The sequence below is a fragment of the Plecotus auritus genome (assembly GCF_963455305.1).
Source record: "Plecotus auritus genome assembly, chromosome: 7".
Lineage (NCBI taxonomy): Eukaryota > Metazoa > Chordata > Mammalia > Chiroptera > Vespertilionidae > Plecotus > Plecotus auritus.
In genome coordinates, this window is record NC_137774.1 from 117483445 (window position 1) to 117627623 (window position 144179).

General features: G+C 37.3%; 1 protein-coding gene across 1 annotated transcript; it reads left to right on the top strand.

Annotated features, from left to right (window-relative positions):
* The first annotated feature begins 25427 nt into the window (after positions 1–25427).
* On the top strand, positions 25428–113038 carry ST8SIA4 (ST8 alpha-N-acetyl-neuraminide alpha-2,8-sialyltransferase 4). Its single transcript, XM_080680560.1, has 5 exons — positions 25428–25869; positions 33491–33622; positions 47620–47877; positions 69577–69870; positions 111189–113038. Exons 1-5 carry the CDS (start codon positions 25757–25759, stop codon positions 111469–111471), a joined length of 1080 nt encoding a protein of 359 aa, XP_080536686.1. The 5' UTR covers positions 25428–25756; the 3' UTR covers positions 111472–113038.
* Positions 113039–144179: the final 31141 nt, after the last annotated feature.

A 144179-nucleotide genomic window follows, 5' to 3' on the forward strand; every position in this document is an offset into this window, starting at 1 on the left:
CCTGCAGTCCCACATTAGTCATCTTGAACCATGGCCACTCCCCAGGGAGGGATTCTCATATATTGGGTGACTCAACTCCTTTAGTCAAAGGCGTTTCTACCAGTTGTCATCACCCAACACTTCTGGTTTCTAATGGTGCAAGTGTGACTTGGGTGCACACCCAACATTCACCACAAACTTCATACTTATTTATGGGATTAACAAAAGAAGGAAAAAAAAATAGAAAGAAATTAGAGGTACAAGAACAGGATTCCTTTCTCAGAGGTAAATAAAAGAATGGGTATAAAATGGAACAGATAGCTCAAGAAGTTACAAGTATAAGATACCATAATATCTTATTATTTGATCTAGGACATATAAATAATTAGTTAATATTTGTGTGTGATCTTAGAAAAAAGCAAAGTTCTTTTCTGTTGAAATAAGGGATTATTAGTATGATATGTTTGAAACAATTAAATATATTTTTCTTCACAGTCATTAGTGAATACTTCACTTGAAATTATCATTGCTTTATAATTATTATAGTCAAAATGAAAACATTTAAATATTAAAAAAAAACAATAAGGAAAACAAGAACACATAACCCCACTACCCAGATGATGCTTGTTACCATTGGTCATAACTCTTTCAGGATGCTAACTAGCAGTGTCTGTCTGTTTCTCTTTTTTACAAGCACTATACATACTAGTACATATACACTGAGTGGCCAGATTATTATGCGTTCAGAGATCATAATAATCTGGCCACTCAGTGTATATACACATAGGGCATTCACCCACACTATTTTTATAATGTCATATATTTTTTGTCATTTTATTTACTACATCATGAACATTTTAATTTCTTCAAATATTCTGATAAAATACGATTCTATTGGTTACACATCATTGTATTACATAGTTGCATCTTAATTTCTATGTTCCACAAGATTATCATAATTCATTTAACTGATGAACTGCTGCTTTTGATATAGACAGATAACACTATAAACCCTTTTGTTTTTTTCTTAAGCCTTGGGCAGGTTTTCCTGAAACTACTGCTTTTGATATAGACAGATAACACTTTAAACTTTTTATTTTTTTCTTAAGCCTTGGGCAACTTTTCCTGAAATCCAGTTACTGCAGAATATATGACAACATATTTTACATGACATGTTTATAATTTCTCAATATGTTCCTCAGCATGTTAGGAGGCTTTGAGGGAGAATATATCTTTGAAGGTAATTAACATTAAAATGTTGAACCACTTAAACATGATTATTTGTATTTCATATTTGGTTGAATCCAATTTTTCATTATTAAAGAAACTCAGCAATTAATACCAAGTTCCCTAAGAGAGAATAGTACTTAAATCTTCCTTCACATAACTGAGAATTATTGGATATAATGTTCCTTTTGCTTTATTTAAATCCTTAATTTAATAATAAATGCATAATCTTTAAATATTTAATTCTGGGTAACTTGTCAGCACATGTATTGCTATTGAAAGCACCATAACAGGGGGTAATTAAATAAATTGGTGATGCATTAGATAGATTCTTAACATTTTTTTACAGTAAACTCATTTTGTGTAGTAATAAGCTTTGTCATTACAAATGAAATGCACCACCTGGCACAATTGAGTTATGCCTCTTATTTTTTTAGTAAGTCTCTGAGCTGTAGTGCAATGTTATAATTTGCATTGCTATAGCTCAAGAAAAATGCTAGCACTTGATTAAAAAATGTATTTCATACCGGGGTCTAGGTGCTATCAACATTTTAAAGGTAACTCAGGTTGACAAAATTATGGCCAAAGTATCATATATCTATCTATATCTATATATCTATATATCTATATATTTATATCTATATATCTATATCTATGTCTATGTCTATATCTATATCTATATCTATATCTATATCTGTATCTATCTATCTATCTATCTATCTATCTATCTATCCTATATAATAAAAGAGTAATATGCAAATTGACCAAATGGCAGAAAGACCAATCACTATGACGCGCCCTGACCACTGGGGACAGATGCTCAACACAGGAACTGCCCCTTGGTGGTCAGTGCGCTCCCACAGGGGGAGCGCTGCTCAGCCAGAAGCCGGGCTCACGGCTGGCGAGCGCAGTGGTGATGGCTGGAGCCTCTCCTGCCTGCGCTGCACATTGGGCAGTAAGGAGCAAGTGGTCCCTGACTGTGAGAGCCCTGGATTGCGAGAGGGATGTCCGCCTGCTGGCTTAGGCCTGATCCCCCAGCAGGCAGACATCCCCTGAGGGGTCCCAGTCCTGAACTGCAAGAGGGTGCAGGCTATGCTGAAGGACATCCCCCACCCCACCCACAGTGCACGAATCTCGTGTATCAGGCCTCTAGTGTGTGTGTGTGTGTGTGTGTGTGTGTGTGTGTATGGCCATATATATATGGCCGTATCAGCTGCCTCCTGCACACCCCCTACTGGGTATGTTCCCGCAACCATGGTACATGCCCTTGACAGGAATCAAACCTGGGACCCTTGAGTCCACAGGCCAACGCTCTATCCACTGAGCCAAACCAGTTAGGGCTAAAGGTAAAATTTTAATAATATTCAACCAAAACATATAAATGATCCTTCCAACATACCATGGGCAGATGGGAGGAAATCTTAAAGGAATGGTCTACTCAATGGGCTTTATTAATGAACTTGAGAACTGCTCTTTGCAGGATGAATATAGCACTGTCACCATTAAACTTAAAACAATGATTACTCCAGTACAATTGTCAAAACTACATATAGTAAATCCCTCAACAATGAAACAGGTTACTAAGTGTATATCAATCTCTATCTCCAAAATTTCATTAAAACTACTGAAAGGAATTTTAAAGACAGGACAGGCAGTTCTAGGGAATAAGGAGGGTCCATGGGAAAGGAATGCATATGTGAAGGGCAGAAATAGCTCCAAGCCACCAAATGCTTATCATACTCTCACCAAGGATAGGGAAAAATCACAAGATATCAGGAAGAGGGAAACATATTTTCACAGATGATAGAGGAATGTTGCAAGATAAGAGGGGGGGGGGGCACCAGATGAACTTTGACCTTTGAAACTGATACTATGTAGCAGAATGACCAATGAGGAAAGCACTGAGGTCCTAAATTAAGGAAGGGTCCAATTAGAAGGGGTCATGTTCAGACAAGGAGCTACAGCCTTTACTAGGTGTACTGGTTAATAATGCGGATTTTTTTCAATAGATGGAGTTACACATATGTTGATATATATGTGATTTGATATGTATGCTATTTTGTTGTATTGACAACAAGCTTCAAAACTTCATATGTCAAATTTTCTGAAGGTGTTAACATCACAGATATTTTTACACTTAAAAATGTCAAATTTCATGCCAAAAAAAGAGCATTTGCTGGAATTTTTAATTCATTACTTTATTTTGAAGAAAAGTGCTGCTGAATACTTTGGGAAGCTTATAATGAACATGCTCCATCTCAAGATACCTGTGAATGCTGATTTAAATGCTTTAAAAGTGATGATTTCGGTGTGAAAGACAAAGAACGTCCAGGTCAACTGAAAAAATTTGAAGACCAACAATTACAAGCATTATTGGATGAAGATGCATGCCGAACTCAAAAACAACTTTCAGAAAGATTAAATGTCACTCAGAAAACAATTTCCGATTGTTTATAAGCAATGGGAAAGATTTTAAAGGAAGGAAAATGGGTGCCACATCAACTGAACGAAAGACAAATGGAAAACCGAAAAGTCATCAGTAAACTGTTGCTTCAACGGCACAAAAGAAAGTCTTTTTTGCATCGAATTGTGACTGGTAATGAAAAGTGGATTTATGCCCTGGCCGGTTTGGCTCAGTGGATAGAGCGTCGGCCTGGGGACTGAAGGGTCCTGGGTTCCATTCCGGTCAAGGGCATGTACCTTGGTTGCGGGCACATCCCCAGTAGGGGGCGTGCAGGAGGCAGCTGATCGATGCTTCTCTCTCATCAATGTTTCCATCTCTCTGTCCATCTCCCTTCCTCTCTGTGAAAAATCAATAATATATATTTTTTTAAAAAAAGAAAAGTGGATTTATTTTGAGAATCCCAAATGCACAAAATCATGGGTTGATCCAGGTCAACCATCAACATCGACTGCAAGGCCAAATCGCTTCGTAAAGAAGACAATGCTCTGCGTTTGGTGGGATCAGGAAGGTGTGGTATATTATGAGGTTCTAAAACCAGGTGAAACCATTAATACTGGATGCTACCAACAACAAATAATCAATTTGAACCATGCTTTGATTGTGAAATGACCAGAATGTGCCAGAAGACACAGCAAAGTAATTTTGCTTCATGATAACGCACCATCTCATGCTTCAAAACCAGTTAAAGACACGTTAAAAGATCTTGCCTGGGAAGTATTAACCCACCCGCTGTATTTGCCAGACCTTGCTCCTTCAGATTACCACTTGTTCAGATCCATAGCACATGCACTTTCTGAGCAGCACTTTAAAACATATGAAGAAGTGGAAAATTGGGTCTCTGAATGGTTTGCCTCAAAACAAGAAAAGTTCTACTGGGACGGTATCCACAAATTACCTGAAAGATGGGGGAAATGTGTAGCTAGTTACTTTGAATAAAGCACTCTTGATGTTTCTCTTGAAATTATCGTGTTTTCTTTGATTACGAAATCCGCCATTATTAACCAATACACCTATAAACCAGAGACAATGGGACACAAGACAGATTTTTAGATTTTTTTTTCCCCATTAGAGAGAGAGAGAGAGAGAGAGAGCGAGCAGGTTTTTTCTATTTTGGGACCCGTTCCCAAGGGGTTCCCCTTTGGAGCCCCCTCCCAGAGAGAGTTTGTATATGCTTTCAATAAACTACCACATTTTTTATTTAATATCTTTTAGTCCACAAGTTTATTCTTCACACTTCGTAGTGATAACCGTCATGGTGAGCCGAGATGTTTTCCCACGTTGTGTCTCACGACACTGAAGAATGAGCTCTGCAGACCAGACGATTTAAGCAAAGTGTGGAAAATATTTTACAAGCAGATTCAGACTCCTCACAAGGGGCCAGGGACCAATAATGGGCTGCCCATTAAAGCCTAATAGCCCAGGGGTATATATTTGCTACAAGCCTGCTCTGTGTCTACCTGTGTCCCCAGCTGATTGATTCCCTCAATTGTTCTTTCTCAGCAACGGACCAGAGCTTTCCCTGTCTCTGTGTGCTCTTCCTCTGTTCCAGTGCTGAGTTTATCCATTTCTATGTGTTCGTCACTTGTTTACTGCAGGCCCTCCCTTGGTTTCCCATGCCTCCTGCTTTGAGTCTAGAAACATTTTATTATTTCTGCTTGTTTGGTTCCTGTGGTTAGGATGGCTCAAACTGCCATGTCTGTCCCTGCCTATGTTTCACCTGCCATTGTTTTCCACTAGACCCCTGCCCTATCTACCTGTGTTTCAAGTTAGCCTTCTTGATGTTGTCCACTCTCTCTACTCTGAGCCCTGAGGGGCTTAGCCGTAGCCAAGGGGAGAGCCAGTGTGCTTATTAACAACTGCTCTTTTGTTTGCTGTAGTCTGGTATGTCTCATGTTGCAAGTCTCCTGAGGCTGGAAGTTGGGAGTTTCTTCCTAACTGGATGGCACTCAGCCTGGGGCAGGGTTAATGGCAAGACTGTGGCTCAGTCTTTCCTAATCCGTTTTTATCTGAGAATTTTTTCATTCACCTGTGTGTCCCTGGTATGAAGGAATTCAGGAGCTTAACTATATTGCTGTCTTGGTTGAAACCTAAACTTTTTTTTTAAATTTTATGGCAGGCATTGTGAATTTTAAATTGTTCGTTACTGAATTTTGTTGTCTGACCTTCAACAATTTTGAACTTTGTTCTAATAGACTGTTGATTTGCATGAATATCCTTTTGATCAGTCTAGAGGAGAAATCAGCAAACTTTCTGTAAAAGGCCGCCCTTATCTCTCTTAAGCTTTGCAAGCTATGTGGCTTCTATGTCAACTCATCAACTTTGAGGTTGTAGCACAAAAACCTCCATCGGTAAGTAAATGAACAAGAAGAGATATGTTCCAACAAAACTTTATTTATCGAATCGGGCAGTGGATGAGATTCTGAACCCTGGCCTAGAGTCATCGGTTTTATAAGAGTAGTTCAGCCCAATTACTACAGCATGACTTTTCTTGTATCTCTACTAAATTCTCCATATATTTAATGATATTTCTTCAGTTTGGTTGCTGGATTTGGAAGGATTCATGACCCTGTTTGAGGTACAACAATTGTTTGGTTTACAAATACCTGGCAATTATTCTTTCCTTTGAACAGTTTTTGTTTGCTCTCAGAGTTTCGCCCTATCCACACAGATTGGTATTCCACCATAGACTCCAGAGCTCATTCTCACTGCTTATCAGCTTCAATTATTCTAGTCACCTCAACACATAATGCGGAGTGATACTCCAAACTCAACTCCTCACACAAAAGGTGCACCGTGGGTCTTTTAATTTGGGTCTCCCTGCTCCAGGATTTAGAAATCACCAGTAAGCAAAAAGCCAGAGTGACTGAGAACACTGACCTTTTTTGTTTCTCTTATCTAATAGTCTTGTGTTGACTGTTGTTCAGTATCCAAAAACATTTGTTTTGTCTAATTTTCTAGTTGTTTCTAGAGGTAAATAAGACCTTCCTGAGAAGCGCAAGTTTTCTACGTATTTTTTTTATGAAGCTCTTTTAATAAAAAAAACTCTCTTCCATTTTTTCTTTTTTTTCCTGAGGAACACTTTTGGCCACTTCTGATGCAGGTGTCTTACCGTGCGTTCTTGGCTTTGCACAGGAAAGAATTCAAATTGGAGCCAACATAGAGTTTAAAGAGAAAGACAGTTTATTGGTGAAGCAGTGGGACAGAGAGAAGGCTGCTCCACAGAATGAGCAGCTCTTCCATAGTGAGACTTACTTTTTTTTTTTTTTAATTGAGGCTCATTTAATCAAGGGATAGGGCGTCCAATAAAAGGAAGAAATGTTCAGGGTTTTTCTCAGAAAAGGTGAATACTTCTAGGAGAGCACCTGCGCCATTTTGTGTCCTTATATGGGTTTTTCATTTCTTACCTTGGCAGCTCAGGGTGTGCTGGTTGGTCTTACAATTGGCATTTAATAAGGCTGGCGGTTACTGCAAGGTGAAATTAGTCACCATGTTGGATCAGGCTGGTCTTCTGCCAGTTCTAAGCCCTAAATCCACTGGGGGTTCATCTTATCTCTGTGACAGTCCTTGTAACCTTTATTAGTTATAGCCATTTTGCCAACTACCCTATTTCACTTCTATAAATAAATAAAATTGCAGAACAGACAGATTACTATTCTTCCTTACAATCTACAAGAAGTTAAGGGGCTGTAGAGGTTTCTCAGTATTTTGGGATGGTAGAGTCCTACTTTTGAAGTTACCTTAAGAATAGTTGCTATAGTCCCAAATGTTCTTATATATATTAAGTTTGTATTTTGCTTCTTTGGAGAATTAAAAACACAATTAATTAAAACATTATCTTATGTTTAAAATTTCTTGTATATTTTGACTGATTCTCCCAGGTAGAAAGGTGTTAAGCAGAAAAACTTAAAAGTCACATTTTAACAATGACTTTAGGAGTTTGATTTTGCTGTTTGTTTGTTTTTACTTATCTGTCTATTCTATACCTATATGTTGTCATTTCCCCCCTAAAACAGATGGTATTAATATTTTTAGTTATTTTAAATTTCTTCTTTCCTTTTCCATTTCATATTGTTGTATGTAGGGATCTCAAATATTAAATAAACAGCTTTCATTGTCACTTTCTTGAGAGTGATAGCTTATATATAATCATAAACCTGCCCGGCAGTGCCATTATTGATATAACCTCTCCACTAAGCAAGCTCTGCTGTCCAAGCAAGAGAGTATAAGACCCTATATATGACCATGGAGAGATACTAACAATGTGATCATGGTTAAATTTATAAAATACACTTTTACTTGAGTATCCAAATTTTATATGAAAGCTGTTTTTAGTCAGAGTTCTCCAGAGAAACAGATCCAATAAGATATATACTGGTATATATATATATATATGTATATATATATATATATATACACACACACACACACACACACACACACACTGAGTGGCCAGATTATTATTATCTCTGAATGCATAATAATCTGGCCACTCAGTGTATATCCTGTATAATAAAAGGCTAATATGCAAATTGTCCCCTCGACCAGGAGTTCGACCAGCAGGCAGGCCGGCCAACTGCCCATGTTCCCTCTCCCTGGCCAGGCTGGCCGAACCCCACCCATGCACGAATTCATGCACCAGGCCTCTAATATATATATACACACACACATACACACACACACACACACACACACACACTGCTGAGTGGCCAGATTATTATGCATTCAGAGATTATAATAATCTGGCCCCTCAGAGTGTGTGTGTGTATGTGTGTATGTGTGTGTGTGTGTGTGTGTGTGTGTGTGTGTGTATACTAATAAAAGGTTAATATGCTAATTAGGGCAGACATCTTCTGGACGTCCATCCGGACAAAGTCATAGCAGCTGCGAGACCTGGGGCTCAGGCAGCTGTGGGCTCATGGCAGCCATGGGTTCCTAACAGCCGTGGACTCAGGCAGCTATGTGCTCTGCCAGCTGTGAGGCCCAGGGCTCAGGCCTCGCAGCTATCATGGCTGGCAGTGGCAGAAGCAGTGGGGTGATGGGCGCAGCGCCCTCCCCTGGGGAGCAGGCCTAAGCTGTCAGTAGGACATCCTGAGGGCTCCTGGACTGTGAGAGGAGGCAGGCCAGGCTGAGGGACCCCCCCCCCCCCCCCAGTGCACGAATTTTTGTGCACCAGGTCTCTAGTGTGTGTGTGTATATATATATATATATATATATATATATATATATATATATATATATATATGAAAACCACCTACATGATATAGGGCAATCTGATTCACCCAGCACTCATCAACTTAAATGTTAATCTCATCCCCAAACACCCTATGTATTGACACCTAAAAATTAAGCATCATAATATCATTTATATTAATCCTGTAAACCTTATTAAAATACTGACAAGAAGATAAACAACTTACAATGAATATGCTTAATAAACTAAAAAAGACATGCTGCTTTTATATAATGTAATGGAGTAGAGGTATTATGAGGAGGAGGAGGTAGAGGTTGTAGAAAATGCATTAGAATATGAAACACTCAAAAAGTTGAGATAAAGAATTTGTATCCTATTATTAAATGTCTAGAGTATCTATTATTGTCCCAAAGGTTTTACATACCAATGGCACATAAGGATATCTATGATGATTCATGAGTACTAATGATTGCAGATACTTAAAGGATCATATATGAAAAACCCACAATTAGTGTGATAATTAATTAGCAGTCTTAATCACACAAGGGATAAGAGATTTTTCAACCTTAGCTTTGTTGTAAACATTCCTAAAGAGAAAGCAATATTATTCACAGCAATAATGAAATAACTAAACTTTGTTAAAGGATTCCTAGTTCTGCCTCCCAATCCACAAGAATCAAATTGATTTTTTTTGTGTGTGTGTGAGGGGGAGCCTTTTTTTGAACCTCTCTTACTGGTTCTAAAGCAAGAGCCAAATAACTAGTGTTTCTGACTTTTTTTGTGAAGAATTCTTGCCAGCTAACTTATTTTCTTTCTTTTTCTTCTCGCAGAATACTTAGAATATGTAAAATTACTATTCTCCCTTAATTCTTATCCCCACCCTCAAAACTAAATGCTTTCTCCAGTGACTAGAAATATTTGGTTCAGTTATATAGTCACACTGGGTAAAACAGAGAATAAAGAAACAGAATCTTGTGCCTTTTATGTCAAAAACATCACTTTTCCAAGTACTCAAAGGTAATTGAGCCACCTCCATTTTCACAAGGTTTGACACTTTATTTTAAAAGTTTATCTTTAATCTATGAAAAAATAATAAAGTTTTTTATTCTGAAAAATATTTTTAATTCTTACAGAATAAACTGTAAAATATGTGTATACCTCTCATAGTTTTATATTTGGGGAAAAAACAAAGACCTATATAAACATTAGTGAGTCGATGATGCTAGTACAATATCAACTAGGTCTGTTTTCAGTAATCATCCATTCAGCTGTGCACTTTCAGGCTTTGTATAAGAATCTATCCCATGGCAATATGAAACATTTAGGTAAGTGCTACTGAACATTATGTGCAACTGGGTGATTATTCATGGATGTTTATATGAATCTTTCATTGCCCATCCAAATAAATGCTACATTGAGCATTCAATATCTTTGGATGTAAAACCTCTCACAAAAATATTCTTTCTTCAAACCATAATGTTATACAGTGTCTTACTATGGGGTTTTTAATATATTAGAGTATCATTCTGCACACATCATCTTTGGGATTTTGTGCTGTGAGCCATGAGATGCTCCTATACAGTGGTGCCTGGATCAATGGACCTGATCTTTATTATCTCACTGCAAAGAGAAAGTTGAAGTGAGGTCCTTGCCACTTATATGACTATCTCTTATTTTGATTGTTACAATTAGACAATAAATCTCAGTGGCATTAAAGGTGATCTGAAGGTTAAACACTGAAGGATTTCCAAAATTAGCAATGGGCTGCTTTAAACCACAAGATTAACAAACAAAACTATAGAGGTTATTTATTTTTTCTTTCCTTCTTTTTTATTTTCTTTTAAGTAGGAGGCAGAATAATTAATTAACTAGCCCATTTTTTCTAAAGCCTACAGAGATATTGAACTTGCTGAAGTCAGCCTTTATAAGAGGTGTCAGAAATATGTGTTATTTTTGCTATAAAACCCTGAGTTTCTCGAAAAACAAAAACATAGTGTAATTCTCATCAAAATGTTAAATAAAACTTTCCAACATGTTTTGCTTAAAGTAGCCATTGTAGGCATCAACATTGATGACAACACAGAATAAACTTAATAAAACTGAAGCTAACTTACTTCATACTCTCAGAAACTATGGTAGAAACAGGAAGGGAGTAAGCCCCTAAAATCAGTATACATGCAAAATCCAGGTGTGACCAACCAACACAATGTCATTCTCAATCACTTTCTATTGTGGATAATATGATGTGCCACCCAGACTCCCCAGATAGGACTAAGACGCTCATTCCCTTTTCCCCTTTTGGGAATTTCAGCAGCTGAGTTCCTCTCCAGAAATTTACTTTACCTGAGAGAGCTTTATACTCAGGTCATGTCCTAACTCAAGTGGGAACCTACCCATCGTAAACACAGGAGTGTAAAGTCATGGTTCCCTTGTCTCAAGGCAAGACAACTCTAAAGGGCCATCCCAACTTCAGTACTTCCCATGAAACTATAAAAGTTTATCCCTGTGCCAGGCCAGCATGCCTCATTGGTTGAGCGACGACCTATGAACCAGGAGGTCATGGTTTGATCTCGTCAGGGCACATGCCCCGGTTGCAGGCTCGATCCCCAGGGCCATACAGAAGGCAGCCACTCAATGATTCTCTCTCATCATTGACGTTTCTATCTCTCCCTCTCCCTTCCTCTCTGAAATCAATAAAAAAATGTATTTTTAAGAAGAAAAAGAGTATAATATGCAAATTACCAATAAACATAACATTGAAAACTCTCAAAGACGGGGTCACTAAAGAGCATGTATTCATAAGTTCATCCCTATGGAGCTCAAGAGCAAGAGAAACTAAGCTATGGTGAGATAAATAAAGAATCATTGAGAATTATAGATGGAGAATGGAGAAAAGGAAAAAGGGTATTTCTAGGATGATGGAAATGTTCTATGCTCTGATCTGCATACTGGTTATTGCTTATACAGTTTACCAAACTCATCAAAGAACAGTACATTTTGTTATTGGGGAAGTTGAGGTATCCCTTTCCCCAGTTAGTGCGGGGTGGAGTTCTTACAATATCTCGAGAAACAGAATTTTCTGAGGCTTGCATGGAAGAACGAATGATTTTTATTTGCGTGGAATTATATCTCTGCATTACCAAACTCCCGTTTCCCTTAACCAAGTCCTGGAAGAAGAGTAGCTGGGGATTCAATAGAGCTAAAAACAAGCCAGTGTCCAGAGTTTCCGTTCCATGTTGCAGCCAGGTCCAGTTCAGCATCAGGCTATTTACAGTTCATTAGTCCATTGTGTGTGTGAGCACATATGGCTGTGGGCCACACTGGAGAATGCCAGGAAGCAGGAACAAGAGCCCCACAACACAGGACTTAATGAAGAAAGCCAACTCCCTTGTTTAAGAGACTAAACGTTTCAAATTTCATGCCCTTGCAGTGGCCATGACAACTCTGGCCAATGATCTGTTCCGGGCATAGCTGACAGACAGGTACCTTCCCCGCATCACCCCGTCTTTACTGGGCATGTGTCTGTCTTCCCTGCCTAGGCCCTTCCCCCAGAGATCTGCAGGGAATAGACTGGTGGCTCCCTGGGGAGTGTAAAGCTGTAGCTTCCTGGTGAAGCTGTCTAAATGACATACCTATAATATTTGGACTTCCCTTTGCTCCTTTCAACTGTTATTAATAGCTCGGTTAATTACACAGTATCATTTTCTCTGAATGTAAATTATTGTATTAATAAAATAAGTAGTCTTATTAAAGTCTGTAGTGGATAATGAGTAAAATAGCTAAACCCATTGTTATACCTTTGTGAATATCTCTTGTCTCATAACTAATTGATCCTTTACTTAATTAAGTCATTCCGTCTTGATCAAATAAATATTTGGTTTGATATCCCAGAGTTTTGAAGCCTATTTTTCAAATAAACATTAATTTATCGAGGTGAGTAATTAAGGGGAAACTTCCTCTAAGATTGATTCAGGAATATGTATATCATGTTGGTTTTCTGGGATTACAATGAGGTAAACCCTCTACATTTTTAGAATGGCATGGGGTAAAGGTTGCATCCTGAGAGGGAAATTTTAAAAGGGAAGAGTGGAGATACAAGGCTATGTGAAGGAAACGGGATAGCTTCATAGCCATGAATACATAAATGTAACCTGACTGCATGGATAAAAATGCTAAAGAATAAATGTGTCAGTCAGAAAGGGTAAAGACTAAACCAAGTACTGAAAGGAGTTAAAGCAGAATTAGGTAAACAGGGAAAGGGGTGGAAGAAGGAGGAATCATGGAGCTAGCTGAAACAAAAAAAAAAATGTTTTGCAGAAAAACAGGATAGCAGAAGAACAGGATGGATAGCAGAAAAACGGGGTGTTTTGAAACAAGAATGTTTTTCTTGCAAGTATAAAACAAAATGTTGCAAAAAGGCCAGGAACCAATCAGAGAGTGGCACAGATAGACAAAGAGTGGGCCTTCAGCAGATATAAGGGGAAGAGCAGAATGCTTCAGGGGGACAACCTATTTGAATCCCCTCTGAAGCAGGGATCTTGTGTTTGTTTTCAATAAACTCCTGCCTTGTTGAACTCCTCTGGTCTGTGGCTTCATTCTTTGAGTCTGGCTTCATTCTTCAATTCCGTGAGACACGACCCCAGGAAGAATTCCTGCTCACTGGTTCCAGTATCAGTTCTACAGGAAAGAAATGTGAAGATACAAGTTTTGTCAGCTTCTAGTCAAACACAGTCCTATGGAAAGAGAACTTTGGCAATCAGCCCTTAAATACATTTAGCCCACTGGCTAAACCTTTCTTATGCTGAGATGAATAAAACAAGCTATTAGCTTCCAGCGCCGAATAACGTGTCTGCCCTCTGACACATGGAGCACTTGTAGAGTAATGATAAAATCATATATCTGAGTCAGTAAATTTGGTAGCCAGACATTGGATCATGAAAAATTTATCGTATAAGAACTGCCACTTTGTGAAGGTTTTAGGAATGTGGACTATCTAACTTTTATTTTCTAACAGTACTGTTCTCATTGATTTGTTTGTTTTAATTTTCTATAATTTTTAAAAAAATATTCTTGACATTTATTCTGTCTTTAAATCTATCCTTTTGGACCCTGCAGACTGTTAGCGTTTGGATTTCTATCCATGGCAGATACATGTCTATCAGCCCAGTGTGTATTTATCTCCTGAATATTAGTCTTTTACTCATTTATCCATTATAGCCTTTTATCTTGTGTGAGGTATCAGTGCTACTTTCTAGTGGTACACCTTATTTTCACTGCTAGTTTGTTGTTGTTGTTTTTTTTTGTTTGTTTGTTTTGTTTTTCTAAATCTTTGCTTTCTTCTCTTCCTACTAAAAGCTTTACCCAGACTCATTCATGGACACTTGACATGCAGAGCCCGCTGGAAGGAGGTGCTACATTTCAGTCTCATTGATTTGGGGCTTGGTCACAATACACAAATTAGCCAAAGAAATGTGAAGAATAATAATTACAGAACTATCTGAGAAGAAACTTTTAAGGCATCAATAATTTCTGCCAGCTCTCTTTCAGGAGATCCCAAGTAAGGCCAGCTCCTTGAGGTTAGAATCTGGAATGAGAAGACATATGGAACAGACACAAGGAAGTTGTCCCACAGCCACTGACAAGTATCAGGAATAAGAAATGAATGTGTGTGTTGTAAGCCACTGTGATTTTTGGGGTCTTTTTTTAGTTAATAAAACTAATGAAATTAATGTGCTGGGTTAGGAAATAATAAAAATAATTATCTTAATGGCAAATTTGAATTACAAATTTAAAAATTTACATCCACTTTAGATGATCTGTCGAATGAGTGAAAAATACAATGTTTAAACAAGAGTAAAAATAAGATGGAAGTTATTTAAAATTCATATTAATAAAAATTAAATTTTTTAATCCAGAATTACTAAAAAACGTAATTTATCTGTTTTTTTTGTTATAATAGTCTAAGATTAAGTCAACTAATCTCATCACTTGATGATCACTCCTGACCATTTGAGGAGAGATCTCTCCTAATTCAGCAAGGCTTTGCATGTGAAAGCTGATTTTCCTTCAGAGGACATGTAAGTCACGGCCAGGAACAGGAACACTATTCTTCTTGGTTCCCATTGGAGCTTATGCCATCTGCCATCCCTCATGCTGTCATCTACAGACGACTTAATCACCTGCCAGTAATTAAAGGCCTACTCAACTCATACAACCGTTACTTATTTCTCTCCATGATGCTTAGTGACTTCAAATAATCATAATCATAATCATATGGACAATCCAAAACTCTAGTCTCTCTTCAATTCTTGTCTTTTTGATACGTAGCAAAATTTGGTTTCACCTCAATTTAATTTTCCATTAGTCTCTAATTCCCATAGTAATTCTGTATCTTGCACCAACATTAGGGTTTTCTCCCCCTCTGAAATCCAAGTTGCAAGTTTCTCACTCTCTGTGTACCTATCACCTTTTCAACTTACTTCTCTAATAGCCACTAAAATTACTTCATTATATTGAGATTTCATCCTATTGGGTTGTAGACTTTATGCAACTGTCCTCTTCTGTTTTCACTCCCCTTTTTACTTTTTACCATCTTAGGTTAGGTGGCTCATCATTATTTGCATGATTTTTAAAGCAGTTAAACTTTTGATTTCTCTCCCTCTTCCATACTTAACTGGCAAAACCTCAACTCTGGTTGAATGCAAGTATACACATTCTGTGTATACAACCTGTTTAACTCAATTCAACTAGAAGTACTCATATAGCCATACTGACAAATCTCTGTTTTAATTCATGAGCTCTAGCCTTACATAGACAAGTAAGTAGCACTTCTCCAAAATAATACTACATGTCCTAAATGATTTTGATTTCCCAGGCTTTGGTAAAAATAGTTCAGATACTCCCTTTCAACAAATATCTTCTTATATGGTCTCATAGTTTGCTTAATTGGTTATGCACAATATAATGGCTTCCATTGTGTTCTTTGTTTTCTGACATTTTTGCCTTTGCATTTGCTATCCTCTCAGCCTATAAAGCTCTTGTTCAATTCTGTGCATTGCTAGCTCCCTAGTATTATGCAAGTCTCTCTTCATATGTCACATCCTCCAAAAGCCCTCCCCGACCATCTTATTCAAAGAATTTCACTACCCTGTTGAGGCCTTCACGGCACTTATCACAACACGCAATTACCTCCAGGTTTTCCTTTTATCGTATCTATCTACATCTAGAAACCAAACTCCTCAAGAGGATGGCATTTGTCTACTTTGTACTCTGCTGTATCTTCAATGCCAAGTATAATGTCTGACAAAGAGTATGTACTCAAGGAATGTTATTTACTAATTAATAAATTAATACCATATGTAAATCACTAGATAACAGTTTTATTTATTTATTTTTTAATCTGTAGAGTGAAAAGGTGATAGTACAAGGTTTCCAAAGTGTCTTGTGGGATTTTAGGCCCATCTTTAACTTGTTAACTAGGTTGCGAATAACTGTACCATAAGGTTAATTGGGTACTTGAATCAACTTGAACTTTGAAGTGTCTTTTGCACTTGTTCTACCATTTATCATCAGAGAACTGATGACATAAGCCTAGTTTTGATGCTTTCTATAGGTGACTTCATCTTTACAGGGATATCAGTATCCATGTGCAAGAATCATCAACTGCCAGACACCTCTGTTCATTTTAATAGACATGACAGGTGCCTGTGATACTAAGGACACACATTCAGATCACCATGCTTCTAAGTTAGTCTCTACAGGAATTCTCCTCATCATAAAAATTATAATAATCCATTTACTTTTGAGAATCCCATGTAAACTTATTCCTCTGTCAAAAAGATTATAAGTGGTTAAATCCAATCTACTTTCTTTTTCATATCTCCATTTAACACATATGGTCAAAAGGTAGCTAGTTTTACATTTAGGTTACACAAGAGAGGTTATAATGGCCAAATAATTTGGATCTTCCCCAAAGGATTTTAAAATGTATTTCTTTATTTTTCTAATAATAGAAACACAATTGTAACCGATATAAACTATGACAATTTGCATGAGTTGTGAATATCTGAGCATATGTTTAATCGTAATACCTATCTTAACCTTAGGTATTTGCATAGTGAAGTTTTCTGGTGAAGTGTAGGTAAATATGATTGTGTTTATGCAGAATTCAGATTGATTATTCATATGATGAGGCACAGATCAGATGTGAATTAGACTCATTATTTTTCTTTTATTTCCACAGGCTTCCTCCAATAAGTATCTATTTATTCATTCTCCCACAACAGCTTTCTCCTGCTGACAGATTAGGCATCTCTGCACTTAGCTTTCAAAAGTTTACTTCATAAAGACTTAAGTTATTTGCTCAACTATTCATTTAACAAGAGCCCAGGTTATCAAAGTTTCAATCCATTAAACAGGTAAATCATAAAATCATTGTGTATCATTTAACAGAATTATTTAATTGAAAGATTGTAAATTCATGTACATGCAGGGACCAAGTTGATAAAATAAATGAATTGAAATTTTTGGAATAAATACAAATTGTGAAGCGAGATGAAACAATTGTTACTTAATGCCTCCTAATCATTACTATCAGAGTAGGTGAGTCTGGTATTTACAAGTCTTATGATATTGAAAATAAATTTGTATTACTGGCACTTAATTGTGTGTGTGTGTGTGTGTATTTAATTTTATTTCATTTTGTTGGAAAACAAAAGTCTTCTAGAAGTTATATTCATCACTAGTGTACCAGCTAATAATGAACTCAATGTTATTTTTTCTTTAAATATTTAAGTGATAACCAATAAACCATTTAAAATGTCTGCTTCACAAAGTTCACTTTACACACAACTGTTCAATGTTATCTGCATCAAAGCAATATTTTTCAGAGATACTTATTTTATACTATTATAACTATAAAAGTGACTGCGTAGATATGTATATATCTAAAAAGAGATAGACCTACACAAATAATTGCTTTAGCCTTGAAAAATGTATAATACTATTTCCCTTTGCTTCCTTTATGATGAATTGAAAATAATACAAAAAGAAGGTTGGTTAAGTTAAAAAAGAAATTAAGTGGATGGTTGGATTGGGCAACATGAGAAAAGAAAGATGACAGAGCAGAAAGACATTGGCTAACACAGATATAAGAGACTTAGAAAGTAACCTAAGATTAAAAAATTATGACCCCAAACAATAAGCTCTCTAGATAGTGACAGAGAGAATTGCTTTGGAAGTGACCACCATTTAATAGGAGAATAGTTTGGGGTAGGTAGTATTTAGCCTGATAGTTATTCTATTTCTACCAGACAGTTCCTTCCATCACCACTGAGCATGGAAACACAGGAAAAGTAGAACACAGAAAATATATCACTAGGTAATAAGGTGGGACTTTGAGGACTTCCCAAAACATGTGAGGAATAGTGTATCTGTTTGTTTCAGGGGTCTTTGCAGTAGGGAATAAAACAGCAAGAGTTAGTACTATAAACCAAATGAGATAAAGGTTTAAAAACAATTAAAATGTGGACTATGAGCAATTGAAGTCCCATTCCAAATTGGAGTATATTGGACTAGCAGTTGTTAAAAGATATCTCAGAGAACATTTCAAATGGATATTATAAATTGAAGAATATTTGACTAACAGTGTGTAAGAACTGTCTTTTCTAAAGACATTTATATTTAAATAGAGCTCAAATAATAAATGCAAACAAAACTGTATGTGGTGGGGTTAGATAGTGGGGAAGAACTGAGAATGGCAATGATGGGATTTTTCCTGTTGTTCCAGAAATTATATTTATAATTTTATATTGTACCTATAGTCAAGATCACCCCTCTGTTATTATTACATTTGCTTATTATGGATGAAAAACAAAACACAAAGTAACAGAAGGACAATGAATATACATACTGAACAAAAATCAGTGAAGCCTTATGCATAGTTATATGAGCAAAATGAATTAATTTAGAATAAATTTTTAAAAATGAGATATTTTGTCCGGAAAAAATTTAAGAGAGACTGAGTTGCCTAGTGGTGAACAGCTAAATTTTCATTAACATGTCTCTTGTTTTTCCTGATCATTGACTCATAGGTAAAAGGCTTTCATGAATAATTCTCAATATATTGTAGGGTCATTAACAAGAATTTTAACCAGCCCATTTGCATCTGTGATGATTTTATGTGCCAACTTGATTAGTCCATAGTACCCAAATATTTAGTTAAATGCAGCCTAGATGTTGCTGTGAAGGTGTGTTTTTTGTTTGTTTGTTTGTTTGTTTTTTTTGTTTTTTTTTTTTAAATACCGAGTAACTTTTAAATCCAAAATTTTTGAGTAATGCAGATTATCCTCCATAATGTAGATGGGCCTCACCCAGTAAAGTGAAGGCCTTAAGAAAATTATAGTGAGGTTCCTTAAAGAAGAGGGATGGTTGCCTCCAGATGTCCTCAGAGTTGAGTTACAACATTAACTCTTCCTTCTTCCAGCCTACCACCTTATCCTACAATTGGGAAATGCCAACCTCCAGAATTACATGATCAGTTCCTTAAAATAAATATTTCTCTTCTCTGTATTTATACACATCTTATGGTTCTGTTTCTCTGGAGGTTCTGGACTAATACACCAACATTTCCTTTGTTAAAATTCCATGAGTACTAACAAGGAACAATTGGAACTTGAAATTAAAATAAAACACATTTATGTTAGCACTCAAAATACAAAATACTTAGGTGTAAATCTAACTAAACATGTACAAGATTTATATGATAAATACTGACAAAGTTTGATGAAATGAATCAAAGAATAACTAAATACATGAAGAGATTATCCATGTTCATGATAGGAAGGCAGTATTGTCAAGATGTCACTTCTTTTCAACTTGATCTACAGATTAAACAATTCCAAGTTATTTTGAAGATATTGACAAACTGATTTTAAAACTTATACTGAGACAAAAGATACAAAATAGCCTACATAATATGGAAGGAGAACAAAGTTGGAGCACTGAAACTACCAGATTTTAATTCTTATTATAAAGTTAAAATAATAAAGACAATGTGATTATTTGTGAAAGAATACACAAATAAACCAGTGGAACAGATAAAGTCCCAGAAATAAACCCATTCTAGTGTATTCAACTGATCTTTGAGAAAAGAACAAAGACAGCACAATGCAGATAACACTGTCTTTTCAACAAATGGTCCATAAACAACTAGATAGCCACAAGCAAAAACAAACAAAAACCTAGACATATAACTTACACTCTTCACAAAAAATTAAATCAAAATACCTGGTAGACATAATATAAAATGGGAAATTATAAATCTCCCAGAAGATAACAGGTGAAAAAATCTAGATGACCTTGGGTTGACAATGACTTTTTAGATTCATCAAAGGCAAGAATGATCGATAAACTAGAAGAGTTAATCAAATTTGAAATGTCTGCTCTGTGAAAGATGCTGTCAAAATAATGAGAAGACAAACCATGGGCTGAAAGAAAATATTTGCAAAACATATGTGATAAAGGACTTTATCCAAAAATATACAAAGAACTCTTCAATTCAGCAGTAACAAAATGAAAAACCCAATTTAAATTGGGCAAGAGATCTCAATAGGCTTCTCACCAAAGAAGATATACAGATGGCAAATAAGCATATGAAAAGATGTTTCATACCACTTTTCCTCAGGAAAATGCAAATTAAAACAACAGTGAGATACCACTGACCTATTTAACGGTCAACATTCAAAATACTGAAAATACCAAATGCTGGTGAGGATGTAGAGCAACAAGAACTCTCATTCATTGCTGGTGGGATGGAAAATAGTACGGCCACTTGGAAGACAATTCAGGTTTCTTACATAGCTAACCATAGTCTTACCATCAATCTTACCAGCTACTACACTCATTTGGTATTTACCCAAATGAGTTGATAACTTATGTCAACACAAAACAACTTCACATGGATGTTTATAGCAGCTTTGTGATTGCCAAAACTCAGAAGTAACCAAGAGTTCCTTTAGTAGGTATTTGGATAAATACTGCAGTATTATCCATAATATAGAATATTATTCAGCATTGAAAAAAAAGTGAGCACTTATGCCACTTTTTTATGAAAAAAATATGGAGGAATTTTAAAAGCATATTATTAAGTAAAAGAAGCCACTATAAAGGGGTTACATACTGTATAATTACAACTATGTGACTTCTGGAAAAGGCAAAACCATGGGGACAGTAAAAAGATCAGTGTTTGCTAAGAGTTCATGGGGAAGGAGGGCAGAGCACAGAGGGTATTTAGAACAGTGAAACTACTCTGTATAATACTTTTAAGTTATTACACATCTAGCAAAGTCCATAGCCTGAAAGTACAATACCAAGAGTGAACCCTAAAATAAACTATGGACTGTGGGTGACAATGATATGTCAATGTAGTTTCATTGATTTTAACAAATGTACTGCTCTGGTATGGGATGTTGATAGTGGGGGAGGCTGTATGTTTGGAGGTTAGGGTATATGTAAGTCTCTGTACTTTCTGCTCAATATGCTGTAAATCAAAGACTGTTCTAAAAATAGTTTATTAAGAAAAACTGTCATGGGCCATTAAAAACCCCACTATGAAACTCCAACTGTCTACCCACACTTATTTCTAGCTAAAGTTGAGGGCACAGGCCGCAATTAAAACATGATTTACATTAAGTCGAAAGATAAAGCAGCATTTTAAAAGTAGCTGCCATTATTTTCATTATTTATTCATAGGGTACTGTGTAATTGCAGAATTGTGCTGAATAAAGACAAATGTGTTCTCTTTATTGAAGAACATACAGTACAAAGATAGAATGGAGATTTAGGAACAACTTGAATTTTTCAGGACCATCAAGACAGGCATTCTAATGGAAAGAAGTAAATCCAAAAGACTCTTGTGTTGGTATGTTTTCTTATACAACATTTATATTTATGGTTCTTATGCCTAATTGCATATTGAGAAGAACCAGACCATCCTCGATTTGAACCAAGTGTTGGCCTGTATGCTTTTTATTAACTTGGCAAATATAGATGCATATTTCATGAATCTAATAATATTAGACAAGTGACACTAAAATACACTCTAAACACTAAAGTGTTCAAATATGGGAAGTGGAAGCTCTTGAGTCTCACTGATCCATTATCAATCATTCAGAAGTGTTTACCTCAATATAAAAGGTGCCATGCTTAAGGAATTTAGAAATAGCAGCATTATACAATTCAGGCATTCATCCCCCACCACCACCACCCTCTTCTAGATGTTTAAATACGTTTTCTGTGTTCCTATAACTAGTACTTGGTGTGCTTTTCTTCTGCTGTTGGTGTGTTTGTTTTGTTCTGTTAGGGCCAGGTGAACAGTTTCCCCTAATTTAACTTAAAGCTTAATACAGGAATTAAACCCACTTTCCTCTGGCAGATTTTCTTGTTGCAACTTCCCCACTAGAGGAGACAGCTTGACATTGTAGAGCTGTAGAATATGATGATCATCCTGAAACCTTTGTCCCACTACGCTTCCTTTCCACTTTCTATTCCCACAGTACTGAACTACTCCAAAGTTCCCCAAAGCACACACTCTTTTCTCTGCCTGTTATGTCCTAACCTCCCTCTGTCTGGCTTACTCCTTAGCTTTGCAAACCCCAATTTATCTGTGCCCTCCCTCAGGAAGCTTACCTTCCTTGCTGCCCAAAACTTAAACACTACCTCTGCTTCTACTCAGTAGCTTCCCTAGATACCATGTACATGCTTCAAATGCTGCTGTTAGTCATGGTGTCCTATTGCAACTTACTTGTTTTACAATCTGCCCCTCGCCCTCTGAGTGAGGGAACTTCATGTCTGGTTAGATGCTATATTTTAATCATCTGTATGTTCAGATGTCTTCCATATTGCCTGGCTTTTAGTAATTGCTCAAGATATGTTGGCTAAATTTAAGTGATGCACATTACACTATCACCATCAGTGAGTGGCGTTTTATTTAAAATCCAAAATTTATTTGTTCACTGTTTCAAAGTCGAAAGTTCGCCTGGAGAATTTAGCATCCTAACCAGGCATTGCCCATGTCCTCCCCTTCTAAGTTTCCTTTTTAACTTAAATAAGCTTTTTCTTTACTGCAGTTTCTCCAAGTTAAGAAGTCAGTGTGATAGAGATGCATTAATGCAAGGGAGATTTGCCCAGACATCAATAAACTTGAAAGGCTCCCAGCAGGCCACTTGTAGTGTCAGTAAAGGCTCATAATTACTTGCTCCTTTGAGCATTTTAGACCCAACCCCCTAGTTCCCTAGTCTATTCTGCTGTGAATAGAGGCTGGTTCTTAACTTCCCAAATCTTAGGCAAAAAAAAAATGTCAGATATTGGTGAGGACCTGGTTTCCTATTACGAAAAGCAGCTAGATGTTATCATTATTTTAAGCCGTCCTGAGACTGGTAACTCATAACTCCTTTTCTGGCTCTCCTCCAGCATAGGATGGGTGGTGGGCCTCACCATTTCTGGTTTGCTGAGGTGTAAACCCCAGGGGCAAGAGTGGATGTCTGCTAGAGCTGCTGTAGGCCAGGTACAAAAGGTCACCAGGGTGGAAAGCCCCAGGTGGCTAGCAAAGGACAAAATGTAGGGTGGGACCTCACCCTGGGTGACCTTTCCTCCCCCAGCTTACTGCTGCTGGTCTTGCTTTTGGAGCCCCTGACCTTTCCCCCCTACAGATAACATCTAAGCCTGGGTTGTATTTCAGCTCCAGGCCCAGATAACAACAAAACCAGCCGCTGCTGACATGAGGACCAGCTGCATGGAATAATGACCCTGACCCCCCACAACCCTGAATAGACACACCTGAAAGGGTACTGGATATTCTATTAAGATCTTCCCCTGGGACCTCCCCTAAAATCTCCACCTTTAAAACCTGTAGGATGGAGGACTCAGTGCGCTCTCCCTCCAGTGAGCATGCCCATGCCCTCCTCTCCCCCTCTCTGTCCCAGGCACATTACCATTAGCTTCCTCACTCCCAACTTCCTTTACCTTCATAACTTGTATCCTAAGCCCCTGCTTCTCCTAAGAATCACTTCTTCTACCTCTGTAATTTACTAAGCAAATGTTCTTTTACAGTTTGGGTCTTGCTCTGAATTCTTTCCTAGCCAGAACTCAAGTCCGGAGGTTGCTAAACCCAGGTTTGGTCTGACCCCACAGGTCAGACACCTGGCACCCTTCCTGCCACCTACAAAAGAGCCACTGCTCAACCTGAAGGAACAAAAATTTCAACTGACAAGTTAGGGGTGGGAGGAGGGGGAGAAGAACTTGGGGTCATTGCCTGTACATTGGTGAAAATCCTGGGCTCCAGGAACTGTCTTCTGCCAGGGGTGCTTCTGATCCACACCACCTGCCTGATGCTGAAGAGCCAACCCAGGGTGTGGGACAGTCAGCAGCAAACTTCTCTCTGGGTGAGGCCGCGGCCCAAAGGACAGTGGAGAAATACTCAGACTGAGGACTGGAACCGAGGACTGGAAAAATGCCCCTGCATTAGAAGTGAGGAAACAGTTGGAGGGAGGAGAGGGTGAAAATCAGAGGATAAATACCTATTGAGACTTTTGAAGAAGAGCTTCCTTCTTCCTTTCTTCCTTCCTTCCTTCCTTCCTTCCTTCCTTCCTTCCTTCCTTCCTTCCTCCCTTCCTTCCTTCCTTCCTTCCCTTCTTTCCTTTTCTTCCTTCCCTTCCTAACTTCTTTCCTGTTTTCCTTCACGTGTGCGGGTGTACTGGATTTTTTTTTAAAGTTCCTTGGTGATTGCTTTTCCTCAGAATCCTGTTCCTCCTCAATGCAATTTAAGAGGGGTTGAAGTTTCCTTGACTTATGTGAGGAGTTTCCTAATGACAATGAAAGAGAGTCACGTAAAGATCCATAAAGTGCCTCATGTCATCGTTTGTTTCCTACAGGATCCTGAGTGGGCGTCATACACCACCACCCTGAGGGGTAATAAGCTAATCGGTGCATGTGTGTATTTACACTTTCCAGATTGAGCTGTGCACGGTTTATAAAACGCCCTCTTTCTACTCTTCCATCCCCTACCTCCCCCCGCCCCCCAAGTCACTCTATTTGAGAGGATGTGGATGCCTATGTGCGCGCATGTGTGTGTTTTCAAAAGCTTGGAACGTGAGAACCCTTCTTGCAACACACCCCTTCTTTATCTGTAGGATTTCGCCACCAAGAAGCCTCTCTAATCTGTTCACAGCAGAAGTGCCCTCTGCACGCTGCTACGGACAGCCACCTCAGCGCTTCCCAGTCCTGCGAGCTTCGGTGTGCTGGGAAAGCCGCCTGCCTGCCTGCCTGCCCGCCTGCCTCGCTCTCCCCGCAGTGCAGGAGGGCTGGCTCCTGTGAGTGCGTGTGCGGGTGCCTGGACGCCTAGGAGCTGGTAGGCTTCCTCTCCCAGCACCGCGCAGGCAGTGCCGGCAACGTTACTCCCCGAGCAGCCGCCGGCAACGCGAGGCGGCAGCAGCCTCCGCCTCCTCCGCTGGTGATTGGTTGGTTTTGCTCATCATTTCCCTGCTAGGAAAAGGGAAGGGCCAGTGACGCCCCCAACCCCGCAGCAGAAGCGGCCGTCTCCTTCAAAGCACAAGGTGTCTAGTCTTTAAAGAAATCTGAGCCCCAGGGAGGCAGCGCGGAGCGACCCGGCGGGGCTGGCGCGAACCGCGAGGGAGAGCGCAGGGCTGCGCTCCGGCACCAGTGTGAGCGGGGCCGCGGCGGACCCCCGCGACCTGCGCCGGAGATCCCGGCTCCACGCTCTCCTCGCATTTTACAGATAACGCCCCCCACCTCCTGCGACTAAATCTCCCAAAACGGAGCTTTTAGATCCAGAGAAGGTGCAGGAACTGGGGCAACCACTACTGTCCCAGGCACCCAAGATGCGGTCCGTTAGGAAGAGGTGGACGATCTGCACGATAAGTCTGCTCCTGATCTTTTATAAGACAAAAGAAATAGCAAGAACTGAAGAGCACCAGGAGACGCAACTCATCGGGTAAATGCAAAGCTTCATTTCAGGATATGATTTTTAAAAAGTCAAGCCAGAGAGGAGATGTGGATAGAGACAATAGAGTGAAGGTTGGGGTCCTCTGTGTGTTCCTATGAGCGTGTGTGTGTGTGTGTGTGTGTGTGTGTGTGTGTGTGTGTGTTTAGTCTCGGGAATTAAATAACAAAGGCAGTTGCTGAGGTGTGCGTGCTTCTCTATGCGTGTTCCCAGTGAGAGTTCAACTTGCTGTGTGGGGGCAGTGACAGTGGTGTTGGCTCCAGGGCTCGCACGCCAAAGGGGAAGTCACTGCAGAAGTGTCAACAAAGAACGTGTGCCCTTGTCCTTTTAATCCGCGGGCGGAACTCAAGGGAGATGTCTTGATTCACCATCTGGTTACCCTTCCTTCTGTATCTTATCACTGTGGAGATGCTAGGGAAGGCTGGCTTTCCGAACGGCCGAAGTTAAAGCCCGGGAAGCAGGAAATGTGTCTGCACTCTCTTTCCTCTTCCCTGGCGTGGGGTGGGTCTGCGTATCTCAGTTTGAATGAGAAACTCCGGTACAACCAAGGATACTTTCTTACTTGCTCTTCTGTTTGTAAAACACACGGGCTACAGTCATGGGTGCTGTAGCTTCAAATAGACTATATTTCTGCCTTTTTTTTTTCTCTCTCTTTAAGTTTGTCTAGTTGAGTTCAAAATCTTCCTCCACCCCAGTAAGTTCTCTAAATATCACACTTCCTTCCTCCTAGCCCCTGGCCTCTGTCTCTTTGAAGTTTACCCAGCGGGGTGGCTGCAACTTTGTGTTGCTTACAAGGCTTGGAAGCGTTTTCTGAGGATATGAACCTGGGTTGTCAAAGGACTGTGTTCAAAGTCCTGTTTTCGGAAATCCCCCCTCATCCGGAGGCGTCCGCTATGGGAAACGGCACACTGGCAGAGATGCCCGCTTTGCCCGCTCGGTTTTTATTTTCCTCGGCATTTATTAAAACGAAGATAGTCTCTCTCTCTCTCTCTCTCTCTCTCTCTCTCTCTGTCTAAACGTGCACAGGCACGCGAACTTCATGCACTCCATTTGTTCATATCCCTTCTCCCTAAGAAATAAGTGAACAAGATTCAGGCTTACCCTGAGGGAAGTGATTGCTATTTTATAGAAAACTAAGATAGCCAGAAGTACAGTCGAATGGAACTGGAAGATGATGAAAAAGCTAACAAGGGATGGCCTGGATGGTCTTAATGCATCAACAAATCTATAAGTGGGTCTCTTCTTGGGGGGAGCGGGCAACGCTGAACTGTGTGTGAGTTCGTTTACCCACGGAGTGGGTGGGTTGCAAATGAGACCTGGCTCAATGGTCAGGAAAGGAGGACTTTGGGCGGGGGTTGAGGGCTTCGCTGGCCGACCTGGGCTTCCCAGGCAGACAAAGGGGTCTTTCGGAAGGTGATGAACCAGCGCGTGGGGGAGAGGCGGATGCTGGGGTGTGGGGAAGGCTCTTTGTTCCCTTCCGGGCTGGTGGGCCCCGAAGACAAGCCCGAACCCAGACAAAGCGGCCAAGCCTCGCCAGGACTCTGGGAGTGCGGGCCCACCGCCGGCGACCCCGGGGAGCAGGAGTGGGCGGGACGGGCGAGGCGAGGGGAGGCGCCACACGCTGCCAGCACGCCCGCTCCGGGCCTCGGGCAGGAAGGAGGCGCGCACCCCGGGTCCAGTCCCAAGTGGGGAAATAACAGACCTAGGACGCTCCTCATTTCCGGGGCGATGTCGCTCCCGTGGCCCTCCCCGGACCCCGCGGGCGGGTGGGCGCTGCCCAGGACGCTGGGAAGTGGGGGTGGGCCGGCCGGGCGCGGCGGTTAGGTTAGGTGGCTGGGCTGGGTTTCACATGGCACCCTTTTCGGGGTGAGCTGCGGTTTCTTCCCTGCTCCCCTGAGAAAGCTTGGGACTGGCGCTGGAGTTCATCACTGGGAAGCGAGGTGCATGCTAGGTTTCTCCCCCTCCTCAGAGCTGGCCGCGAGGGTGCAAGAATGATGAGAAGACAGGGGAAGCCTTTTGCAGGAATCCGGTCCCTTTAAAAGAACATCACTTTCTTGCTCCCCCGCCACCCTGCTCCTCCTCCTTCATTAAAACCCGCAATTACAGGTGTGCGGGGCGCGGCCGAGAGCCGCTGTGGGCACGGCGCTTCTGTGCCCGCCGCGCAGTGTCTCGGCAGCCACGGCTTTCCCTGAGACCTTGGAGTTGGACAGCCAGTACCTGTAAGCGCTCCCCCTTTTTCTTCAGGATAAAGTGTTCAACGGAAAAGCTTGTGATGTTAGTTAATGATTGATTGCGTTTTCAACGCCCAAATAGTGCTTCAGGTGGAGGGGTTGACTCATCACAAGATCATTTCCTTGATGCTCTACCCACGCCACGTGGAGGGGCTAGTTTCCAGACGGGGGAACTAGAGGGGAGGTTTGGCCCTAGCGCCCAGACCAGTATTCTAAAGTGAGGTAAGGGAGGCAGTGTCTGACCTTTGGGGGGCACTGCGTGCCTTCTGAGTAGGCTAAGTGGATTCAATGAAGGGCATTCCATATTCCTCATATCTTAGGACAGCCCCCTAGATTCCTATTTAGCTTACTTGCTACCATTTCTCAATAGGCAGGCAGTTTCTTTGTCTATTGGACTTCTGCCTTTCCTAACTGCAAGTCCCATCTAGAATCAGTGCAGCGCTCCTCTCATACACAATGTTGAGCAGGCATTCCGCGTAGGACAGAGAACACCAGCACACTTTTCCTACCAGCCATCCACATTTTCATCTGTCCACAGGAAGACTAGCAGCATGGTTTTTCTAAGGGACTGTTTGAAAATACATCAAGTAATTATTGGGCATTTAAAACGGAAATTCCCTTCTATGCAAACCTATTAATAAAGTTGAACTCAAAGGGTCTATTCTTGATGAACATTTTTTTTTTTTCTTACTGGGAAAAGCGACACTTGCCTCGCAATTGGCCCAGGATTTCACTGACCTTGTGAGTGCTCTTTGGGTGTAACTGGAAACGTGTTAACTTAAGTGTCCTACAGGTAACAATGTATATGGGTATGCTTATTTAATGAGACAATGTATTTGAGAGTATGACAGAAACTTTAATATCATTCAAATATTTGTTTTGATTGTGATTCTTTAAAATTTGCCACATGCCATTTTCCTGGTTGACCACAAATGAGACTGTAACTGACATTTTTTATCATCTAGAGCAGCCTTGGGCAAACTATGGCCCGCGGGCCGGATCCGGCTGTTCTATCCGGTTCTCTTGCTCTCCCCTTCGCTCCTTTACTTTGAATTTATATTAGTTCACACAAACACTCCATCCATGCTTTTGTTCCAGCCTTCTGGTCCAGTTTAAGAACCCATTGTGGCCCTCGAGTCAAAAAGTTTGCCCACCCCTGATCTAGAGTCTAGACGCAGGGGTCCTCGAACTTTTTAAACAGGGGGCCAGTTCACTGTCCCTCAGACCGTTGGAGGGCCGGACTATAGTTTAAAAAAAAAAAAACTATGAACAAATTCCTATGTGCACTGCGGCCCTGAACGAGTCCGCTGCTAAGCAGGACAGGCAGCAGCACCTGCCGGGCCGGATAAATGTCCTCGGTGGGCCGCATGTGGCCCGCAGGCCATAGTTTGAGGACCCCTAATAGAGATCTTCTTAATTTGACTATGTACCTTGTGTTGTCTTACCAGTATTAGTTCTGAAGCTTTTAACTGAATTGACTGTGCAAATAAGCATTCCTACTTAGACTACGACCATTGTCAGCAAAGTTCCTTCCAGAGTGTCCTCTTATAAATCAGGAAACCCAGGGTCTGCACGTCCCTTCACATGTTCCCTTTGGAGCTCTGCTAGTAACCATCCAGTAGTGAGTTAAGGTAGCACATTTCTCAGTTTACTAGTATTTTTACTTGTTTGACACTAAAGTAATGAAAACAGAAAACTGACTGCTGTTTGTGTTCAGGCTTAGTTGGGTGCAAGTTCTTTTCTTTTAAATGATTTTCAAAATTTTATATTAACCAGGAGATTTAACCTAATCCAAAGGAAACACATTCATTCCAAAAACAAATCATGAAGAATTTTTCAGTGGGGGTGAATTCAGGGCTATTGGGATCTAATTTCATGAAACAAAATTAATATGTGTTATGTGAATTAATAAATTGTAGTGATGCCTGACAACTCATATTTCAAATAGAAAAATATTTGTAAGTATTAGTAACCTAACTATTGATTAGTTTCTGTCACTAGCATTGCATAGATGACCATCTGAGAGGGTTTCTCTTAGCTTCATACAAGCAGGAAAACTTTATATATATTGCTTTATGCTACATTATTTCCTTGATGTGTCTTGTAGTTTTCCCTGTGGAGGTACACATTGAATCTTACTGTATATAGCCCTATGCAAATGTTTTCAGTGCAGCTGTTCAGCAATCATGTCTGATACGGAATGAGAAACTAGTAGAGGGAGGGTAACATCTTTGCATGCACAGGAAGGAAAAGCCTTTTCTAAGATAGAATGCTACCAAGTCACAAGTGAAAACCCCTTGGGACCCATTTAACTTTATACAAATAAATTTGCTTCAGAGCCTCAGATTGCACTAAGCCAGGCCCTCTCACACAGGAATTTCATTGACTTCAAGAAGTTAACTAGTTGCAGCTGTTTGCATTCAAAGTCCTTTCCAATGATAAAAACCTGAAATGTGGCTTATCACCAGTTTTAAATGAAAATAATTCAAATGGAAGGGTAACATAGTAGCATTTCATTAATATAAATTTGATTTAAACTTTAAAACCCCCCTTTCTAAAATCTGAGAGGTTCTGAAAAGGCTCCACACAGGTACATCATAACAATCATTCCGCCATGTAAAAATATATCAATAGTAATCTTCCATGGATATTTTAAAATGTCAGCCTGTGCGTATTTTTACTTCTCCCATACAAGTTTATTGGTGAAAATAATTATCATAATCATAGCAATCTATGGTTAGAAAAATATGATATTGACAGGCCAGTTATTAACAAGATGTAGATTGGAAAGATTTCTACCCCTGGAAATGATCAAAGTTTGTGCCATGCTCTTAAAGGTATACCTACAAAAGTGTGAAAATTAACTTCTGTGTATATCCACAGTTTCGTTCATATGTAGTTATTATCATTAGATATATAATGTAAAAACGGACTTCTGGGCCACTGGGTAGTAAATTTCCCCCTGTGTTTCCTTGCATCCTAAATGACCTCTATAAAACGATCACTATTAGCCATATATAGGCATGCCAATGTATCATTTTCATCAGCAAGATAGTTTAAATATTAATTTTTACAAAGTTCTAAATTTTACAGTGAGTAGTTGCATGTGATGCATTGAGTTGCTTCAAATTGGAAGTGCATGTTTAAAAAAGAATGCAGACCAAAATACCAAACTATAAACCTCCAATTACAGAATTCATCCAACAGCTGTTACACAAGCAGTGTTTCCACTGATAGTAGGAGAGGGGTTGCCTACGTAATAAACAGATTTAAGCTTTCTGACTGAGCAAATAGTTAAGCTATTTTTAAATTATACTTTTGAGAGTCTAAAAATTAAAAGGTAATATATAAAGAAATAGATGCAGATGTTGAAAAGGCTATGCCATAAACAGGTGGCTTTCAGATTCTCTAAGTCTGGCTTTACATCTATAAAGTACCAAGAAAATTGTTTAAACAATGATCTAGTCAGCTATTAATGTTCCAATGGCATAAATGTAATCAGAGATATCTGTCACCGTCATCATTTCCAGCACCCCTGCTACTACCATGACACATGGGATACTTGATTGACACTACTGATTGAAGGGAGTAGCACAGTTAATTTCTTTAATGTACAAGAAAATACCAGTAATAATGACTACTCAATGAGTTTTCTCCCCACTACAGTCTCTGTCTCCCTACCACCATCAACTCCCACACAGTCCTCACAAAGTCATTGCAAATTAGATAATTTTATTGCAGTTTCACAAGTTAAGATAAGGATTTAGTGGCCTAGAAACAAAATATTGTCCAAGGTCATACAGGCTAGCAAGTGATAGAATCACCAACATATCCAGATCACCTGATATCCCAAGGTCTTCTCACTACAAAACAAAAGCTCTTTCCATTATGCGTATATGCCTTCTGTGAAAATAAAATTACAGTCTTGGGAGTCACAAGTAATACAGATGCAGAAGAACTGGCAAAACATCCTGTCTCTATTGTCTAAAACAGTGGGGAAGGATGGGCTAAACTGGAACAGGGCTTTGATGAGAATTTATTTTTTTCTTTAAATATCAGAAAGACCTTTACTTTTTTTTCAGGATCCTTTTTTTTTTTTTTAATCTAGATAACATTGGTTTTTATTGGTTAACAAGGGTTTATGTTGATATATAATATCATGTAAGTTTCAGGTGTTCAACATTATAATTTAACATATGTGTACACTACAGCATGCTCACTACCAAAGATCTAATTTCCATTTGTCACCATACAATTGACCACTTTTACCCATTTCACTCTCCCATCACCCCTTCCATTCTGCTAACCACCAATGAATTTGTTTTTACTTGGTTTTGTTTTAATTTTCTTCTTTCCACATATGAGTAAAATCACATGGTATTTTTCTTTCTCCATCTGACTTCTTTCACTTAGCATAATAGCTTCAGGATCCATCCATGTTGTCTTAAATGTCAAGATTTCATCTTTTTCATGGCTAAGTAGTATTCCAGTGTGTGTATATGTGTGTGTGTGTGTGTGTGTGTGTGTGTATGTATGTGTGTGTCTCAATCACATCTTTATTCATTTGTGGATAGACACTTAGGCTGTTTTCATATCTTCTGTATTTTAAATAATGCGATTATGAACATGGTGCATATATCTTTTTTAATTAGTATTTTTATATTCTTTGGATAAATAACTACTAGTGGAATAGCTGGATCATATGCTAGTTCTATTTTTAATTTTTGAGAAATCTTCATACTATTTTTTCATAGTGGCTATACTAATTTCCAATCCCACCAACAGTGTACAAGGGGTCCCTTTTCACAGCATCTTCTCCAACACTTATTTTTTGCATTTTTTATAATAGCCATTTTTACAGGTGTGAGATGATATCTCACTGTAGTTCTGATTTTCATTTCCCTAAAAATTAGTAATGTTCATTGTTTTTTCATATGTCTGTTGGCCATCTGAATATCTTCTTTGGAAAATGTCTATTCAGATGCTCTGCCCATTTTTTATTGGGTTGTTTTTTGTTGTTGTTGTTGAATTGAATGAGTTCTTTATATATTTTGGATATTAACATTTGTATAATTTGAAAATAACTGTTCCCATTTCATAAGTTGCCTTTTCATTTTGTTGATGGTTTCCTTTATTGACAAAGGCTTTTTCTTTCTGAAATAGGCTCTATTTCAAAAAGAATAAGTGTAAATGATTGTCCTGATAAAATCATATTCACTTAATCTTTATAATACTTTTTTTTATCATGGTTATTTAACTCTTCTAACTTGTAGAAAAAGTTCAATTTACAATTTGTCACTAGTTATCTAAATCAAATTATGTATTATGCTACTTAAACAAATGCTTATTTTCACCAAGCTGGCATTTTTATTTTGTTTCAGAGATGGTGAACTGTATTTGAGTCGATCCCTTGTCAATAGTTCGGATAAAATCATTCGAAAGGCTGGCTCTTCAATCTTCCAGCACTCTGTAGAAGGTTGGAAAATCAATTCCTCTTTGGTCCTGGAGATAAGGTGAGTTTCTTTAATTAGGCATAATACATTTCACATCATGTTCTTGGATATGTTGGGCTTGGCAAACTTATATTGAATATTTAATTTATGGTTTAAGTATGAATACTTTAATATAAGAGTGAACTGAACCAGTTATACTAAATGTTACTCACTGAAGAATATGAAATCATAAAACTGAAATCATTATACAGTCAGAAATTTAAGGATGAATATGTGAGTTTGAATATACTGTCTTTATAGTAATGGAATAAGATATTTAAGTGAGTACTAATGTTTAACATACTTTTCTTCACTCAATTGCTCAGGATAGCCATATTTTTGTGAATTATCTTTAACTTCCCTGTTAAGTCAGCATACTGATTTTGAGAGTTTTCTTGCACTAGATGAAAATAGAACTTATTCAACGCCTATTTTGCTGACAATTACAAATAAATCTGACATTCTATCACTGGGTATTTGTATATGAGCTTCTGTAATAAAAGTCTCAGTAATTATATCCTAAGTAGATAAAAAATCAGAAAATAATTCTTCTGGAATACTGATTTATTCTTTGGAATATTTTAGGTGAAACAAGCTATTGAAAACAAACTTGGTGCCTACATATATCCACTATATCTTATTTTCTTCCATTATAATCCTACTAGAGGCCCAGTGCACGAAATTCATGCACTCAGAGGCGGGAGAGGGGGTGTCCCTCAGCCCAGCCTGCGCCCTCTCACAGTCTGGGAGCCCTTGGGGGATATCTGACTGAGGGACATCCTTAGCGCTGCTGCGGAGGCAGGAGAGGCTCCCGCCACCACCGCTGCGCTCACCAGCCGTGAGCCTGGCTTCTGGCTGAGCGACGCTCCCCCTGTGGGAGCGCACTGACTACCAGGGAGCAGCTCCTGCATTGAGCGTCTGCCCCTGGTGGTCAGTATGTGTTATAGCAACCAGTCATTTTGCCGTTTGGTTGATTTGCATATTAGCCTTTTATTATATATGATTACTAATAAGAAAGGTAGGGTCAGACTTTCCTAATTATGGGGGAAGCAAACATAATTTTTATCTATAGTTATATTACTGTATTGGTCAGCAGGTTTTAAAAAGAGCATTTTAGTAAATCAGAACTAGTGTATTGATTGATTGGTTGATCTTTATTGTTGAGAGTATTACAGATCCCCCCTTCCTTTTTTCCCTCTTGCTTCCCACCACCCGGTTCCCACTCCACCCCAGGCCTTCACCACCCTATTACCTGTGTTCATGGGCAATGCATATATGAATATAAGTTCTTTGTTTAATATCTTCCCACCCCCTCTTCCCTCTGAGATTCATCAGTCTGTTCCATGTTTCTATGCCTCTAGTTCTATTTACTCATCAGTTTATTGTGTTCCTTAGATTCCACATATAAGTGAGATATGTGATATTTTCTTTCTCTGACTGGCTTATTTCACTTATCATAACCATCTCTAGGTCCTTCCATGGTATCTCAAAGGTTAATGGATCCCTTTTTTTTTATAGCTGCACTAGGGACTCAGTGCATGAATTCGTGCATCTTGAAAGGAACTGTGGGCCGCGATGATGTGGAGGGCACAGGGGCGGGTCTTGCCCCATCCTGTGTGCCCCTGCTCGGCCCCTTCCACCACAGCCCCCAGTCCCCCGTCTGCCAGCAGCCCCGCTCCCACCGCCGCTGCTCCCACGTGCTGACAGTGCCGGTCCCCCTCATACCCGCTGCCGGCATGGAGCGATTGGGGCTGGTGCCAGCAGTGGGTGTGAACGGGGCCAGCGCTGGCAGCAGGTGTGAGTGCCTGGCTGGACTGCAGTATGTGGGAGCAAAGAATTTTCAGTAACCACCAGAGGCTCGCCCCTATGACAGTGACCAGTGCCCCTCCTTGGTCTGGCGCCCCCGCTCACCTGCTCCACCATCCCACTGAGGCTGATGCCCACCATGTTCTGAGCTCTCCTGCCTGCTGCCGATGCCCACCACGTTTTTTGTGCACCCCCTGGTGGTCAGCGCTCGTTATAGCAACTGGTTGTTTGGTTGTTCCACCGTTTGGTCTTTTTGCATATTAGGCTTTTATGTATATAGAGACTAGAGGCCCGTGCATGAATTGGGGGGGGGGGGTCCCTGAGCCCAGCCTGCATCCTCTACAATCTGGGGTCCCTCTCACAACTGGAACCCCTGGCTCCTAACCGCTCACCTGCCTGCCGGCCTGATGGCCCTAATTGCTCTCCCCTGCCAGCCTGATCCCCCTAACTGCCTATCTGCGCTCCCCTCCTGGCCTGATCCCCCTAACTGCCTATCTGTGCTCCCCTCCTGGCCTGATCCCCCTAACTGCCTATCTGCGCTCCCCTCCTGGCCTGATCATCCTAACTGCCTATCTGCTCTCCTCTCCTGGCCTGATCCCCCTAACTGCCTATCTCCACTCCCCTCCTGCCCTGATTCTTCAAGCTGCCTATCTGTTTTCCCTTCCTCTCCGCGCCCTTTGGACACCTGGTGCAGGCATGCTGAGAGCTCTCCACCGCGCCCCTGCCCCATCCTGATTGGTTGTTATGTGAGAGTGTCCCAGCTAATTTGCATATTCCTCTATTATTAGTATAGACTAGTGGCTCAGTGCACGAAATTCATGCACGGCGTCAGGGGGGTGTCCCTTAGCCTGGCCTCCACCCTATCCATTCTGGGATCCTTCGGGGGATGTCCTGCAGGGATTAGGCCTAAACCAGCAGTTGGACATCCGTCCCACAATCCAGGACCGCTGGCTCCTAACTGCTCACCTGCCTGCCTGCCTGATCGCCCTTAACCAATCTGCCTGCCTGCCTGCTCTCCCCTAACTGCCCCCCCCGACCGGCCTGCTTGCCCCCAACTGCCCCCCACACTGGCCTGATCACTCCCAGCTGCCCCCCCCCCGCCAGACTGCTCACCCCCAACTGGCCCCCCTGCTGGCCTGATCGCCTCCAACTGCCCCCCTGCTGGCCTGATCACCCCAACTGCCCCCCCCTGCTGGCCTGATCACCCCAACTGCCCCCCCCCCCGCCGGCCTGATCGCCCCCAACTGCCCCCACCCTGCCAGCCTGCTCACCCCCAACTGCCCCCCCTCTACTGGCCTGATCACCCCCAACTGCCCTCCCCTCCTGGCCTGATTACCCCTAACTGCCTCTGCCTCAGCCCTGCCACCATGGCTTTGTCCAGAAGGTCTCCCGGTCTAATTAGCATATTACCCTTTTATTAGTAGAGATTATTAGTATAGATCAGGGGTGGGCAAACTTTTTGACTCGAGGGCCACAATGGGTTCTTAAACTGGACCGGAGGGCCGGAACAAAAGCATGGGTGGAGTGTTTGTGTGAACGAATATAAATTCAAAGTAAAGGAGTGGAGGGGAGAGCAACAGAACCGGATAGAACAGCCAGATCTGGCCCGCGGGCCATAGTTTGCCCATGGCTGGTATAGATAGTACTCCATTGTACAAAGATACCACAGGTGGGTTTTTTTGTGTCTATTTGTCTACTCTTGGCACTTGGGCTATTTCCAGATCTTAGCTATCTATAATAATAAAAGCACAATATGCTAATTAGGCCAGATGTTCTTCCAGACAAGCGAAGCCAGGGCTGGAAGGGAAGCCCGGGTCCCGGGTTCCTGCTGGTGGCTGGAGGGAAGCCCAGGTCTCAGGTGCCAGAGGAAAGCCGGTGCCGGCAGCCAGGGAGAGGAAGGCCTACTCTTGCACGAATTTCGTACATCGGGCCTATAGTTGTAAATAATACTGCTATGAACATAAGGGTGCAAATATTCTTTCTGATTGGTGTTTTGGGATTCTTAGGATATATTCCTAGAAGTAGGATCACTGGGTCAAATGACAGTTCCATTTTAATTTATTTGCTATTAATTATCGCCTGAGGATATATTTTCACTGATTTTTAGAGTGGAAGGGAAGAAGGGAGAGAACGGGGGCGGGAGGGAGGGAGAGAGAGAAAGAAACATCAGTGTGAAAGAGACACATTGATTGGTCACCTCCCACAGGCACGCTAACCAGGGTAGGGGATTGAACCTGCAACCCAAGTGCATGCCTTTGACTGGGGAACCCAAGACCCTTTGGTCTGCAGGCTTATGCTCTAACCACTGAACACACTGGCTAGGCCTATTTTTAATATTTTGAGAAAAGTCCACACTGTTTTCCATAGTGGCTGTACCAGTCTACATTCCCACCAGCAATGTGCTAGGGTTCCTTTTTCTCTACATTCCCATCAGCACTTGTTGTTTGTTGATTTATTGATGATAGGTTGCCATTCTGAATGACCATCCCTTACATAATAAAATCATTGAATATTTCTAGTATTGACAAAATGCTAATTATTCATTTATTGGATATTAACGCAGATTTTTAAAGTGCAGTTAGTGCACTTAAAAGGGTAAGCTGCTAATTTGTTTGTGTTTCTACCTACTCATTTCTTGGGTCATACCCACATACTGTATATTGTAGGTTATAAGCAAATTAAAGAAATAATTTTTATATTCATCTTTAAAGTATGCATAGCAATGCATAGAATTAATGACAGCAAAGGCACTCACTCAATGTTGAAATACACTTGACAGAATGTCTGTAAATTAAAGAGATGGGTCAGGCCAGTGGTCGACCAGCTGCGGCTCGCGAGCCGCAGTTTGCTGCTCTGTTGACTAATGAGTTTGCCGACCACTGCTCTAGGCAGTGGTCGGCAAACTCATTAGTTAACAGAGCCAAATATCAACAGTACGATTGAAATTTCTTTTGAGAGCCAAATTTTTTAAACTTCTTCTAATGCCACTTCTTCAAAATAGACTTGCCCATGCCGTGGTATTTTGTGGAAGAGCCACACTCAAGGGGCCAAAGAGCCGCATGTGGCTGGCAAGCCGCAGTTTGCCAACCACTGGGTCAGGCAAATGTAGGAAGTTTTAGAATACTTTGTTTTAAAGCTTTGGCAGTGACTGGAAAGGGAAACTGGAATCAACTCACAGCAATGTCAAGTGGTGTTATGTTTGGTTGATTTTAGTTTAATGAGAACATTATATATTTGTAGGTGGAGTACAGGAAAGTGAAGATAAGTATAGTGTGATGACAGAGATTATAAATTGGTGTCTTTTGGTAGAATGTCAGCAAGCAAGATTTATTTCAACCAGGTAGAAAAAAACTTAAAGCCAATATTAAAAATTAATTAAAGCCAATAAAAAATATAAAAGTAAAGATTTTCATTACTCTTGAAAATAAACATTGACAACTCTGGATTCCACCTAAGCACTATTTGCCTGAGACAACACTAGGCCAGTGGTCAGCAAACTCATTAGTCAACAGAGCCAAATATCAACAGTACAACGATTGAAATTTCTTTTGAGAGCAAAAATTTTTAAACTTACACTTCTTCTAATGCCACTTCTTCAAAATAGACTCGCCCAGGCCATGGTATTTTATGGAAGAGCCACACTCAAGGGGCCAAAGAGCCGCATTTGGCTCGTGAGCCGCAGTTTGCCGACCACGGCACTAGGCAATTATATGCATACAAATTATTTGTTTAATCTCTCCAGTTTGACATTGTTACCCATGGAGCATCCTTCTCTCATGATACCTAGCTAGTATCTTCCTCATTATCCCAGACTTTTATACCCATATTTGAATTTAGAAACCCTATACAAACATGATGAGATAATTATGAGAAAAACAGCTACAGGATGTGGGACTCAAATGTGGTTGAGTTTAGAACAGAAGAAGGATTCATATTTCTCCGAAGTAGATTGGAAAGAGAGAAATCTGGGTCATTATAAAAGGAAATATTTGTAGCATTATTCATGGTGGCCAAAACTTGGAAACTAAAGTATCCCTCAATAGATGATTGGATAACGAAGACATGGTACATATAGTAGTAAACAGTGGAATACTACTCAGCCATAAGAAAAAATGAAATACTTGCAAAACATGGATCAATCTTTCATGCTTAGCGAAATACTAAGTCAGGCAATAAAAATCAAGAACCATATGATTTCACTCATGTGGAATATAAAACTGAAAGCAACAAATGAACAAATAAGACAAACAAACAAATGAAACCTGATAGACACAGACAACAGTATGGTGGTTACCAGTGAGGCAGAGGGGTGGAGAAGGTAGTAAAGGGTAAAGGGGGTCAAATATATGGTGGCTGATGGAAGGCAATTTGACTTTGGTTTTAAACATGCAATGCAATAGAATTGTACACTTAAACCTATATAATTTTATTAACCAGTGTCACTCTAATACATTTAATAATAAATACATAAATAAAAAGGATTTATTTGATCTATAAGGATGTCTCCAAAGAGAACTTTAAAATGGAAAGATTTGAAAAGAAGGGAGACAATTAGGTAAGGAAAAGGAAGGTAATGGAAGAAAGCAAAGTAAAATAACTAATTGGCAATAGTTTAATTAATGTAACTGACCATGCCTTCCTAGCATCTGTAGAAAAATGAAAATGTAGTTGTGCATGAGGCTACAGAGTTATATTTTGCTATTATTAAGATATTCAAACTAAATGTATTAAACATAAACTGACCCAAGCAGTTCATTATAGTAATTTTACAAATTAATAAGGGTTGCATTCATATCTTCTAGGGTAATAGTTTATTTTTAATTATAACATCTGATAATATGTGTAAAATATTAGTATTCTTTTCATATGTTTCTTCTTAACAGATAAAGAAATAAGCAATAATACAATGAGCAAATATTAACTAATGCATACAAAGTTGTCACATACAGTGAAATACTACTCAGTGGAATGCCATGGAATACTATTATTAGGGAATACTATTCCACATCTACAGTGGTATACTATTATTTCTTTACAAGGAAATAATAATTTCTAAAACCATTATTGCACAACATGCAAACAATTCATTAAAATTATAATTGCCTATAGCAGTAGTGACTAGTGATTATTAATCAGTATGAAACTTGTAATAAAAAATTTAGAATACAGAATGTCTTATTGTTCACTTACCTTTTTTTTTAAGTCACACTGGAAACTAATTGTACAGTGTTTTGAATTAAGTTTTCTATTTTCCTCCCATATCTATAGCATTTATGTAGAACCATACATATTACTTTGTGTCTGTGTGGGTGTGGGCATATTTCATAAGTGTTTTCAAAATTCTTCTTTCAAGTTATTGATTAGAAATTACAACTAATAATTTTTTATCTTATGTGATTGAGCCATGCTTACAAACCTTTCTCATTTAAAAAAATCTCATTAAACTTAAAATGCTCTTATGATATTCCTAGTAAATTATCTATTTACATTAAAATGTAAAACAGCCACTGAAAATACATTTTTCCTTACATTTATAGACATGATTTTATTACTAATTCTTTCAACCACATCTGTACTCTGCTACTTTCACAAACACATCAAGAATGCACTCATATATATTCATCAAACAACTGTACCTCAGGGGAGTTACAAGAGAGAGATGGTTTCCTGTATTGGTTCATTGTATTTTGAAGATTCATCATGGTTTAGGGGAGTTTATTCACCCTACAGCTAACTTTATAATTAAAATAATTTGCTTGGTTTAAGGCTTGATTTTATTAGTTCTGGTTTGTTCTTCATTATTGTAAGCTAAGAAATGGCACACCTAAGATGTGAGTAAGTCCGTGAACATTGTACTGAGATATCATTTGGTCATGTCCAACACTTGTGACTTGACTTAGCTTTTTCCATTTTTTAAGTTGTTTCTTATCTTTCTTTTTTACTTATTTTTCATATGTTGAATAGAAACTTAAAGAATTATAATGCCAAATATAGATGTACAGAAATGTATAAGCTCAGCTACTCTTCAGGACAGATTAAGCATGTCATAATTAGTCAGAAAAAATACTTTCAACTCTCAGTATTACCATATATCAAAGTTCTCAAACAGAAAAGGCTAGCAGAGCAACTAAACATAACTGCAAATTTATATGTGCTTATCTGTAAAGAAAGAATTTTCTGTTGCCTTCATCAATTTACCTTAGAAAAGGGTCCCCATGTATTTTATTCAGTAAGTGACCAGTAGAACACATCTTGGGTCTCACAGCTTCATAATGGCAGAGTCAAGCTTTAAAACCAGGTCTAATTGGAAAACAATATTTTAGTACTAAAATGTATATTATTAAATGTATCTTTATGGAGTATACAATAGTTTTTATGCACCAAAATAATAAAATACATATAAGATAATATGAATCCAATATTACCAAATGCTGGGTCAAATAGTAAATGGCCATCTGAGTGGTAAATTAAACCAAGAAATGCTTTTATTTAAGCAGTTAGAGACAACTCTGCCTTTTTATTTGTTTTATTTAGGATTTTATTTTATACCATAGAGGACCCTAAGCTCAGAAGCCTGAACAACCTATAGGTTATGTTCATTCAGAACTCTGAGGCAACGTGCTCATGGAAATAACCTTTTGAGTTAAAAACGTTTGCGTGTTCTCTCTGCTTTTCCTAGGCATAATGAAACACTTGGCACTTCTTAAATTATTTTTTTCTTTTTAGTAAACCATATCAATTGATTTAGCAATTCTTGTCTGGAGTCACAAGTTTGTATGTGTCATAACCTAATTTGCTTCTCAACTTGTGATGTATTCCAACTGTAAGATCTGTCTCACAGTACTTGCTGATGGAGTCAACAGTGTCATTTGGATTAAATTTTCGTTTCCATAGGGGCTTAATCACAAGGAACAACAACAGCCTGTAAATATTGGAATTGAGAGTCTAGGAGCACATGTGTTTGTTGTTGACAAGTAAGGTGCAGAGAAGAAAGAGTGGCACCTGTTGATAGGTTAGCCCTAGTTCACATTTCACAAGTGAAAACAATGTTTAGTAAACTAATTCTCTGAGACTCTGCAGCTGCTATTTCAAGTGATGGCTGTTGTTGAAAGGGAAGTTCTAGTTGAAAATTCAGTTGAAAATTTTTGTGTAGAATCTATTTCTGTCAGTTTAACTGTCTACCCCAACTTTTCAGTTTAAGCCAGCGTTGCCTAACAAAAAATGACCTTTCTGACTAAGAGTTTAGTCTCACTGAAAGTGAAACAAGTATTTTTGGTTTTTTCAGTTATCCTTAAAACAGTTGCTGAGTTTAGGTGTGCACTTATCTAATGGGGTTTCAAAAGTTGCTTTATGTTCACAAAATGGCAAAGACATAAAAAGCCTTTTTGTTGTTGTTCTGTTAAGTCACACACAGAAAGCACAACCCCCTGCTTTAAATATCTGGTAATAACTTGACTACTTATAGGAAAACTTGTACAGCAGCTTGAATAACGTGGTTTCATTCAACGTCATTCCATTATACATTGATGAGAAAAATAATCATTTCTTGGTTGGGGCCACTGTTTGTGTGGAGTTTGCATGTTCTCCCCACGTCTGTGTGGGTTTTCTCTGGGTCCTTTGGTTTGCTCCCACCACAGATACATGCATGTTAGGTGAGCTGGCATGTCTACACTTTCCCAGTCTGAGTGGCCCTGAGCGGGAAGGGTGAACTCTCCAGGGTGGGTGCCCGCCTTGCACTCTGAGCTGCTGGGATAGGCTCCAGCTTCCTGTGACCCTGAACTGGAATAAGCGTGATGGGAAAGAATTCTCTTATTTTAATTCATCTTTCTTAAATGTATATATAGTTCACATTTATTTCAGTGTTTAATATTTGAAATGTTTTGGGTTTTTACTTAGAAGTTTGATGATGTTTCTGTGACCAGAAATGTCTCGTAGAAACTTCACTCATATAGATCAGTTAGACTATGGCAAAATTGGTTTTGTTATATGTCTTCTTTCTCTTGAAGTCACAGTTTCGAATAACCTATCCACTATATTAAATGAGGACTTACAGTACTGGTTCAGCCTGCATATTAATAAATAGCTTTTGTTGGTTCGTGTTTCTTTAGAGCCCAGAAGTTAAACTGAGTTTTCTTTCCATTGCTCTCATTCTGAAGTAATTTTGTTTAACCTGATCTTTTCATTCATATCAATTATCTTCTGAGCAAAATATGTCAGTTATCCTTGATGATACTTAAAGGGTTGTTTCAGTTCCAAGTAAATTCACTAGTTTTTCATGCTTCCAAGGACATTTAGTTAATTGTACTTAAGCTCTAGTTGCCTTCTTTCTTTTTTTCTACAGTCCAAACAACAACTAGACTTAGCAAATCCACAGAACATTATATAGTCTGTCACATCTAGAATCTAAAAAATAGCCCTAGCTGGTTCATCTCAGTAGATAGAGGGTCGGCCCAAGGACTGAAGGGTCCTGGGTTCAATTCCAGTCAAGGGCATGTACCTTGGTTGCAGGGTCAAGCCCTGGCCCCAGTCAGGGCTCTTGCAGGAGGCAGCCAATTGATGTGTCTCTCTCACATCAATGTTTCTCTCTGTCTCTCCCCCTCCCTTCTACTTTCTCTGAAAATCAGTGGAAAATTATCCTTGGATGAGGATTAACAACAACAACAACAAAATGCCTATAACCTGCTAAGGAGAAAAGGAAAGAACTAACATTTTCTCATTGTTTTAAAAAATAAGCATCAAAATATTATTCGCTAAGTAATTATTTTCAGTCTTACTTGCATCCTACATCAGGAATCTTAGCTCAGATAAAAAGACTAACTAACAGTTTGGTTTGATATAAGAAAAAGAACAAACTGGAAACCCTCACGATTTTTTCTCTTCCCCTTCAGTTTTAAAAACAAATACTACACAATCATTCTGAGTTTTGCCTACAAACTTACATTTTCCTATTTTGATTAGCCTATGTGAATTGGTATTTTTATTCTGTCTTGGAAAGTACTTTTACAATTTTTACTGCCGCCAATAAAACACACACACACACACACACAACTGTTGAGGCTATAACAGTATTGAAGGAACACACAATTGTATCATCTGTACTTAATAATTATATATCTCATTAAGCATTCTTTTCTTCCAAGAGTAGGACATTATGTTGTTTTTCAAGACATTTCTGAACTCTAATAATCCACTTTATTATATGAACTTTTCTCTGAATAAATAAATTAAAGATGTCCATTAATACTCAGGAATTTAGAAGACTTAATGCTTGAAAATATTTTTACTGCTTTTGATCACATGACAAAGGTTCTGTTATGTGAAAGTCCCTCTCGCACCCTCTTGCAATCAGTTGTCAAGCATTTAAGTGTTAATTTTTTTTTCATGAGGAAAGGTATTTCCAGGCTCTAAAGATTCTTCTTTCAAATCTGGACCTGAAATCTATTCACTTCTACTTGCATACTTGTGAGTACATCTTCAGATATCTACTGCAACTCCTTCGAATTATGTTCAAAGGAAAATGATAATATCATCTCCTTTGGTGATCTGACCACATCCGTGCAGTCTTTATTTTAGAGCCAGCCTTGTCGTTTTCACAGGAAATGAACATTTTTTTTTTTGTTAAAATACAAGTGTCGAGCATTACTTTTTTTCTTAAATAAATAAATTGTAGTTAATAAGTCTGTATAAAAGTTTATATGGATTGCAGCTGTTGGTGCTAGTTGTTAACTTTTGTTAAGAATCATATATACTTAATGAAATGAAAGACTTCTCAATTTTCTGCAATTCCTATGCCCTATAGTTGCTAAATTCATTGGTTGTTTTCTTCTCATATAATTTGTACTTTGTTAAGATAAATTATTATAGTGTCTGATAATATTTCTATTAATTTTAAAATTTCACTGTAGTGCATTTATACAGATTTTTCCTGTACAAATTCCATTCTTTATGAACCTAATATTCCAAATGTTTGAGAAATTTTTTCAAAAAATCATTTTCTTTTTCAGAGAGATTATATATATATATCCCATATATATATATATATATATATATATATCCCATATATATATATATATCCCATATATATATATATATATCCCTTATATATCATATATATATATATATATATATATATATATATATATCCCTTATAAAAATCTGGCAAAATTAAGTTTTTAATCACCTGGCTTCCTAATTATACAACACATTAAATTGGGACTTATTTTCTTCCCTCTTTGCTAGTCATGATTCTGGCTTTTGTATGATTTGATGAATTGCCTTCCTGATGGATTGATGGGAGGACAGCCATATTTTGTAACAAAGTATATAGATTGTGAGGGAGCTTAAATAGTAACAACACTAGAGGAAAAAATATGTCTGTCATATCTTGAATGTTATAATAATGGCATTGTATACCAGCTGCAATAGTACACTTTAGTAAGTAATATCCAATTCTCAATCTAGAAAAGAGCTTTCTCAAATTTCTTCTAGCTGGTATATGTTTGGTAGTTTAAGGATTAGCAATCTCAGACTTGGTAGACCAAGTGCATAGTGTCTTTGGCAATATAATTCCCTCAAAAATTTATTACACTCCTGGGCTACTTCTTTGTAGTTAGTGCCTGGTATAATTAAACCCACCCCAAAATATCATCTGAACAGGACTCTTCCGTGTTTTTGCTCCCTCAATTGAATGGCAGCTACTCTTACATCATTTGAATGACTACACTTAGATGGGATATCCCTCTTGCTGCTAGGATGGCTCTGATTTATGGTTGCATCTCTTGCTCACTGGGGTATTAGAAACATTGGGGAGGTCCCAATTACTAGATTCTCACATGGTTTAGATTAGAGGTCATTACCAGAAACTATCCTTTCCATCTCAGCTTGCAGTTTAGCCATTTCATGCCTATCTTTTAGTGCCTTGCTCAAAGGAACAAGCAACTTACACTTTAAAACCAATTCTTCAAGAATGACAGGTTTTCAGGTATAGACTATGACTCCCAAATTATTGCAGATAACAGTTTTTATCAGGAGCTTTGCTGTATCATGCCAAGGGTCACTACCTTTCTAGCCTACTGTATCTATATTTTCATTTTCCATCATCAAACTTAACATATGTATATATGTTGATGTGGCATCTCACATCTTTTATCAATTTCTTCATTAGTTATGGGATAGGCTAAACTTTCTTTCAAAAGACCTTAAAATATAGTGGATTAAACAAGTTGAAAATTTATTTTTCTCTCCAATTAGTTACTTTCATGATTCACTCATATACCATTTAAGAAAACAGACTACATGACCAAACCCAGCTGCACTTGGATTTGAAAACTTGGAAATGTTCTAGTTGGCCATCCATGTGCTCAATGAAAACTTAGAGGATTCAAATACTAAAAGGAAGCAGGGGAGAAAGAACACTAAGGAACAATTAGCTATCCCTGCCATGCATGAGTCCAGTATTTTATCTATCTTTTCATCAAATGTACCCATATTACTTCCTGGGTCATTGCGCTCAGAAGAAAGCTTTTACATACATACCAGGGTCCAGCATGCGAAATCGCGCGAGGAGGCGCCCCGCAGGGCACTGGGCCAAGAGCTGCTCCATGCACTTCCTGGTGACCGGTCATCTGGTTGTTTTGGTCATGACACCTCTTGGCCTTTTATTATTATGATAGTGCTATAGTTTTAATTCTTCTTCAAATAATTATAATATTCACATAATTTGGGTACATCTCTATAAGTTCATTGGAGGGTTCAATTATTTTAGTAGAGTTTATTAAGGTGTAATTTCAAACAATTTCATGTTGTTTCTATTCACCTTGTGACAATATTAAACAAAATAGATAACTATAGAACATTAATTAATGCTAGTAGAATGTTAATTATGCAAAATCAAGTCATGACAATTGCATTTTATTTATTAAACTAATTTTTCTGTATATTTTAGTAGATGAGGGGCTTTTGCCATTCCACAAATAGGTGTAAATACTGTGTTTATTTAGAAAATCATTGAGAAACTATATGCAAGTGATTTTTAAAACATATATTCTATTTCCTATAGAATTTGTTTAACTAATTGGTTGCTTCAATTACCTACTCACAATTTAAGATTAGTAATTTACCAATTTACATTTCATTATATGGTACTTTGTAAATTATATCACCAGTTCTTTGGTATGTTGCCATTAATAGGAAATTTTGTATTTCAAATATAGGAAGAACATTCTTCGTTTCCTAGATGCAGAACGAGATGTCTCTGTGGTCAAGAGCAGTTTTAAGCCTGGTGATGTCATCCACTATGTGCTTGACAGGCGCCGGACACTAAATATTTCTCAGGATCTGCATAGCCTGCTCCCTGAAGTGTCACCGATGAAGAACCGCAGGTTTAAGACCTGTGCAGTGGTGGGAAACTCGGGCATTCTGCTGGATAGTGAATGTGGAAAGGAGATTGACAGTCACAATTTTGTAATAAGGTGAGCTTTCTTTTTTGCCTAAAGATTGTAATTTCTTCAAAGAAGTTTAATGTAGAAGTACAAAACTGGCAGAAATGTTTAAACCTAACATTAATATTAAGGATTATTGAAAGCTCAAACAAATATTTATCTACAATATCCTTTTCTGTGTCGCATCCAAATTTACATTTACCCTGAAATATAAAATTATAATCTAATAGCATTTTTTTCATCAAATGGCAATTTTATTAGATTTGATACTATATAGGAAAACTTTTTATTAATATTCTTCATATTTATTAATTTAATATTAAATAATTCATGAGTATGAAAAATTCATTATATGTGTGAATTAATTAATTCACTTAGTTATATTCATAATTCTCTTTAAAGGGACTACATTATATTACTTTACAAACATTATGAATATGAATATGCAGTGATGTAATAGATGTAAGTTAATTTTACTTTATACTGATAATTATTTAGCAGATTTCAAGGACATAATTTAACAAGTTTCTATTTGATATATTAGTCTAAATTGTCTTCATTATTCTTTTATATGGTATTTGTGTTTGTTAGTATATTTTAATTTTTGAGTTTTCATACACAATTAAACATACCTGTTGGTTTGTCATTGATGGCAAACAGATATTTGATAAGTCATGTGCTTGGTTAACTTTGAATTAAATGAAGAAAACATAACAGTAGACATGGGATTGTGATGGTATCATAAATATTAGTAATTTATAACTCCCAGTTTATATATCTGAACAGAATGTTTTTGCTTGTTTATTTTTTTAGGAAATTCACTGAATAAATGAAATATGTATACTGAAATGTGTAACAGAGCGCTATAATGATAGATAAAAAGTATGCTGACTTGCCATGTTGACAAATAAACTGAAGTCTTGAATATGCCTTTATTGTGCCTCCCATTTTCCCACTCTCTTTGTTCCCATCTTCCCTTTAGCCTAGACCACTGTCTTCTAAGTGTCCCCTTTTTTCTTTTATTTCTCAGTTCCTGCCATGCTTGACCAATTCCCTCCTAATTTCCTCTTGGTTCATATTTTTTTTTTCACTAAAAATGTAAGAACAGCAATGAGAGATAGTTAAAATATCCATTTAAATATATCCACATTCATATAAGTAAATCTTTGCTGCTCAAATCACAGTTCTCAACTACCAGCATCGACTTCACTGGAAGCCTGTTAGAAACACAGAATCTCCGAACTTGTACTCGAGCTGCTGCATCCGAATGAGCATTGAGCAGAGTGCTCAGGTGCTTTTTATGTGCATTAAGGTTTGGGATGTACTGAACAGCTCAATATGCCTGGACAATGCTCTAGGGCCATGGTCGGCAAACTGCTGCTCGCGAGCCACATGCGGCTCTTTGGCCCCTTGAGTGTGGCTCTTCCACAAAATACCACGGCCTGGGCGAGTCTATTTTGAAGAAGTGGCGTTAGAAGAAGTTTAAGTTTAAAAAATTTGGCTCTCAAAAGAAATTTCAATCGTTGTACTGTTGATATTTGGCTCTGTTGACTAATGAGTTTGCCGACCACTGCTCTAGGGCATTACCCTTACCCAGAAGTTTTGACTTCAGGTTAAAGACATTAGTAAGCATGAGGCTCGCGAGCCCCAGCTTGCCAACCACTGCTCTAGGCAAGCTGACATCTCCAACAAATCTGATTTATTAGCCCTGTGTCTTAATGATCAAGTACCATAATTGGTACGAGGTATATATTATTTATTTATTAAATTAAAGAATTAATGTAGGATTTGAGAAAATTTTGGTTCTTGTTTATGTATTGTTTTCTTAGATTTACACAACACTGAATTCCAAATTTAACATCTAAGTAAAGTTCATTTAAACCCTTACAATGAAAAAGAAAATCCTATCTAATAAAGAGGGAATATGCTAATTAACCATCAGTCTGTCACAAAGATGGCTGCACCCACAGCTGAGGCCAAGTTCCCATAAGGAGCCTTAATAAGCAATCAGCAGGGACCTGAGGCTACGCCCTCCGCTGCCCCCATGGGGCTTGACAGGGGACCTCAGGCTGCCTTCCACACCCGGCAGGGCTTGACAGTGGACCTCAAGGTGCACTTCCCGTCCTGGTGCTGGGCTCGGGGACCTCAGGCTGCTCCCCCTAACCCAGAGCCAGGCCGGGGGACCTCAGGATGCGCACCTCACCAGGTGGGGCTTGACGGGGGACTTCAGGCTGCATCCCCCACCCTGGCACCAGGCCAGGGGACCTCAGGCCGCAACCCCCGCCCTAGCACCGAGCCAGGGGACCTGAGGCTGCACCCCCTTGCCTGTCAGGGCTTGACAGGGGACCTCAAGGTACACCCCCCAGTGCTGGGTTGGGGGAACTCAGGCCACGCCCCCCGCCCAGAGGGGACCTGAGGCTGCACCCCCCTGCCAATGGGGCTTGACAGGGGACCTGAGGCTGCGGCCCCCCCACCCGGGGGACCTCAAGGCACGCCTCCCCACCCCAGTCTGGGCTGGGGGACCTCAGGCCATGCTCCCCATCCTGGCGCTGGGCCAGGGGACCTGAGGCTACGTTCCCTGCCCGGCGGGGCTTGACAAGGGTGGGACTAGCCAGGTCTGGATCTATCCCAATGAGGGGGGGGGGGGGGTGGGCGGCCGGGTCTGGGTCTCAGGCAATTTTGAGGCACATGTGGGTGGGCGGGGACTTGACTATGGGTTCCGTGGTGTGCCCCAGACTCTGACAGGAGGAAGGTTTTCATATACATTTTACTAATTTTCTTTCATCTCTGACACTTCTATTATAGAGAAGGGGCAAATAGCAATATTAAATTATTTCCTCTAATAATCCCCTTTTAATGTGCACGAATTTCGTTCACTGGGCCACTAGTATAGGAATATGAAGAGTAGTTTAATGAAATGTCCTAGATATTAAGGATCAGAAAATTAGGTTCCTGACAATTACTAGAAACATAATATTGGAGAAATGTCTTAAGTTTCTAAACATCATTACTTCCATTCTCCAGTAGTATTATTGACAATAGACCTATCATTTCAAAGTGTTTTTTCTAAGATTCAGATGGAAAAATATAGTAAAGAAATGCATAAACTGTAAAGTTAATAATGATTGATACTAAAGCACATCTTGTTTGAATTAAATGTTGTAGTTGAAAATTAAATTTATCACTGCATTTCCTAATAGCAATGTCCATGGACTAGAAATAGAAATTCTCATTGTCTGATATAAACAAAGGACAGACTTTCCCCATATTTATCAAATATGTGTATAGTTGCTGCTGAATAATATGAAATGCAGGCACAGGAACACTGCTCAAACAGATAGGAGTATCTATAAAATCCGAATACGTAAAATTGGAAATAGTTGCAGTGAATGTATGTATTTCTTAAGAAACTAAAGAAATAAGATAAACAGGTTTTACTTTATGATGATGTAGCTTCCTAAGAGAAGGGATGATATGTTTCACAAAAGAAAAAGATGGAGGAATTGACTTGCCTTGACTGATACAATGCAGTTTTATATTTCAATCAAATTTCATTCTTCACTAGTGGATAATTTACAGCAAACTTTAAATCATCCTCTTGATATTCTATGAATGCCTACTCTCTTATAGCAAAATGGACTCTTTTCTAGAAAAAAAGAAAAAAAAAGTCTGCTTTTCTGTGTGTTCACAAAATGGCTTTTTCAGGCACTCTCAGAATATGTTTGTTTTTAACTCAAATGTTTTAAATGAAAACAGCTAATTTTCTGTTAGGGATCCAGGTCCAGGGAATTATAAAGATTTTAAAAAATTCTTATTGATTAAAAAAGATAATTTATATTTTAGGGATAACAACATTGGTTATGTGATATTGCTGCATATATGTTCTACCTTATTTTTACTTAATATATTATTGATATTTTTGATCAGTGACATTTTTACATTTCTTAAACTAATTATCTTTGTGATATATATTAATTTTAATTATAAAATATAGGTAGAAATCAGAATTTTTATTTTATTCTTATTTATGATTTTAAAAATTTAACAGTGTGGTGATTATGGGGTGGAAGGGGATGGATGGAGGTGGTAGAGGACATAGAGGGTATAAAAGCTTATGGAAAAAATATAACAAAGTAAAATTTAAAAAGTCATCTTCAAACTAAATATGGAATTTCTTATTTATTGTGATGTGAGGTAAGGCTTTAACTTTTTTCTTCCAACCATGTCACTCCTTGGATAAAGAGATTTTATTTACAGTAGATAATTTTTAAAATGGAAATGACTATGACTGATAAACTATTTTAAGTTTTGAAACATTTTCTTAAAATGCTTATTCTTCTTTCTAAAACTAGAGTATTATAAACAGATACAGTTACTCATCTATCAATCCAGCAAGAACTTTAAAGTCCTGCATATTCAGTGCAAAGTTGCAGTGATATTGGAACTCCTGTAAAACACTTTAAAAAATGTAAATTGATAAAATTTTTCTAAAAATCAAGTTGATAATTTTTAACAAGTCTTAAAAATAGTATGTTTCTCTACTCAGTATTTCCAGTTCCAAGAACCTATGCAAATGTGTATAACTGTTTAAGTAGAAAGGCATTTTATAGTGCCTGACAAGAAAGGACAAGTAAATCATCATACACCTGGATGATTCGTCATTCAACACATGGAAAAGAGGAATCTAAGGCACAGGGACCAGTAAGCACAAAGACAAATGCTTTCCGTGGTCTTTGGATAAGCAGAGTTTGTGACCATTCTGTTATCACATTCATAATGAGCAACCGTGTGAAAGGGGAAATGGCAAGGGATTGGGCTTAAATGATGAAGTTGTATTACACCATGTTAAGGGTTTACATGGTATCCTGTAGTCCAAGAAAGAACCTTAGAGTTTTTTGGTTTCTTGGCTTGTTTTCGTTGAGGTTTTGTTGCTGTTGCTATAAGCAAGAGAGGAACGGATTTAGAGGTACAGAAGCATGAGCATGTTTGCAGATGGAAGGACCATGCAATAAATAATCGAAGATCAGAAAGAGCAATCAATAAGGAAACTACTAGAAGATGCAAAATAGGATAAAATCCAAGTCATAGGAACGAGGAAAATGATAAACCAAGCTTATATGGTATGATTGGTATTAATGTAAAATATTGTAGAGATCATCCTTTCCTGACATCAAATGAGCATTGGTAAATGGGCATTGATCAGTCCTTCCATAGATTTCAAAGTGTGGCTTCAGTTTTGGGTTTAAGGTATTTGTTATCTTTCATCTATCAAACTCATCTGTAAGTGAGCATAGGCCCAAAATATGTACTCCAAAGCCAAATGCAAAGGTTTCAGTATCTATTGTTTCAAGTCATAGATAGCATTGCTTTGATTTTCCTTATAATTTATTGATGAACTCCTTCACTCTTTTATTTGCCTATTTTAGGAAGTAGAGATACAGAAATGGAGAGCAGTTTGTACATTGAGATGATCAAAGTCTAGTGAAGGAGATAAAATAATGAACTAACAATGTGCAGATTGCTTTATTAGAGGTACGCAGAGAAGTAGGCACTAGTAACAAGGCACACAGGAGACATAAGGGGATGGCCAAGGATGATTTCCTGAGAGAGACAGCACTTGAGTTGTGTCATGAAGGCTGAGGAGGCAAGTACAGAAAGAAAAGGAAAGAGTGTGAGACCTAGTTCACACTGGATCTATCATGTGCAAAGGGACCTGGGCCTGGGGACAAGTGGCTTTCCCAGGGCCAGAAGTAGTGTCAGCATGCTGGAATAAAGGGTTGTGTGGACATATGGAAGCAGGCGGGTTGGAGAGGGAAGCTGGGAGATAGGTCATTCCTTCCTAAGGGGGTTGGGCTTAATTTTGCATAAGCTCTGTGAAGACAATTAGTTAAGGAATGGCTTGACCAAATTTAAATTTCAAAATACATCTAGGTGATAAATAAATTAGTGGAAGACAAACACAGTAATACTGAAAAGAGTTTAAAAGTAAAAATAATGAATGATAAAGTAACACAGTGACAGTGGGGATCACTTGGAAGCAAATTAGGAAAACCAGTGGATGATATATGAATAGTAAAACAAATGGAGAGTGGAAATGATAATGAATATGAGTATGCTTTACTTTAAAATGTATCTTTTTTGGGGGATGACAGAAAATGAAGACTCCAAATAATATTCCATTATTTGGGTTTAAGGTGTTTGTTATCTTTCATCTATCAAACTCATGTGTAAGTGAACATAGGCCCAAAATATGTACTCCAAAGCCAAATGCAAAGGTTTCATCTGAGATACTTAGGATTAGGCTAACAAACTACATTTTTCCATAGAGAGTTTTGAGTGACTTTCCTGAGTGTACACAGTAAGTTGGAGAAAGAAGCAACAACAGAGCTTTTTTTTTCCCCCTCACCCACTCAAAGTCCAACACTGTATTTTCAAATTAAGATTCAAAATACTTATCTTTTTCAATTAGAAATAGCAGTCAGTGTTATACTAGAGCCATAGATTTTTAGTTGCATGTTTACTCTGAAACATGAAGACCAGTGCGATATTGTCTCAATTAGGGGACAGTTCAAATTTTGAGGACTTACCACGAAAGACAGAAAAAGAATGGCTAGGCTAACAAAACCAATTGAACAACAAATAAAACCACACACACAAAAATATCACAACTATCTTAGGTGATGAATGTGTTAACCTTGTTCTGGCAATCATTTCACAGTATATATTCGTATACCGAAACATCACGTTGTACACTTTAAACTTACACAATATTATTTGTCAACTATATCACACTAAAGCTGGGGGAAAAAAAACAATTTAAAAAATCAAAGAAATAAAAAATAAAAAAACAAGCTGACTTTTTAGGGTTGAGCAGTTTCTCCAGTTGTGGTCTATGGCCTGTCTGTGAGAACTTCTTTCTTTTATCACATACTTATTGTGTGTCAAAAGAATGTCAAAGTATTCTAATAAGTGTGCAGGAGACTCAAGACCTTTTCTCTCTAGGGAGCTAACCTCAACCAAACAGGTAGATTTGATTTCAAGTTTCAGATTTGTCATTATATATATGTATATTATATTATATTAAATCTTAAGTGATTTGTTTGCTTCTCTAAACCCCAAATTCTTCATATTTAATATGAAGAAAATAATCCCTACCTTTAATTTTAGAAATAAAATGAGATAATACTTGTGAAAGGGTCTACTATAAACCCAAGTATAAATTAGGTATTAAAGAAATGTAAAGTTGTCTTCTTCTGATGGCATAAGATTAATATTCATGCTAGGAAAATTGTATCTGTGACCTGGGTACACAGAAAATGTAAATATTTGCAGTTAAATGGCCATTGTTACTAAGCAGTGTGTATTCTCCCATGAAGTATAATTAAAATGATACTTACTTGAGAGTTCACAAACCTGGATCCCTAGCTGGCATTGCTGCTAAATATAGCTGTGTGACTTTGAACAATAAGGTAAACCATTTTGGGTTTCAATTTCCAGATATGCCAAATGCGGCAGTTGAACTAGATGGAGTCATAAATTCCTTTCTGTATCTGAAACTCCATGACTCTATTTTCCTATGATTCAATAGATACCTTTGGAATAAGTCCTGTCAGCTTGCATTGTTGTTTAGATTTTTTTCCTTCTGGTTGCCATGCTTTATAAATATATTTCCTCCTCATCAGTCAACTTGTAGAAATAATATTTCCACTTCATACTGCATCATCTGATCTGGCTATTTGTTTCCTTGGGTCCAGGAGTATTGCCTTTTCTCATGATGTATGCATGCAAATGGTAAGTATTAATATCAGGAAAGGATAACTTCTCAGCCAAAGAAAAATAAGGGTAATTTTTAATGATTCATAGAGATTACTGAAAGGTCAGGAACTTGGAAAGTCATGGTACGTTCAAAATATGTAAAGAAACAGTAAATACAAGTGTTATTATAAGGATAGAGAAGTTATTTCACATCAACATCATTTAATATGATGTTGACATTTCTCTGGAAGATAAGACCTCCCACTTCCCATATCTACTTCACTGGCAATCACTGAAATTCTTGGAACCACAGAAAAGAATATTTTCAGTAGATAATTTGACTCATGCCATTATTGGAAACTTTTTTTTTTAAATAATAGCAGTCAGTATGTTATCAAATATTAACAGTGATTGTCTTTTAGAGGGAAACTTACAAATGCTTTTGTTTGAAAATTAGTTTAATTTCTGTTTTGGTACCAATGTTTATGTGTTGTGTGTATTTTCTCACACAGTGAACACAAATAATGCTTTTAAATTGGGAATGAAAGTAACTTTAATTTTAAAAATTATGTTAAAATCTGGAGTATGGACGAGTAGGATGCTGTACTATGAGTTAGGAGAATTGGACTCATATTTCAATTCTGACACTACCTGAGTGATCTTAAGAATGATATATGTTTTTATAAAAATTCACCTTGTAGAGTTTTGTACCCTGTAGTTTTGAGTATTCTCTCTTTAATGTCATGTGTCTTGTTTGTGGTGTGTGTGTGTGTGTGTGTGTGTGTGTGTGTGTGTGTGTGTGTGAGAGAGAGAGAGAGAGAGAGAGAGAGAGAGAGAGAGAGAGAGACTCTTTGTATTTTGGATAATCAAAATCACTTGATTCTGAAATATTGTACAATAAATTTTGGATTTTTAATGTTTCAGATTTAAAGTTGGGTTTAACTCCCAGCTCTGAAGATTTGTAATCTGAAGCGTTTTCCCACCTCATTTGTAAAATATGATTACTAATACTCAATTGTATGGCTATTCTTTAGGTTTGAATAACTTAAATATGTGTAGTATTTGGCATAAGGTAGGTAGTAACTGTTAGCTCTCATAATGGTTAGCAAATTATATTGGACTGAACAACACAGCCTTGAGTCAAAAGCGTGGTGATCCTATGAAGAATTGGGAGTAATATTTCTGCTGAGATTCATAAGTTGTTTAGGAAATATGTTCAAAATTAGAATCCCATAATTATTTTTGAGTACTACTTTGACCTTTGACATTAAGTGTATGGCACCTAAATATGATTATTAAAAAATCAAAAAAAATATTTATTTGAAGTTTAATAATGGAAGTGGTAGTTTCATTAATCTGTTGTTGCATTATTCAACAGGTATTTCTTTCTTAAACAAACAATGAGCAAGCAGCCACTAGATGCCAAGTTCTGAAGGACCTCAGGAGGTTTTAGGGATACAATAATAAATTATGTGGTCTATGTTTCTTGGAATTTTCAGTTTGATGAAACAGACAGACATGTAGAAAGAAATAAGAAAATAGTACAATAGCAGTAATAATAAAGCTAGGAACAAAGTATTGCCACCAGGGAGACAGAAGAAATTAATTATAAAATGAAAGAATTTAAGTTTTAAGGCAGTTCCTTTTGGGAAAGGAAAAATAATTTCCTTTTGAGGACTGTCATATTTTTATGCACATTCTTGCCTTTATTCTTTGTGCTTATCATCTTAGCAATGTATTGTGTGGATGTGTTTTTCATGATGCTCTTTAGCCTCAATGATTGAGATCATTAATAAAAATCCTACCCAATTTCTTAACATGCCTTGCCCTACATTTTAAATTTTCAAATTCTCCAAGTATGATCTTCTATATGTATTTAAGGAAACTATTAATATCTGAGAAGCTTAATTTTGTGCATTTTATATTAAAATATTTATCTATTCTTTAATTATCTAAGATATTCTTTAATTTCTAATGTACAATATACTTTTAGGCATATTTTAATATTTTATGTGATGTTCAACAAAAAGCAGAACATTATCTAAATTTAGCTAGAACTGGAAGTTTCATTTTTACAAACCAAAAACTGAATCTGTAATACTTTAATAAAAGAAAAGGAGGGAGAATTGAAGAATGCTAAACACTGTAGGGTTTTCCCACCCATTTGCTATCCTTATCTACTATCTTTCCTATTGGATAAATTGAGTGTTTTAAAAAAACAGGATGTTTTTAAAAATCAGCTTTTAGAACTTCTCTAGTTTCCTAATTTGTTCTGAATGATGATGATTCTGCTTTCAGAAAACAATAGTCACCTAAAACAGGTATATCAGTGAAATAGTTTGTATTTCCTGTTTAATTTTAAATAATTCCAACTTGAAAGGATGATTTAAAAATGATTTTTGGTCTATTTTAGTTAGCACCTGTGGTTAAAATGCAGCTTCATACATAATGTTTGTTTCAACTCTCAAAACACACACTATATCAACTTTCTAATGGAACATCTTTAACATATGGAATAGAACTAACATTTAAAAATAAAGATTGATGTGCCTGTCCAGGGAATCAGAAGATTTAGTGCAGAGCTCACAAACTGACAGCCTGGGGGCCCAATTCAGGTAGTAGATTTTGTTGTTGTTTTTGTCTAGAATTTATCATCACTGTCCCATGAGAGGCTGCCCCCTTTAAATAGGGAACTATATAAGCAAAATTACCCATTTTCCAGAGTTACATTAATCTCTGGCCCAAGGGCCTGCATGTTTTCAGACCTGCTTTAGAGCATCAGCAGTACTTCGAGAAGACTAGAGAGATCAAATACCATTGTAAATACTCATTTCACATACACAGAGAAACTCTTGTTGATATTATTATAGCTACCTCTATTAATTTCATTAACTATATCAACTCTCTAGAAGCAACTAAATATAACAGAATTTAATACATAGAAGAAAAACTAAGTATTTTGAACACTACAATGGAAGCAATTAGCAAAGAAATCATTGCAATAGATATTAACCTTGGAGTTTTAACAATAGTTATGACATTTTTTCAGATAAGAGGCTAGAGTGTCTTGAGGGAGGTCATTTCAGGCAAATATATAATCTATAATAATAAAAGTGTAATATGCAAATCGACCGAATGGCCAAACAGTGGAATGACCCTCCAGATGACCTTCTGGTCGAAATTTTTGGAACGAAGCCGGGGCTGTGAGGGCCAAGGCAGCTGGGGCTGCAAAGGCCTACTCTGGCACGAATTTTGTGCATCAGGCCTCTAGTCCTATATAATAAAAGCCTAATATGCTAAGTGTCCTGTCAACCGGTTGGCCGTTCAACCAATCCAAGTGTAATATGCTAACGATATACTAAGGTTGCTCAACCACTCGCTATGACATGCACTGACCACCAGGGGGCAGGCAGTCTACCCGTTGACCAGTTGCTATGATGTTCACTAATCACTAGTGGGCAGATGCTTCGACCGGTAGGTTAGCTTGCTGCTGGGGTTCGGCCAATCAGTACTGAGCAAGATGGGCCGGACACATCCTGGAGCCCTTCACAGTCCTTCCCTGGCTGGCCAACCTCCTGCGTCTCTCTCCCTGGCCCTGATCGTGCACCAGTGGGGTCCCTCGGCCTGTGCCCTCTCATAATCCGGGACCCCTTGGGGGATGTCACAGAGTTGGTTTTGGCCCAATCCTGCAGGTCAGGCAGAGGGACCCCACTGGTGCATGAATTTGTGCACTGGGCCTCCAGTCATAAATAACGGGACACAGATTAGTACATGGGGTAGTCTGATGTCATTCATATGTAACATAAGCAAAGGGGGTTGTATAGGAAAAATTCTGGAAAGTAAGGGTAGGGACAAGTTATGAAGCCCTGGACTGATATCACTGAAGATTTTTTTTTGGACGGTAACATGATCAAATGTCCATTTTAATAAGATGATACCATCCTTGAAACAGAGAATGAAAATGTTGGAGTCCTTGTATTAAAGAACTGGTTAAAGCAATATTTTCCAATATGTATAATAAAGATGCATAGTAAGATTATGTGCAAGAAAATTATGTGCAAGAAAATCTTTCATTTTCTATTATAATCAATTTTATTCTTTATCATTTGTTAAAAATTGCTGATAAATGACCCCAACTTTAATTAATGCCACCAATGGGTTTAGCTAATAGTTTGAAAAATAATTAAGAAATTATTATAATGATAGTTCAAAGAAATATGGTGGTGCCTAAACTGAGAAAATATCAATAGAAATAAAGAATATATTCAGGATAAATATTCTAAGAAGAATTTTTAGCACTTTGTAATAAATCTGATATGGAAGATTAAAGAATTATAGAGATCAAGACCTTTCAGCCAAGTCCAAAATGTGGCTTTCTACTAAAAGATGGCATGAGAAAGATCCACTTAGAATAAATATGTTGTAATGAATGTGAAGTTGCCTTGGCATACTTTATGATAAAAATATTTATTTTATCCACTCATGATACAATACTTTTCTGAATGCTTGATTGGTATCAGAATGCTTAAGTCTTCTGGGCATTAAACTTACTGTCTTTCCAGGAACAAGTGTCAAGTAAATCATATGTACTAAGTTGTAAGTCATCTCTCTACCTTAGATAGTACTTTCAAAAAAGTAAAAAGAAATATAATTTGACAAACAAGAAAATTAAATGTCAAGGCAATGGTACTGTGACCTGTTTTATGGGTAATCACTAAAATTCAGAAAACTCAGATGTTTCCTGCAAACAGTGTAATGACCCCATTGAACACAGTTTATTAACTCTATAAATTGGCAAAGAGAAAAAGTTATGGTTCCTCTGCCATGGTCTTCTGGCATGGATGATTAAAGTATCAACTATAATATTTCAGGAATTTTGTTTTCTTCTTTTTAATGCACATCAATTTTTAAGAACATGAACCCATGCTGATTCAGTTTTTCCCTCTATAAAACAGTAACCACTAACTACTCAGTAACTACCCAGAAACCACTGATCAATGGAATAGTCCAGTTCCCTGATTATGACAAGAGAGCCTAAAAAATACATTCTAAAAATTCTTGCTTGGTTGCCTACCATCTTGTCTTAAATATCCCAGTCATGGATTTTTGCCAAGACAATGAATAAGAAATTTCTCAACAACTGTCAGAAATTACCCTTCACAGCCTTCAGAAAAAATTAAAATTATCCTACTTATCTATACTAATAAAAGGGTAATATGCTAATTAAACCAGATAGACTGGATGTCTTCCACATGTCATTGTAAGATATCCTTCTGGACGTCCTTCCTGACAAAGCCGGGGTGTGGCCGGCCTGCAAACCATCTGCGGCCCCTTGCCCAGGCTGGCCCTACGCCCCAGAGGGGACCCCACCCCAAGTGGGGCCCCCTTCAGGGCAGGCCAGCCGGCCCCCACCCATGCACCAGGCCTCTGTCCTATATAATGAAAGGGTAATATGCAAATTGACCCTAACGGCAGAACAACCAGAATGACCGCTGGACCAGTCACTACGAGGCTCACCACCTCTTGGTTCCTTTCCCCGGCCAGCAGGCTCTGATCGCCTGATGGCCACCTGTGGCGGGGGCGAAGCTGGCGAGCAGGCAGGAACAGCTGACCTCTCGGTCCCTTCCCCTGGCCGTCAGGCACCAATCACCCAATGACGAATGGGGAACCTGGGGGTGGGTGGCAGTGGGGGGCGGGGCCAGCTGTAGGCAGCTGGGGAAGATGGCCCTGATCGCAGGCCAGGCCTAGGGACTGTACCCACACATGAATTTCGTGTGCCAGGCCTCTTGTCTTAATTATAATAAAGGATAAAATGAATAGCTCATATTTAAATTACTTTGAAAATCCATGTAGTATAACTATGTTTTTCACACTGCTCATGAAGTTTAAGAACTTTTATAAATATATTGTGAAGTCCCAGATAGAGAACAGCAGTTAAAGCTTTTACCTTAAAAATCACTTAGTGCACACAACCACACACTGATATTCAGAGGCTATAAGACCTTATTTTTAATGGAGAAAAATATATTTTCAAATTGTTATCCTTCTGATGTCTTACTTTTTCCTCTTTTGCTTCTCCTGTTATTCCTTTTACCCCTCCTCTATTTTTTATTTTCTTGAAAAATAGGTGATGACTTATAAGTAGTCACACCACTCAAAATTAATTGGGATCAAAGGTGAAGGATAATAAATGCTAAGTTTGAGCTTGATTAAAAATGTGGACTCATACCCTAGCTGATTTGGCTCGGTGGATAGAACATCAGCCCTCAGATTGAAGGGTCTGGGGTTCAATTCTGGTCGGTTGCAGACTCCATTCCTGGCCCAGGTCGAGGGCTCATGCAGGAGGCAACCGATTGCTGTGTCTCTTTCACATCAATCAATCAATATGTCTCTCTCCCATCGATGTTTCTCTCTGTCTCTCCCCCTTCCACTCTCTCTAAAAATCAATGGAAAAATATCCTCGGGTAAATATTAACAAAAAAAATGTGGATTCATAGTGGAAAACTGACTATAACCACCTTCCCTGATTTCCCTAACTCTTGCCTTTTCATATGCTAGAGTTAGTCATGAGAGTCTAAGGCAGAGGCCTATAGAGTCAAATTTGTATTTTTAGCTGAAGTCTTGGAATAATTCTGCACTTTTAGGCCTTATTTTTAATCCATTGTTTTATATCAAAGGAGATGCTTGTATTTTATATCACATTTAAATTCATTGAAGTCACTATTAGCCCTCCAGTACTCTTAATATTTTGAGATAGCTTCAATATCTTCTCATTTTGTTAAGATCTGAGTTCCAATACTAAAGAATATTTGTCCTTTCAGCAATACCACTTGCTCATATATAGTTTTTCATAATGGGAACTTTTTATAAGAAATAAATCTCCAAAAATAGAGAAAAGATAAGAAAAATAAAAATGTATTTATTTCTAAGTTAAGCTCAACCAGTAGACTTTACTTCTTATTCTCACCTAAAACAATTTCCTTCTTTTAGGGAAGAGAACATAGTCTAGTAATTTTGCTGTAGAATTTTGATTTGAATTCATGAGTGATTACAGGAGAGACAAGGAAGGTTTGAACCTCTATCTTAGCCAACTAGACTTTCAGGCCAGACTTGTGAATCAATGAAATCAATGAGATGGTAAAAGCCACAGCTATACTAGTATCACATTCAAATGTAACTGAATTTGTGACTGAATTCTCTAAATTTGTTCTGTGGTCTAATTCTTACTTTTTGTTCGCAGGGATTAATGGGTGCACAATATTTAAGAGCTTAAAACCTATCTCTACTACTTACAAGCTATGTCAATTTGTGCAATATACCACAACTCAGTTTCTGTCTCATGGGATCATTATGAGAGTTGCATATAATATCACATACAAAGGAAATAAAACAGTTTCTGGCACATAATAAGTGTTTAATAAAACCTTGTTTTTATTCTTCTTAATATCATAATAAAAGATCTTTGCTACCTTATATATAAACTATTTCAAAGTTCTAATTGTAGAGCCTAATTCCCTTACACACTTAATGTCATATTCTTCTTTTATTAGGGTGATACTGATTAACAAAATTATACAGGTACACAATTCTACAACACATCATCTGTACACTGTATTGTGTGTGCACCACACCAAGTCATTCTTCTTAAGTATATAGGCCAGGTTTATGAGCTTCTAAAGTTTTCACATTGCCTATTATATCAGATTTATTCTGTCTAATATTCAAGATGTATGCAATCAATCATAAAATCAACCATTCTAACCCCAATTAGTTTCAGGGGTGCCTAAATTCCAAATAAAATGGTTTATTAAATGACCTATGAATAAATCTTTCTTTCCACACTGTTGCTCAGTAAGTTCTTCCTATTTGACATGCTCTTTAAATTGTTTGTATGCTTTTCTTTTGACTCTCTCAATAGGCTGTAAGAGGAAAGAGCATGTAAAAATGATAAACATTAGCTAATATTTATTACCAACTCTAAGCAATCGATTCTGAGGATATTTAGATATTTTGTTCCTATTTCCCCCCATTATCATTCCAATTAGTGTTAATAGGCTCAATTATAGAAAAAGTTGGATCTCAGAGAGGTTATATAATATATGTGAGGTCACATAGATTGGAATGTGAAGACCAATGCCCATATAGCTACTAATTAAAAGATGGCTGAGGGCAGAAACTAAGCTAAATACCTTTTATTCCTTAAAGTAAGCCAAAGTTGGGTATTTTTAAATGCATATTTAACATTTTATTTGATTAAGCATACTATATCATAATATACCCATTTCTTGGCATCCCTTCTCCTTCAGCCCTCCAAAAAACTATTATTAAATAATATGTGTGCAGTTGTAGCAGATTTGCCCAGTGATTCCATTTTGGTTTTGGTTCCCACTGAAATGTGGGAATGCCATAGTCTAACATTTCTGAGTATTCAGATCTTTATATTTTAGAATAAGCTTGATTTTTTTTTTCATTCTGTGATTTCCCTAGAAATAATATGACACTGTTCTTGCCAACCTTGCCAGTAATGTAAACAAATCTGGATTTGTGAAAAAGTTCCTTTTCTGTTTAGTCAGTTTTCATGATATGTGTCATCAGTATTTATTTCTGTCAAGCTTAGGATTTTATTGATATTATACCATCAAACATAAAGTGTGATGTGCACATTTTTGTGTTCCCCCACCATACTGAAAATGCAAATCTTCAACATAATATTTCATCTCTATTTCTTACACACTGTTTACTTTTTCCTCCAATAGCTTTGCAATTTCCCTTCATATTTCAAAATGACCTAAATTAGATAGTTAATCCTTTAACCGGCATTTTGAAAATTTTTCCTCAAGAGATCTGAAGTATAAATATTATTTTCATATTTAATATACTTAAAGCCCCTTGTTTAATAACTGCTCAGGATTTGGGGAGTGTTTATGGCTGAGTTGCTTTATATAATATGCTTAAGTCCTGGGAATTGAGACTGGAATCTGAAACTAAATGGTAAAGTACTCTTTCTCCTACAGGAAATTGGGGTGAATGATGAACATATAAACATTTCCTCTGACTCTGAAAGAAATCACATGTGTAAATTATGTCATTTAGAACTTCTATCCTGGAGTGATTCTAAAGTAGCTGTACTTTTTCTTTTATATGTACTATGGCCTAGGACATATTTCTTAACCACTTTGCCCTTAGTTTCTCGTCTTCAAAGTGGAGTTAATACTACTTACCTCAAAGTGTTGCAAAAAGTATTGGTTTCAAGTCAGTTGGGGGCCTAATACCCTCACCTTAAGAAAGTCAGAAAGACTGATAGATTGCATATTCTAGCAATTTTGAGAGGGTAACCACAAAACCTAAAATACCCAGGTAGCAGAGAGTATTTATTCTCTTGGTTCTTCAAGCTCAAAGTAAAATGAGAGTATATAGGAACCATAAGCTTCCTCTGGGAGCAGAAAAGAGAAGAGGCTAGCTCCCTCTTCATGGTTGGTTGACAAATGTGGTTCCATTGGTAACGATGGTTTGGGCTAAGGGATTTTAATGCTAGTGCAGAGAAACACACAGTGGAGTTGGTCAAAGGAGAAAAAGGATGCTAACCATGTGTTTGGAGCTTGTCTGCACATTAACTAGTAGTGAGGAAGAATAGAATTTATTCTGCAATGCACTGTTTTGTTTTCTTCTCACTTAATCTATGCTATATGTGTAAAGAAGCAACTAACAACCTTCTATATCACAGTGCAGGCTGTTTTACCTCAGTATTGTGGATGACGAGGCCTGTAGGTAGCACAAATGTATAAGATGCACCATGGAATGATTAAAGATGTGGCTAAATCAATGAGCATTATCTTACTGGTATTACTAATAATATTGTATTTTATAACCAAAAATATTGTATTTTGGGCAGGTTATATTATTGTAAAAAATACTATTAAATAGTAAGATAGCTGGAATAGTTCTGAACATATGGTGTAGTATTTTCAGAATGAACTCTCAAGAGAACTGTTGAGCTATTGAGAGAAGAACTCCTCAGTTGCTTAGACTGTTGAACTATAACATACATAAGGAGAATGCAGGGAATATCAACAAATCTAAGAGATATGTCTTCCTAGGGAATTCTGTGATCTTGAGGTATTATACATGAAATAAGCATTTCTTTCCTTAAAAATTAAATGAATTAATATTAAAATGAACGTTAAAAATTACATAGCCTTGAAATAAACAAAAGTACCTTCAATTCTGCATAGAAGGAATGTTGAAAGGCAATCACATCTAATGTGAGATTATAGAATAAATGTCAGAGGTCTAGAGAACAAGAGGACCTAGCTGCATTTCTTTAGCATTTTCAGCTATGATGGTAAATAAACCCAAATGAATAGAAAATTAGGCAGCTTAGAGTAAACAGGGAGTTTGGATAATATGTATATGTCTTTAGGTTTTTAATATGTCAAAACTAGTTGGACAGTTAAAATTTAATTTTACTAAAGAAATAGAGCTTAAATATATTAAATATTCTTACACACCTAGCAATTTTGACTCACAAAACCCATCATTTATAAGTTGTCCACTCTTCAATTTTATGAGATTAAGAATAACATCTAAAATAATGTGTTACTTCATAAATGCTTGCTACACATTCCGGGTACTTTTGAATATTGTGATCCCTAAGAAGATTTAAAGAAAGGAAGATGAAGTACATGTGATTGGAAATCTATTCATAATCTTGCTCAATCAGCAGTATTGCTACTAGTATCGCTATGTGGTTTGCAACAAGTCTACTGAATTGCTGGAGTACAACACAGCTGGTTGCTTATTCTGGCTTGCTTAATGCTTGCCCTGATTATGTAGTGTTCAGCTAAATATATGACTAAATATCTGACTCAACCACAGAGCAGTTAATTTACTGGCCACATGTGAGCATGATGTTAATCTTTCCTTCCAATGAAAAATTAGACATAGTCACCCCAAGGAAAATGAACCAGCTGAACTCCTGGAGCCAGCATAGACAGTATTTTACTATGTGTCCTTCTGTCATGCTATTTCCATCCCTCACAAAGCCTGGTTGGGCTGTACTTAAGTCATAAAAACTTTACAATAAAACTCATGTGGATTAATTACTCTTTGATCTCTTTGTTCCCTTTAGTTAGCAGTCATTTAGCATTCCTTGATTGCATCAACTATGTTGTTTTGTCTACTGGATCAACCCTGTTCTCCAGAAATGTTCTTCTTCTGTTAGTTTCCTTTTACTTCCAAGGTAGAAAGTACCTGTTTTTCAATATCCAACTTTATGGATGAATGTCTTTCTAGCTCTGAAATACATGGCCAGATAATCATGTTTCAGAAACATGCTGAGTCGATCCTTAAAAAGTGGGTGTTAGGAAACGTGGAGGTGGAATTGCTTTTAAATATGTGATAAGGAAAAGTAAAGAAAAGCATAAAGTAATTAAGTGATTTTTTTTTCTGAGAAGATAATTCAGTTGAATGTTATTTTTGTTCTCTTTAACTGGGTTGGCTTGGATAATTTTTATAAGTGTAGAGAAAGTGAAGTATAGATATTGTTTTTCTATAGTGGGAATCCTCTGTAAAGAATTGCTGAGGAATTGTTATAGCAGAAAGAATATTGGATGCTATCTCTCCTGACAGGAACATGTTAACTGTAATATTAACAAGCATTGCCTATTTTTTTATCTATGGAAGTAGAAGTGTCTGTAATAAAGATAATAAGAACACATTTTCCCCCACAGTATCTAAATTCATCTTATAATATGCTTGCTTAGAATTTTAGATTATTTTTAAAGCTGGTGTGGAGTACATTTTAGGACCTTAAAATTCACCATGTCCTCAGTCTTCCGTGAGTTCCATTGTCATATGCTCATTTTGGTTTCTGTTCACATGTAGCTGTTCTTTTCCAGGGCAATCCCATCCATAATATTCTGACTGTGGTGGGAATGAATAGTGTCTAATAGCAAATAGTGCATGGATCATGGATAGAGACAAAAATACCCTCTCATAGTGTAGTGGGTGTATTTAAATAAGCATAACTTGAAAATATTATCCTAATATATAAAAAGCCAAGGGCCGTCACAACCGAAACAACTGGACGGACGACCGATCACAGGCTGCATGGGGCAACAATACTGGCAGGGGGGTTAGTAAGGGCTGACCAAACCAGTGAACAGCAGGCTGCGTGGGGCAACCAGGCCGGCAGGGGGGCAGTTGGGGGCAACCAGGCCAGCGGTGGGGCAGTTAGGGGTGACCAGGCCAGCAGAGGGGGGCAGTTGGGGACAACCAGGCTGGCAGGGGGGCCAGTAAGGGGCAACCAGGCTGGCGGGGGAAGAAGTTAGGGGTGACCAGGCCAGGGGAGAAGTTTGGGGTGACCAGCCCAGCAGGGGAGGGGGCAGTTGTGGGCAATCAGGCCGGTAGGCAGGTGAGCAGTTAGGAGCCAGCAGTCCTGAATTGGAGAGGGTGCAGGCTGGGCTGAGGGGAATCCCCCCTCCCATGCACAAATTTTGTGCATCGGGCCTCTAGTTTCTAAATAATATGATGTATCAATTTTTATTTGTTTTATCTCAGTAGCTCATCTTTGATAACAGACTTTGCTTAATTGTGTAAGATGAAAGATATTTGTTGTGATAGCTAAATGTTTTTAGAGATCTAAGAAGTAATAATGAATATTAATTAAAAGAGATAAGAAAGGATACATACACCAGTATTTTTAATAGCAGAGCACACATTTTACTTTTTAATTAAATTTATCTGGCTTAAGAATTTAATGAATATGGCTAAATGCATAAGGAAGAGAAATGTGAGACATTTTCATAATGCAGTCAAATCTGTAAAATGCAGAAAGAGGAAATCATTCTATTTTTCCTTCCCTTGAAAGGCTGATATGAGTAGAGAAAAAGAAAATAAGGAGAATTCTGTGTGTCTGTGTCTATGTGTGTGTGTGTATGCTTGTGTGTGTTTTCATGAAGGTGTGCATTGAATAGATTCAAATTTTTTTTTCCAAATTAGCAAAATCTACCTTTCCCAGCAAGTTAAAGTACTTTAAAATAATTAAAGTTTACCTTTCCTAGCACATTAAAGTACTTTAAAATAAAAGGCTATTTTCAAGTAGTCAAAGACCTATGTCAGAGAATCAAAATAACATCACAAATTGGTTGAAGACCAAGTTCAAGGTACTTTCCTAAGTTTGTAATATGAGAGTGAAATCAACATACAAGAACAGAACCAGGCCCAGGCACTTTGCAATATCCTAGAACTTCAGATGTGAGAACAGGTTAGCCAATTCTGTCCTCCCCCAAAGAGGGCAACAAGCATTTTGAGTATGTCCTCAGAGAAACAGAAAGATATTTGTCTCTATTGCAGGGCTTTTCTGCATTATTTAACATCTCAAAAATGCATATTAAATATGATAACTCCATTTTTTCTTACTTTTATTTCCCATTTAGGACCCTAGAAGGCAATTATAGATATGTTTATGAAAAATGCTATAAGGAATTACAGTTTTCCCTTAATCTCAGAATACAGAAAAGCCATCATCACTTACTTATGTTTATAAAGTTGTTGAAATGACTTAAGCTTGAGAAGTGGTACAGATTGGGATATCAGGTTTTACTTACTTATAGAACAGCATGTGGTTAGGTTTCCCACCTGCATGGCGACAGCCAAATTTACTGTCATAAATTCAACTATTAGGAATTCATATCGTATGATTTTATGACGATTACAGCAAAGGGCATTCTTAGACAGCAGGCTGAATTAATGTAAGTAACAATTTGAGCCCTACCCTAGGAGTGCACATGTTTATTGAAGAAAATTCCTGATGCGTGGTGATTTATTGAAAATGTAATTTTACCGGATTATTTTATTTTTACCTGGTTAAAATAAAACTATGCTCGTTTCTCATTCTTTTCTTCATGCATACTATTTTAGGAGTAAATGTTTCATATTTATTTCTCACTTTTCCATTAATTTTTTCCTCTTCAGGTGTAATCTAGCCCCTGTGGTGGAGTTTGCTGCAGATGTGGGAACTAAATCAGATTTTATTACCATGAATCCATCAGTTGTGCAAAGAGCATTTGGAGGCTTTCGGAATGAGAGTGACAGAGAAAAATTTGTGCACAGACTTTCCATGCTGAATGACAGTGTCCTTTGGATCCCTGCTTTCATGGTCAAAGGAGGAGAGAAGCACGTGGAGTGGGTTAATGCATTAATCCTTAAGAATAAACTGAAAGTGCGAACTGCCTATCCATCATTGAGACTTATTCATGCTGTCAGAGGGTAAGTGTCTGGAAAGGACCAGTCTGTCCTTGGCACAATGGAACACATAACTAAACATTTTCCCTAGGCAGGGAGGAGCCTCCATAAACTCTCCCAGTGGGTATATGTTCCCATTATTTGATAATGGCTACTCTGTTCACCAACTTGAGTTTTATTTATGTGCTATAATATTTCAGTTTATTTTCTTTTCTTGAAAAGGCAAATATTTGAACTTGGCACTTACTTATGTCTGCTCATGAACAAACTACTGATTTTTATACTTTTCTGTGTTAAAGAGTAGTGAGAATTCTTGGTAAAATTGATAAAACTTGGGTAATAAAACAATGGAAGTGCTAAGTGGCTAGTGGTGATATTGTTGAAGCATACATGTTAAACGTATTTACGGAGCAGTTAAAACCCATCTGTAGCTAAGAGGCCTCCTGGAGATAGAGAAGCTGGCTGAAATAATCTTCCTTACTGTTTCCCCCCAAAAGTTACAGATTCTATTTTTATGAATTAAGTTAACATTTCCCTTTTATTTATTAACTCAAAAGCAGAAGAAAAATCTAAGACATAGACTCTTGTTTAAAAGTGGCAAATAACCAAAAGGCCAAATTCAGTCTTGTATATGTGTACTTGTGTGATGTATATAACACAAAGATAAGCAATAATGTGTATTTATTGAACTTTTACTGAGTGTCAGGTGCTGTAGATACAAAAATAAAACAGAACTTATCACTGCTTTAAAGGAATGCATAGGCTTATGATGGAAATAGAGCCATGCACAGCTGGCTAGGACATAAACAAATGTTAAGAAGGTTTGTTGTCAAGAGTGTAGAATTTGTCCCTCAGATTAACAAAGAAGTCTTAAAAGTCAGACATTTGAACTAGACCTTAAAAATAGAGTAATAATTGTCGGAAGAGAGAAAGAGACAACCAAACAAAGAAATGCTATGGCATCATTAGAGCAAACTGAGGCAGGAAATGATTAAGTACACAGTACACTTGTGGAGTATTGTGGAGCATTGTACTACAAAGTTGGAAAAATTACTTGTGTTCTGGTTGGGAAGAGAATCAATTTTATCCTGCATTAAGCACAGTTAGCTGTGTGCATTTAGGAGAGTAAATCTTGTATCTGCAGACTCTGCATTGGCAAGAAGAGGTGCTAGAAGAATAAAAACCAATTAGGCTTTTGACTAATTGACTCATAAATTGATAAAAATGTAGGGCAGAATCAGTGGAGATGGAAAGGAAGGGCAAGTTCAGGGGACCAATTGAATACAGTGGTAGAAGTCCTAAAAGAAAGTGTTTAACAATGCCAGAGTTAAAAATAGTTTCCTTCATCTACTATAATTGGGTCTGGGCTAGTATTTTCATTTTGTTTTGTTACTGAGATACTCTCCTCAAAGATTTAGCATTTCCTTGTTCTGTCTTAAGATAGTTTCTTGGATTGTATTATTCTGTGCACAACTGCATTCTTATATTAGACTAGAGGCGGGGGGGGGGGGTCTCTCAGCCAAGCCTGCCCCCTCTCACAGTCCAGGAACCCTCAGGGGCGGGAGGTGACCCAGCAATCAGGGAAAGGTGACGCCCCCATCACACCTCTGCTGCTGCCACTGCCGGCAGCGCAAGCCTCAGCCAGCCCTGGTTACCAGAGCCTTGGGCGGCCCTGGGCAGCTGGGAGGCTAAGGGGACTGGGGGACTCCAGAGGCAGGCGCGCGGAGTGGCCGGACCCACCTGCTGACCCCCCGCAGGACTGAGGGGACTGGGCGCCACCATCTTGTGGCTGTGGGGGCTGCCATCTTTGAGGGCATGGCAGTTAATTAGCATATTCCCTCATTGGCTGTGGGTGCTGCCATCTTTGTGAGGGTGTGACAGTCAATTAGCATATCCCTCTTTATTAGATAGGATCATGTTTATTCAACATTCATTCTCTTGATGTTTGACACAAAGTTTCAACAAAATGAGATAAAAATATGCCCATTTGGAGGAAAAGTATTTTTTGTTGTTGTTACAGAGATTTCTGTTAATTACAATTTGAAAAAACAATGTTCTTTTTATATAATGTGTTCTTAACACAGAATCACTTAATAATACATTGTGCTAAGAATATATACTATTCTTTGAGATGTCAATGTCAAGTATCATTTGATTCAGAGAAAAACTTAAAAATATGCTGTTTTACACATGCACACACCCTGACACATACAGTCCCCGCTCATTAAGATTCAAAAACAAATGTTTTGAAGAACTTCCTGAGTATAGGAAACTAATTAGAAAATCCATTACTCTAAATTAGTACTTTTTTTTAATAGACTATTTTTACAGCAGTTTTAAGCTCACAGCAAAAGCAAGAGAAAGTTACAAAGATTTCCCATATACCCCATGCCTCCCCAAACACACATAGCTTCCCTCATTAGCAACATCTTTCAGAGTCATACATTTGTTAAAATTGATGAATTTTCATTGATACATTATTATCACCCCAAATCTGTAGTTTACACTGCAGTTCACTCGTAGTTTGCACATTCTGTGGGCTTTGGCAGATGTATAATGACATGGAGCCATCAATAGAGTGTCACAAAACAGTAGTTTAACTGCCCTAAAAATCCTCTCTGCTCAGCCTATTCACCCCTCCTTCCCCATTAATACATGGCAAGCACTGATCTTTTTGGTGTCTCCATAGTTTATCCTTTTCTAGAATGTGATATATTGGAATCAGATAGTATGCTGCCCTTTAATATTGTCTTCTTTTACTTAAAATATGCTTTAAAGATTTCTCCTTGTCTTTGCATGGCTTGATAGCTCATTTCCCTTTAGTGGGGAATTATATTCCATTGTCTGGATGTACCAATTTATATATACACTCATTTGTTGATTCCAAGATTTGGTCATCATGAATAAAGCTTCTGTAAGCATCTGTATGCAGATTTTTGGGTAGACATAGTTTTCAGGTTATTTGGATAAATAGCAAGGTATGATTGCTGCATCTTATGATGAAAGTATGTTTAGTTTTGTAAGAAATTTCCAAACTGTCTTGCAAAGTGTCTGTACCATTTTTACATTCCCACCAATAATGAATGTGAATTCCTGTAGCTCCACATCCTCACCAGTATTTCGTGTTCCCAGTGTTCTGGATTTTGGCTATTCTAATAGGTATGTAGTGATATTTTGTAGTTATTTTAATTTGCATTTCTCTGATGACATATGATGTCCAGTGTCTTTTAATGTGCTTATTTGCCATCTGTATCTTTTACTTATTGAGATGTCTTTTAAGGTCTTTGACCCATTTCTTAGTCAGGTTGTTAGTTTTCTTGTTGAGTTGTATATATTTTGGATAACTGTTCTTTATCAGATATATATTTTGGACATATTTTCCCCTGGTCTGTGACTTGTCTTCTCATTCTCATGGCATTGCCTTGTGAAGAATATTATTTATTATTTTATTTTTATTTTTTTTATTTTATTTTATTTATTATTTTAAATGAAACCCAGGTTATCATTTATTTCTTTTATAGATCATGACTTTTGGTATTATATCTAAAAAGTCATTGCCAAACACAAAGTTGTGTAGATTTTCTTCTATGAGTTATCTTCTAAGAGTTTTATAATTTTGCATTTTACATTTATATCTGTGGTCTATTTTCAGTTAATTTTTGTGTGTAGATTCATTTTTTGTGTGTGTGTGTATGCTGATAACCTGAAATTCCAGCGTCATTTTGTTGAAAATAGTGTTTTTACTCCATTGTATTATCTTTGCTTCTTTGTTAAGCATTAATTGACTATATTTGTGTGGGTCTGTTTCTGGGCTCTTTACTTATTTTGTTGATCTGTTTGTCTATTTTTTACCAACACCTAGTAGTCCTGATTACTGTAGCTTTATAGTAATTCTTGAAGTTAGGTAGTGTCTTCTGACTTTTTCTTATTCATCAATATTGTGTTGACTGTTAGGGGTCTTTTGCCTTTCTGTATAATCTTTGGGATTAGTAACTTTGTTCTTTAGATATTAGTTTAATATTTCTCAGTTTACCACCAATAATAAAACACAAAATAAGAAGCATGGTTCAAATAGGGCATTTTCAATTAATTAGAGTCCAGGTTGAATTATGTATTATTAACAACTGTGCACCGAGTGAGCTCCTGCACTAGGGTTTTGTCTACCAGAGCAGCGGGGCAGGGGTGGGGCAGAGGGAGATGCCAGACACTGGGAGCTACGACCTCAGGCACCAGAAGGTTGCCTCTGAGGCCAGGGGCTGGGCCACAGGGAGGCTGCAAGGATGGTTGACAGGTGTGGAGCATGGCAGGGAGGCCCTGAGGAGATGCGCTGCCCAGAGGTCTGGAGTGGCCAGGAGGCGGGGCCACCGCCATCTTTGTTGGGTTAATTTGCATACTCACTCCTGATTGGCTGTGGGTGTTGCAAAGTTATGGTCAATTTACATATTTCTCTTTTATTAGTATAGATTCTTAGTTGTATATTAGAATCATATGCACACTTATGCAAATTTTTTTGAAGTTTGCACTTTAGGGAGTTTGCTCTTATCGTTCTCATCTTCATTCCTCTATTTCTTATTATAGTGCTCTCTATTCAGATATTTACTTTTAAGAGCTTAATTGATTTAAACTTTAGATTTGTTTACAATCAGTCCTGGAAAAAATATCTGAACATTTATATTTGGATCCTTTGACCTCTGGCAATTATTATGACTATTATTAAAATATTTAAAATAAATAAATCAATTATTTTTAATGTATATGACCCATTAGTTTTATTATTTTAATTCTACTGTAACAAAAATAATGTATGTGTCCTATTTTGTCACCACATTCTAACTAATAATTTGTTTTAATATAACTGACTCTACTCTCATTAAATTTATAAGCTTGTACTTTGTATTAATCAAGATAAACATGATTGAAAATTCATTGGTGATTATTGAGTTTGGTAAAGGTAGATATGTTCTGTGATGTCACTATTATAGTCATTCTAAAGTTATCCAACAATTTTATATGCTAATATCTTCAACAAAATGAATTTTAAGGAAAAATAAATTGAGTGAATATAGATTTTTAAAATTTTGGTACAAGTTCTACTTGTGACATTTGTTCTTTATCTTTTAGTGGAGAATACATATGCTATCTTTTTTTTAATATTTGACAAATATTCCAGATGTTTTTTATTTGAAGGATAATTTAACAACTATAAAAAATGTGCAAGTGTGAGATAAATTGACCACATAACTGCTTTAAGTTTTCTTAGAATTAAGAATTTTCATTTGAAATGCTTGATATGCCCTCATGACCTACAGCAGTGTTTCTCAAATTAGAGTTTGCAGACATATATTGCAGAGTGTGAGGAAATGTCCTTATTCTCTTTAAAACATGTTTTTACATTGATCCAAACTGAGAACAGTTGCTTAGAGAATGTTCAATAATCTTTTAGGAGGTTGATTGCCAAGGATGGTAAACAAAACAAAACAAAAAACACCTCTCCTATTCTGACTGTAGACAAGACTATTTTCAATCTTGAGTCTCAAATTTGTATCTTTTAAAATGTGGATATTGACATAAATAATCATTTGGATTCCTTTGGGCTTCAAGTTTTACTGGTTCTGTACTTTGTTCTTACTAAAGTGCATATTCAAACCACCACAATAAACATTTGTACTTGATTTTTATAAACATCTTTAAAAATGTCTTCTCTATAACTTAAAGAAAGTTCATTTAACTTTTGAGCATCACAGTAATAGAGGTAGCTCACTAAAATATTCCTACTTTCAAGTAATATCTCTTGGAATTTAAATATTCTTAATAGTCTTCAATACCATAATTTAACCCACTGTCATCTGAATGTTTACTGTTGTTAGTAAAAGATATACACACAACCAAATGTATATAAATAGATAGAGAAAGTATAGGCACATATGTTTGTTATGATGCTACATAGTCTATTGAATTTATTCTTTCTTTGGATTTCTGCAATTATTAAACTTTGAAAAATTATAACTGTTTTTAAATGGAAATTACGGAAAATTATTTCTCAACTATTATATGTTACATATATGAAAAATAAAAATAGTATATACATATGCTATATACTATACACACAATGTATATGTAATATTTAATATACTATTAATATTTCATATATACTCAGGAAGTACATAATACAATATGTTACATATATTTATAGAAAATATAAAATATGAATACTGTGTATAGTATATTCCACACAAGTTGTTTTGCTAGACCTTTTGCACATTAGACACAGTATCAATAATACATTGACTTTCCTTATAATTATGATATATTGTTGATTTATATTCAACTGGTTATCACTTGAGATTTTCTAAAGTTGATTTTGTTGTACTTAATATGTAGCAAAAGTCTCATACTTTATATTGTTGGTATTTGTTGTGCTATTTTGAATTTATTCCTAGTAATTTCATTTTGTGTTGGGAGGATAAGCATTTTTTTACACTATTACTGTGACTACATAATTTTTTAGTTATTTCATTTTATTTAGAATATAAGATAAGATTCTAATTAATCTGCATATTTCACAAATAGTATACTTATTTCTTCATTTTTGCCATTAAATAAAATTATGTTGAGTAATAGGATATCACTTAATATACCCTCCTAAATTTCCCAGGGTTTTGCTGGGTTATTGATGTTTTCTTGTGGCATGCAGCCAGTAAACTGGCTGATTCACAATTAATGATCAAGGTCGTAATTCCTAGCTTGTTGGTTTAAATGTAAACAGAAATAACAAGCCTTAGAGAAATCAAACCAAGTGACATTTCCAGCTCACCTCTTATTTATGTAGCTGTCACACTGTTGTAAAATATTTCTTTGGTCCAGTATATCTATTAAAAGAAGCATACATTAGGTGCTAAAGTATGTGTTTTATGTGGCTCTTAACAAAGAAACAGATTGTATTTTCACACATCTTCCAGCATCAACTTCCCCTCACCCCCAGTTTTAAGATTACAAAAAAAAAAAAAAATACTATTTCTCAGACTTTAGTTACTGCACTTATTTTTCAGATGTGAAAATTTATCAATTTTAAATGAGTATACAAAAAAGGCTGTATAAAATTAGGGTGATCCTTTGCAGACTACTAGTAAATTCATGTGAATGGCATGTGCTTGCCCAATAATTTGAATCAGACCAGGCTCCAAAAAGAGCCCCCACTAAAAGTGAGACTGAAATAGACCATTAGCAGACTTCAGCAAACTTAAGTTTATCACTGTTGTTCAAATGGATTGTGTTGGAATACTGAATCTACTCAGTCACATAAGTAAAAGCAATTTAATAAAACAACTTTGAAAATGGATACATTCACTCCACATGCCTTCTGGAAATGGCTTGCTTGTTCTAAATTTAATCTTATGCCAAACACATTTTCATATGGTTTCTATTTTGACCAATGAGCAACACAGCTGTAATATTTCTTTATAAAACACGTATCCTTTTTTAATGCCTTTGAGCAGTTAGATACTGCATTTTGGGTGTTCTAAGGCTCAGAATATTTTCATACTGAAGTATTTCTTTCCTTACTGGGGACTCTGATATCCACCCTTCTGGCATTGCCCCATTTCCTGATATCTTAAAATTTTTACTCTTGTGTCACAATATTATTTCCTAGCAGTTCCAATTATTCAATTTCATCCTGGAATGTGAAACTGTGAATAGCTGATATCTGAGAAGTCATTCACAGGTGCATGGCTTAACCAGGAACCTGTGAGAAACAGAGCTGCCAGGCTGCCCTTGGCCAGCATGCTTTCCATTCTTGTTCTCTCATTGAGACTAAAGGGCTCTGCACATACCTAGAATGTCTTTTGACGAGTGGGGAAGCATTCCTGGCACTCAGTGATATAGGCATATCCTGGTTTTTCTCCTGGGTATGCATTTTTCTCTCTTCTCCACTTGGATAACTTCTACTCCTTCTTCAAGTATTGATTGAAAGGTAAGTTCCAATAGGGCACAATTCCTCACTCTTGTGTCTTTTCTCTGTCTTTTCTTCACAAGTAGTGAATGTCTCTAATAAAACATTCATCAAAATGTATGATTATTATTCATTTTGTTCTCTGTTTATATTGTAAATTATATGAGAGCAAAGATTTATTTATTTATCTCTTTATCTTAGAAGTGTGAAAACCTCATACTCCTTATGGTGAGGGCTGAGGCACAGGTGCAGAGGGGTAGAGAACAGAGTCATGAAAAAGAACAAAGTTGTGTTGAACTTTGGTTTAGGGTTACTTCTTTAGAGCAATTTAAGAAACAGGGTAGCAAGAATGGAAGAAAAACATTTTTAACCATTCTTGCTACCACCAGAAATCATATTAGCTTATCTTGAAGCAGAGGGAAACCATGCCAATAAGGAAGGTGTGAATCTCAAATAATGAGAATAGAACCTGGATAGCTTGTCTTCCCAGCAATTTGTTAATTAATCAACTCGTACATATTAAGAACCAACTTGTGCCCAGTATCCACAAAAATCACAAAATTGTGAAATCAATGCTTACTAAATTTTACCTGTCTAAGGTGTTATTAGAAAGAAAATATAAGATTAACTTCTGATTAACAAATAAGTGGGATCATAATAATTAAGTGTGAAACTTGGGAACTTCCATCCTGGCCACCTGAGAAAGTTACCATAGGTTCATAATTTAATACCTTAATGTTATCTTTTGAAAATTACCTTTCAAATTCTGATATATATGTTAGGAGAGAGAAAGGGAGAGAGAGAGAGAGAGAGAGAGAGAGAGAGAGAGAGAGAGAGGGAGAGGGAGGAGAAGAGAGAGGGGGAGAGAGGGAAATCTATGAATATTTTATAAAGAATTTACTATGCTGCTCTTGAGAAGAAAAATTATTTTAAACAATTCCCACTTTAGCCAGGGAAAGAAATGTATTTTCATCATTTTTTAAGTTCCAAGACTATATTCAGAATAAAGGTTTATACTGCTATATTTAAGAGCTATAGGAAAAAATTCATGCATTTATTTTATGTTATATTTGTTACATGCATTTGGTTTTTTGTTTGTTTATTTGTTTTTTGCCTTACCTAATCTTGTAATGACTGGTGGTAGAAAATACATGCATAATCTTAGAAATTCCCCTGTTACTTTGACCTTTCAGGAAAAAAGAGGAACACTGATCAATATGCAAAATATGTATTGAATTAATCTGCATAAAGCTATTCTAACTGAAGTCCAAGTGACTGGGCAACTACTACATTCAGAGATTTCTTATAAACATTAAAATAATTAGTTGTGAATTTAAAGTAAAAAGCAAACCTAATGGATTTTTAAGAAGTGAATATCTCTAGATATTGAGTTTGCTGAGAAGGTTATTGAATCAAGTGTCCCATAAATCTTTAAAAATTTACAATTTCTTACTCCTTGGAATAATTTAGCTCTGGTTTAGCTTGAAGGCAATAGTTTAGATTAGGTGTTTTCAAATGATTGATTATAAGCAATCAGTTAACTCTAACTTCTAATATGGTTGATCAGATTATCATAGCCTCAGGCTACAACTTCCAAATTATGGCTGTAGGTATTTTAAATGCCAACACAAGATAACATATTAGAAGAGAGTAAAGCAAAAAACTTGGGGTTTTCCCACTAGACTTTTCATGTAGGAAAGAAGGCACTGATAGAGACTTTGCCATATTCAAAGGTCTGTGTAACAGACCTCAATACCTAAGCAATGATATTACTGTATTTAGTTATATTCCTTGATTAAATTTTCCTGAAGAAAATATGACTGTAATGCTAGCGTATTAAGAACTCAATCACATTCACTTCTACCCTGTTCCACTTTTATCTTCCAAACCACCACCCAATGACCATGTTTGGTGGTCAAATGGAATGTGTAGCAGGAAAGATTGGGGTGGCAGTTGCTATTTTATTATTAGTCTCTTATCAGGAATAAATTTTGTTTCAGGTAGTATACATTTTCATTGTCGACACCCAATTGTTTTCAAAACAAAAGTATGGTCCATAGTGCTTGTCTAATTCTTTAATTCCTCATTTAAAGCACACTATTGAAGAAAAGTTTGCCATTTGATGTATCTCTAGAGATGATCAAATCAGTAAAAAATCCATTTAACCCTCTGTAAAAAATAAAGTTTTATACAGTAATTGGGAAATCTTAGGTACTTAGTTTGCATAGATTCCATTGATGAATTATATGGACTACCTTTCCTTAGCCTTTATAACAATTTCAGAGAAATTTTCCAAACTTAATTAAGCTGTAGCACCAACCAACCGAGTTCAGAATTATAGCTTCCTTGTTTCAGATATCCAACAGTACTTATGCTAGTTAAATTTTAGTTGAAATTAAATAGCTAAAACAATCATGTAACGTCTAAAATGCAAAGAATTCTATATTATTAATATTTTTGATAATTTAGTCTAATAAGAGAGAACATTTTTCTTTCCCTTTGCTCCAGTGGATTTTACTTAAAGTAAAATTATCACTTGCAGCTAAAGTTATCATTTTAGATTTTATTCCATTGATGGATGATCTTACTTCTCTCAGTAGAATTCTGTAAACTTTCTTTTTTATTTATATTTATTTTTATGTCTTTTTAAAAATCAAAATAGCAATTTATTTTAATTCTTCAAATGCAGTTAATAACAAAATAGCAATTAATATCTCAATAAATTATTCTGACATATGCTAGGTGTTTTACCTGTGTAACTAATTAACTTGTATTACCAATCCAGGTTTTCTTTTAATTTAAATTCTTTATTGTTTAAAGTATTTCATAAATCTCCTTTCCCCCCATTGATCTCTCCCCCATCGCTCCCCGCCCCCAGCACATGCCCTCACCCCCCTACTGTCTGTGTCCATTGGTTTTGCTCGTATGCATGCATACAAGTCCTTTGGTTGATCTCTTACACACACACACACACACACACACACACACACCCTGCCTTCCCTCTTAGGTTGGATGGTCTGTTTGATACTTCTATCTCTGGATCTATTTTTGTTCATCAGTTTATGTTGTTCATTATACTCCACAAATGAGTGAGATCACGTGATATTTATCTTTTTCTGACTGGCTTATTTTGCTTAGCATAATGCTCTCCAGGTCCAACCATGCTGTTGCAAATGGTAAGAGTTCCTTCTTTATTACAGCAGTGTAGTATTCCATTGTGTAGATGTACCACAGTTTTCTAATCCACTCATCTGCTGATGGCCACTTGGGCTGTTTCCAAATCTTAGCTATTTTAAATTGTGCTGCTATGAACATAGGGGTGCATATATCCTTTCTGGTTTTTGTTTCTGTTTTCTCCTAGAAGTAGAACACTGGATCAAATGGGAGTTCCATTTTTAATTTTTTGAGGAAACTCCATACTGTTTTCCACAGTGGCTGCACCAGTCTGCATTCCCACCAACAGTGCATAAGGGCTCCTTTTTCTCTGCATCCTTGCCATCACCTGTCATTTGTTGATTTGTTGATGATAGCCATTCTGACAGGTGTGAGATGGTATCTCCTTGTTTTGATTTACATCTCTTGGATGATTAGTGACTTTGAGCATGTTTTCATATGTCTCTGGGCCTTCTGTATGTCCTTTTTGGAAAAGTGTTTATTTAGGTCCTTTGCCCATTTTTTGATTGGATTGTTTATCTTCCTTTTTTAAGTTGTATGAGTTCCCTGTAAATTTTGGATACTAAACCCTTATTGGAGATAACATTGACAAATATGTTCTCCCATGCAGTGGGCTTTCTTGTTATTTTGTTGATGGTTTCTTTTGCTGTGCAGAAGCTTTTTATTTTGATGTAGTCCCATTTGTTTATTTTCTCCTTAGTTTCCATTTTCCTAGCAGCTGTATTCGTGAAGATATTGCTACAACGTATGTCTGATATTTTGCTACGTGTGGATTCTTCTAAGATTTTTATGGTTTCCCTTCTTATATTCAAGACCTTTATCTATTTTTAGTTTATTTGTGTATGGTGTAAGTTGGTGGACTAGTTTCATTTTTTTGCATGTATCTGTCCAATTTTCCCAACATCATTTATTGAAGAGACTGTCTTGACTCTGTTGTATGCTCTTGCCTCCTTTGTCAAATATGAATTCTATAAACTTTCTACAGAAATTCTTTTATAGCCCTGTATGAAATTTTCACAATATTACTGACTGACCTTACATTAAAATACCTGTTTCTCAGTATTGCTGTAGAAAAATAGTCATTATAAATGTTTGACAGTAGCTATTTTAAAATAATCACAATTAAAGAAGCAGTGTTTGGATCGAATCTGAGCACTTTCCCAAAACTCTCATCTGTGTTTTGCTTGTTACTAGGCATTATAAAAAAAACAAAACAAAACAAAAAAAAACTTGATACTTTGTAGAATCCATATGTGTTAAGGTCAAATAATCCATCAGCAGGAAGAATCAGTGCTGCTAAGCGCATTTAGTAGTTTATTCAGCTGGCAAATATGTTCTCTTTCTTTTTTTCCCTAGAACCAATGCCTACAACAGAATTGCTGTTAGTTTCAAAATCAGTAAGCTGATTATTTATGGAAAATAATTAACACAGTATATGTTCATACACATATTTTAGTAATACACAAAGGATGGCATTTTTCTCAGACTGAGTAAATAATAAAATACAGAATTTTTCATTTAAAAAGTTTATTTTAAAGCAGCAAAATACTTTAAATCACATAATTTCACAGTTGGAAAATATGAATAGAAGAATTTCTTCACATTCATCCCTTCAACAACCTTTATAGAGTGCATTCTGTGCCAGGAATTGGGCTAGGTCTGAAGTTGCAAAGCAGATAACAAAAGAATTGGCTTCCTCAAGTCATGGAATCCCCACCAGAGATTTGCATAGAAAAGGGACAAAGTAATTTAAGAATGCAGGCACAGGGGATTTGGCAAATGCTTGGAATCCCTCTGGAGGGATGTATAAGCAGCGTACTGAATAGACATGAACAGAAGAGTTTCCTAGCAGGATTAAAGGTCAGCTAAATGTATAGACCAAAATTTACAGTAGTGTCTATTCATAGCTATATACTGCATAATGGTCCTCTTTTCAGAGAACTAAGTGTAATAACTCCAAATCTTTATTATTTGATTTAAAAAAGAAAGCAAATAATATTAATCAGATTCCCAACTTACAAAAAGCGTCAGGATCCAAACGATGACTTGACAATGCTAAAATTTATTCTAGAAAGGTATGGAAGGTGATAAGAGGGAGCATTTATATAACTGCTGAAATGAGTTACCCACTTAGAACTAACACAAGGTGACAGAACAAATTATGTTAAAATAGGTATAGGAATCTCTCTTCTTTTTCCACCATGATATATTATGAATTTGACATTTCCCTTATTCTGGTTTTCTCATTTAACTTAGTGTGTACAGGAACTAAGTCCTTGGCTTACTCACTGTCTGTGGGACACTGAATATTAGAATAAGGAGGCACACTCTGACTTCCAGTAGGTTAGAAGGAAGGCAGGTACTTATTGGAGAAAAGAAAAAGGACACACTAGACAAACTATCTGCATTTTCTTTGTTCTTTTGCATCTGTGTAAATGGTTTTTGGAGATTGATTTTCTTATATCCTTAAGGAATCTGAGACAGGCATGTGACAAGAGCATATGTAGGCTGACTGGGAAAAAGACTGAAGGCAAACTGAGCACTGTTCAAATGGGTTGCTGCCCCTACTGGCCAGGCGCTGACAGAGGCATGTGACTTTCTTTCTGGAAGTTAGTATATTCGGAAATGACTGCATTGCACAAGAATTGTGACTCATGATGAAATGAACCCTTTGGGGAATTTGGCATCCCCCCCCCCTCTCAATCTTCTGGACCTTTTAACACATAAGTTTGATTGGGGACTTTCTAACCAAGCTTATGGTTGACAATATTAGGGAACATTTTCATAGCTTGCTCTTTATTTCATGATAGTAATGCACTGAAAATAGGTTGTATAGTTTCTGAAAATTCCCAATCTTTCACCTTAAAGGAAACTCTAATGTATTCTATATGTTTGTCAAACAACTGCATTCTCTGCTTTGAATTTCTTTAAAAATAGCACTATAATCCTCCCTGAAATATGTGAAAAATTTGGAAAAAGTGTGGAAATTCATAATTGATTAGAAAAATCCAAACTCATTTGAAAAACAATGAAGATTCTTATTTCATACATCAAATAATTTTGCTTTATCTCGCTGATAAACACAAGATTTATATATCACAAGACTTCAGGATCAAGAATAGTTAAAGATTTTAGGTATAGTGAAAATATGAAAATGATATAATTGTTATAAATACATTATGCATAGCTAATGCACATATATCACAGAGACTTTAGTGACCCTTTGACATATCTAGTTGAACCCCTCATTTTACAGAGCAGGATATTGAGGCCCAGAGTTTCATCTAAGACTAGACACTCAGTGGCAGAGCCAAACTTGCTGATTCCAGGAAGTTTCCACCAATATCTCTATAGAAGATGTAGCTTTATATTAGTATGACAATATTTGTGTTATTTTATCATTCCCTTTTGATGTTTATTTTTCAATATAAGACCTATTAATTTATATAGCTTTGCACTCTTTCCAAAAATGATATTCAGAAAGCGAATGCATTCCTGTTTATATGTCACCACAGATCTTGAACTCTTTCTGACTTATGTTTCCTACCCAGAGAGAAAAAGAAGATTATTTTCCAGAGACAAGAAGAGGAAACAACTAAAAAAACTGTCTATAGTTAAGGACTATACTCTAAACTTCAGACACAGTTAATTGTTAAATAATTCTAAAATAGAATTCCTTCTTTCTTTCTTTCTTTTTTTTTCATTCAACTCTAAAAGAGAGAACACAAGTCCTAGAGCTAGGTTCTGAAGCATTTCATTAAATTTATGTTCTTTCATCTGCTCAGGCTTTCAGCCAACATCTGTAGAGCAAAAGCAGGATCCCTTCTAGAGAATTGATTGTGTGCCATATTATTTGTAAAGCTCAAGCCATGTAAATTTGAAATATTTTATTTTAAATGAGATTTGAAACATAATACAGAACTTCAAGGTATATATTTAGCTAGAGAAGACATGCAATTTATATCATAATAAAATATCAATTCTTATACATTCTAAGTTGATGAAAGGTTTATAGAAATAAAAAAAATAATGTATTTTTAGTTCAAGCTTTGTCAACACGATTCAAATAAGTTTGCTGAGAAGTTTAATGTGGATGACAAGTAATAGAATCAGAATGTCACAGTTTCACAATTTTCAGAAATTACCTAGTGACAATTTTGTTTTCTATTGTACACATTTATTATTCTATAGAAAGCAAATATTCTTGAGAGTATACCTGAGAAAGGTGCCAGGGACTCTATTCTAAATAACTACAATATTGATGACTTTCACTTGAGTTGCTTCACTCAGGTCTTTATTTTAAATTTGAATTAAAATGGTAATTGCACTCTTATAGATAAACTAGAGGCCTGGTGCACGAATTCATGCATGGGTGGGGTCCCTCAACCTGGCCAGCGATCGGGGAGAGGGACTGCAGGAGTTTGGCTGGCTGTGGGAGGTTGGGAGCACACTGACCACCAGGGGGAAGCTCATGTGTTGAGCTTCTTTCCCCTGGTGGTCAGTGAGTGTCATAGCGACTGGTTGACCAGTAATTCTGATTGTTCTGGTCACTTGGTCGTAACGGTCGCTTGGGCTTTTATATATAAAGATAAGCAAATGACTGTAGTAGTGTGACTTTTAATATTTAATTTAACAAGTTGTTTTCTCCTCTAGTGTTCCCTGTAGTGTTTCAAACATAATAATTTACTAATATTTGGATTAGAATGAGAAAAACATGTAATTTTAGATATTATTTTTACTCAAGTCAGACTTATAAAATATGTTGTTTTCAGAATCTATTTGTCACATATCTGATAGCAGAATAAGTAATATCATGTTGGTCTTCATTAAAATCCCTGACTTCTTTCATTTCTCCTGTAGAAACACCCTATTGCCTTTTCTGTTCCTCTTTCTGGTTGTAGAATAGGGGTAGCAAACTCATGAGTAACAATTTGATGCCAGTTTACGGACCCGTTTAACCACACAGATACTTATAAATAAAATTTGTGCCCAACATATAAAAATCATGAATTTACAAATTATATCTCAATCTTAGTTGATTCTTTAGAAAATCAGGAGGTCTGGCGATGCTAGAACTTTATCTTTTCTTGATAACTGTGACTAGACCTGATTTTTTTTCTATAGTGTAAGAATTGTTATTCAGTTTGTCCCAATCCACATACTTCCTTTGCCTTTCCATCCTGACATTCAGTCTGATACATTTATTTGTGACCACTAGATTTTAACCATTAGTTTTATTATTCTACCTTTGGAAGGATAATGAGGTATAAACATATGGTAATTGATTTAGACAGTCTGAGAACTGGAGAAGACTGCACATCATCTAATCAAAGGACTCAATTTCTCTATTATAAATGCTTGAAAGCTTTTTACATGAGTAAAAATGTTCTATTTTAATCTAGAAACTTGGTAATTTTGACATTGATTCTCACACTTACATAATTGGAAAAATATGATTTAACTACTTAACCTAAAAACTAAGGTGATATTAGTAAAATGATAACTTACCTGAGAAAATTCTATTGTCATTTCCTTTAGTCATAACTAAATATTTAAAAATAAAAATAATTTTTGGTAAATTTGTATACAGAAAACAGAAGTAAATTTTAATACTTGATAATACATGATTAAAATATTATAACAAATATATATATATATACACACATGTTTTATATATGTGCATATGTGTGCATTCCAGTTAATGTACACCCAATTCTGTATCTCATTCCAGAACTCTTAATGCATTATTTTAATGAACTAATTGATCTTATTGTTAATACATAGTAAGATTTATTTCCAAATAGAAAAAATGATGTATATATACAAAGTAGTTCAGATTTTCAGAAAAAAAAATTTATTTCATCTGCAATGTTTTATGTTAACTCAGTTATCTATTTTACTAGAGGCCCAATGCATGAAATTCGTACATGGGGGGTGTCCCTCAGTCCAGCCAGCACCTTCTCCAATCTGGGACCCCTTGAGGGGTGTCCAATCCCAGTGGGATCAGGCCTAAACAGGCAGTCGGACATCCCTCTCATAATCTAGGACTGCTGGCTCCCAACTGCCCTCCTCTGCAGGCCTAGTCCCCCCCAACTGCCCTCCCCTGCAGGCCTCCTCCCCCACAACTGCCCTCCCCTACAGGCCTGGGTCCCCCCAAACTGCCCTCCCCTGCAGGCCTGGGTCCCCCCAAACTGCCCTCCCCTGCAGGCCTGGGTCCCCCCCCCAACTGCCCTCCCTTGCTGGCCTGGTCTCCCCCAAATGCCCTCCTCTGCTGGCCTGATCACCCCCAACTGCCCTCCTCTGCTGGCCTGGTCACCCCTAACTTCCCACAACTGCTCTCCCCTGAAGACCATCTTGTGGCGGCCATCTTGTGTCCACATGGGGGCAACCATCTTGTGTCTTGGTATGACGGTCAATTTGCATATTACTCTTTTATTAGATAGGATAGGTGTTTTAAACTAAGAAACTGAAATATTTTTTCTTCTTCATTCCATAATGAAAGGCATCTCATCAGTAAAAGGAGTTAGAACCAAATCATTTACAATAGTACTTGAGATCATACATAGTTCATCATTACTTTATTTTCTAGCAGTTTTAATCTTCTACTTGAAGAGAATGATTTTGTCATATAAAACCTCTTATATTCATCCTCAAGGTTGAAAACAGTTCCATCCTAACCACTGCATCTAAAATATTTCACCCCTCTTGCAGGAAAATGACTTGCCCCGTGCCACAGGATTATTAAATGTTATAGATGGTGAATCTGCACCATTTGTTTTCATTATTTTTTGTGGGGGCAAAAGAAATAAAAAGAAAACAGGCAAATCCAACATTTGATTTAGAAGAGCAAAGAAAGATAAGATATCAAATGAATATTTAAAAAGTAGTAAAAGGTAGCTGTTGGTGCTCACAGGACTTATATGCCCCATTTATTATATTTTGTCTGTGGCAAAATGGCAGAGAGAGAGAGAGAGAGAGAGAGAGAGAGAGAGAGAGAGAGAGAGAAAGAGTTGTGCTGGGAGAATCACTTGGAATAGTTGTTGAATTCTATCCTCTGTTATTTATAGTTCTTCACTCATAACATAAAGGAAATTATTTCTGTCACTCATTCCTTTGGAGACAATTAGGACTTTGAGTTTGGGGTGAGTAGTATATAAAAGAAAAGTAAAATAGGCTATCCTATAGGATTCGAGAATTACTCTGTAGACAGAATTTGGGGGTAGAAAAGGGTGCATAAGACTAAGATATAAATTGGCTTATTATTTTGCTTGATGGGTTTTCCCAAATTTTGAGAAAGAGTGTGGTATGGAAAATAAGACTGTAGGAATCTATCTATCTATCCATCTCTATCATCTACCTACCTACCTACCTATCATCTATCTATCTTTTTCTTTCTTTCTTTTTTTTTGTAAACCAATTCAACACTGGTTCCCCAAGCACCTCTTACACTTATGATGACTCAGATTTTACAAGTGGAAAGTAGAGCTAATAATCTGAATGGTCTCTTATTTCCCTCAGGTATTATGAGGTGTGTGTGTGTGTGTTTTAGCACTAATGAGAAAACTCCCTAGACTTCCTTTAGAGCTCCTATGAATAAAGTCAATAGTGATCATAACTGACATGGGAATATTACTACCCGGAAATTAGATAGCATGTTTCTAAAGTATTCCATTTTAATGTCAGCACGGAATAGTAGCAATTTTTTTTCTGATAGATTTTATTATTTTCCAAGTAACAGCAGTATTTCTACCAACTTTAAGTAAAAACAGAACCTGGAGATGTTAAAATACTTTTCTAATTATATATAGTTCAAGTTGATTGTTTTAAATTATTTTTCAGTTTGAAAATATAATTGTCTCCCTCAGTGAAATGGAATAACTTTGAGTTGACAGGTTGAAGAAGTAACATGGGATTTAACATTTGCCATAGTAAAATAAAAGTTTTTAAATTCCAGGTTACACTTAGTAAGGAGGGCCATATAGTTAACTGGGGGGCGGGGGGGGGGGAAGCATGTTAACCTTCTTTTGTACAGTAGATTTTAGAAGTGTTTCTCCTTCTCTGTGTTTTCTTTTAGCAGTTAATACAACACACCCAATTACTAGAATTATACCCAAGAAAGTTATAAAATAAAGTATTGGGCCCTCAGTCATATTTTACATTTTGGTAATTTAATTGTTGATTCTGAAATTAATGTTCTGCCAACTAAAATGACATGGCCAAATTAATTGCACTACTAAGATTCCACTTAATGTTTAGGACATTTACCTTGGAGAGAGTTTTTTGTTTGTTTGTTTTTAATTCCATGTTTCGCAGCTTATCAACTTTAGGACTTTGGTCCAGTTCTTTATTCTTATCATGCTTGAGTGTTCTGAACTGTAAAACAAAGTTATTAAGGGTATCTACTTCACAGGGCTGCTGAGAGAATCATTTGAGTTGTATGTGAAGCATAGAACAGAGCCTGGTATATTTTAAGTGAAAGAGCTTAATACTATATGCCTTTCCTTCATAAATGGAATGCAAGTCCCTGGCCACCTGTATTTCTGACAGACTGACTGTAAATCAAGGGTTTGCACAACCTCTTTCTCGAGTTCGGTGATTTGCTAGAACAAGTCACATAACTCAGGACAGCAATTTATTTACTACTAGTAGCCCATTGCATGATATTGCGCACAGTAGGCCACCCACTGCTTCCACAGGAGCCGGTGGGAACTGCAGCGCGCTGCTGGGAGCTGCGCTGCTTCCGCGGGAGCCAGGTGGGACCCGTGCAGATTCCGTGGGAGGCGGGAGGGACCTGTGCTGCTTCCGCAGGGGGAGGGCCCGCCTTCTCCTCCCCAGGCCTGCGCTCGGCCACGGAGGCTGCAGGCCAACGTCCCTGTCCCTGTCCGTGTCCATTCTGGCTCCGGGGGACTGGCCCGAGCCGGGCATGGTGATGAAGCAAGTATTCCGCCAGGCCTCTTACACTGCCCACTCACAGTGGCTGCTCCCCTGGGACTGGGGGACTCCAGCGGGGCTGAGAGAACTGGGCACCACCATCTTGTGGCTATGGGTGCCGCCATCTTTGTGATGGAGTGACTGTTAATTTGCATATTACCCTTTTATTAGATAGGAGGATTGCTGGCTTATTATAAAGATTGTAATCTCAGAAACTGCCAAAGGGGAGAGTTACATATGGCAAAGATGTGTTGGGGGAAGAGGGATAAGGGAGATTGCTAGGAGTTTTCAGCACCTTGGTGTGTATACTAATTGGGAAGCTCTGTGGATCTCCTTGTTCAAGAGTTTTTATAACCAAGTTCCCAGTCCCCTCCCCTTTCTGGGAGTCAGGGGTGGGGCTGAAAGTTCTCACCCACTTACTGGTTTGCCTTTCTTATCACCAGCCCCAAGCCTGAGGTATCTAGGGGCTCCACCTGTGTCATCTTCTCAGTATAAACTCCAGGGTAATGGAAAGTGACCTTTGATGAATACCAAAGACACTGCCATCACTCAGGGTCTTCCAAGGGCCTTACGGTCTCTGTGCCAGGAAGTAGTGACAAAGACCAAAAGGACCATTTGTTAATAGATCTGAACCTGTGAGTTTCTTTAGAATTTGTGATTGAGAACTTGGTGTGCAAGTTGTAATATTAGTATGTCTGGGATGCAAAGTTCAATAGTTATACATCTAAGAATATATAATGGAAGATTTCCATTTCTTCCTTGTTTTATAGCTTTAAAAAAATGAATCCAACCAGGATGGGTCAATTTCATCAAGAGTGACAACTTGAGAATGAGGAAAAAATATTAAATGTAAAACAAATACTTTTTAAGCATTTAGAAATTCAAAACTATCAAATTAAAATACATCATGCAATAATTCCTTGCAGCATTTATGTTTTAATGTTGCCATTAGATGCCAAATCACAGGCATTTTCACAAATAAGGACATTTTTTTCTGTGTGTGAGACAGATAACCATAAGGTGTCTGTATTTAATATCTAAGTGAGGTTTTAAGAAATGCTAAATCCTACTCTCTTTTCATTCCCCACAAACTAACAATTGCTCCTTTCGTCATTATATAATTTCATGTTTTATTTTATTCTATTTTTCTGTCATTTTTACTTCTATTTCTATTAAAAATAGACCTCAATATTATATATGCATATATTTAATTGCATTTTATAGTAACCTTATTTATTATTATGTTTATACTCATTTGATTAAAAGAATTTCCTAAACTTCAATTTTCTTCAATAACTTCATCTAGCATTTACCTTAAATCAAACATCAGCTGTGTGCCATGTACTTTGTAGATCTGGGGTACAAATTAGGATTAAATAGACTTAGTTCTCACCTTCACTTGGATGATTATATCAATATAACAAGTGCTGTGATTGGGGAGGAAAGGACAGTGTGGGATAGTCACTTCTAAAAGAAATAAAAATGGGAGATTGATGAAAAGAAAAAGACCTGCTGGAGAAATTGATATTCTAGTTAATTTAGGAGAAGGGGGACTGTTTAAGGCAAAGAAAATGACATGTGTCAAGACAGGTGACTTTTTGCAATTGTTTCACTGTTTAATTTCAGCTAACACTCATGTAACTTACTATGTGCCAGCCTTTTTTACAAGCTGTTTTCATGCTATGTAAACAACCCTGTAAGCTAGTTCTGCTGTGACTTTCATTTTTCACATGAGGAAACTGACAGAGGAACTAGTGAAGGAACTTGCCAAGTTTATACAACCAGTGAAAAGCCAAGCCCAAGTCCAAGACAAGCAGCTTGAGTCTGTACTCTTCCATAGTGCCTTTCACAATGGAAATGTATCAAAGTAAAAATTTAATTAGTTACACTAGGCATTCATTTTGGAGCCCAATAAAACCAGTAAACTTATTTTGGAGACCAGCTCACAGTAGCTCAAGTCATATAAATCACCAAAAAGCCAGAGTGTCATTTATAATGAATCATAGTCCACAACAGACTAGGAACTCACTTCACTCAACAAAGATTTATTGTCTCTCTCTATCTACATGCAAAGTTTTTTGCCAAGACTTAGGGACATAAACAACAATTAGTTTAAACTCTGAGGTTCTCAATTTTGTCTGAACTGATGTACCAACCAATAAGAGGATAAACAACTTAACGACAAATTGAGCAGACACCTGTCTAAGGGCGAGTTTTCCTTATTTGTCTTTGATTTCAGAGCACAATTATGTATGAAATGAATGAATGAAAGAATGAATGAATGTAACAATGTACTATAAAGGGAAAAATTGCTTTCATCAATGTAAATCATGAGATATTTCATTAAAATAGGCATTTTGGAGCCCTGAAGAGTGAATTGGATTTCCCTAATGGAAGATCGTAGAGTAGCAGGATAAATGAATCTTGCTTAATATATAAAGGATGAACAAAAGCATTACATTAGATAAATAAATAACTGAGTAAGGACATAAATACTAAAGAGTTTGGCTAGTATAAGATTCCAAAAAGCCTTGAAGGATGCACAAGGAACCTTATTCTTTCAAAAGCAGATAATTCTTAGAGGTTTTTTGAGCAAGAAGTGGCAAGATCAGAGCTGCACTTTCATAAAATTAGCCTTGTATTGGGTAACTGGAGCCTGTAATAATGTTTTAGAGGCTAATTTGTTAAAGTGTGTTCAAATTAACAATGGTCTGAAGCAGACCAATACAAACAAGAAGATAAGGAAGCAGAAAGATGTGGATGTTAGCTAAGCGTATATTGAATTTATAGAATGCTGCAATAGGTTTTAATGCTCTAGCCTACACTAACTGAGAGAGGCACACTTTGAAAATAAAGACAATTCCTTCACTTCATTGATAGAAATAGCAAATCTTTATTCTTACTTATTATAGTTGCTGCGGTCCAAAGCATGCTTGAAAAGGAAATATCTATGATACCGAAATATCTTCAGTAATGAAACAACTGTGATACTGAAATATCCTCAATATGTTTTAAGAACTGGGAAGGCTTCCCTCAGGGGTATGTCCCAGATATACAGTATTACATTTTAGGTCTAATTGCAAAAACTGTGGTGCCCTGACAGAGTCCCCAGAGAAAAAAACTAATCCATGGGGAGTTGTTTTGTGTGTGTGTGTGTGTGTGTGTGTTTAAAAGGATAAAACTGTGCACTGATTTTATTAAAGTCCTTTCTTTAAGTATAAATGAATAGAACGTATTTAATTTCTCCAGTTATGAAGTCTTTGTTATTGATATTCAGTATCTATTTAGACAAAGTTAAATAGTGTGATTTTCAAATAAAACTAGATTCTGTTGAGAATTCAGAGATGAATTCTCAGTCTTTTCCAAAATATTTTAAACAAAGTTATGATTCTAGATTCTGAGACCATACTCAAATACAATTCACTTGCATATATAGATTCCTATCATGTCTCAATTCACATGTCACCCATTTATCCCATTTTCAAAAACAAACAAACACAACAACAACAACACACACACACACTGTAAAACGTTAGATCAAGAGTCAGATGAGAATTTAAAAAAATAAAATTATTTGTTTGGGGCTCCTTCAGAGATAATCAGGTCAAACTGTTTAGGAATATGTCATGTGGCAAAGAACTGGACTTGAACTCCAAGGGACGGTTAAGTAGAGGAGCAGAAGTAGTGAAGAATGAAGGAAAGATGAATATGATAAAGCAGAATGGGGAAGAGATGATTTACTGGAGAAGAGTTGTATAAGACTTTGTATCTCTTTATCTTCTTTAATTGTACTTCAGAAAAATGAGTTTTACTCAAAGAAGACTATGTCACTAGCTAGAAACATTGTGGTAATTCTAAAGGATATGTTGAAGCATTTCAGAGCTTAAGGACACAAGTCATTTATTATGTCCATTTTATGTTCACCTTATGACTTCCCTTTCCCTATTATAGATCTACCACTGTCCATACCCTTTATATTTCAACCTTTTCTTTATTACTCTAAAGTAGAATTTTCAGGCAAAAACCAAAGAACTTTAAGTAAATGAAAAGATGTATTGAAGCATCGGGGCAGTAATTGGGAGGAGTCAAAGGAAATGGATCAAAGAGGAATGTACACCTATGTTTGACAAAAGGTTAAATTTCTAATCTGTGAGTGGGGAAAAAGGACAAGAGAGTGGACATCAGGCCTAAAGATGGTTGTGCTCTGAGAGGGAGAGAGACAGTGCGGCTCCCTTGTTTCCTGGGATGAGAAGGCAGAGCAGGACTGTAGGGTGAGTGTGAGCCATACACTGCTATTCCTACCTCCAGGATATTCACAGTTCATAGGTAAAGATTTGTGTCTGGGGCACAGACTCGGCATCAGAATTCTTTGGCATTTCATAGTACATCACCGGGCACTGTTGTTTTTTTCCTGACTGTAATCATTTAGCTAATGAAAATCCCTCTCGGTCTCAGGCTTGCGAGGACCATTTCATAGAAATTTGGGCCTTGGAGAAAACGGAGCTCTTCGCTTGCTCAATTAGGGAGTAGTATTAACTGAGGAAGGCCGTTAGCTCTTTGGCTTGAATGGACACCTGTGGTCTAAGGATCTCCCACACCCCATCCAAACTGCTGATCCTCCCCTTAGAACTCTAGAGCTTCCCACTTAGATTTTCAACAGGCAAACTGCGTGTTTAATCATGAAACACGGCCCTAGATGTCTCTGGTGTCCCACAAGTGAGAAAATCTAGGGCACAATCTAGGCTTTTGGACTGAAAGAAGTTGTTGTTTTTTTGTGGGTTTTTTTTAGCAGCTTTCAGTTAGGTTTTCAGAACGGCATTGGTTGCTTTTTGAGGTCTCGGGGGGTGAAAAGTGCAAAAGGTGTATGCTGGTGCTGCCGGTGCCTGTCACTTTCAGCTTGCAAAAGGTGTAGCAGGGAGTTGTTCTCTCGGGGGCTCTGGTGAATGCCCTGGAAAGCTGCTTGCCTGGCGCAAGCAAGGAACTCTGAACGGCTGAGGGAAATACGCCTCGTGCCAGCCCCTGTGAACGTACCATCCATCAGCTCATCCGGGTTTTGCACAAGGGTTGGTTTGTGCAGGCCACAGTTGGTAATGAACTTGAGAAGTAAAAAGTCACCCCAGGAGGAAGCAAGCACTCACCTAGGAGAAGTAATCCACTTTCCAGTGAATGGAAGTGGACTCATGTTTTGTTGTTACAATCACACATTTGCTCTAATTGGTGAGATGTCCCAGAACTGCAAATTCAATGTTTTATTTTTACTTCAGTTTATACATCTATATATTCTTAGGTGCATGGATGTAGATATAGATTTCAGTTTGAAACTTGAATCACTTAACCAGTGTCTACCAAGTGTATACGGTGCTGATGCTGCATGTGGCACCTGGGGAAAGTTGCTACAATGGGCCCAGGAAATCTTACAAGGCACTTTGCAGTGTCCTAATAGTTCCACAGAAACTGCTGCCGGTGCATGTCACTGCTATGTAGGGAGTGACAGAGGTACATTTGGACTTCTTAGAGCAGCCTGCAGCCACACGTGCAGCTTGTCTCTGAAGCCAAGGAGGGTCTGATTAAACTCAGCCCACCCACTGTGAGAAAGCTCTCTGGCATCCCAGCTGCCATTCAGAATGTGAAATCCAGGATATGACCTGTCAAGATGAGCCACTTCAGCATATTGTGGCAATGCAGCTGTCATTGAGATCCATCAGCCTCCAGAGGAAGGCATTCAAACTGTTTCCATGGTAGGGTGAATACAAATACACAGCTCCAGTCACATTTGAATGTGATTGCTTTTCAGCAGGATGGTCTACACTAAATATGCACATTAATGGAAGTGATCCCATACCTCTTCTCATCTTTGCTGAGCATTTTCTGGCAGCAAACTGGTTCAATATTTCTCTTGATCTGTAGTTGAGAGGGGCATGGAATATTTGGATGCCATACAAATTTACAATATGCATTTTTTCCCTTCTGTTTCTTCAATAGAAACAAAATTGCTATAGATCCCCAAAGGTATTTCAGTGAAAAGTTTGGAAACCAGACAGCTCCACAATCCAGATTTAAAAGATGGATTTCATTTTTATTCCTTGATACTGAACTTATTCTAGACAACATTTTTATCTATGGCACTAACACCAAAATTTATACTAGAATTTGAAAATTTCTAACTTGTGACATGAATGTAAAGACAAGATCGGTGAATAAATTAGTGATTATATAAGCATTTTCCTAATGGCGAATTAACATCTATGACCTCTCAGCTGTATCCACATAGGTGGCAGTAAATCAATTTTAGAGTAAATTTATTTTTTTAAGTTACTATTAAAAGTTTCTGAAAAATAGGAAACATGTTTGAATGTGGTACATTCTTGATAAAACTGGCGGAAATATGTCTCATAACAAAAATGCCTCATCATAGGCAGAGTTTTGTCAGGAATTATACCAATCTGCATTGTCAACCAACTGACTTACTTTTAATAGCATAAAGGAAATGAGAGAAACTTTGATTCAGCTAACATTAGAGTTTTAAAAAGTCTTGCTATCCCCAATATTTTTTTATTTTAAAGCAATATTGTCAACTGTATATTCTGAGATTTAGATAATTATTATATACCTATGAGATATTTGTTTTCATATATATTCTCATAGCAAACTAGAGGTATATATTTACATATGTATAATTGCATATGTAAACATAATATGTGACATATAACTATGTATATTATATAGCCATACTTGATAGTATACTTATATATTCACTTTATTAATTAGAATGAAATGTTCTTTTTCTTATAACATAATAATTTGTTTCACTTGTTTATCTCTTGATTCCAATAATTCATTAATTTGGCAATTATGTTCATGCTTACTGTGTAAATTGTTTAGTACATATGTGTTTCCAGCTTGTGTGCATATTAATTCAGAACTTGTCTATCCCAAAATACCGGAAAGCCACCACTGAACTTTGAAATAACCTTGAGGCTTTCACACATGTCATTTCTTCACTGTACTGTGACAAATATTTTTCCCCAAACACCTATCATATTCCCCAGATGGCTTAGCAGTCATCACTGGCAGAGTGTGAATAATGTTTTAGGTTGAACAGATGTAAGCAATTTGTAATTTTTCCCCTTTCTGAACCAGCTTTGTTTTGATGAATCAACTGGAAATGGAAACTTATGTAGAACTTGTGTTTGAAAAGGAGCAGTGTTTCCCCACATTGGAATACGTGTATGTAATCAGCTCTGAAATGTGGTAAGAGACAGGGAACAGGGCAACTGGCCAGACTGTGTGAGAATAAAAACAGGAAGATAATTACTTAGCATTGCAATGTAGTTCCCAATTTCTTTAGTCTATGGAACCACATATAGAAATTGTTGTAGGTCAAAGCAACCAGACCTCGATCACATTTTGAAAAGAGGGTGTTTTACTGGTATATATATCACATTGCCCATGTTTCTTTCTCTCTGGTCAGAATACTCTTCGAAGAACTGGAGTTCTAGAAATGCAGAAAGTGCTGATGAAGTGTTAAGAAAGAAGGAAATCACCTATTCTTCTGGCAAGGATTTATTTATTCTGCCAAGTTAATTTTATATAAGTTATAATTATATTTTTGACCTTAATATAGTCAAATTGAGCCTTACTGGCAATTCAGTTTCAGAGAATGCTCTCTCCAACTATAAATTAAATACTCTTTTCTTTAAAGAAATGATTTTAAAAGTCTACCTAAGACAAATTTAATTCCATGGTTATAAAAAGCACATTTATTTATGCATTGATATTCCATTTGTATTCAATATAATTTATTTTCCTTATCATAACCAGTGGCCAGGCCTAAAAGGCCACTTAATGTCCAGAGTTCAATCACTCCCTGCACTTCCAGAGCCTGTCTCTGAACTGATAATTCTGCTGTTGGAAGAACAATCATAGTGAGTATTTTTAGTTTTCCTTAAATTAAGGTCTATAAGACCAAACTAATTGACAATTGGTCTAGATTAGATAACTCTGAATTCTTGAACACTTAAGAATTTGGGAACTTTATATTCTACAGACAGAATTTAATAACCCAAACGTTAACTATCAAAGACAGCCTCAGTGCACTTCTTATCCCTGCTCATTACTACATTTCAACACCATTGACAAAGAGGGCTTAATGTTAATATTGTAAAATGAAACATTATAGGTAGAATTTATAGATCATTCTCACAAAAATTTTTAAACCTGATCTATTTGAAAATCACAAAATTTCATACACTTCCTTTGGAATGTCAAAATAAATTAAATAGCGTGACTTAAATCTCATCAAAAAACAATTGGAATATTTATTATGCTGCTCCTACTGGCGGTCCACTTCAGAAAGCCACCTGTTTTACCTTCTTCAGTGAATAATCACTGGTCCTAATAAGGTGGTTAAGGATCTGATTTACCAAAGTCATGTAGCAGCCACTTTGAGGAACTTCATAGGTATATTTTCTTATTTACTTTCGGAGCTCTACAGAATGGCCTACATTGGTGTCTTTTTGTCTCTTAGATTCTCTGAGTTAACATTCTGCAGATATATAACTCAGTTCCTGAGTTGCTGCTTTTGCTTTCATACACTATTGCTAGGCCATGGATGAAAGTCTTGTTTTCATGCCAATACAAAATGAAGAACCCTCTGGACAGTTCTTACAGGGCGTCCATGAATTGTAATGATTTGTAGCCTTTTTGGTTTTGCATTTCACTTATTCTCTTTATTTGAAAGGATGTACATTAAGATAGCAACTGAGACATTTTAGGGATGTTCTTACTAGTTAAGCAAGACCATGTGAGAGTCAGTATGAAATTTCTTATTATTTTAACCTAATTAATCTTATTCCAAAATTTAAGTGTAATTTATCCTTCAGTAGTGTGTACTCCTTTTCTCAACCTGTATATTCCCCAGATTCATCTCTTGCTCTCTCCTCTCTAGGGATGTTTTGTGCATTCAAGAAGTTTACAAATGAAATTTGAGTCAGCATACAAAATAATAGTACATGAGTGTACTAACACAAGAAAATCCGATGGTCAAGAATACCAGACACATGCTTTGTAAGCCAGCTCCCACAGATTGCATGTTTTCAGATATTTTCCCCCCAAGTAGAACCAATCATTAGACCAGTGACTTGAGAAACTTTATTATGGAAATATTCCTCTTGAACAACAACAACAAAAAGCCATTTCAATTTCTTTTCATTTTAAAGAAAGTTATGTTTTACCCTCTTGGTAAGTTTGTTATGAAGCCTGAGCTAATTATCTCCATCAACTTACATTCTTATTCAAAGTGTCTGGGGAAAAAAAGTGTTGTTACTCTCATTCCTGAATTTCTGTTATATCAGTACTGCTAAAAAGAAAACAAATAGTATGAAATAAATGGCTGTCCTAGACCAACTGCCTCTAAATTTATGTGAATTTCATTATTGCTGTATTCAGTTGAATTGCATAGTTCACATTCTAGATGGAAACCTAATTATTATTTCTCTCTGCCTATTAAAACGTAACAAGTTTAAAAGAAGTAACTATAGGTTTTTTGTTTGTTTGCTTGTTTCGCTTTGTTTTCCTAGGTGATTTTTTAAGCCCTAATATTATAATGCAGGCAATACTACATCAAGTTCTTTAAACAAAAACAAGAACTAAACTAAACTGAACTCGAATTCACTAGTTGACTTATGTAGCCATGTGCATAGGTAATGTGACTGGCCATTCCTAATATGACTGCATCAACATAATATATTAAATTTCATATGTATATAAATTCACAATGAACTGGAAAAAAGGCAGGGGATGAGGGTTTGATCAGATGTCAAGGGTGGTCAGATATAAAAAGTAGGATAATTCCTCCTAAATTAATTTGGCAGGATTCTTGCTAAAACGACTCAGCAAAGGAGTGGCCTAGTTGACAAGAGGGCACAGAGGAGCATAAATAAAGTTTGGTCCAAGAGAGAATATTATACCTAGGAGTACAATTGCTGCATCATAAGGTAACTGTAGGTTTAACCTTTTGAGAAACTTCCAGACCTTGTTCCAAAGGGGCTACATCATTTTACTCTCAATCACAAGCCCAGCAATATATGAAGGTTTCAGTTGCATCACATTCTTACCAACACTTAATATTATTTATCTTTTTTTTTATTATAATCATTCTTATTGGTATGAAAAAGCATCTCATTGTGAATTTGACTCACATTTCTTTGATGGCTATTAACGTTGACCATTTTTTTCATGTTCATATTGGCAATTTATAACTTCTTTGGAAAAATGTCTATTCCTTTGCTCATTTTTAAAGTAAGTATTTTTGTGTATTTATTATGGAGCTATAAAATTTATGTATTTTAGATGCAAGTCCCTTATCAGTTATGTGATTTACAAATATTTTCACCTATTCTATGGTAGTTTTTTTCCCCCTTTCATTTTTATGGTATTCTTTGAAACACAAACATTTTTAATTTTGATGAAGTCCAATTTATTTTTCTTTTATCAATTGTGCTTTTGGTGTCATATTTAAGGAGGCTTTGGCTAAGGTAATGTTACATTATTTCTTTATTTCTTCTAAGAATTTTAGCTCTTAACTATAGTCTATGATTCACTTTGAGTTATTTTTTGCAATGGGTATGATGAAGGGGTGCAACTTCATTCTTTCAACATTGAATTTTAACTGAATATTAAAATAACTGCAAGGCGCAGTTTTTTTTAATAATAATCTGGTTGTGTAGTACTGTTTTCACTTCTATATTTTTCCATTGTAAAGAATATTATATTACATAATGTAATTGTCTTTACAGCTATATTTCTGATTGTTTTATTTCTTCAGAAGTACAAAAGCATTCTTTTTAAAAATATCTACTAATGGTCTTCCATTCAGCAACTACTTTATAAATGTGCTTTATATATTAAGTGATTCTGCTTAAAAATATGTTGAAGGGATCAGCATTAGTTATGCTAAAAAAGAAAAAAGGGATGAAAATTGCATTGATTCCATGAGATTGGACTTGCATCAAATAAAGATTGACATCTGGAGGGGGGAAATAAGTATTTATTGACATTTGACTTGATGAAAAATATTATATATCAACCTTTAACCCTTCAAACTTTATATAAAAATTTAAATTTACCCCTTAATTAATCATGTGGAGCAGCTGTATTTCTAGTGATAGGTAGCTTTGGAGTATAATGCAGATCCCACAGCCTGCATCCCTGGCATTGCCTTAGCAATACCCCCATTTTTGTTGTTTGTTTGTTTTTAAGCTAGAATCCCCATTCTATGCTTACCGAATGTCCGTTACTGAGTGATAAATTATGCCAAAGACAAGGCAAATGTCTGAATGTCAAGTCGCTTTAGCATCACATCCTCTATGGCAGGAATAAAAAGAGAGAATAATGACCTAAATTTGACTAACCTCCCCACATGCTATTATTTTGATACTTGCTGGGAAAGCTTTAAAAAACACTTTGAACTTGCTTATGGCTATTTTTTTTTTAATTTCTTTATTGATTAAGGTATCACATATTTGTCCTCATCCCCCATTCCCATCTCAAACCTCTCCCCACATAAACATACACAAGCCTCCACCCCCCTGTTGTCTGTGACCACTGGTTAGGCTTATATGCATGCACACAAGTCCTTTGGTTGATCTCTCCCCCCTTACTCTCACCCTCCCCTACCTTCCCTCTGAGGTTTGACAGTCTGATCGATGCTTCCCTGTATCCGGGTCTGTTTTTGTCCATCAGTTTATGTTGCTCATCATTTCCCCTAGATGAGCGAGATCATGTGATACTAGAAATACACTTATAAGAACCGAAAATGAGACAAGCAATAATGGTTATGCTGAGAGGCAAATGAATCAGTCTGTAGTGAGTTTCTTTCTGGACCAACAGTTCTTTGAGTCTCAATTTCAATGTCAAACAGTTCCTTATGTGTACGTGTCAGCAATGATATTTCAGTTCTGGATGGTGGACAAATGGTGGTAATGCAGGTCCAACCCTCTCTGGCTTATGGCTATTTTTTATTTCATTACTTCACTGGGCTTTGAGAAGAACTCATCTTTGGCTGATACTTGTACACTTTGCTAGCAAGCATTCTACATTACTGAATGGATTAGAGATCACATTTTTGGTCCTTATTCCTTCTGAAGTAGATTTTAGTACAATTCCTATCAGGAAGGTTAATGTAAACTAAACATACACATTTGAAAATAGCCCAAATCAAGCATAAATAAGATCATCAGACCATTAGAAGAGTTGTTTACATTTTGTTATTATAGTAAAATGGACTTTTATTGGGAAACTGTTCTTATGTTGGCTGGGGAATGTGGAAATGTAATCTCTAAGTGCTTCCTTGGACTAAATGTTTATGTAAAGGAAACATATGCATGGGTAAAATACCACTATCATTTTCATCTTACAATATATGACTCATTTTTTTGCTAGGTTTTGGGATTATCTACCCCAGTTGATTTTAATTCTTTCTTTTTCTATAGGACTCCATGTTTTATGATAACTGATTTTACTGCTTCCTTTTAATTTTAATAAGAAAAATGTAAGGTTTTTCATAATTGTTGATTTTCAAAAAGCAATCTAATTTCATAAGAAAGATAATACAAAAGGATTAACCTCATTTAACTCCTTCATCATGCTTCAAAACCATACCCCTTCTATGTTGTTTTATTTCTTCAGAAGTACAAGAGCATTCTTTAAAAAAATATCTACTAATGGTCTTCCATTCAGCAACTACTTTATAAATGTGCTTTATATATTAAGTGATTCTGCTTAAAAATATATTTCACCATTTGGATGTCACTACTTCCTCATTCTGACATTTTACATTATCAATTTCAGTTATCTTTCAGAATTCAATTTGGTTAAAAGAGAAGCTTATTTAAAACCTGTGGCTTTACATCCACTTTATTTTTTGCCATAATTTCCATGTTCCAGTTCAAGTTTTTAAGCATTATCTTTAAGAAGTCTCAAAATAGTTAGAATTCTTTTATATACTATAATTATTTTTAAATTCTCCTTCACCAAAATCTAACTAACTTATGATGTACTTTTGGTGTAGTCCTTTTAAATTTACTCAGGTTTCTGATATGATAAACAAAGTCTAAAGGATTCCTCTGTTTATTTTTGTTTAATTGTTCTCACGTCTCAACAAAATTCCATTTTCCTATGTGATATCATTCTCTCCCATTAATTTTATCTTTGAAATTATAGTGAATAGTTTTATAATTTTTAGAGAATCAAAAATCAATTTATTATGAATGTGTAAGTCAGTTTTATGACCTCTAGTTAAAAGTATTATAGAAAATTAGAAATGATGTTAAACTTTTCAGCAGGGGTGATTTTATCAAACAGTTCTATAATGTTATTGAAGGGAAATGCTGCAGGTTATTTCAGATCACATATCATAAAATTATTAGTAGTGAATAAATACAAGCAAAACATAAAGTATAGACTACCAATACAACTGGATGAACTTTCATGTTCCTCAATCCAAATTCAGATTACTGTGACCTTTTATATGTGGTAGAAACCATATTAAGGATCTCATTTTATTGGTTGATAATGTGCCACTGAATACGTTTAAGGGGTTTGCCCAAGATCACATAATCCGCTAAAGGTACAGCCAAGCCAAGACTGCCGTTTTTTCAGTGCTTTCCCACAATTAAATATTGTCACTCAGAGATTGCCAAGCCATGTGTGTTTTCCACTTTTTTAACACTACAAATCTCCAAAATGCCAGCAAGAAGAAATGAAATAAACAGTCATTAGTACTTACTTTGCATTCAGCACTGTGCTAAAATACCATGAGATGAAATAGATATATCTATTTTATTACATAACTAGAGGCCCAGTGCATGAAATTCATGCACTGGGGGAGGAGGGGTCCCTCAGCCTGGCCTGTGCCCTCTCGCAGTCCGGGACCCCTCACTCCTTACCGCCTGCCTGCTCACTGCTCATTACCGCTCGGCTCCCTGCTCCTTAGCGCTGCCATGGAGGCAGGAGAGGCTTCCTCACTGCCCCTGCACTCGCCAGCCCTGAGCTCAGCTTCTGAGCTGCGCTCCCCCTGTGGGAGCGCACTGACCACCAGGGTAGTTCCTGCATTGAGCGTCTGCCCCCTGGTGGTCAGTGTGCATCATAGCGACCAATTGTTCTGGTTGTTCTGCCATAATAGTCGCTTAGGCTTTTATTATCCTATCTAATAAAATAGTAATATGCAAATTAACCGTCACTCCGCTACAAAATGGCGGTGCCCATAGCCACAAGATGGCGGCGCCCAATCCTCTTAGCCCCGCAGGAGTCCCCCAGTCCGCCCAGCAGCAGCAGTCTGGGGTGTCTGGCTGGAAGGCACCCACCCCCCATGCAGCAATCCCCACCCAGCAGCGGCAGCCCAGGGTGTCCGGCTGGGAGGCACCAGTGCCCAGCACGATCCCCGGCCACAGCCTGGGCTGGGGCCTCAGGCCAGCAGGGCCTCGCACCTAAGCCACGCGATCCCCCGGCCATGGTGGCAGTCTGGGCTGGGGTCTCACCCTGGCCAGCAGAGGCAGTCCAGGGTGTCCAGCTGCAAGGCGCACGCCCCCCCATGCAGCGATCCCTGCCCAGCGGCGGCAGCCTGGGGTGTCCAGCTGGGAGGCGCCAGCGCCTGACGCGATCCCCGGCCATAGCCTGGGCTGGGGTCTCAGCCTGGCCGGTCTGAGGAGGCAGCCTGGGCTGGGGTCTCAGCCTGGCCGGTCTGAGGAGGCAGCCTGGGCTGGGGTCTCAGCCTGGCCGGGGAGCGCACCCCCGTGGTGCCATCCCCGGCCAGGGGCGGCAGCCTGGGCTTGGTGGGGCACGCACCCCCAATGGCGCCATCCCTGGCCAGGCTCATATGGCAGCCTGGTCGGGGCCCGCACCCCCCGCGGCGGCATCCCCTGCCAGGCGTGGCAGCCTGGGGTCTCAACCACTGAGTCACACCATCCAGGCAGGTATGGAGGAATCTTAAATGTTTCTTTTTCTTAAATATATATTTTATTGATTTTTTTACAGAGAGGAAGGGAAAGGGATAGAGAGTTAGAAACATCGATGAGAGAGAAACATCAATCATCTGCCTCCTGCACACTCCCCACTGGGTATGTGCCCCCAACCAAGGTACATGCCCTTGACCAGAATCGAACCTGGGACCCTTGAGTCTGCAGGCTGATGCTCCATCCACTGAGCCAAACCAGTTAGGGCTGTCCAATATGCTAAAGAAAAAACCCTATCTAATAAAGAGGGAATATGCAGGGGAGGGCAGTTGGGGATGATCAGGCTGGCAGGGGAGCAGTTAGGCATTGATCAGGCTGGCAGGGGAGTGGTTAGGGGGTGATCAGGCTGGCAGGCAGAAGTGGTTAGGGGCAATCAGGCAGGCAGGCCAGCAGTTGGGAGCCAGCAGTCCTAGATTGTGAAAGGGATGTCTGACTGCCTGGATTGGGCCTAAACAGGCAGTCAGACATCTCCCGAGGGGTCCCAGATTGGAGAGGGTGCAGGTTGGGCTGAGGGACACCCCCACCCTGCAGTGCACGAATTTCGTGCACCGGACCTCTAGTGTAGATAAATAATGTTAAACTTCTGTATTAGTATGTAGTGAAGCTATCTTTACAGATATGCAAGTCATTCCCCTATCTTCTCTCTTTACAAACAGGGCAAAAATAAACAACTACCTGGAAATTTCTCAAAGGCACATTTCTCTAACTTTGAATTTTCTTGTACAAATCTTATGGAGTTACAGGTCAGGAGGAATATTTTCTATGTCTTTTCTGCAGTCAGTGGTACACTGGAGCTGGCTTGCAAGAGCTGATTATGTCATCTCTTCCCATCTCAGTGTTCACTGATGTCAGGTTAGAAGCCTGAAATCAGCTGTGATGGGAATATTTACACCACGGAAATTGGCAAATGTTGCAGATCTGTACTGGTCTCCCCTAATCAGTGTCTGCTATTAAACATTTACCAACATATCAATGTACAATGCACTGGTTGAGCAAAATTGGACAAGTTATTTTACTTCTTAAGCTATTAACTGCTCCTGTGAAGTAGGAATACTAATATATACTATATCATATATAACAGAATTTTATAAGGTTCATGTGAAAGTACTTTGAAACTGAGTTTCAAGTGGAATGACTATCGCAGTAATTAGAGTTATATTTTCACTAATAAAATATGTGACACTTGGCAAAACCAATATAGTTTAGGTAGATCGAGAATTTCTTAACACTGCATCTACACATAAACTGACTAGGGAACTGGCCAGATAAAAAGAAAAAGAATGAAATTCAGAGCTAAAGTCAAAGTCTGGATTTCTATAGTGGACATCAAATAACATAAACAGGTACCAAACAGACTATAGAGATTATTGGGACTAAGGTATTATTCCTACTCTTTTTCCACATGCCATAATTCCTCTGTGCCTCTGATGAATTAGGCTTAGGAAGGTGGATAAATATTTTCTGTGTGTAGATTACGAAGGCTTCTGCAGAAAGAATTTTCTGTTTTCTTTTTATCACCTGCTTAATACAGACCTCTGTATACAAAGGGCTCACAGATAAAAATATTGACAGATTGACCTCTTGAGGTTACACATTCCTGCTTTCATTTTCATGACACTTCAAAATACATTTTAAATCTGCATGGAAATCCCTACCCTTTGATACAGTGTCACTGCCTTTGGCATTTGCAGTGTGGTTAAGTAAGTTATATATTGAAACTATAAAATCCTCTTCTGATTTAAATACTTTTGAGAGTGTACTTGGGAAAAGGGGCTCCTATATATTGGTCAGCTCTTACCTTTGAATAAAACAAAAAACCCAAAAACCTTTGTGTGAAAAACATTACCAACAGCTGACTGTTAATAACCAAAACATGATATAGATCTTTCATTTTTCCCCATATGAACTCAGTGTGGAAACTAGACCCTGGGATTTGCTATTTCAAGCTGAATGATCTTGAAAACTAAAGAAATCAATTTCTTTTTAGTTAAAATTGAAAATATTATAGTCAGATAGATGTGGGCTTAAATCTTGGTTCCATTACCTACAATTTCCGTGATCTTAAACTGGTTATATAATCTTCCCAAGCCTGGTTTCCTCATATGTGAAATACTATCTATTCATAGGTTTGCGGTGAGTATTAAATGAAGGAAAAAAACAACAGCATACCTAAAGCTCTTAACACTATCTCTGGCCCATTGTGGATACTCAGTAATTTATTATTATCTTTGCTACTTTATTATCTTTGCTACTTTTCAATAGATTGCTTGTGTGTTTTACTCCTGGGTTTACTCCTAGCTTGCCAAATCGCATGAAATATGCCTCTCTGTCTTTTTGTTTCCTCACACAAGAAGAAGATATAAGATCATTTTTTGCTTCCCTGAAATAATATAAGGATTAATTAATTCATGGTGGACTGAATTATTCTCAGGATGTACAGTACTGAAAGTTCTTTTTTTTTTTTTTAAAGAGATTATCACCAACCTTACTTTTATGGCAAGACAAATCATCTCATAATCTTTAAAAATAAGTATCACTGACTTTACTAAAAGTTTTAAAACAAAATTAAGTTTTATGCACTTTAAAAAAAAATGAATTCATATGATGTTGCATACTGCAGACTGGGAATACATGAAAGGACTATTTGAACAGTTGAAAGCAAAATACCAGAGATGTTCTAGTTCAGCATGCCCAGGATGACTGCATTAAGTTTTACTTTATATAGCCCCTACACATAGATTACTCCACAGAATGAACCAACATATTGACAAATATGTAGGACAGAATCCCTGTGTTGAGCCTTTACCTTCTGGTGGACAGCGTGCATCATAGCTACCGGTTGGCTGGTCGAATGGTCGGCTGGTCGGCCAATCACTTAGGCTTTTATATATATAGACTAGAGGCCCAGTACACCAAATTCAGGCACTGGGGAGGTCCCTCAGCCCGGCCTGCACCCTCTTGCAGTCTGGAACCCCCGGCAGATATCCCTCACACAATCCAGGATCCCTCACTCCTTCCAGCCCACCTGCTCACTCTTTACTGCTCGGCTGGCTGCTCTTTGGCACTGCTGCAGAGGCGGGAGAGGCTCCTGCCACCGCCGCTGCGCTTGCCAGCCGTGAATGCGGCTTCTGGCTGAGCAGTGTACCCCTGTGGGAGCGCACTGACCACCAGGGGGCAGCTCCTGCGTTGAGCATCTGCTCCCTGGTGGTCAGTGTGCATCATAGTGACAGGTCATTCTGGTCGTTCCACTGTAATGGTCACCGTGGCTTTTATTATATGGATTATGTTTCTCTGGATGTGCTGACCTTCCCATGATGCTCATTTGCCTGCTCTGCATTTAGATGTCAGGTACTTGAGGGTAAGAGGACAACCTCACTAACTCTGTGCTATGTTATAAGGTGCCTGAATCTAAAAATGTTGAGTGATTGTTCACCTCTGACACTATTTTTAAATAGACTAATAATTTTGCCTTCAGCATTCCTAACATTAGAGTTGCTTATTTGTATTACATATAGGAGTTGCTTTGGTATTTTGTCTATGACCAACCATATTTAAGTGGATTCCAGCATATCTCACCAGAATTAAGAAATGAAAAGCATCTATTTATAATGTGCCCATGGAGTCACATTTAATATGATCTTTCATTCCTATCTATCCTATATAATAAAAGGCTAATATGCAAATTAACCGAATGGCAGAATGACTGGTTGCTATGACACACACTGACCACCAGGGGCCAGACCCTCAATGCAGGAGCTGCCCCCTGTTGGTCAGTGTGCTCCCACAGGGGGAGCACTGCTTAGCCAGAAACCCTGAGACTGGCTCACGGCTGGCAATCACAGTGGTGGTGGCGGGAGCCTCTCCCACCTCCGTAGCAGTCAGACATCCCCCGAGGGCTCCCAGACTGCGAGAGGGCGCAGGCCTGGCTGAATGAACCTCCCAAGTGCATGAATTTCATGCACTGGGCCTCTAGTATATATATCAAAAGCCAGCGACCGGAACGCTGGAACGACCGGAATGTCTAGTTGCTATGACACCCACTGTGGCCAGCAAACTGGCCCAATCAGGAGGTTGGGCCGGCTGCCAACCTCCTGCAGCCCCTCCTCCAGGCCTGCCCTGCCCCCAATGGGCCTCCACCACCTCAATTGGCCCATGGCCCCTCCTCCCAGCCAGCTCCACCCCTGACTGGCCCCCCCACTCCGATCAGGGGCAGGGCCGGCCAGCCAACCACATATGGCCCCTCCCACAGGCTGCTGGCCCCCAATGGGCCCTTACCCCATTAGGGGACGGGCACGGCCGGCCCACCACCCACAGCCCCTCCCCATGGCCGGCCCCACCCCCAGTAGTCCCCCACACCAATCAGGGTTGGGGCCCGCCGGCCAATTGCCCGTGGCCCCTGCCCCCAGCTAGCCCGGACCTGATCGGGCTCCAGTCGGGGTGGGCCGGCTGGCCAACCTCCGGCCATCTCCTCCTCCCAACAGGCCCGGCCCCAATCTGCTGGTTGGGGCCGGGCCAACTGTACCCCACCTGTGCACGAATTCATGCACTGGGCTTCTACTACAAATAAGATAACATTATATTATTGCATGGTAGTTATTTTTTTCTCATCTTAGAATAAGATTAAAATACATAATTTAGCATGACCTTCATACTGCCAAACTATTCCAAATAATTGGCACTCCCTGATAAAAATATTTTTTTAAGTGTACAGTTCAACATTTTTTAATGTATTCAAAGATACTAACAACCACCAACTGCAGGCTGAACCAGCTTCTTCAATGTATTCAAACTGTAGGCATGGAATCAACGTCTGGGTTCCCTCATGATGTGATCAATATGCATTGTATAGTCTTTGCTCATTCAGCTACCTCTGGGTTGTGAAACAATGTTTAGATGTTCTTCTCTGAAAATTCCTTATGAACCTTCTTTACTGAAGGATAAGCTTTCTTAAAACAACTGTCATAACCAAAGGTCAATGATGCATTTCACATTGCTTAATACAGTCAGCATGTGGCCTTCACCCCAAGAAAAATAAAAATGTAAAAGGTCAATTCTGGTTTAAAGAGGGGTACAAAGAAAAAAAAAAGGAATGATAATGGCAAAGTATATTTTTTTCCTATTTGAGATGTTGGAATGAGGTTTGAAAGTCCAATATTTCTCTATCAAATAAAGTAAAATGAAATTTTGTTTTTTTCATATTCAATAGTCTAGATATATTTGCTCTCCCCTGAATAGCTTCATGAATTATTTTTTAAAAATTGAAATAATAATATATAAAATCTAAGCCAAGTATTTAAATACAACTATGACCAAAATCTAATAATTTTCCCCTTACATTTGGATGGCAGAAATATATTTCCTCAAATAGATATTAATTAAAACAAAATTTTTTAAAAACAGACAATTTATTATTGGACAACTTTGAAATAGGGGAACATCTATACCCTTATTCTTTCAGCGGGTTCCACACAAGATAATGAATATATCAAGAACTATTGGGAACCCCCTTCCATACTAGAGGTGCTGATTAACTTCTGAGTTTGCATGCTTTTCAAATGAACAAAGTGTGGCAACAATGATGGGTTATAACATTTTGGGCTTTTTTAATGCCTTTTAAAATGAATAGTATAAAATACTTATTAGCACTGACATATATTTTACCAATTTTACAAAATGTTAAACCGAATAAGTGGTGAATTAGTTGCAAATATATGTTTTATGTTGTTCTTCTATGGGTTGTGGCAATGTTTTTAATTAGCCTTAATAAAATATGACTTGGACAATTGAAGTTGAAGAAATAAGTTAGTATAATGCAGGTAAAGCATTTATTTGTTTGGGTTTTTTAAGTTAAATATGAGGTTTTGAAAAACTATAAGCATAGTTTCAAATTCTCTTTCTCCAGGAGATTACTTAGTCACTGCCCACTTACTATGCCTTTCCCAACATATTTAACACTTTCTGAGAAGATTCCAGTCTGTATATAAATATTTGCTACTAATTTATTTTTAATACAAGATTACACAACAATGTTTACCTACATTTCAGGTACCCTGGCTAATTATATGACCTCAAAAATTAGCAATATAATAAAATAAATGCATTCGTATTCTAAATGCTTAAGAAATATATTTCTTCAGTAATCTTTTGTGTATTATTAATAAAGATACTTTTCAAATTTCATTTACTTCAATTCTTCATAGTATATTTGATATAAGCTATGTTGTATATTTCTCTAAATTATCTTTTCTATGTGTGTGTGCTGTTGTTTTTTCCAGTTACTGGCTGACAAACAAAGTTCCTATCAAAAGACCCAGTACAGGTCTCCTCATGTATACACTTGCCACAAGATTCTGTGATGAAATTCACCTGTATGGATTCTGGCCTTTCCCTAAGGATTTGAATGGAAAAGCCGTCAAATATCATTACTATGATGACTTAAAATATAGGTACTTTTCTAATGCAAGTCCTCACAGAATGCCATTAGAGTTCAAAACATTAAATGTGCTACACAATCGAGGCGCTCTGAAACTGACAACAGGAAAGTGTGTAAAGCAATAAAGCACATTTGAAAACAGACAAACAAACTGAATATGCACTTCTTTTCTGAAGATGCTTCTTAAGATCTGAAAATAGGATCCAAAACAAGACTGAGTTTCAGCATCCACCAATTACCTGAAAGGTGATCAAGGACATTCATGAGAAATCCACTACCAGCTGATGAAATACCTGCGAAGTGCTCTAAAAGTTAAATATGTTGACTTCAAGGGTCCTAGTAAGTGCCACTTCCACGAAGAACACAGCTTGAATGTATAATCAGTAGTGTTTACAAGTTCCAACAATGCACTTGTCATTAGTTACTGAAACAAAGATGTTCATCACTGTCGGGCTGCCTCTGCAATGCCAAGCACATGAGAAGAGGAACAGCGGGAATACAACTCAGCCCTTGGGGAAATTAACCATCCTTGTCAGCAGATATGAAGATGGAAACTGAGCAGCGAAATACACAAGATTAAACAACTCAAGGAAATGCCTTCAGTCAGGACTCTGAGTCTGATCATGAGTTTTGTGTTTCTGTTTCTGTTTTTATTTGTCTGGAATCTCTTTTGGTTTGGGGTGTTCAGAAATCCTTTCTAAGACAAATATGAATGAGATAAATAACCTTCATGTGATCATTTTTAAACTTCTTAAATTTTTAAAGAGCAATCACACAATGACTTTGTAAAAAAGTTTTATTTTGCACAACTCTAAACCTCCAGATTTTTTTCCTGTGATATAGAAGGTACCAGCTAAACTGTACCATTAAATAATCTTGAACCATTCTAAAGAAAAGATGTTCTATGTCACCTGAGGTGGTAATATTAGCCGAAAAAAAAATGTACTTTTGGTACCAAAGATTATACTGATGTTTCTACACAACAAACCATTTTCTTTTTGTGAAAATAATATATTAATGTGTTATTCTATTAATGTGAAAGTTCTCTCTAGGTATTTAAAATTTTTAAAACTCAAACTTTATTTTTATTTGAAGGAAGACTTCCATGGTGTTTACATTTCATAATAATTTTGTGGAAGCACTTTGCCCTTTAAGAGTAAATGTTTGCCTGATAGGGCTGAAATGTGACTTCCAGTTATTTGATATCCCCCCCTTATTCAAATAGGAAGGTTGGCATGTTCTTTATAGCATAAATTTTCTCAGTGCAGAAATAACTAATGAATTTTGCTTCCATAACAGAGATGATTCATTTTAATAGGTTTAACAATGAAACTGTATGTCAGTATTTTGCACTTTGAATGAATTAAATTGACCAACATTTTTTTCTGTGGTTAAATTTATTCAGTGTTATCATATGAATATGTTTTCAAAGAAGCACATGGAGTTATTAATAAAGTGAGTTAGGATGTTGTAGCGAATAACAGAATTGACCAGTAGGCCTGCTTGCTGGTAACTCACGCTACACTGTGATTCTGATGGTAACTTGTTTCTTTTGAAAGCAGAAGTGCTCTGTTTCCACTTCTACTCTTGGTCTGAAACAACTCAGCTGGCTTCTTGTTTTTCAGGCAAGGCCGTTTGAAGAAAGAATAGCACGCAGAGTATGTATGCTTTGTTTTTAGAAAAGACAGTCTGAAAAAAAAAAAAAAGAAGAAAAAATAGCGTGGAGAATGTATATGAAATCACGAAAAAGGATATTCTCAGTACAGTTCTTAATATATTAATGATATATGGTATTATTTTTTAAAATATGTTAGAACTGTGTGATATGGGAGACTATATTTTCTGAAAATTCATGTGTCTCTAAGAAAACAAAATAGAATAAAGGAGATGCTTAGCTACAAATGGATAGAACATATGTACTTTATCATTAATCCCTTATCTTTTGGAAATTTAAAAAGAATTAGGCACATGTTATGAATGTAAAGTTGAACAATCTGATGGACTTAATAAATCAAAGATAGGTAGGTGATTTATAGAATCTTAATTTTGACCATTTGTGAATAAGTTGTTTGAGTAGCCTTTAACTGAATTCTATAGAAATTTTGAAGTCACAAGTAAATCTTATATGTAAAATTAATCTCAGAACTTATTTAAACTATGTCCTAAAAAGCATCAGCAAGGTACCTTGCCATTTTTACTGCATTTTAGACAAATGTATTTAAACAATTTTAAGGCCACAGCAAAAGCATCCCAGCCATTCACTGTTCTGTGCATTGAAGTTTATCTCATAGATGCATTGGGTAGTGCCTTTTTAGCTTCACGTTGCTTTGTTACCCTGTGCTTTCTGTTCTCTAAATACGTTGCCCAGTTCTGAAAATGTTTGGCATATAAAAAAGGGCTTCAGTATCAACTGAGACTACTTTTGTTCATCTCAGGGAGCTTTCAGTACTCAAGAATGAATTCAATTAAGGCATCAAGTGTTCAAAGAATACAAACTGTACATGATCATTTCATTCCCTATCATAAACCTTTCCATCCATGCCTCCCGCTTCAAGATCTACTGTGGCCTCAATGGGGCAAGGAGATCACCGAAAGCTGACAGCAAGAATAAGAAAATAATTGAGATTTAACCAATAAGGAGGCAAAAGGGATCATGATAAAATCAAATTATAAATGCATACTTGAAATACCTGCTTTTTTTCTTTTGTACTATTATATGTTCACAGCTTTAGTTTTTTATATCTTTGTTACAGTTTAACCCAGTACCTGGCAATGCTCAGGCAGCTGATTGTGAAAGGTTCCTGTCCTTCAGAGAACATAGTTGTTGCTGTGCTGTTGACATGAGTAGGCCATGGAAACCTGTTCATCATTATCACCCAGCCTGTTCTATTATTAATATTAAGTTGCTGGAATAAAAAAAAAAGAATCAGTAACAGATTTTCTGGGCAACTCTAATTAATTATTCAGCCCACAGGACTGCTGAAATTATTGTGGAAGTTTTTCTATCTAAAAGAAGGTGCTGGGCATTCAAATGTATTTATGTATTGTGTATCATATGAAGTGTGTATCAATTGCTAACGGGAATTTCTACATATGTGCTTATAGAAGCAATTTATTTCAATGACGCTATGCTTGCATTGGTGGTATAGTGGTGAGCATAGCTGCCTTCTATACGTTATGGGTAGTGTACATACCAACTAGTTATTAAGCTACTACACAGGAAAAAGGTGAACAAAATAATTTATTTCTGATTGAGCGAGTCAGTCACAATGCACACAATGTGGTATTTGGTTCATAAAAGAGTTGTTTTCACGTGGTTATTGTTGGAAGTAGCTATAATTGTGGAAGGGGTGTAGGAAGAGTTAAATAGAATTAGTTGTTACCTCTACAGGTGTGAAATTTCCCCATCAGACATTATCAATATACCAATGTTTTAAATATTAAGTGAGAGGAGGTTATTGGTTGTATTTAATGAAAGAAAATCCAAATAAAGACCGCCTAGAAATAGATATTTTATTATATATGTGCTATAGATATATCTATAGAGTACAAATAGACATGTGTGATGCATATATACAATGCTATATATGTGTGTTTGTGTGTATACACACTGAGTCTGGAATATACACACACTAGACTTGTGTTACGCTAACATCTTCAGGGCCGCACTGTGAAGCACCCTGGAGATAAGACCCCTGTAGAATACAGAAGTCCTTTTGAGACTTCAGTTACTAACCTGCTTTAAGAGGTATCTACTTTATGAATTCTTTGTTGCTCAAACCTAGAGTTACAATAAGGGTCTAGTCTGTCTGAATCTTAAATAGAAAGAAAACTTTAAAATTAAAAAAAAAAAGTCTTCAAGCTGGCAATGTATTTGAATTGCAGTTTTCAGATTGTGGTTTCAGGCTCTGTGTCTCCCATTTAAGTAGCACCTTTTAATAGACATGGTTCCTTTGAGTAGGCAAAAGCACAAGTGGTTCAGATGTATATAGCAGGAAAAGAGTTTACAAAGATAGCATTGCTGCACAGAATAATTGCTACTGAATATTTCTTATATAATTTGTGGACATGAAAGATGAGGTTTATTCTGTCAAATTCATTCTGTCCAACACTGTTTTCCTATTGTTTATGTAGAGCAATTGGATGTTATTGTTTTATCATTTGTAATATTGTAAAATAAATTAAATCTTTTTTTTTCAATTTTCTCTTATTTTTTATATCCAAGCCCTTGGTTTTACTTTGTACATCAACAGAAGGTCATAGTTTAGCTAATGCCTTTGTCTTCCCTGCCTCTCAGCCGCAGACATTGACAATTTGGCGTTTATTTAAAGAGTGTGCATGAGACTGAACAAAATCAAAAGCCCATGAACATCAGGAAATCCTAACAATTTTATGTGTGGTTCGTTGTGTTTGTAGTTGAAGGAAGCGAATGTTACACAAGTTACAGTCATTTCTATTCGATTTATAGACTGCTGTCAGCTGGTCACTACAGCTTTATGGCAAGAGAGGTCAATGGTTTCTTACACACTGCACATTCTCAAGGTTTCCCTATGATCTGTGATTTCAAATTTGCTAGTTTGCAGTTCACTTCCAGGAGATGATTCTGGAAAACCAAATGTTTAAATCCTCTAGTCTTTGTTTTCAGACTCTGTACTATTTTCTCCAGAAATTATTACATATGGTCACTTTTAGCATTCTGCAATTTTGAAACATTTGCTAGAGACCAACAGTGAATTATGAATCATTAACAATGGTTAATGAATATTGATCTTATTTATATCTGCATAATTACCTTTTAATTTCAAAGATCCACATACTATGCGGTCATTCCTCTCTATTCTGGGGATATAATCAGATCTTACCATAAACCTATGAGATGGATATTGCAAGTATCCCAGTAATACAGATTAGATTAAATGATTGGTTGTGTAAGTTTTAAAGGTCACGCAGTTCAGAAGTGAGAGAATCAGTATTTGAACCCAAGTGGTCAGTCCAATTTCAGTGTCCACTGTCTTAACCATCACTTTTTTTATTGTTGAAAGTATTACAGATATCCCCTTTTTTCCCCCAGTGACCCCCTCCACCCTTCCCCCCTGACCCTCCATCCCACAGGCTGTGCTGCCACTTTTCAACTGGCAAGAAGTTCCCTGGGAAACTTAAGTTTGCAAATAAGTTATTTTGTAATGAGTACAGCTCAAAAGTATAGGTGTGTACATAGGAGGAATATCTGATATAGGCTTTAGCATAGTGCAATAAATGGCCCCTGCCCTACATAGAAGAATGATCTCTAATGACAAGATGTGTGCCTCCTAGTTCAGAGGTTTTCCCCCTGGATAGTGAGGCATAAACAATGCCAACTTTTGTTCCAACTTTTTATATATTTTTTTCATACAAGGTGGATTACACGTATGTTAGAATCTGACTTTATGTATTACAAAATGTATTTATGATAGCAATTTTAAAGTCTAATTGTGAGGTTCCTCTATAAACATTTTGATTGAATTTGAGTGTTTGATTCATCTCCATTAGCAACTATTTCCAGAAATATCTTAAGGTTGAACTTGTGCAGATAGTTAAGTTCATCCATTTTATATTAATTAAAAATAAAACCTAGTTTCCCTCTCTTGCTTGAAATGAGAGTAACTTTCATCTCCAAATTAAAGGGATTGCTTAATGATTCCCCCTATATATGACCTTCATTGTGCATAAGCCCATGAAAGTTAAAAAAAATTTTTTCAGATAAAGGAATAAAATTATTGTTCCACCCATTTAAAAAAGATTTTGGTCACTTCATTGCTTAAGTTCTGAAATCTCAATAAACAAATTATGTGAAATAATTGAATGCCAATATAAATATCTCCTCTTTTTTGCTTCTAGATTGCTGATTTCTAATTCAATCGCCAAAGTAGAATCTCTCAACTAAACACAAGAGAATACTAGTCCAGGACATGCTCTACAAAAATGCCTCAGTGAATGACAATTCTGTATATCTCTCCCTTGGAGATTCAGAAAATGCACTAACATAAAAAAAGATCGGAGAAATTTTATAATAAAGATTTTTTATTTAAAAAGTCATAGATAACTTTATATATCACTTCTGTAGAGTATGAAATTATGTTCTACAGACCATACTTGGGCTAGCACTTGCAAATAACAAACAATACAAGATAACAGGTAAAAGCTGCAGTTTTAGAAAGGCTGATGCTGACTTTATTCAGTGTTATCTTTTCCCATAGACCAAAAATATTGTCTTAATAATATTTTCAAATATAAAAATAATTTAAACTGGCATTTATTCTCTAAACTTTTTATATTAATTTTTACATTAACAATTTCTCTCTCTAAACTATTAATCATATCATAGCTAAGTTCCTAAGAGCAGTCCCAAAGGTAAACTTTATTGCTCATTATAAGTAATGCACACAAATTAGCTAGTGTTAAGACACTAATAGCACAGGAAGGGGAAAAAATGCAATGAGGTGCTAATTTGCATTTCTAGAGCAACTCAGTCTATTACTGTAAGCTCTCTCCCTGCTGTCTGTCCATCCCAGCTTCCTCCAACCTCCCATCACCACACAGATGGGCTGTCTATGAGCACATCTGCCGGTGCTGCCACAGTGTAAACACACTCAGCTGGTAGCAGATGTTTTCCAGGAGAGATCGCTACCACTGGAGTTGTTCCGCTTTAGATTCTATGTTAGTTGTTCTCCATGATTGGGCAGAAGGTCATTGTGTTCAAATATATCATTTGTCTCTCAGGTACAGAACAATAGCGGGGTAGATGCAGGCTCCACTGTTTGATATTACCATGTGCAGATATGTAGAAATGCTCTGAAGGCCCTCCTACTAAGTCAAAATTTTTCTTTTTTTTAAATATGAGCTGTTATAAGACTTTTTTTGCTGAGCTCTTCAAGGTAAAAGAAAAATAAGTAGAGTCTCTGATTTTCTATGGTAATTGTTGCAATGGTTAGTGTTCTTGTGGGTTATGATAGGTGTGTGTTTTCATGGTTCTCAGTCTTTATATCAATATACTAAGCATTCATTAACAGAATAATTTTATTTCTATAGACCCTGATAGCATGTTTTCCTTATGTAAGTTTATCATTTCACTTAGTATGGATATATTTGAAAATTTATTGATGATATGTAAAATCTAAAAATACTTCATCTTATAAATGGTTACATTTGTTACATTTATAAAGTAATACTATCTACTAGGCACTCAAATAAACATGAGGAATACCTTTCTACATGGTATGTCTTCAAAGTTTAAATAGAAAAGACATACAAGAAAATAATCATATTCTTTGGTGACAAGTGTTCTATTCCCAGAGTGCCGACAATTAGGGGAGTACAGAGGAGGCCAAGCAGAGGGCACAGGCTGCATTGAGCAGGGTTTACAGTCAGGTGGCAAATACTCCATTAAGACAGAAGACACAAAGAACAATTTCTTTAGTAATCTAACCAGCAGGGTTTGAAAAATCATTATCCTAAAACACACTTTCTACCCCTCTTCCTGACCAAACTTCCCCTGAATCACTGTTGAATTACAAGTTTAAATAAAACTGAAGTCCACCCTAAACCAAACACTTAGCACCAAGACCAAGTAACGGCAAACCTATTGAATGATCTGTTGTACAAGACTCTCCACTTCCAAATATCTATCTTAACATTTACTTTGTGCTTCCAGCTGAATGAGAGCACCATAAAAGAAAGTGTCTTGTACTTCCTTCCAAGTGATGACTTTAAAAACTGATTTATTTCTGTCACTTCAATACATGTTCCCAAATTATCATAACTTTTAAGTTTGATTTTGGGATGATCCCAGAATTTGAAAATCTACCTGCTCAAACTTTCTAAGATATAGAATACGAGCCTTCTGTTATTCTCATTCAATGTCTACAGCTTCTCTCTCTTCTACCAGCTTTTTCTTTTATGGCACCTACAATGCATTTCTGCAGGATTTTCTCTAGTCTTTTATCTCCACAATTCTAGAGATCTTATCTATTCTGATGCTTTGTAAACTGGCAGAGGTATGGAGAAGCAGAGATAATAATAAAATTAAGGACTTTATTCATAGAAGAATATGCACATTCACATTACTTTTGTAGTTTAGATTCCCTTAAATGCAAATAGTCTATTGGGCAAATGGTTGCAGGGAGCAGAAGGAAAGAACCAGGAAAAAATAGACTGTCTGTGTCCCTCCAAAATTCTTATGTTGAAACCTAATCCTTAATGTGATGGTATTTGGAGGTAGGGCCTTTTGGGAGCTGATTAGGTCCTGAGAATGGAGCCCTCCTGAATAGGATTAGTGCATTTATAGAAGAACCTTAGGTTGCTGCCTCACCCTCTACTACACCATGTGAGTGCACAGCAGGAAGATGGCTGAAGTTGAACCAAGAAGCAGGCTTTCACCAGACACCAAATCTGAAGGTGCTTTGATTTGGGACTTCACAGTCTCCAAAAGTTGTTATTTATTAGCCACCTAGTCTATTACGTTCTGTTATAGCAGATTGAATGGACTAAGACTCAGGGAAAGTATAACAGGAAAGGAGAGAAAGCTTATATAAAGATATGTTTTCAAATTGACTGCTCCTATGGATACTGGGTGCTCAATCCTACTTGGACTATTTGAGGAAATGTATACTAAGGCTCTTAGGATTCAAGAGATATAAAGAGGAAGCAATTACCCATCAGACACTCTCTTTCGCTGAGAGTTTCCCTATGAGTCATAAATTTCTAGAACTTCTGTGTTATAAATGTGAATTCTAAGCTAGCTCATGCAGCTCTCCCAAATCATATGGCAGAGACACAACCAGCAGTATGTAAAAGAGGCAACGTAGCTTGACGTGAAGAACTGTCTGCACAGTACTGTTTGCTGAGTCAGTGAGTGGAATTAGAGGTGAGGCAGAGGATAAGAGGTAGTGCACAAGGTGTTTAATATGTAATTGTAATGCACCATTTGCATGAGTGCCCCCTGTTAATGCCAATCTATAACAAACTCTCCAAATTATTAGATTGCTATAAACTTTACAGAAGAGTTTGTATATGAGGGTTATTTTGCAACTGTAGTCCCCTCAGCTGTGAATCATTGTGAGTCATAAATTGTTATTCATAATCTCCATTCTTAGAGTCGCCTTACTTCAGCTAGTGTGGATTTCTTGCCTATGAGTGACCCAAATCCTCAAGGAGTCTGAGCACTTAGTTGACTTGTCTATGGAGGACCTTGATTGCTGAAATTGTTCACTCAGATTTATTTCTGGCACTGAAGCACCAAGAGATACTCAATGAATGTTCTGGGTCTCAGAATTACTCTTCCCTTTCTTCATCGTATATCACCAACTCTAACTCAATTACCCCTCGCAGTATGATAACTCCTGTTCTTGCTTATTGGCTCACTGGCATGAGCAGCCCAATTTGATAAGGTAGGAATCTTAGCTTCAAGTTCAGTGAGATCTTTATTGTGTCCCCTTGAAAAAACATTCTATCAAAATTTATAATCTAACAGAGTCTAAATTATAAGTATAGGAAACAAGTTTCCAAAAGTTTACAGGAAAAATTGGAAGAGAAGCCAATAGTACTTTTATTAACTGGTTATGAGACTAGTATTCTAGATATTAGGAACACAGCATCATGTATTGACTATTATTTTAACGCATATTATACATCTTAAAGGACAGAATACCAAATCTGCATTGTGCCTTGGCTCTGAGCTGTAATTTTACTGAGTAGTTGAGAAGTCACTTCTTTATCATATTAGGTTAGCACTTTGTGGTGATCAGATGTGTAGTGAGACAAGTAGATTCATTCCATGGTAATGGTAATGCATCCATTGCCTCACCTTGTTTGCCATAAAAATGCTTTGTTAGTCTGAGGAAATTTGCAAGAGCCAGTTCCAGTGAATTAGAGATTTAGTAAGAGCCTGATGGTAAGTTTGGCAGAAGTATTATGTATAGGAAATCAAATCCATATCCAGAACTATGTCAGTTCTGATAAGGTTAAATTGTTGCCTCCTCCAGGGTTGAAAGGGTGTAATTCTAAAAGGTCCAGGAATTTCACCTTGTATCATTTCAATGTGCTTCCAAATTGTTCAACTTGAATCCATACCATACTAAGGGCCTACACTGATTGCTGTCATTGACAGCTTGTACATTCAACCTTGGCAATACCTAATCCAGCCTTAGGGAGAGGGAACCCACACTGTTGGGCCTATAGATAGTTCCATCTTGGCCTCCATGGACAACCTGTTCTGGAGCCTGCTGTACAAACACAGTGCTGGCTGAGAAATGAGATGATTGGCATCAGTAGGAAGGGCATCTTGTCCCCCTAAGTGGTTAAAATTCTCTTCTATAATAGAGGCTTTTTGTCTCTGTCAGACCTTAATGTGAGGCACAATAGTCCATAAACTTCATGCCTTCTCCCAAATCAGTTTGCATATAATACTCCAGACTTCCTTTTTTCTAGTTCCCAATCTTTACCTGTCTAAGCCCCAATTCAACTAGTCAAATCACTTGCCACTTTGATACAAAGTGAGTGACCAAAGAGACTACTCCCAACTCTGCTCACTGGGAGGATTTTCTCTCACCAGGTCCTATAGGATCACACCTGGATGGGGCTGAAGTACAGCAGGTAAACATTTTCAGCTTACATCAACTTATTAATGTAACCATTTGAGACCCATTCGGAACCAGACCTGAATTATTCCACTCTGTCAGTTGGTGCTATGGAACCCTGCTACAAGGACATAGATGGGAAGTGGGGGATAAGCAGTGGCCCAATAGAAGTCATTGGCATGGAATTTGGGCCTTGTATTTGTGTAACTTATGTATGTACCCCAGAATGACTTAGTCCCAGTGTCACCCAGCGAATTCAGATGGTATACTGGTGCCATATAACGGTATACAAGAAGTAGTAATTTTAAGGACAATTGGTTTGAATGCTATTGTTAAGCACCATAAATGATGTCCTAGCAAAATATAATGAATAGCTATTGCTAACTAACAGGCAATTGGAAAGCAATATGATACAGAGAACAAACTGATGGTTGTCAGATGGGAGGGGGCTATGAGGATGGGTGAAAAGGTGAAGAGATTAAGAAGTACAAATTGGCAGCTACAAAATAGTCATGGGGATATAAAGTACAGGATATGGAATAGAGTCAATAATACTGTAATAACCATGTATGGTTCAAGTGGGTACCAGAATTACCAGTGAATCACTTCATAAATAATATAAATGTCTAACACTATGCTGTATGCCTAAAGCTAATATAATATTGAATGCCAATTGTCATTTTTTAAAAATCAAATTACAAAAAGAAAAGCAATATGAAAGATAAAAACAAAAACAAAACAACGACTCCTTGGGAGCTCTCACAGACACATTCTTCCTCTGAAATGGGAAAGCAGAGCAGGCTAAGGACCAACCCAAAACATAATCTGAATAGTTCAGCTTCAAAGAAGGTGAAACTCTCAACTAAGAAAGTTTAATTTATCAAAATCAGGGCCTTGGTTGGGGAAAAAAAAATCAGGTACACATGGGTTGACAGCTCCCAAAATATTGAATTCCTAGATTGTCCTAAACTACTTTTAAAGTGTTCAATAGCAACATAAAGTTAATGACTATTGACTTGGACAATGCAGCTCAAGACATTCCTCCTTTGATAGATTATGGGAAGACATTCACAGTCAATAATCAGATTATGTCTGTTCAGGAAGGAGCCCAGGGCTATAGACAAAAAGGCTTGGTCTAGGACTGGCTTCCTCACTTATTTGCTGTGAAATCTCTGATTTTCAAATTATCTGTTAACTGAAGTGAATAAAACCCTCTTAGAGCCTGACACTTAGATATGCTAAGATGTGATCACTGATAGAAAATAATTTTAATGGTGAGAAGAATTTGTAATGTACTGTGGACTGAGGATATTACAAAAGTTGCAAAAGAACCAGTTTCTCATTACAAATAAATGATAGAAAACTTAACATATATCCCTAACTAACTAAAATATAGAATCCTTGATTTTCCATGGTGATTTCATCATAAGTTTATATCATTAAATACTATATAGTTTATTATGCATGGTTTAAGTTCAATAAAAGCAGACTCACAATCTATGTATCATTTTACCACTGGATTTTTCTCTTAGTATATGTATGCCCTATATTGACGTTGATGCATGTAGCACTACTTGATTCGTTTTCCCTACAATTTAGGATTCTGTAGTATAAATGTAAATTTTTTAAATAATGTCTGTGTGAATACTCAGATGAAAGAATGATTTCAGACAACATCTGGCCTCCAGCATTCCAGATGCAAAGCCGAAGGCCCTCTGCATGTGTCAAGATGTATTCCATGTGCATACCTGTATCTTAAGTCAAAAAGTTCTGTTAATTACAGATTGATCATTCAGGTAAACATTTTCCTTACCACAGCATTTAATTCCATTCACTGCAAAAGAAACAGGTTATCTCAAGAATCAGATGCACTCTGAGTGACTAGGACTCTGACTGTACTAAATGATAGCTATTATAGATCTAAATGTAGTTTTTCATTACTTTTTATTATCAACCCTCATCAGCAACTTGTATCTTTTTGTCTCCTTAATTGCATTTATTGGTACTTAAACTTTATAGGCCAAACAGTATGTTCTGGCCATGTTAAAGTTTTTCAGAAACACTCTATTTCTTTTCCCTCTGGTCTAATCCTTTTAGCTAGCACACCTTTCCTGACACTATCTGGCTAGCATCTATTTATCAATTGGGTTTCAACTTAAACATCAATCTATATTTTCCATATCAAAGCACTGTCCAACTTTCTTTATTAAGGTATGTGCTTGAAACATCAATGTGAGAAAGACACATCTCCCCAACCAGAGATCAAACCTGCAACCCAGGTACAAGCCCTTGACTTGAAATCAAACCCGAGACCCTTTGGTCTGCAGGTCGATGCTCTAACCACTTAGCAACTTTTAATCTAATTTTTATCTACTTTGAAAAACTGTTTAAAGTTTAGGGACAGAGTTTATATGTATTAGTTCTATCTGGTATGACTACAGTGCCTCTTACAGTACCTAGTACCTAGTAAATAATTATACTTTTAGTGGAATGTATTATTTAATTTTATGGTATCTCATTGATCCACAGACACACATATTTTAATATTCTAACATCTCTAAAGTCAGAGTGCTGTTTAAAATTTGTGATGCTTATAGATTGTTTGGTTTTAATTTCACCAAAAATAATTGAGCCTTATAACTGAGGATGCATGTGATTTTATAAAAACATGGTAATTTATGATGAAAATGCTTGTAGTTTCAAATTATCTCCACATTGTAGAGTTTCACATTTAATAAATAGTAAGTATGCTATCAACGTGAACATGAATTAATTATTAGCCATCAATTAGTGTTGACTAGGTATTTTCTGTCACATTTGTAGTCTCAAGAGAAGTTGCTGAACTATTTCTTTCATGCAACATTAGCTTGTTCTTATACCACAAATTGCTACAACCCAAAACTTGATCAGCAAGATATTCAAAACATATTGTTGATAAGCATTATATGATAATATCATTATGCTATCCACAACGAACATCTATTCAGCTTGAAAGAGGGTCATAGTTTAACTCTAGTGAGTCAAGAAGTAAATTCCTTATAGAACTTAACCCTAAAAATTTAGTGTCCTTCCATATAGAAAAAGTAAAAAGTAAGAACTATTATGTACTAAAATAATTGTAAGAAGTAACGTAAGTCTCCAAAGTCATTTTATATATTTTTTCTGTCTAATTTATTTCACTTAGCATAATATCCTCAAGATCCATTCTTTAAAAAAAAAAAAAAACCAAAAACCAAAAATTGTGACTCCATCAGGCTGTCTGTCTTCCTATTGAGTAATCTAGCATTGGCCACACCCACAAACATTGTGTCCTTTCTGTGTGGAAAGACAGAAAATATGTCATCATGTGTTTAAATCTAAGCTCCTTTATTTGCAATTGTGAGTAAAAAGAAAAAATAGAAACTACCGTATGTGCCAATGATGCAGAATGGGTAGCATTTCATCTGAAGAGGAGGTGCTTTGGGCTCATTTGGAAGACAATAGTGATTCCATATCGACCTCATAGTTGTGCCAAGACACAAGGGCCCATGGCAGAGCCTTGTTCTAAAGTCCAGACCTTCAGGGATCAGCAGGAAGGAAGCTGGTCTCCTTGTTCTAAATTGTCACTGCCAAGCACGTGCTCCCTCCCCTTCGTCCCCAGGCTCTGCTGAAGGATCAGACACCAGATGACCAGCCCTGATTCTAGTTCTGGAAAGAAGGCCTGGACACAGAAACATAGGCTCCCACCCACTTCTTTACCCCACCCTTGTGATCAGCCTACTTCCCCAAGGGGCCTATCTAGATAGAGATTTTCAGGATGAGAAATATATCTAGATTTTCTGGGTGCAATTTAGGCCTCATTTGCATTGCTTTAATTCCAGTGTCCTTCATCAAATGCTCATACTTCTATAGGTTTGACAGTATGAACGTTAATACTCCTATAGGTTTTGACAGTATAAATAGTTATGTGACAAAATACAATACAACCCTCTTTCCTGACTCAGGGAGAAAGCTGAAGTCATGGGTATTAGCCTTGTTTTGAACTGAAAAGAGAAACTGTCAAATAAATCTTGATGCTAAAATAAAACTTATGTATTCAAGTAGTGAAAAATTTGGGTGTGAAACTACTAACCTTCTCATCTCACTCAAACATAAAGTCAGTCCTAATGGTGGCCCTCCAGGATCTGCAACACGGAACCACCCTCAGACGACGATTCCCATTCTTTGCTCCACTCCAGCCACACTAGCCTCCTTGCTATTCTCTGACATACATTCATGCCTGGCTCAGGGCCTTTGCTCTGCTGTACCCTCTTCCTAGTGCTCCCTCCACCTCTGCATCTTTTCACGCCTCATTTCCTTTCCATCTTCTGTTCTATTTCCAAATATCACATTCTCACTGGGTCTTTCCAGCTTTGTTTTTCTCCTAAATACTCATTACTACCTGCTATCTACATATTTAACTAGTTATCGTCTATTTCCCTTTACCAGAAAGTTAGCTTTGAGAAGGCAGACAGTCTTGCTTTCATTATTCAGTCCTCTATTCTCAACATTTAAAGCTGTGCCTGGCACATAGTAGTCCTCAAAAAATAATTTTGAGGAAAAGAAACATTCAAAATATATGAAGCCTAGGAGTTACCATGATATTCAAAGTCTGTAATTTTGATTGCCAATTAAAAGATTAAAGTGGGGAATAGCATATTTAATTCAATTTTGTACATTGGAATTCAGGGTAACATTGAGTATTGATTTAAAAAATCTAAAGTTGTAAATTTAAAACTGTGGAGCTCACCTTTCATATTTTCATAAATTTCTCATACCATAATCGTAAATTGATTTCAGAGGAATCATTCATTCACTGTTTACACTTTTTAAATGGGTTATAAAAATACCTCCTCTGTGTCAAACATTGTAAACAACCTCAATTTGGCTCATCATGGGTCACCTTTTAAAACAAGACAACAATCAATAAATCTAGACTTTCTGATCTTAGTTATAAAACTTCATTATGCAAATAAGACAATAAGGTATTAGTTTACCTTAGCAGTGCCTTTGTTTTCTTCATTCATAATGCCAGGTATCTATAATAATAAAAGGGTAATATGCTAATTAGACAGGACATCTTCCGGACATCCTACCTGATGAAGCCGGGGCAGGTGGGAAGCCAGCCCGGGTCCCGGGTGCCTGCGGGCAGCTGGAGGAGGAAGCCTGAGTCTCAGGTGCCTGATGGAAGCCAGTGCCAGCAGCCGGGGGAAGGAAGGCCTACTCTTGCATGAATTTTTGTGCATCGGGCCTCTAGCGTTTCTATTAGTCTATCTAAGGCATGGGGTCTTCTCACTTTTTCAGTAGGCCTTCTCCTACAGGGTAGAAGATAGGCAGGCTTCCCAGACCTGGGAGAGAGTGCTGCATCTCACACCAACTTACACATGAATGAAAACCTGTGCCCACCCTGGACATTTTGGCTGTGTTTCTTTTCTAGTTTTAATTTTATTATTCTAGATTTTAAGTCTCCATTATGAAAAGATCATATATTTTTAAGTAATATGGATAAAAGTAACTTTTTCAACTAGCACCAGCTATGAACATAATTTTCAAGGCACCATTGAATAAGTTAGAGTGTGTCTTAGAATAGAGGAAAATAAAGTATGAGGAGGAAAAGTAATTTTTTATCTTTTTCAAGAAACCTCATTTTCTTTGGACAATGCTTAGATTCAGGAAGGCTCCAGTAGGTTTTGAGGGGAGGAGGCTAGGGGTTGCCAGTTCCAGGTGAGTGGAAAAGGGTTAAAATTTAATCAAGCTTGTTCAGCTATCCTTGGCTGAATGCTAAGTGGTTCTGTGGATCATTAAAAAGGAGGGCAGGAGTAGGGTAGGGTGATACTTTACTACAATAAGTAAATGTCAGACAAACATATCAATATAAAGGTATATTTGTTTCGCCAGTTTACAAAAATCCTTAAAATGTTAAGCTGCGCACAATTTCTTTGAGATATTCATTCAGGAATAACAGATTAAAAAATATCCACCTCAGTTCTTCAACCTTCCTTTGCCATTTGTACATAGAATTCATTCACATAAGATGATTGTACAGTAACATACATGAAATGTCAAACCTTCCAGTCGAATAGATAGATATATGATATTATAATTACTACCAGCTAGACTGAGATGTAGCTCTAGTGAGGGGAGTTAAGAAATCAGTGTGATGCTATTGATGTTCTCTGGTACATCTGAGTCAGTCATGTTTTTCTATTATCTATTGCTCTGGGAGGCGGTTAGTTCCAGGAGCTTTGCAGTTTGTGGAATAAAATTAAAATGCCCCCACCTATTTCTAATCAAGATTAAGAGAATTCTTTGTCATGTTGAGCATAGTTAGGCATAAAATTACAATTATTTTGACATTAAATTCTCATTACTGTATTTCTCTAGTGTGATCTTTTTACAGATATTTGTTGAAATGCTGACTGACAGCAATTTCTCTTTAAATTCCATTCCCTTGCCTACTTTTTCTTCTTTCCTCTGCCTTCATTCCCCCCCAGCACCAACCTCTTCTGTGTTATGGATTTTGAAATTCATGCAGGAAGAACTAAAAACAAAACAAAGGGTAAAATTATTTCCCCACTGGTTTATGTAAGATTAAAAACTAAGACAAGGAACAATGGTAAAGTCACTGTCACACTACACAGGTTTCTGAGAGCCCATTTCAGGTGTCATGCGGCTGCTATGACAGCAGGAAGAGGCATTTGCATTGCTGTGTGGGGAGGAGCTGGGGCAGTTCCTCACTCCATAGCTGCTCTGGGCAGTGCCCGTCAGTGGGGATGTATGAAAGGACCCAGAGGTATAAGCCCACCTCACCTCCAACCTGCAGTCAGGTGAGTGTTGAAGCTTGTAAGCTCCACAGACGGATTTGAGTGGCTGGGACCAGCTTCCTACAATGCCACTGAACTTTTCTGCCTTTTGCTTTCCAGAAAAGCTGACATGTACAACCTTGGACAATGGAGCCTAAAAGGAGGCGTGCTGGCTTCATTGTCACTTTTAAAAGTCCCTTCTGAAGGAAGTCAGTCCATAAGACTATTGAAGCTCCCTCTAGGACCATACTGCAAGGTCAGCACGGTAAGAGAGTCCTCCACTGGAGACCTGAGAAAAAGAGAAGAATGTTTGACTTCAAACCTCCTGGTGATTCTCATTAAAAGATACATCTACCTCAATCTCTTGGAGCCTTTTTTTTTATAGCACAATAATAAAAGGGGCAGTGTGGAAAAGACTTCATTTCATCTACCACATTTCCCCCACTGTTCTCAGTCTATAAATGCATTTAGCAAGTCTAAAGGCAATTGGAAAGTGGGTAGCATATGGTAGCTTTGCAGCCAGGTGACATATTGTTCAATCAAGTTAGAAAATTCAAGATCTGACTCTTCTTAGTTCACTTCTGGGAAGACAGCAAAAGGCAACTGAGTCTTCCTGTGAAGGGATATGCTCAACGGCTGCATTGTGTGAAAACACAATAAGCAGCAGAATGTCACCTACCCTTACAAGGCTACTCCTCCAATGCACCCGAGAGTCTGGGATCCCGAATTGGTGATTCAGTGAGAAAACCTACCCTCAATAGGTGACACATCTCTGAGCACACTCCTCCCCAGATAGAGTCCTTTGTGAAGGAGGTCTTCTGCTGTAAAGAGCAAGGTCAGAAGGGACACAACCCACTGGGAAGGGTGTGATCTGATGGGATAATCGATAGGCCACACACTTCCTGGAGTGACATATAAACCTGGCAGCATTTAAATATTATTTTGTTTTTAAAAGTTTTAAAGAATGTTCATATATAGGTAATATGAATTATGATTAAAATTAGTGTGCAAGGAAGCACTGGATTCCAAGTAAATAAATATTTGCTCTTAGGATAATGCTATCAATATCTCTAAAATATGGATAGCCTAAAAGGCAATGATTAACATTTTGTTTCAGGGCTAAGGGACCTATTTACCTGGTCATTTCTGTCTCACACAAGTTCATTTTCCATAAATTTTGAATTAATTATTTTTCTAATTTTTTCTACTGCCACTCTAGCACCCCAAGATTAAAAACAAAAGAAAAACAAGGAAGATTTTCTTAGGTATTCACTTATTCTTTATCTCTTAGTAAGGTTTAAATAATAAACCTATTACAACCTTACTATTTTTAAGATAAAACTTGGCCAAACTAGAATTAGTAACAACTCTAGGCAAACACATCTCCCAAATAAATGCATTAATTTAACATAAATGCATCAATTATCCATGCACATGGCCCAGACAGATAGCTTACTCTAGACAGGTCACCCATTAATGACAGAGTGACAGCATAGTCATAATTGCTCATTTTGAAGCATGGATTGTTTGGCCATAGCAGATATGCTGAACTTCCTAGACAGTTCCACAGTTCCAGAGATGTCAACTACTGTGGACTAATTTAGACTCTCCTACTTGAGCCTAGTAACTAGATGGGCCCTATATGTTCTGCCCCAGCTGCCCATGGCAATGGGTTAAGAACGAGGAGTTTAGGTCATTCAGAATATCTGCCAGGCCAAATCAGACCTTCATATTGTCCCCAAGTTTAACAGTTATGGTTTTTATTGAATATTTGAGCCCCTGAACCCACTACCTGACTTCTGTTAATCAAGTGAAAGGTATACCTATTATCTCACAAATATTAATATATTTTTACTTTGAACGCAGTCTGTGAATTTCTATAATGCCTACCTTTAAACAAATCACCTAGTTTGAACTCTATGTAATATTTTAAAGGGTGTGTATAAATTGAAACTTTGGGTATTGTTTTGGGTATCTTTCTTGAAGGAATTTGTTTATATCTTCCAAAACCCGAGTTATATCATGTATAACTATGTTATTCTTCCAAGATTTCAATAACTTGACTCATAAATTCTATATCTTATGAAGATTATTAACAGTGTTAAAATAGAACGTATTCATAGTTTGTTAATTATTAAGATCTTCTGAAACAGTATGTTTAATGCTGGAGACAGGTATTTATTTGTAAATTTGACATGTCATCACTGTATTCCTAGGTCCCCATGTTGTCAATAAAAGCATATGTTAATAAAACAATGGTTCCTCTCTCAAGGACTTTCTACTCCAGATGTGACTATGAAAGAGTGAAAGCATAAGAGTAATGTCATATTAGTAACTAATGTGCTAGGGAAAAGACTGAACACTGAGGAATGCAGCATTGCAGACAAAGATAAATTTTAAGTCACATAAACCCAGTTTCAAAATCCTATTTTGTTAGTGACTATTTAGGTGACTCTTTTTAAGCCTTAGATTCCACATCTGTGAAACAGGTGTTATCAAAGTACATAGCTCACCCTGACATGGCCACGTCAAAACTGAAAATTTGAGGGTTAGTAGGAATCATGGAAGAATTTTTAAGCTGAGATTTAAAGAATGACTAAAATTTCAAATAAAGAGAATGGAAGTGAGGCTTGATTCTAGTTTCAGTAAAGAAAACTGGGTAGAGAAGAAAATGGGCTTATGTGGAGAAAATAGTAAGGAGCTTATTGTGGAAGGAAGTATGGGGAAAGACAATGGCAACTTTTATTAAAACAACGGTGGTGATTAGGCTTATTGCATATGAGGGTAAATCAAAGTTAATTCTCATGTTTTTGGTTTGTGAAACAAGATGGAGAGTGATACAATTCATTGAAGCAAAGAACATCAGAAAAGGATCAGATAGGGAGAGTGGTAAATCAAGAAATGTGTGTAGGATAAATTAAATTGCTATAGTTTTTTTATTTTTTAACATAGAGCTATTAAGGAGTCAGTTGAATATATTGAATGTATTTTTCTGGAGCCTAAAGGTTTCAATTAGAAAGGTGATTTATATTAAAAAGAGGAATCTAGAAGTAAATGCATCAAGGAAGAGATATTGCTCAAGCCCAGATGATCACAAAGAACTGGAAGTCAAGAAAATTACATAGGATACATATATGGAGCTATAACCACACAGAAACTTTATTTATTTTTTTAATCTGGCCTTTTATTTTTATTTTTTTCCTTTGACTCAAATGGGCCTCACCTAGTGCCCTGACTCACCCACCTCCTTCTCTCTTGATTAATCATTAAGCCCTCAGGACAATGAGGTACTGATCAACAACCAGTAGTCTTGGGAACAAGATACCATGTATATTGACTACTGAGACAGAGTTAAACATAATATTGTGGCTTCAGCTATGTTTTAGCTCTGGACCCAGGAAATCAGAACAATCCCACAGAACAAATCCTTGCAAAATTGGACAGAGCAACTCCATGGCTGAAGTCATGAGCAGTGCGGTGATCAGTTACCCACTACCCTAGCACCAACCACTCAGTAGAAACCAAGACCCAAATTCCATTATTCACCATGACTAATGATTTTCCCCCTCTATAACCCATCCCCTGGAAGCCAATGGGGAGCCAGGTCTTTGAGCATGAGCTCACCTGTGGTGCTGCGCATGGTGCCATCTCCTTAATAAATTCTTACTTTCTTGGCTGCAAACTTATGTTCATGTCTTATTGGACTTTGATGAGTCCAGGCAAATGTACCTCCTCAGTCCAGTAGCAGAGCTTGTGGTCTGCTTCGAAAGAAATAGATTAAGAGATTTTCAATTTAGCAGTAAAATTTGAAGCCATTGGGAGTATATGAAAAGTGTGAGGGACAAAGGGCAGAAAGAGAATAGACACTTGGCAGAGGGCCCATTTAGATAGTAGTAGAGGGATGGGGAGCTGAAACAGGAAATGAAGAAGGCATGGTAGTGGGAGACAGACTAAATGCAACTTCACAGGAACTGAAGGAAGAATCTTAAGAAAGGACCTGTGAACTGTTACAAGCACCACAGAGAAACTAAAGGGAAGAGATATACCCCATGAAAAAGGCAATTTTATCATGACTGAAGGCAGGAATTTGCTAGGGATTTGCAAAGTGTATAGATGCTTCTCAAAATATTTGCTGACTGTTTTCCAAAGGATCCAAAATCTTTCTCATACTCAATATTTCTTTATCTCTGGGTTCAACATGAGGATATCAGAAAAACAAAATATTCTCTTTTTATAATTTTTTAAAAATAATTTGTTATTGATTTTAGAGAGGGAGAGAAAGATAGAAACATCAATGATGAGAGAGAATCATTGATCGGCTGCCTCCTGCATGCCCCCTATTGGGGATCGACCCTGGTATGAGCCATTGACTGGAATCGAACCTGGGACACTTAAATCCACAGGCCAATGCTCTATCTACTGAGCCAAACCAGCCAGGGCAAAATAGTCCCTTTCTATTGTTGCCATTACAATGTATAAATGAAAATGTCATAACCGTATATGATACTATTTGCACAGTAGGTCCTTGGGTTATGTCGGAGATCCGTTCCTACGCGTGAAGTCACACAATTTTCGCTGTAAGTCAGAACCCACCTACATAAGCACCTACATCACTCACATGGAGCACATACACAGCAGCAATGAAGTGAAACAGTAAAAAAAATTAAAAGGAAGATAACAATTCCTGACCTTTACTTGTGGTAAATAAATAATAAAAAACATAAAGCACATATGTACATACATCAAAATGACGAAACTTTTTTTTTTAATAAATAAATTGGAGATGGCATTGTAACCACGAAACGACGTACTCAAGTCCCACATAACTCGAGGACTGCCTGTAGATGTTACCAATCTCTGAATTAATTCAAAACTAGTAGCACCATTTCCAGCTGAATATTCTAAGGCCAAGGAGAGAGAAAGTGACATATGGCATTTGTTCCAGTAAGTCAAAGACAAAATGGTCCTATCATTTTATCTGAATAGCACTTAGAATGCCCTCCGATTTGCCTAAAAGATTTTCATTTTCTAAAATTTATTAATAAATTGTAGCAAATAAGTACTGTGATTTGTTAAGTGTAACAACATGTAAAAAAAATGCTTTCAAATTTATTAAAATCATTCTTTCTCCCTTAAATCAATGCTGACATAGGATTCTGCAGAGGAGACAAAGTTCTTCTTTTGTATTCTAGTACTACATGACTCAGAATAAACATGTCTTCTTCCAGCATCTCTTGTATGAGTCTTATATTTCACAAATATAAGTGGTAATATATGCATAGTTTGTTTATATTCTAGTATATACATATACAAAACATTTATATGTATATGTGCATATAAAATAATATTCAAGCATGAGTTTAAAAAATAGTTTAAGTTATGGGTAGGTGGTAGGAAAAAGCCTGAACTTCATTACCTAGGTCGTTGCATCAGCTAAAAAAAGTTACTAACATAGGTATGAATCTGAAAAGTACATATGTCATACAAATTGACCCAATTTCCTCATCTCTATCCTTATCTCTGAATGAATGTTGCCAATGGGGGAAAAAATTCTACCTTGGGAATTTTTGCAGTATTTTGACCAATTTAAAAAGAATTCTCTTCGAATTTAGAGAATGTTTTAAATGGTAAGCATGGTCATTGTCATATGCACTTGTAAGTAAATAAAACTTTCAGCCTTCAGTTCCCTTGGCCTCTCCTTAGCATGCCCTGCATGCCTCACCGTACCCACGGAAACAATTCCGCTGGAGAAGTAACTCGAATTGAGAGGCTGTTCCATGCTATGAGAAGTCAAGAGCTTAAATCCTGGCTCTTGCAATGATATTTCCTTTGCTACCAGGTATTTATCAAATTTTAAGATGAATCAATAAAATATAATATTATATTTGTTGCCAAAATGCAGTAATTTTTATACTGGATTTTCTTTGATCACCTCCTCTCTAGTCTTCTTAAATCTCCTATTCACTCCATTTCTCTGAGTCTCAGTAGTTTTTCTTATGGTATGTATCTTGCATGCTCCTTTTTTCTTTTCCATCTTTTTTTCCTTTGCAAACAACTGCATTCTGAGCCCTTCCTTTACCATCACACTTGTCCTCTAAAATTGGATTAGCTATGCCCTACACAACATTGTCAGAAACTTCCCTCATCTAGCTTTGTATCCAAGAGACAAAGTCGCAAACCATAACATTAAAATAAATCTTTTCAGATGTTTCAGTTATAATACTGATTTTTAACATATTCTTGCAAATGTTAAAGAAACACTTTTATTACCATGGTACAAATTGCTTCAACAGCAGAATTCACAGAAGTCTTTGTCCCCTGTTTGGCTCCACCCCCTAACCCCTGCCCTGACCTCAGAAAGCCAAGCTGATGTTCCCTGACCAGAAAGCTTTGAGAACAGAAGTGAATTATTTAATGTTTTTTTATCAAGGCCACTTAAAAAAATTTCTACCTTGGGGTCAGGGTAGTTCAAGGTTGGAGTTGATGTTTTTATGCTGATTTCCAATTTTTTCTCCATGTACACTATACTCTTTAAACTGTACGAGATGTAAAGTATAGGAGAAATAGGAAGAAATTATATTTCATACAGATGACAATAAATATAAAAGTAATATCATCTTCAAGAGGTGATCCTAGCATTAACGGACCCTAAATAGATCTGAACAACTCTGAAAATGATGGAGACAAGCAGTAATGAAGCCAAGGTGTGAGTGTTGTACCATATCTTTACAACAAAGATTCCAGGCTAGCAAACATTCCCATGGCATGACCCTCAGAATCCCTGTTGGCAGCAGGACTGAGTGAGATTGGCAGATGAGCATGGCCCTTCATGGGCTGCCCACTTTCGCTGTAATGACGGTGAAAATAGACTTGCCAAATCACTTTGAGAGAGTCGTTTAATTCCATCCTGATCAAATTTTACAGGTTGTGATTCAAATTATCCCACGTTGTCGGCTGCAAGACTTCATCAGGAATGAATTTGTTCTGCTTGGACTCCTTAGTTAGTATTCAAGAAAGACCTCTGTGATTAGCCAAATCAAAACCTTTTAGCGGCAGCCCAGACACATTCAGACTGAATCTCGGCAGCTGACTTTCCTAACAAAACATTACCTTCTCTTTAATCAAGGGCTAAACATGTGATTCTCTTTCTCATTTTCAGTAAATAATCGAACTGTGAGTCAAACACAGAATCTGGAGGGGCTAAGAACCACACCCCACTCTTCCAGTGATCAAGTTGCCTCTTTTCCAAGCTACTCCCATAAGTTCTCAGGTCCTCTCAGTGCAGCCTCCCACTCATAAGGACATAAAGGAGGCCTTTAGAATCCTTTGGTGGAGTGGAGGTTGGGCAGAGGGGGGCTGGGGATTGTGGAATCCAGGCAACTCAAATTTGTTGGAACAATGCCAGCGGGAGCACATCAGGGAAGTCTCTGCCTGACCAAAAAAAGGCACTTCTACCCCACTTAGCAGCCAGAATCTGCTTTAGGTTAATTGCCCTACTTTATTGCAGGAAGCTCATTTCCCAGAGCCCCCAAGAGCTATGCTCCCCTCCGCTGTGTACACACTGGGCACATTTCCCTGGGTCTTAATGGAGATTCTAAATGCCATCATGCAGTTACCTCAGCCTTTTCTCCACGCTTTTTTTCTTGTTTTAAGCTCATTGACTGGCATCTCTCCTAGCTTAAGCATGCGTACAAGTAGCAAATTCTGATTTCTTGTTTCATGGGTGGTTAGCTGTTTATTGTTATCATTTGCTGGCTGGCTAAGCTCTTTGATGACTTTAAGACAAGTAAGTACCTCCAGTTTATAGCCGAGTACTTCAGCTGACTTGGAGCTGTGTTGGATGCTAGCTTATTTGGAAGTCTGGTGTTTGTTCACGGTTTTGTGTGCCCTTACTTCTGCCTCAAAAGCAGCAATTAATCAAGACATCTGACCAGCCTTCCAGGACTGCTATAGAACATCTTGTTGCCCTGAATCACCTGCCCCTCAGCCCTAAAGAGAGTCATATTTATAATACTGCAGGAGATGCATTTTGGGGATGACCCTCGTGCAACTCTACTCACAAAGGATACTTTCCCCTAAACATTTATATTTCTTGCCTGATTCTTTTTCTGACAAACTGCCAACGGTTAAGTAGATGTCAAAGGTGAGATCATAGACCATTAGAATAATAATATAGTTAATAAGTGCTGTCTATTCATTTTTCTTATTTAATCTTCATAATAACCATGAGAGATACTATTAGGATGTAAAAGGACCCCTCCCCCCACACACACTACCCTACAGACTAGAGAACAATCCTGCCAGGTTAGCTGTCTGTGTATGTGTAATGGAGTGAGAAATGAAAAAATAAAAATATGAAAGCAGTCCTGAACTGAGGATCTTGCTACCTTTGAAAGAACCTGAGAAAACGTTAATTGGCAACAATCGTGTGCTGCACATAGGACCATGGAGGGCCCAGGTGAGAATCGCATCCGAGGTCACAGGCAAACGTGACTCTGGAAGTCAAATTTAAATGAGTAAATGAATGATTTTGCAGGAACAAGGCGTATGTTAGATGCTCACTTCATATTTGTGAAAATTAGAGATGTAGATTTTGAGGAAAAGTAAATTTTAATTTAGAAATCTGGAGTTTGTGGTGGAGCACAGCATCCAGGATGAGACAGCTAGAAAGCAAGTGGGAGGTGCAGAGATGCAATGTAGGCAATATCTGGACTAGATACATAATTTAATAGTTAGCATAAAGACATGAAATATGATCATTACACAGACATTTAATATAAGCAATAGTTACTTTTCAGACTTTTTCATTCCCAACTTCTTAAATAATTCCTGGCACATTACTGATTGGACTCATTGGGCAAATATGTGAAAAGAATAGTCAGAGACACAGGGAAGGAAGTCAAATACCTATCCAAATCTGAAGTTTTCCAACAGAATTAGCTCAAAAGGAATCTTTTTCCTTCCCTCGTCAGAACTAATTCTTCCGTTTTCTCTACTCTCCTGTCACGTAGTATCTATATTACAGCACTTAATGCATTATGTCTTACTTTATGGTTAATTGCTTTAAACCTCTTTCTCCCACACTAAATTCCGAACCCTTAGAGGCCAGCTGTCAAATCTTAGTATCTTCATATCCCACCTTTCCCGGAGCACCTGCTTTATAAAGAATAAATACTTAATGTAGGCTTATTGCTCTGGCTTGAACTGAATTGACTAGATTATGCTAAAAGTATTTTTACCTAAAAGTTAGGAAATATATATATACCCTGATAACCTACTACACACTTTTCTGTAAGTGGTGTACACTGAACTTTAATACAGCGAATATGATTCAGTTTCAGACATTTATCACTGTTTTACAATTATCAGAACGTCTAGCAAACAAAACCAGCAATGTGTTTTTTTACCCTATTTATTTGTCAAACCAGAAGCAATTAAAAAAGTAGTCCCAAGAGAAAGAACACTTCACCTCACAAAATTGCCTTTGTTTGTTTGAGATTTAAGGTACATTGTGGTTGTGATGCAATCAGTTTGAATTTAGTCCATCTCTTTGTTAGCTAATAGATTCCTTCTTTCTGTTGAATAATTATGGTAAAGACTCTTTCTGAATAACCGTGGGCTTATTTTCTTTAAATGATAGCTCTTAAAGCCTTGCTTTTTACCTTTTTAAAAAAATAAAATAAAATGAAAGTCTGAATTGCTCTCATTGTGTCGCCTAGGTTGTACCATGCATTAGGAAAACATTCTACTGGAAAAAATAGTAAATGACTTTTCTAGCCACATGCCTTCTGTTTAACTAATGACCCGTTTAGAGGCGCCCTAATCAGTTCTTGCTTCTCCAGGCATATAGATGATGTAATGCATGGATGGGAGCTATACTTACAGCATTCTTTTTTTTTTTCCTCTCCAGTGATTTACAGAAAGTCACCTTTTCAACTTGTCTGCAAAAAATATTTTATTAATGAGGCTCTCTGAAGGGAAATTATAATCTACATTAAATGAAAAAGTCCAACAATGTCTATTATTTTCCCCTCTGTATTAGAGTTTATTTTCTGGTTTGCTGATTTCTCTGTTATTTTGTCCTAGGATACTCATGCTGTTCGAATACAATAACTAAAATGTAAGTTAGAATTACTGCCTGTGAATGAATAAGTACCTCTTTTGGTGAATCGAGCATTCAGAAATATACCGCCATTTTAGAACATAGAAATGACTATTTTAATGAAAATTATAACTGATCATAGTAAATCATATGGGCTTTTCTTTTTTGTGGTGGTGGTAAGAGGGAAAAATCTTAAAATGCAGTAATGTCTAACCAGAGAGGGCATTATATTTCTGTAGCTAAATGCTGCAAACTAGAGACTATTGAAAGGCTATATAAATAATTACACTTGGCTCACAGACCTATTCTTATAAAATCTAATTTTTAATGTTAAACAAAATAATGTAACATTTATCATATTTATCTTTGTTTTGCGGGGAGGAGGGTTATTTGTTGTATGCTTGTCCACAACAGCCCTAAGAAGCTACAAAAGTAAAAGCTGTATCAAGGACATTTCTCCTGCTCACGTATCTTTCTTATGTATTCACCTGTTTCCGAAAAAAAAAAAAACTTCATTAATAACCTCTCTGCTCCATCAAAGAATCCTTTTCATGATCTTCCTAATGTAAAACAGCATCCTTGCTCTATCACATTGTCTTGCTTTATTTTTCTTCCTACCACTTATCATTATCTGACATTATATATTTAAAATGTTATTTATTATTTGCTCTCCACTAGAAGTTAAGTTATATGAGACTAATAGTTTTTTTCTGTCATGGTCACCACTGGATGCCTTGTTCCTATATATATGGGATTTTGAATGAATAAAACCAATGTGTTACTTTTAACACCAGAAAAAATAAACACCAAAAACACAGCTGAAACTTGTAAAGAGAGCTAGAAACAAGGAAGAAAAAAAGCAGGGCCTATTAATAGAAGCCACACAGTGGGAGTGTGGTTCACTGTGACCTGGTCTACAGACAAACACAGCAGCCTCACCACTGAAGAAGGAACCATGGGCCACACAGATGCCAAGCCACCCTGCAGATTTCCCCAGCCTCTGCTCCACAGGTATGCACATTCACTGGTGCCAGCCTCCTAAGTCCCTGCCCACTTTCTCTTCCCTGCCCCCTTGGGAGCCCCAGAAACCACCCTGGCAGCCAGCTCAGACCTCTGTGGCTGCACCAGTGAACGCAGCCACGTAGAACCCCCACTGTCATGTGCACACTCTGGGCTAGCCCCCCAGCTGTGCACTTGCATGCATCTGGCATGGCCCTCTTCAATGGTTGCCACTGCATTGCACAGGCCCAGCGGAAACTGTGCAGCCACCGGGAAGCAGGCCAAACACCAGAAACCTTGCAGCTGCTGTGGCCCCAGATCAGGCCCTGTCTTCTGTCACTGGCATATACCACCGCACTCAAATGTAGCTACCCCACCTCTCAGCTGTGCACCTGCATACCCCAGCCCAACCGAACCGTTACTCATCAGCCTCCACTGCAGTGGGCACACATGGGGGAGATTACACAACCAAAGAGGATTATGCTAAGTAAAATAAATCAGACAGGCAAGTACTGTATTATTTCACTTATAAGTAGAATCTAAAAAGTTGTACGCATAGGAACAGAGTGGAGTGGTGGCCACTGGGGCCTGGTGGGGGGGGTAGAGAAGTGGGGAGTTATTGCTTAAAGGCACACACTTCCAGTTATAATATGAATAAGTTCTGGAGATCTAATGTACAGTATAGTGATTATGGTTAATAATACTATATTATAAACTGACAAGTCTAGAAAGGAGATTTTAAATGTCCTCACCACAAAAAAGAAATACTAATTGTGTGACATGATGAAGGTGTTAACAAAATTGGGTACTCATTTTGCAATATATGTGTATCAATTCAACATATATACCTCAAATTTATACAATGTTATAAGTGTAGTAACACCTTAGTGAAACTGAAAAAAAAATGAAAAAATAACTTTTTCAGGGAAAAATAATACATGCATATTATTATAAATTCAAACAATGTAGAAATTTACAGAGAAAAAATAAAAGAAAAATCTAATTATGTGGGGATTTCCACCCTGAATATATTTACATAATCTTTTACAATATGCCTACAATCACAGATGCCAGGTTTTTCGATGAGAAAGGAGTACTTATCTGAAAGTGGGAAATGAAGAGAATGTCAAATTCATGTCTGAACAGTGAGAAAAGTGGGTTGTAGGATATTGCAGTCCTCCATCTAAAAGGAAAAATAATGGTTTAAAAGGACAGGCATGGTCCGTTAAGGAAACAAGTGAAGATAACTGTCTTTGATTAAACTGTGATCGTGAGTTCATCATAGACTGTAGATTTCAGAAGACATAGAATATTGTTCGGAAACTGGAAAGCTGAAAAAGGATGTGTTTGTGCTACAGAGAATACAAAACAGAGTCAGCTGAGAATATGGGAGAAGATAGATGATCAGAAGGATTCCATCTTGGTCATCAGCTGGGAACTTGAGATATGCAGATGTAGCTGCTGCAAGGCCAGCAGGAAATTCGTCTCTGTAACCTCTTCATAAATCGGTGGGCCTGTAGGTCTCTTGGGATCAGCTGCCAGCGTGGTCCTTGTTCCTTCTCTCATTCACTCAAAACAAGCTTTGAGCACCTACTCTGTGCCAGGAATGATGTGAGTGTGTGGGGTATGAACTGATAATCAAGGGAATCGTTGTCCCTGACCTCAGCTTGAAAATAATGGCAAAGTAGGATGTGTTTACAAATGCCACTGAAAGCCTGCGAGTGGACCAGCACATAGCAGTCTGTTTCCTAGTGGACAATTATCACAAAAGCAGTCCCGTGAATTGGGGACCCAGGGAAGGAGCAATGCCATCAGATCACAGTTTTCAGATAAAGGGATAAAAAAGTCCAATGTCTCCAAACCAACTCAAAGTTACCTGTGCTCATTCCTTTATACAGACATTAGCATTTTTAGAATTTGTAGCGTACAGTATCATTAGGGAACTAGCAAACACACCCAGAGGTGCACATGTCTTAAAATTTTGAGAAAGGTAAGATACCAAGATACATACATTACAAACTTCAATCTTCTATGTATGATTATTGAATACTATTTAATATGCAAAATACCTTTAATATAACATGTTATCATACATCCTCATATTTCAGACATGTCACCATTATTTAAGGCATATGTAAGAAAAAAGTCATGGGTGTTTTGAATTGTGATTCATTTCACAAAGACATAAAGCATAACTTTGCAAAACTATAGCAATCCATCATATCTCACACAAACAGCAATATGTGTACACAGAGAAGTTGCTTAAGAAGTGCTTCAATACACCTGTTCAACCCAGAAACCCCTAAAAACCATCCGTGGGAAATTTTCCTTTGTCAGATACTATCTTATTTCTGAAGGTTTCCTTTCTTTCAACAATAAAATTATAATACCCTCTCTAAAAGAATATTCAACAATTTCATACATTTATAGTTTCTCTTAGTAGTTTATTCTAAATATTTTTAAAATAGCCTGTTGGACTGAAGACATGAGATTCTTAAACTTTTACTGACATAAATCCATAGGTAGTATATAGTTTTTTCACTTTTAGGAGCTGATGGGCTGTGGTTGAACGATAGTTATTCCTACACTAAGAAATGTGATATGCTTGGCAGTGAAGAGGATACAAAGCTTTTGAGTTTATTCCAGGGCAGCTCTTTTACAAGCAGTTAGGTTCCAAGCTTTAGGAACATGTCTCTGAGAACAGGCACCATGGGGAGACGGAGGAATTGCAGATGGAGAATGGCAGGTACATTTTATCATCGCAGAATGAGGGCAATTGTTCACCTTGGTGGACATCTGACCCTGTGGCATAAACTTGCAAGTAGTCCCTGGGAAAGGCTATCAGCTGGCTCACCACAGGCTGCGTAAATGAGAAGCACACCCTCCAGACAGATGAGGATGAAAGTAAAACGATAGAGAGCTCTTGTTGTTTGTTTGTTTGTTTGTTTTAAATCAAATTTCTGATTACTACTTGCTTAGGAGCTTGCCTTTAGATAATTTGTTTAGAATCATCAGAAAATTTCTCTTTGAGCGGAACTGATTTAGATTCACTACCTGGACAATGGCTGTTTTTCACCTGCTGGTGGTTATGCAGGCTAGGAATAAGCCATCATTTCAGGGGCTTTTACTGAGAAAAGAGGGTCATTCTTTAATCCACTTGCACATCCTTTAAAAAACTGTCTTCATTTCTAAAATGAAAGTGTGACTTTAGATATAATAATTCCCACAGAAAAGAAATTCTGGAAAGAATTCTAGTGAAGGGGAAGAACGAGGTCTTAAAACTCCTCTCAGATATGTACACATATAATACCTTAATAAAAAAATTTAAAAAAACTCCTTTCAGTCTTTTTCCATAACATATAATTTTCCAAATAATTACATTACATACTTTTCTCTTTAAAAATATATTGCTGTCATTCAGTAGATCTCCTGGATATTTTCTGAATCACTGTGCATAAAATTATGATGTAGAATGGCTTAATTATAAAATTATGTAAAGAAATGATTTAAACCCTAGTCAAAAGTACTAAAATCATATATAAAAATTTCTCATGTGTAACAATTTCCTGTATGCAGAAAAATTCCCTTCCCAGAAGTTCTATTCATTATTCAGAAGTTCTATCCATTATTAACTTCCCTCCAGCCTTCAACAAGGAAGTAGATACTTACAATCCACTTAACATTTCAAATTAATTAAAATATTAAAAGCTGGCTAATTTCTGGAGTGTATGCTGATTGTTTATGGAACAAAATATGCAAACTACTTTGCTAAAATTGTTTTGTTTGTATTACACATCTTCGTGGTTCATTTACCCCATTTTTCATGTCAGCATCACACTTCCTTTGTTGCTCATATTGTGCCCACCGTCTGAATGGTCAGAGTGAAGAGAATGCAGGGCAGTGGGCCAAGCTTCAGAAAATGACTTCATCTTCTACTTACCCAATTCTTCTAAAGCAGGGAAGCATCCAGATGGTCATCAATAACTGAGACAGCCACTGCCTCCCTTAACAGAGCCTAATGTGTATGAGCTGAATCAGAAGCAAATTTCCCTCTCAGCCCAACTTCAGCATTTTTCTTTAAGAATCCTTTTGGTCAGCTTGTCACAGCACTTGAAAATCATAAAAATCTGAAGCTATCTAATATTAAAAGAATATTGACTGCTTAAGAAAACTCATGTTTAAAATGTAACACCCAGAAGACCATATTAATTATACTCCAGTTACTTTCTATTCTTAGGAAGTAATATTATTTTCCCAATTAGACCTCATTGGCAAAAAAGCTAGAAGATGCTTAAAGA

What these genes read in the sequence shown, in the direction of transcription:
- ST8SIA4 (XM_080680560.1), top strand. Translation starts at nt 25,757, where the DNA reads ATGCGGTCCGTTAGGAAGAGGTGGACGATCTGCACGATAAGTCTGCTC. An exon ending in TCTTTGGTCCTGGAGATAAG is followed by an intron (nt 33,623 to 47,619) that starts GTGAGTTTCTTT and finishes TTTCAAATATAG; the next exon opens with GAAGAACATTCTTCGTTTCC. An exon ending in AGTCACAATTTTGTAATAAG is followed by an intron (nt 47,878 to 69,576) that starts GTGAGCTTTCTT and finishes TTTCCTCTTCAG; the next exon opens with GTGTAATCTAGCCCCTGTGG.